This window comes from Emydura macquarii, unplaced genomic scaffold (assembly GCF_026122565.2).
Source record: "Emydura macquarii macquarii isolate MOO-44397 ecotype Brisbane River unplaced genomic scaffold, CSIRO-AGI_Emac_v2 contig_318, whole genome shotgun sequence".
In the NCBI taxonomy this organism is placed as follows: domain Eukaryota; kingdom Metazoa; phylum Chordata; order Testudines; family Chelidae; genus Emydura; species Emydura macquarii.
The window spans coordinates 3,305,479-3,449,657 of NW_027130455.1; the positions used below are offsets into that span (position 1 = coordinate 3,305,479).

Genomic DNA, 144,179 nt, shown 5'->3' on the forward strand with positions numbered 1-144,179 from the left:
GGGACAGAGGACATTGAAAGATTAAGGAGGAGGGCAAAGGAGGGGGTAAAGAGTGGTGGTCCATGAAGACAGTGTGTAGGAGAAGCTAGGGGATGAGAAGGTACTGGAGAGAAGGAAATCAAAGGGAAATAGAGGAGTGAGACAGTGGAGGATTTTGATAAAATCCTGTCTGGAGAGGGAGGAGGGTTGAATGTTCAAGGAGGGAGTCCATGATTGCAAATAAAGTGGTGGGAGTTGTGTGAATGAGATTCAGTGAGTGAGGAAAACATTTCCCTTTGGCTAGGAATATGGTAGAAGTGAAGGAGAGAATCACTTTGTAGTGAAGTAAGTACATGTGGTCAGAAGTCTGAGCTGTTGCAGGAGGCTGTATTGGATTTGGGACTCATATTTAACATTATTCTAGTAGAAGAAGTCATATATTTAACAGTCCTCAGATTTGCTGACAACACCCAAAATTGGTAGGGCAGCAATCACTGAACAGCAGTGTCCAAGAACTGTGGCTGTATAAAGTGGGATGAAATTGAGAACTAAGAAATATTAAATCACTCGCCCAGAAAAGAGACAAATAATAGAATCACAGAAATGTGGGGCTGGAAGGGGCTCAAGAGGACAGCTAGTCCATCCCTCCACACTGAGGCAGGTTAAGTTTACCTAGCCCATATCTGACTGGTGTTTGTTAGAAACTGGGGGGGAGGGGAAGGCACACCTAGAAAGCATCAATTCCAGTCAACACGCGATAGTAGAGAGCTCGTAATAGGACATCACCTTGAACAATCTTTTTAGAAGGTAAGTCTGGGGAGATCACATGTAAGCTAGGGTCCTGGTCTACACTTTATAATGAAGGCAGGCTGCTGTGTCCATGTGGAACCCCACTGATGACCGTAGCAATCTGTCCATGTTTTGTAAATTTCAGGTTCAAGGCTTAAGGCAGCATTGGAGCATAGACTGGGGAGCCGGGAGGAACCACCCGGGCTATGCCCTGACCACTTTTTTGGCCAGGTCAACTCCGAGCCACAGTACAGCTTTGCATGCCAGGTTGCAATGCAACTCACTCAAGTTTGGAGGCGGTGGCTATAGGAGCTCATAGGCCCGCTGGGTCAGGCTGCTGGAGTGGGGGGTGGCGGCAGGGGAGTCCGAGAGTGGAAGAAGAGGGTCAGGCAGGGGGGATGGCAAATCTATGGGCCCCCCCCTTTAAAAGGCACTATGCAGTCGCTAGTGGAGCTTCAGACTGACTGCTGCACAGTATTGCCAGCTGTCAGAATTTCATCACGAGTCTCACAATATTTGTTGTTTTTCTTAAAGCCCCAGCTCCTGGAGTCATATGACTGTGAGAATCTCAGCTTTCTTTTCTTTTTTTGTTTTTTAAAGTGAGATTCTAGACTTCATGGGACAGAAAAAACCTGGAAAACTGGCAACTCAAAACCAGGAGGCAAATAAAAGGAACCCAAAATTTATTATTTTAAAGCCAAACTCATGATTTTTTTGGGCCTGGCTCATGATTTTTGAACACTTGGGTTTGAAACTACTGTTTTAGTGTGATTGTAATACTGTATACAGTATTGCCCTTGAGTTTACAATGGATGTGTGTGTGTGTGTGTGTGTGTATATATATATATATATATATATAAATAAAACTTGACAAAATATAAATAATGGCAACAAAAATTATACAAAGTTTTGTGTAAAGAATTAAATTTATATGAAGAAACTAAATTTATATTGTCTAGAAAAAACTTATAGACTGACATGATTACTGCTTCTAAATACCTCCAAAGTCACAGTACAGCTGAAAGAAGGAAATTATTCACTGCTTCAGAAGATGGTAGGACAGGGCTCAATTGCCTGAAAGAAAAGGTTATGACAAGTTCTTAAGAATAAGAATGTTGGTATAGTATGATGGAGTAATAACTGGCGGTGGTTGAATTTCTGCCACTGCAGCTATTATATAACGGATGGCAACCTGATGTACTTGTACAGAAAAACAAAGGGTTAAAATCCTAATTAAATATATTCAAAGAGAATCTCTTGGGAAAACGCTAGAATGTAACTGTGTGTAGTGGGAAGGGTTCATTGGTCAGCACATGAAATAGGCAAATGTGGTCATTCAGATGACAACAATGGAATAAATAGGCACAATAAGGGTTTGGGAAATGGTGTATGGCTTAGATGTATGCCTGCATGTGCCCATGCACGGAAATAAGGAGAAGGAACCTATGTGACTTAGGTGACCAACCACACAACCCAAATAACACATGGTGAACAGCAAAGAGTGAGAGCAGAGAGTTTGCAAACAAACCACAGTCTGGTAATTAATCATCATTACACTACTCAGCAAACAACAAGTATAGTATGAAGAACTGGTTAGCAAATGATTAACACACCAAAAGAGAGGCTATATTATCAATAATTAATAATTGTATATCACAGCAAATTAATGCAAAGAGCTGACTCAGCAGATGCAGACTCTTATTCCTCATAAATAAACTATTGAAACAATGCAGCATTAAATAATAAGGATTATCTTGCTGTCCATTACATACTGCACCTATCTACTGGGTTGTCCTATTCTGACTACATTTTCAGTATTTTCCTCAGATTTCATTGTTAATTGGTCACTTAAATAATTTAATTTATGTAGGTTCTTTTATTGCTTTTAATGTGTTTTCTTTGTAATGCTTTCACCTTAAGAATACATGTGCTTGCTTAGAAAGCGCTGTATGGTAAATTGCAACTGCTAGCAATTACAGCTCCTCAGAAACTTTGGAGAGAAAGCAAAGCACAGATGCTGGGCTGTTTAGGCAGTCTGGCTTGCTGGGTATATCACAGTGTAGGTAGGCAAATGTGCTGCTTGGAAAACCCCCAGTCAGGAGGGAGAGAGACACGAGACTCTACCCAAAAGAAGTGCAGGCTGGAGAGCTGGGAGCCTAGAGTGGGTGCCATTGGCGGACCATGGAGGGAGAATACACATGTAGTTGCCCCAAACTGTGACAATTCTCATAATGGTGTTACTAACAGGTCATACCTCAAGTACAATATAGTAAATACACTAAAGGTCTGAGGAACAGGTATTAATCATTTCAAAATTACTATGATTTCAAGGTCATAAGAGGAATTAAAAACATATTGCAAATGGATGGAAAATGACTTTTCCATTGCTCTATGGCATGCCTTGCAGATCCTAAAAGCCTTGGTGGAGTTAGAGTGTGACTCTATGCATTTCTGCACAATACCAGACATTCAGAATCCCCAAGTTATAAGTATGATATGATAATTGTAACTGCAGTAATCTAAAATATTGGTCAAGGATTTAATCATTCATAATCAACCTTTAATCTGCCCATATGACTTTCACTTCTTTTCCTGATTGTTGTGACTGTAATGATATTTCTGATGTTTTAGTAAGGACATGAACTATTGTTATGCTCACTAAGAACAATTACAGGAAGTAATCACTGCTGACCGACAGCGATGAGATGTGGAGCTGACATATTCGCCTATTAATTTCAACTGTGCAAATCTCTGGAGGCATAGTGACTCTCAAAATTAGCAACAAACAGCTGTGTGCCAGCCCTCTGCAACTTGCCTGTGCCGTGGTTTGATTCCCAGCAGCAAGAATGACATCTGACAGTCATGTGATAGTTAGTGGCAAGTGTCTGGATTGTTGGCAGAGAGAGCGCAGATTTCATTTTCTTAATGAGAAATGATTCACTTCCCCCATCTTGAAAAGAGGGTGCATACATTTGCATTGTCATTAATTGAATATGATTTTACACATCTGCAGATACTGGGTCTGAACTTTAATTTATACTGCTATAAATCAAGATTAACTTAATTGAAGTCAGTGGAATTACATTGGTGAAAGAAGGGAATCAGGGTCATCTGGAGAGGTGCCGGTCACTCCGCCCCCTCTGGGTGAGAGGGAGGCCACACTGCCTCACTCACTTGCTCTCTATTGGCAGGGGCAATTAACCAATAAACCAAGTAGCGGTCTATCGCCTCAGGCCCTCAGGCTAGGGCAGGGCAGCAGAGCAGTCTATTGCTCCCAACCTCAGGCAGGGTGGGCGAGCAAGCAGTCTAAGGCTCAGGTAAGGAGTGATTGGCACCCCAGAACTGAGGTGACAAGGGGTAGGGAGACGCGGGTCCTCCCAACTCCACCATTTCCCAGCCCAGTGCCCTAACAGTGGTGGAGCATTCCGCCAGTGGGTCAGCAGGACTCCAGCCAAAACACGCTGACTGTGCCTCTTGTGGCACAGCAGACCAACTAGAATTGGCTGCCCCTGGGCCACTTCCTACCCTTCCCTTTGGGGGAACCTGGCTCTGTGTGGTGTCCTGAATGTCTGTGGGGTATTTGGCTAGTGACAGTCTCAGCGATTCTCTGGAAGGCAGAGGCTCTTGGGCAGGCAGTGGCTTCTGGGCTCGGTGGCAGAGGCAGCACTTCAGAGCAAACAGGATGCGTCTGTTCCCCTTGCTGTATTGGTCCCATCTGAGCCAGAGACCCTGCTTCTTATACATCCTGTCTTGCCTATCCACATCCAGTGGGAGGGGTGAGGGTGTTCTGGCTCCGCCCACCTAGTTAGGGAGTGTGGCCCCTCCCCCTCTGGCTTGGGGGGAGGCAACACCGCCCCACTACAGGTCATTATATTTATAGTTAAAGTTTTAGGAAAGTGTAAATATTATTTTTAATTAGATGCCTTCATTTCCTTTAAAACAATCGTTGGCTATTGTTAAGATCAGTGTTTCCATGATAAACTCTGTTTTTAGGAATTTAGAACTCAGCCACAGAAATGACGATATTTCATTACAACTTGGTATATGAATTCTCCAACAGGCCATTTGGAAAAAAACAACATTCAAATGAGCCAGTTCATCTACTCTGTCTAAATTAAAGAGGAGGGTAATAACACTTCGTAGGTAATTAGCTTACTGTGCTGACTACTCATTTTTGGTGTTTAAAATATTAGAGGCCTGAGATAGTAGAATTTAGAACCCACTAGCAATATTTTCACAGAGATGTGTGCACTACAGTGGATTGAAATTTTTTTTTACAACAGTTTTACATAAAGACCTCCAAGAGTTCCATCAAAAACAAAATGTTTGAATTTTAAAATGAAAAATTTCATTTTGTGGTTGCTGCAAATTGAAACTTCGTGTTTTTCAAATTTTCATTTTTTGATGAAATCCCAAAACTTGTAGTGGAGAATAAATTATTCCAGGATTAGCCCTAGCATTCCCTACTGATTTGCTATAATGCACACGTAAACTGCATTGGGCATGATCCTACAAACATTCCTGGGATGAATGTTACTCATAGGCACAAGTGTTTCCAGGATTGAGAGCACTAAAACATAAAGCAAAAATGTAACCCTTTCAGGCCAACAAAAGCTTCTAAACATTTATAATCTATAGTACAAGATGTTTAAATAGGGTAAATATTAATCATTCCATTTATGAGAGGTCCTGTGTGGAGGAGTAACAAATGCCATGTTAAAACCACAATCTCCCCATCTCCATTTTTGCTTACTTCTTCCTAATGTTATTTAAAAAAAATTAAAAAAAATAAAATCCCCTAGAAGCCAAAGCTACATGAAACCCTCTTCCCATTGGCAAAATATCATGTTATCACAAGAAACACCAAAGGGAGCAAAATGTTTTTCATTTTTGCCCTGAAGTTTTTGTTGTTGTTGTCGTTGATAAAGGAGAGGAAAATTCCACAGGCAAAACTTCCAGTCATGTAGGTCATTATAGTTGTTCCTGGTAGTTATTGTTGTCATTTACAACCTCAGGGCCCTATTGTGAACCCCAAACTCTCATTAGTGAGCAATTACTCACAAGTAGTCCCAGTGCTGACTCTGACTTCAGTGGGACCAGGATTTCATGCATTGACTTCAACTGAACATTTCTGAGTTACAACAGGATATATAAATGAGTAAACATTAACAATTTCCTTTATGTGGTGTCCTATATATTACAAACTATTTGTAAAAGAAACTGCTCAATGACTTAAATTAAATTAAGTCACTGTTGCTTTACATCTGTTTGACTGGTCTTACGTGTATTCCCCATTGTACGGACATAGGAAGTATCCCTCAAGTGGAATCTTTCAAACTGGTATTTGAATGTAAAAACTATATGTTATGATACAATCATTGATTAGTATGTTTTAATTTGTAACTTAGCAGGGTTGAGGAGCATGAAATGACAGATGAAAATAGCATGTTTGTCAGCTACCCTCAAAGATCGCATAGTGTCCTGTCTCCTTGGTGGCTGTCCCTCAGCACACTATAGAAGAAAAGGATACTGGAACTTCTTACATAATGTGTCTGGCTCTCTGTAGCCTGCAAGAATAAGCAAGGAACTTGTGTTGCTGCAGCTTCAGTCAGTGAGAAAGGAACTTTTGTCATTTCCCTGGAATAGTAATTAATTCCCAGTGGAAAAAGTCTCTGACTAATGGTTTCTCAGGAAGTCAGTCCTTAAACTAGCAAGCAAGCAAGCAAGCAAGCAAACAATGGCTTAATAAACCAGGGGAATTAATGAGCCAAGATCTATGAAAAGTGTTTTAAAAGATTCTCTAAAGGAAACTGTCACTATGATCTAAAGTCATTTTTTGGTCATTTGCTGCCAGAAGAAAACCTTATTTGAAAATAGTTCATGTTTGGATATGAAGGGAAATTTAATAAACTGATACTTGTCCTCTACTGAACATTACAAATCTAATCACGGTGGGTTTAGAGCTATAAAATGATGCTGCTTACATAGTAACATGATTAACACCAAACTTTACTGTAACTTCAATCAGTGTTTTTCACTATAGTCTGATAAGCGTAAGAGGGGGAAACAGGATATTTTGCTGTTATGTGTACTGCTGCAAATACTGATGGATCCAAACCTGAATCCAAATCCTTTCCAGCTCCCCCAACTTTGGTGGTGGGGTTCCAGAATCCAAACACAGCTCTGAATTTCACAGCTGTATCTATAATGAGCTGACCCAGACAACTTAACTGAACAGCCACAAACTTTGGGGGTGGGTGATTAAATCTAGATCTGGTTGCAATTCTGCATGTGTCAAGCTTGGCTCCATCTCTAATTGCAAGTTATTGGATAGAAAAGCATCCTCCAGCAATAACATCTTGGCTTAACAAAATTTGAGAAGTATTCTTAAAGGAAATGCCTAATGCAAAACCCAGGCTGGAAAAACATTCAGAAATTGGTTACCTTTTACTGAATTCATACCATTCTCCATGGATTCAATGGAATGCAGGAACTTCACTGTTTTCATAACCTGTAGCTCTTAGACCCATACACTCATATATTCTAAGGTCAGAAGGGACCAATATGATCAGCTAGTCAGACTTCCTGCACAATGCAGGCCATAGAACCTCACCCACTCACTTCTGTAATAAACCTCTAACCTATGACTGAGTTATTAAAATTCTCAAATCATGGGTTTAAAGACTTTAAGGTAGAGAGAATCCACCAGCAAGTGACCCGTGCCCCATGCTACAGAGGAAGGTGAAAACCCCCCAGAGCCTTTGACAATCTGCCCTGGGAGAAAATTCCTTCCCGACCCCAAATATGGCGATCAGTTAAACCCTGTGCATGTTGACAGGACTCATCAGCAAGACACCCAAGAAAGAATTCTTTGTAATAACTCTTCTTCAAGTGATGGCCCATGTGCATTCCACTTTTGGGTGTTTGTGTGCCCAGCACATGGTCTTCGGAAACTGTTTCCCTCAGGGATACCTATTGGGTGGCTTGAGTGTCCTCTGGTGCTATGCACCACTGTGTGCAGGTATAAAGGGCAGAGCAACCCCCTCAGTTCTTTCTTACTGCCTGTGACGGTCATTGGTACCCCTGTTCATTGCCAGAACAGTTTTCTCTCCACACGGTGCATACAGTACAGATGTAGTTAGTAAGTTTTAGTTGGTTTGTTTAAAAAACTTTTTTGATTTTTGTTGTTTTTCCCCATTTCGGGGTTCTGTTGCCAACACCGAGGCATGCCCTGGTTACCAGGCTTCAAGCTATGCACTTCTTGCTGAAAGCCTATTCTGGTGAGCAACCAGTTGTCTTAAGTGCCTGGGCAATGCACACATGAAAGACCAGTGCCAGATTTGCCAGGAATTCAAGCCTAGAGTGAAAAGGATAGGGAGGCTAGGCAGAAGTACCTGTGGATGGAGGCAGCACTCAGACCACTTTTGAAGCCGTTCGGGTCTGACTCGGTGTCGAGTGCTGCAGCTTCAGTGAGAAACATGCCTCCACTGTTGTCAGGGTCCCGGCACCAATCTCTTTCACCTATGCCTAGGAAGAAATATAAGTCTTCCAAAGTGGCTCTGACTGGTGAAAAATCTCCACCCTCCAAACCTGGAAAGAGGGGTGAGAGGGAGTTGCGTTGAGAGCATCTGAAATCTTAGCACTCCTCCAAAACAGTGCCTAAGCCGACACAGTTGGCTCCTGTGCCAGAGAGGGCACCATCGAGCCCAGTGTCAGAAGTGGCGCTATAAGCTTCAGCAGTATCACAGCAGACAGACACAATCTCAGTGCTGAGCACACCGGGGGCATTCCTAGTGATAAGGAATTTGCTCTGCCTCTCAGTGCTGATATCACCAGTGGCTCAGGAGTTCGATGCCTCGGTACTGTTGAGCTATCCAGCACCAACATCAGTAGTACAGCACATGGTACTGCACCAGCTGGACAGTCAGCCCATCAGTATTATCTAAGAGAAAGCCAGCAATTCTTGGCACCGATCCCCAGCAGTGCCTCCATGGTTGGAGGAAGGAGAATCTTCTTCATCAGAGTCAGAGGTGGGATCTTTTATCTCACAACCTTGGAGCAGAACCCTCCAGTCCTCACATAGATCCTCCCTCTCTGCATACTATCGCAACCCCGCAACGGGAGATACCATGGGAATGTAGCCAGGAGGTCACTGGAATCTGGCTTCTTAGAGTGGGTTTTCCCCCAGCTTCTAGATCCTCCCCTCATTGTGCTTCCGCAGTGCCCTTGTCCAGACATGGTCAGTCCTTGCACCCAGATGCCCTGTCTCCAGTGTCTGGTACCAGGTCCAGTACTGAGCGTCAAGAAGAGGCTCTTGAGGAACCACAGGAGCAGCCTGTGGACGAAGTTCAACCACTTCCAGTCTTGGCTTCCTCCGCATCCTCTTTGAATAAGGTGGTTTCTTCAGAGGCAACTTCACCCCCTCCTGATGATTACAACAAAACATATCTGGAATTGTTAGAGAGTGTGGTTTCAGATTTGGGCATTCAGGTCGAGAAGGTCAGGGAGTCCTCTCATCTTCTGGTACACAAATTATTGAATGTCTTTTCATATTGAATGCCATACATCTAGGGTGCCATTGCCAATAAATGAAACAATATTAGAGCCTATAAAGACACAATGGCAGACGACATCTTCACTGCCTCCTACTTCAAAGTGGGCAGAGCATAAGTACTATGTGCCCTCCACAGGGTTGGATTATCTTTACTCCTACCCACTCCAGGACTGCTAGTTGTTACAGCAGCTAATGAGAGAGACCATCTGGGGGTATCAGGCTGCCACCTCATCAATAGGACTTGACAAAAAAGAAATCCTGTGGTTATAGGCACAGACCTCCCCCTCCTACTGCTTCAGCTCCAGGCCCTTGAAGATACCCGGGAAGTGCCAGCAATCATTTTGATGAACCAGTTGAGGATGCCATGCCAGTCTCCATGTTTCCAGACCCATTTGCAAACCATGTATCCCATTTCCTCTGTTCTTGATCTTGAATTACTTTGGACCAGTGGGTCTTAAGCACTGTGGAAGCGGGATATATCTCCCAATTTGTTTCTATCGCTCCCTTCCCATCTCTCTTCAGGGACCACTCACAAGGAGCTCCTCCACCAGGAGATACAATCTCTTCTTTGGTTGGGGGCCATAGAGGTAGTTCCACACTGTCTCAGAGAAGGGTTTTATTCCTGCTACTTCCTGATCCTGAAAGTGGAGGGAGATATCAGACTAGTTTTAGACCTGTGTCAACTCAATACATTCTTAACAAAGATGAAGATTTCTATTATACACTCCCTGGAAACTGGTATGCCACTGTTAACTTAAAAGGTGCCTACTTCCATGTGCAATCCACCAAGCTGTCAGGAAGTACCTCAGATTTCTGGTAAATCAAAATTATTATTGGTTCACTGTACTACCATTTGGCCAGCAGCTTCCAGAGTCTTTACAAAAGTTATGGCAGGAGTAACTGCCTTCTCAAACCATCAGGAGTCCAAATATACCCCTACTTGGATGACTGGCTTGTCAAGGGCTGACACAGACTGCAGGTGCAGTTCAGTGTATCTCTGATCCAGTCAACATTCAATGCTCTGGGGTTACTAGTTAATGCAGAGAAGTCTCTCCTCTCCCCAGTCCAGAGGATAGAGTTTATAGGAGCTGTACTGGACTTGACTCAAGCCAGAGCTTTTATTCCAGACTTGAGATTTCAGGTGATTCAATAAATCATGGTAGATCTCAATGCTCACTCAATCATAACAGCACAAAATTGTTGGAGGATCCTGGAACATATGACCTTCTGCACTTACGTGATTCAATACACTAGACTGTGCTTCAGAATTCTACAAGGCTCACCGGCCTAAGCTTACTCACTGAGCCATCACTAACTAGACTTGGTGGTGAGGGTGCTCTCTCATATCCTCACCTTCCTAGATTGGTGGACAAGTTTGGCCAATGTATGTGTAGCTATTCCCTTTCTATTCCCTGTTCTATGGTGCCCAGAGAAGTTTGGTGTGTAAAAGTAACGTCAGAAAGCTGAAAGCTGTTGGATTGGTGTGACAAATGTTTCTGCCACAGATCCAGGGAAACAGTTTGTTATCTATTGTGCTGTCTGGGAGAAGTATGTTCTATCTCAACAAGTAAGGAGAAGCCCACTTTTCTGCACTCTGTCAAGAAGCAACTCTGCTTTGGGAGCTCTGCATTGCCAACTTGATAGATCTAGAAGCTTCTTATCTACCAGGGGTCCAAAACGGTCTGGCAGATCACCTGACCAGATCATTTACGAGTCACGATGAATGGTCTCTTCACCTGGATGTGGCCAGATACATCTTCCTTCGCTGATGGTTTCCCCAAGGACCAACAGAAAGTGTAAGCAGTTCTATTCCCTATGATGACACAGCCTGGGTTCTCTAACAGATGCATTCTTATGGCTGTGGTCAAGCAGGTTACTCTGTGCTTTCCCATCAATCCTGCTCATTCACAGGTATTACTAAAGATAAGATGGGATCAGGCCTGAGTCATATTCCTAGTCCCAGTGTGGACCTGTCTACACTGGTTCTCCACTCCCCTGTTGCTGTCCAATCTCACTTCCACTAGACTTGGACCTAATCTCCAAATATCATGGTCACCTACACCATCCAAGCCTACAATCTGTTCATTATGGGCTAGATGTTAGAGAGGAGTCTTGCTCAAAAGAAGTTCAAGCGATCCTGCTAAATAATAGAAAGCCTTCTATTAGAGCTACTTTCCTCCCTACGTGGAGATGTTTTTCCATCTGGTCTTACTATTGCACAATATCTCTGTCCCATTCTTTGATTCAACACATACTAGATTAATTATTGCAATGTTTCTCAACGACCAGTCCATGGACTAGTGCCGGTCCCTGAGATCTCCCTACACAGCTTGCACACAGCTTAGGAAGGTATCAAAAAGATTGAGAAACACTGATTTATTGTACCTGAAACACCAAGGTTGTTTGGCTGTTTGCTTGATCAAAGTACATCTGGCAGCTATTTCAGCATTCCACCCTAATGTGGATAATTGCTCTACTTTCTCTAACAACATGTCCATAAGATTTTTGAAAGGCCTAGCCAAAATGTATCCTCAGGTGCAAGACTCCATTCCCTTTTGGGATCTAAACTTAGTATTGTCAAGAATTATGGGTCCCCTGTTTGAGCCTTTGACTACATGCTCTCTGCTACATCTATCAGTGAAGGTGGAATTTTTGGTTGCCATCACCTCGGCCAGAAGAGTATGACAGCTGCTTGTTTTAATGTCTGGGCCCCCCATATGATCTTCTTTAAAGGACAAGTTTTAGCTGCATCCTCATCTGAGGTTCATCCCAAAGGTGCTGTCATCTTTCCATATCAACCAGCCAATTTACTTTCCTGAATTCTGTCTAAAGCCACTTTTGAGCAGGGAAGAGGAGTATTCGTACACTCCAGACATCAGAAGAGCTCTGGCATACTAACTTGACAGAACCAAGCACCTATGTAAGTTCTTCCAACTGCTTGTAGTGGTGGCAGATAGAATAAAAGGACAATCGGTCTCCATCCAAAGAATTTATTCATGGATAGCCTCTTGTACACGCATGTGCTGTGACCTGGTTAATGTTACCCCACTGAACAAAGTCACAACTCATTTGACAAAATCGCAGTTGGCTTTTCTAGCACATGTTCCAGTTGTGGACATTTGTAGAGTGGCAACCTGGTCCTCAGGACTCCAGAGACAATGCTAGAGATGGATGAGTTGTTCTCCAATCTCTAATTAAATAGATTCCAATCCTGTGACCCTGAAAAACAGGGCTTTGGGGTTCCCCTAGAATAACCTGCCTATCACCCCCTTAATCTGCCCTTCCTGAGGTATAGGTCTACATGGTAGTCCAGGAAACACACAAAGGACACGGATACAGCCTTCTAAGAAATGATTGACACAGGCAGTGCTCCTTTTAAAACAAAATATTTTTTTATTAATTATAATCCCTAATACAATAATAATCTAAAAAATAAAAATCAGAGTCAAATCTCTTATTGCAAGTTAAAGAGAATTCAATCCGCAGTAGCATGCAATTTAAATGAGTCTAAATGGGTGAGCTCTGCTACAGATGGCTGTAACAGATCGCTGACAGCAGTTCTTAAATTGTAGTTTGTTTTACATACGTAAATTACAATTCATATTAACACACGCATTTCAAACATACACATATACTTCCTAATGCTATACTATACTTATACTACAATTAAAACTAGCAGGCTTAGTCTATCTGATGACTTTTAGCTGCTGCTTCTGCTGGTTTTTCAGGTTGCGCCGCTCTGTTCTTTTTTGCTCTGCTCCTTCAAGTCGCTATCTGCTCGATCTCTTTGTCTGCTCCACTTCTAACTGTCTTAACCATTTTAACCATCTGCCTTCTATATTGTCCTGTCAGCTATCAGTCTTACTGCACATGCTTATTGCTAATTGTTTACCACAGAGTTATGCTGCACCAGTTTGGCTTTCTGCCAATTCTTTGTCCCCCGCCAGCTGAACTTTTGACCTTTTGGCCTACTTTCAGCAGTGAAATACCATGTGACCTGCAGCTTCTAATGATGGAGTGACTTTTGCTGATTCAAAATGGAAGCTAGGGAAACAAAATGGAGTCTGTGGACTCTCTTCGGTATCAGTCCCACTTCCTATTTCATGGCTTGTGAGTCACCAAGAATGGAATGCACAAGTGCAATCACTTGAAGAAGAAAAAAACAGTTACTAATCTGTTCAATAACTGTTGTTCTTAGAGATATGTTGCACATGTCCGTTCCACAACTTGTCCCCACAACCTCTACATTGGAATTCTGGCAAGAAAGAACTGAGTTGGGGCAGCTTTGCCCTTTATAGCTTCATGCAGGAGTATGTGGCAGCAGGGGGCACTGGAGATGTCCAGCAAGTACCGCTGAGGGAAAAAATTCTGATGACCATGCACTGGGCACACAGAAATCCAAGAGTGGAATGGATTTATGCACATCTCGAAGAACAATAATTACTGAACGGATTAATAACTGTTTTTTTCCCAAACACTTTTGAGTTAATCTCATGGAGATTTTCTTAATTTCTTCCCTTTCTTTCTTTCTTTCTTTTTGCAGAGGGGACTGAAGAACAAGGAAGAAAGTTGGCTGCGTGTGTGCTCCAGAAGAAGGAGGAAGAGAACCAGTATATCCCCAACACAGATACAGGTAAGCAACTGCTTTCAAGCTGTCTGCTCAGTACTATCGCTGAGAAGGCCTTGGAAGAGTCATCTGAGGGAAGGGATCAGAAGGGAGACTTTATCAACTGGAAGGCATGAGATGCATTGATGTAGAGATGGGGGTTCCATGATCACCACTCCCAAAAGAAGGAGAAAGGTGGTGGTGGTCGGGGACTTTCTCCTAAGGGGGACAGAGTCATCCATCTGCAGTCTGGACCGGATGATCCCAGGAAGTGTGCTGCTTGACTGGACCTAGAATTCAGGATGTGACTGAGAGTCTGCTGAGACTCATCAAGCCCCTCGGACTGCTACTCCTTCCTACTTATCTATGTGGGCACCAACAATACTGCCAAGAATGACCTTGAGCAGATCACTGTAGACAATGTGGCTCTTGGAAGAAGGAAAAAAGAGTTTGGGGTGCAAGTGATGTTTTCGTCCATCCTTCTGGTTGAAGAAAACCTGTTGAATCGTGGAAGTCAGTGCGTGGCTATGCAGGTGATGTCAGCAAGAGAGCTTTGACTTCTTCAACCACGAGCTGATGTTCCAAGAAAGAGGATTAGTATGCTGGGATGGGCTCCATCTATCAAATACTGGAAAGAGCATCTTTGGACATTGTCTGGCTAACTTGATGAGAGCTTTCAACTAGATCCTATGGGGGATGGTGACAAAAATCTGGCCAATGAGCATCTAGGCTCAAGTGATGAAGATAGGTAAAGGGCTAATTTCTGGAAAAGGGACAAGAAATCACAACTACATTAAAAAGACAAGAAGAAAAGCAACAGAGCAGTCTGAAAAATAACTTTGGTGCCTGTATACCAATGCAAGGAGTATGGGGAACAAGAAGGATGAATTAGAAGTCATGGTATATGAAGAAAATTACGACTTAACTGGCATTACAGAGACTTGGTGGGACAACTCCAATGATTGGAGTACCAGAATACAGGGATATAGTTTGTTCCGGAGGGACAGATATGGGAAAAAAGGAAGAGGCATTGCACTGTTCATCAAGAATGTATACACTTGCTCCGAGGTCCAAGAAGAAGTGAGCAACAGACCTACTGAGAGTCTCTGGGTGATGGTAAAAAGGGAAAAAATAGTAGTGATGTTATGGTGGAAGTCTATTATAGACCACCAAATCAGGAAGAGGAAGTGGATGAGTCATTCTACAAGCAGGTAACAAGATTAGCTAACACACATGAGCTAATATTAATGGGGAGTTTAACTTCCCTGATATCTGTTGGAAGACTATTGCAGCAAAACACAGTATGTGTAGCAAATTCTTAGCATGTGTAGGAAACAACTTTCTGATTCAGGAAATTGAGGGCTGTCCATTTTGGATCTGGTTTTGACCAACAGGGATGAATTAGTTGCGAATATAAAGATGGTCAGGAACTTGGAAGGAGGTGATCATGATCTGATAGAATTAAAGATCTTAAGGAAAGGAGGACATGAGAACAGAAAAATAAGGACACTGGGCTTCAGAAAGGCAGAGTTCAACCAACTCTGAGAATTAGTAGGCAAGGTCCCATGGAAAGACTGTAGTAGGTGAAAGCCTGAAATATAAGGCCTAGTATAACAGGCCAGTATAAGGCCTGAGCTAAAGTAATAGTCAAGTCTGTTATAAACCAAAGTTAGCAAAAGTCATGCTGTGAATGCTGGCAGGCTCACAGTAATTGGCAAGAACAGAGATAATACACACATTCCTAAAGAAGCATTAGGTACAAAAACACTCACAAAAGCACATTCCAGAAAGGGGTACCAGAACATCCCAATACCTCAAAGATAATGGGGGCATACTGAGCCCCCAGAACAACAATATGATGGATAGAGATGTTTTGGCCGAACCATCCAGTACAAGGTAAAAGGTGGTATCTTACCACATCAGAGGGTGGTATCTTACCATGTCAGAGGGTGGCAACTGCACACGTCAGAGAGGTAATACACAGTTTGTTTGTATTAGTGGATAAAGGGAGGGTCTCAAAGGGAGTGTCTTTGTCTGGCTGAGTAAGGAATGGAAAGTCCCACCGTTTACTGAGCCAGTACCATTGCCAGGGGCATACATGTATTAAGCGTACTTGTAGCACATATAAGATGATTTTTACCATGCTCAATTGACAATAAACCTGGCCTGGTGCCTTTGTAACTGAAATGGATCTGCGATCTTATTGGATAATCTGATCGTGGTTTGGTGTCTCTGTTATCTGCGCAGAGCTGGGACAGCATAAATCTAGGAGAACACACATGCAGTCAACAATTGACAACAAAGACCAATCAGGAAGAAAAGGAGTTGAAGGGGGCTGGCAATTCCTAAAAGATATAATATTAGAGGCTCGACATCAAGCTATTCCAATGCAGAGGAAAGATAAGAAGAGCTACAGGAGCCAATGTGGCTGCACATGGAGGATTTTAGCTATCTAAAAACCAGAACGGATACATACACGAAATGGAAGGAGGGGCATGTCACCAAGGAAGTATATGTGGAATAGCGCAAGCATGTAGGGACAAAATCAGGAAAGCCAAGGCAAAGAATGAGTTACAGCTGGCAAGGAATGTTAGAGACAACAAGAAGGGGTTCTTCAAATATGTCAGACAAAAAAAAAAAAAAAAAGATCAGGGATGGTGTGGGTTCGCTGCTCAATGGAAAAGGTGAGTTGGTAACAGAAGATGATAGAAAGGAAATGCTGCTCAATGCCTACTTTGCTTCAGTCATCTTACAAAAAATAATGTGACTGAATGACTAGTGAAGTTACCATAGATAATAAAGAGGAAGGGATGCAGACTGGGATAAATAAAGAACATGTCAGAGATATTCTGACCATTCTGAATGAATTCAAATCAGCAGGGCATGATGCTATTCACCTGAGGGTACTGAGGGAATTAGCTGAAGAAATCTAGGAGCCACTGGCAATAATATTTATGAACTCATGGATGACAGGAGGGGTCCCAGAAGACTGGAGAAGGACTGGAGATGTGGTGCCCATCTTGAAAAAAGGAGTAGCTGGGGAACTATAGACCAGTCAGACTGACTTTGATACATGAGAAGCTAGTAGAACATTCCCAGTTGCAAATACCTGGAGTATTAAGAGATAATCACTAGCAGCCAGCATCGATTTACCAAGAACAAATCATGCCAAACTAACTTGATTTCCTTCTTTGACAGGGTAACTGATTTGGTGGATAGGGGAAATGGGGCAGGCATACCTGGACTCCACCAAGGCTTTTGAAATAGTCCCACATGACATTCTGATAAGTAAGCTGGACAAATGCGGGCTTGGCTGAACTATCATTAAGTGGATAGCTCATTGATTAAACAACTGCAAACAAATAGTAAATATTAATGGAATGATGTTAGATTGGAGGGTGGTCTCAGGTGGGGTTCCACAGGGATCTGTTCTGGGTCTGGTGTTGTTAACATCTTTATTAATGATCTGGCTATAGGAATAGAAAGCATACTGATCAAGTCTGCAGATGACACAAAGCTAAGGGGGTTTGCCAACACTTTGGAGGATAGAGCTAAAATTCAAAGCAGGGATCTTGATAAATTGAAAAACTGGGCTTTAGACAACAAAATGAAATTCAACAAAGACAAATGTAAGGTGCTACACTTAGAGAAGAGAAACCAAATGCACAAATACAGAATTGGGGATAACTGGCTTGACAGCAACACTGCTGAGAAGGATCTGGGAGTAGTGGTCGATCACAACCTCAACATGAGTTAGCAATGCGATACTCTTGCAAAAAAAGCAAATGCATTTTTAGGTTGCATCAACAGAGCCACAACAGGCAAATCACGGGAGGTGACAGTACTGCTCTGCTCGGCACTGGTTAGGCCTCAGCTGGAGTACTATGTCCAGTTTGGTCACCAATGTATAGAAAGGATGTAGAGAATCTGGAAAGGATCAGGAGGTGAGCAACAAAGACGCTCAAAGGAATGCAATGAAAACCATATGAGCAAAGGCTGAAGGAACTGGGTATGTTTCGTTTGGAAAAGAGCAGATTCAGGGGGGATATGATAGCAGTCTTCCAATACTTGAAAGGCTGCCTTAAAAAGATGAAGAAAAATTGTTTTATTTTGCCATAGAGGGCAGGACAAGAAGCAATGGGTTCAAACTATAGCATAGCAGATTTAGATTAAATCTCAGGAAAAACATCCTAACTGTAAGAACAATAGGAGAGTGGAACACACTACCTTGGGAGGTAGGGGAAGCTCCTTCACTGGTGGTTTTCAAAAGGAGGCTGGATAAGCCATCTGTCTTGGATGGTTTAGACTCAACAAATTCTGCATCTTGACAGGGGGGTAAACTAGATGACCCTTTCAGTCCCTTCTAACTCTATGATTTTCTGATTCTTTCTAGACTTCTCCCACAGGAAGGAGCAACTGGGCCTGAAGTTAGGATCTGTTTCTAAACACTGGGTCTATTAATGCCCTGTGATTCACCTGAGAAATTGCCATTGAAGTTACAGGGAGGTATGTGTATTATGGTAGAGCTGATTGTGCTGATGTACTTCAGATCTCATAGGAGAGGAGAAATCATAGAGCATTTTTCTATATTTATATAAAATAAATGTAAACTTTTGTAAGCTATGGGATCAGCATTTGATTTTCTGTGCTGTTGAATTTTAAAGCTTGCCAAATTTGTAAACTATATTTCAACACCTATCTAACCAAAAGTTGTGTTGCTTAAAAATGGTATTTTAAAAACCAAATGCCTATGAATCATTGCAGGAGATAGGAAATCCATATGTGGGGATAGGAAATCCAAATGTAATGAGAAAACTGGCAGGAATTTTTTTCTTATTTGAAAACAAGAATTGGATAACAAATCACCCTAATGTAACTGGCTTAACTTAGATACATTGTTAAATAACATGGGGCATGTTAGATGAAAAGAAGCCAAAAATCCCATTTCACTCTTTTCTGTTGTTTTCTTTTCCTAAGGGTGCTCTTGTCTATAATTAACTCTTTCAATTACAACGCAGTTTGTTTCTGCAGATAACCTTGGTACTTGATATAAATCGTTAAGTTTTGAAAGCTTCCTACCAGAGCTAATCAGAAATTTTCTTATAAAACTAAGTTTTTTCAAAAAACAGCAGTTCACTGAAGTGAAATGTTTTGCTGAATCTATTACAGATGGTGAGGCTGCCCCAGACCCTGTGGACTGGTCCTAGGACGTCCAGGCTCTCAGCTCCATGGTAGGAATCCTGCAAATCCTGAGAACCCCAGCTTGATTGGGGAACCTGGCAGCCCCTAGAACCCTGGCTGCAGCTGGGAATTTGAGGGCTGCAAGGTTCCCTGCCTGAGAGCAGCTGGATGAAATTGATATTCATGTCAGTTTCACAATTGCTATTCAGTGAATAGCAGCATTGAACCTGTCAAGAATATCTACTTCCATATATTTAGTTTCAGGAACACCATATTTCAGTGTTTTCAAAACAAAATACTGGGTGGATCTCTAGATCAGGTGGAAATTTTTAGTAAATTTACATTAGTTTCAAACAGGAATGAAAGCAAATTCTGAAATACAGAAGCTTTTTGCAAACTCCAGGTTTTGTCCGGCTGTGCTTCCTATAGCCATGGAATTCTTGCCTGGCCCTTTTGTGGTCTAGTAGATAAGGCACCAGATTAGGAATTAGGAGACTTGACTTCATTTCTGACTCTGGTTTTGAATTGCTGTGTGACAATGAGCAAATCACTTAACTTCTCTGTACCTCAGTTTCCCGACTGTAAAATAGCTTACTTACCTTTGGAGAGCACTTAGAGGTCTAATGCTGAAAACCATGATATAGGTGTTTGCCAAGTATTAGTAATTTAGGTTTTTTCTCTTTAATTCTTGACATTAGCAGAAGCAATGTCTGTTGTCAAAAGTGGCTTTCCCTATTTCTGATACACTTGGAAATTGTGATTTTTCTTGGATTCTGACTTTGATCCACTGATCCAGTCCCTTGTGACCTACAGGCTAGATTATTGCAGTGCAGTCCCCAGGGAACACATCAGCAGGCCTGTTTAAAGGTTACGCTCTCAAGAGTGAGGACATCCATGCCCTGCCAACTTCACTCACTCCTTTTCTCAGCAAGTGCTCATCAGGGACTACAAAACCTTCAATAACATTGGGCCAATTTATCTGAGGAAACATCTGTTGCTTTTTTCGTCTGTGGGGGCTGCTGAAATCAGCAAGTCTGGACCTTCTGACTCCCTATAGTTTAATTTTGAAAAGGAAGCAGTTAAAGCTTACTTTGTTGATAGCCCTTGACTTTGGAATGCTCTCCCCCTTCAGCGCTACTAAAATCCATAATCCTTTTGTGAGAGGCGGCAGGCATTTTTGTCTGTGACTTTTTAAGTTTGTGGAGTTTCTTTGGGAGTTTGTTGATTCAGAAAAGAGGGTAGCGGGAATTTGTTCAGATATTTTTATGCGGATTCAGGCTTTTTATCTGGTGATGGGATCCGGTTCTCAATTTCTAGTTTAATTTTGTACAGTTTTGGATGCCTCTTGACTAAAGCACTTCTGTGTCATCTTTTATTGTTATTTGCCATTATTGAGCATGACATTATTGAGCATGTGCTTGGTGCTGCATTACCACAAAGTGCAGACATTCCTGATGAACCCAGATCTGAGCCAATTTATACCCATTAACCTCAAGGATGTAAATCAGCACAAAATGTGACTAGGTTCCTGGTCCAAGCTGTTTACAGTCTAATCTCCCCACTGTAAAGTATTTCCATAGCACAGAGGGGTCTCATGAAAACTTTATACAGTTTCTGAGGGGATTCTAGAGGTCAATATCCATATCACACCAATCCCTGTTCATGGCCTGTCCCTTCCTGATAGAGCACTGTCTTCAGGCTCTAATGGCAGGGTGACTAGAGCCACGAAGGTGACTACCCTGCACTCTTCTTCAGGATGAGAGCTGTTGACAGGAAGTTTAGTGGATAAAAGTCCCTCTAATGGATACCTCCAGACTGAGGTGCACAGCTGGTTTATGGACAGAAATTTGCATTGCTGCTGCTCGTGCTGTCCTTAGTGTATAGATAAATAGAGGCTTTCAGCTTCCATTTGCAATAAATACATGTAATAAGAGTTAAATATACAAGATCATACAGTGTGATTGAGCGGGAATGAAGAATTACTTTAGTCATTCAAAACAGAGGCCATGTTAGAGAAAACACTTTGGGACAGAAAGACTTGTCTAACAGCTTGGAACAGTTTGGTTCATAATTTATATATATATATGTTGTGTGTCATATATATATATGACACACAACACTAGATTGACTAAAGCACTAAAATTTTACAATAACAATCCCCTTTTGGCAGGGAAATTGGCTTTGTTCCCTAACAGGTGTTTATCATCCCTATTTTCTGGCATTCTGTGACCTGAAAGAAAGAACGTGTAGGAAGGTGATAAAGTGTTATGACACTTGAAAACCAAATTAGATGGGTGCTGAGGGAACAGTCAACAAAAAGGAAGAAACAGTCTGTTCCATATTCTAACAGAAGAGACAGATGAGTGACTTAAGCAATTCCTTGTACAAAATAAGGGCCTGATCCAAAGACCGTTTAAAATCACTTCGAGTCTTAACTACTAACTTCAGTGGACCATGAAGAAAGGCTCATATAACATAATCAGACCAAACGGTAAGTAAAGAATACACTGTATTCTTGTGGTCATATTCGAGAAGTCATTGAACCAGAGAAGAATACAGGTGTTACGGTGAAAAATTCTTGAAAAATATGCCACAAATGCCAAATGTAACTAAAATAAAATAAAACATAAAATGTTTAAATATTTAATAAAGAGGCATCAAGCCAAACCCCAAGAACACTTTAGTGTTTCACAAGGTACTTGTGAAACTTAGAATATTGTAAGGATTTTGTGCAAATATTAGTATTTTGTGCAAATATTAGTGTCTAGATTTAAAACTACTTGTTCATTTATCTAAACCAGGCATGTTGATATCTTATCAATATTTTCCCCATACAACTCATTGTGGGTACAAAACCATGGCTCTATTTACTTACAGATATTTTAAAAAACAAAGGTCATTCAAAAACTCAGGCTATACATTTTAGATAGATTCCCTTAAAAGCAGACGATGAATATAAAGGAAAAGAAAAGCAAATCAACCATTATTTTCTAATATTTTTAATTTTTGCTTTGCAATACAGTGTCACTATGCCATATGCAAAAACTACCTGCCTACATGGCTTCCTAGTTCCTCCTAACTTTCCCGCAATGCACACTTGCCCTTTTATAGGAACATTTTCCCAGCATGCCCTTCTGGGGCTGGCCCTTTAAATTTGGCAGAGACCTGCAGCTGCAGCTATAGAGTAGCCATTTGGTCACTGACTCCTGCATCCTCCTTTTCCAAAAAGTAAATATGTTTTAATGTGTTATATCCTTCTCCCAACTTCCTTTTCCTATTCCTGAGGCGGGTAGTGCATTCTGACAGTGCACTACATAAAATAAATGGGCAGGAAGGAAAACACATCTTGTTCCTTCTGAAACATTCAGAGATTGCTATTATTTTTGATAAATAACTAACAAGTTGATATTCGAGGGAAAAATATCAAGGAACTAAGAGAAAAGTAATCAATGAAATCTCAGCTGGAAACAAACAAGCAAACAAACAAAAAAAGTCACAGAAATCTATCATGAGATTAAAAAAACCTCCAAACTTCTAAACACTCATTCTAAACTTCTAAACAACATTCTAAACACCTTCCCACTCTCAGACAAACAGTATTTTTTTTATCGTATGATAGAGGCAAAGTATGCAGGAGGGCTGAGAATGCTTTGTTTGTAATCCACTCCAGCCATATCCCAGTTGTGAAGAGTTGAAATGTGCATTTGGATGCAGATATACTTAAAGTATAATAATAATGGTGTATATTTGTACAGTACTTTTAATTTCACAGCATTTTCAAACATACAGAACCAATGAAATGCAGCTTCCTGAGCGGTGGTGTCCAAACAGTAACAAAATATTGCTCAACTGGTAGGGATGCAAAATTTATAACCTTCCTCAGTGAGGGATGAGATATTTAATGCCAAGGATACTATAGCAAAATTATATTCTTATAGAAAGTGCCATGCAGAAAAGACAGGATCTCTGATTTAAGGGCTCATCCAAAAAAAAAATCAATCTTGAGAGATGTAAGCACCTGCAGCTCCTGCTAAAATCACTAGTAGCTGCAGGTGCTCAGCGCCTTTCAGGATTTGAGCCATGTATAATTAGCTGTGTGTTCTCTACTTCAGAAAGATGAATTGAGTTAGTCACCCAGCTGTTTGAATGTGTAGCTGCAAGAACTCAGGGTATTTCAAACTTGATGCTTCAGAATAGTCACTAAACTCTCCTTACAGTATTACTTGCCTTGGGGAGCACCTGTCTTTCAGAGGGGTCTGTGGGGAGAGATACTGTTAAAATAATCTTGTATTAAATAAAGCAAAGTAGAGGCCCACATTCAGAATCTCTTTGTTGCATTTGCAGAGTGGATAATGGGGAAGAAAGACAGAGTGGTTATGGGCCAGGGGAGAACAAAGAAAACTCCTTGTTCTAGGATGTTAAATTCTCTCACTACATGCCTTCTACCTTCCCTCCATTTCCCCCCAAACTATGCATGCATGCAAGGGCCACGCAGCATCTGGGCCCTGGTAGCTGTGGCAGGGCAATAGGAATGAAGACTCAGGTGCCATTCCCATCTCTGCCACTAATGTGCTATGGGCAAGTCACATGACTGTTCTGTATTTCAGTTTGCCCATCTATAAAATATTTCATAGAGGGGTGTGGAGTTTAATGACTTAATTTTTAAAAGAGAAGCACTGTGGGGTATTTCTCAGCCTCCTGAGTATCATAGAATCATAGACCCACAGGGTTAGAAGGGACCACAAGGATAGTCCAGTGTAAGCCCCTCCCAAGATGCAGAATGTGTTGTGTCTAAACCATCCAAGACAGAAGGCTAGCCAGCCTCTTCTTGAAAACCTCCAGCAAAGGAGATTCCACAACCTCCTTTTATCATTGAACATTTCTGCTAACCACTGACAGTAAAAGTGAGGTGACACCACATTCCTATGAGGGAGAAGGAAATTTGAGTCTGCAGTAAGATGCAATTTAGAGGTGGGTGTCAGGTCATTAGGCCATGAACTCATGCCCTTCATGGCTGCTGTTTTTTGTTACTGATATACTGTTTCAGAAGGGCATGCCACACTGGAGACCTATACACTGCAGTGCGAGGGATTGGCATCCTCAGACATGTCCTGTTTATTTGAAGAAGACAGAAAGAGCTTGTTGACAAGGGCTTGCCCATCCACAAAAAGTGTTCCTCTTTAACTATAGCAGTTTAACTATTTCAGTAAAAAAAAACACACCCCTAACTGAAATAGTTATATCAGTACAAAGTTTGTGAACAGATAAAGCCTTACTTATTGGGATAGAACTCTTAGGCTGCATAAATGGCAGGTAACTAGATCAGCTCGGTAATTAAAAGTGAATTGGCACAATGAAGGATCAGATGAAACCCAAGAAAGCACCATTTGAAGCTCTTCAGTATTGAATCAGAGCTTAATTCATTTCAGTTACCTGATCATAAGCCTGACTATCTGAACTCAGCTTGACCACAATTCCATTTATCTGGATGCCCCAAGGATAAACTTCCTCTGCACAATTTAACTTTTGCTGTTTAGTTTTTATTATTTGCACTGTGTGTTTCCATCTCTTTGAATACCAGCTGAACATGAATCAACCATTATCTGACCGTGTGTACAGGAGAGCTATAGGCTTGCATACATTGGCAAAGAGCAAATGTAGGTGTGGAACAGTTTTGTTTAAAATAACAGGCCTGAAATAATACGATAATATAATATGCCAGCCGCTGTGTCTTTTAAATTAATTTTCAGGACTAAACCTGTTATTCATTCCAAAGTGTTTTACTTTTACTGTACTGATGGATGCGTGGGTGATCAGATTGTCTCCATACTTACTGTCACTGTGTCAAATGAGAATTGCAGGGGGTACATGCAATCTTATTCTTTCTAATGAGGGTTGAAATGCTTTGTGTAATTTGGGTGTTCCCCCAGGGGTTCTTATTGTATAGTTGTAAATGCTATTCTACTTGTAGAGCTGTTGTGTTAGTACTAGGTCTGTGTACATTAGCAGTTGCATTAGTTCCCTGCTATATTTTTTCCCCTCCACTTTTCTCTGATATGGAACCTGAGTCTCCCTTCATTGGAATTAATTAAATAAACTTCCATTAATTTAAATGGGAGCAGGATCAGACCCTTAATGATTGCATCCATGTGTGTAAGTGTCTAGTGTATATGGGCAGGTTTGACAGCAAAAAGGGAACCAAGTGGGCAGCTGGAGGATTCCCTTTGTATAAGGAAATTCCTGCCTGGTGTAGGACCAGCATAGTTAACTCAGTGTGATCCCTTCCTGAGCCGTCTGGTGTATGGGAGATGTTGGAAGTTAGAGGGGATGCAGCCACAGTTTATGTGCCACAAATTTTGAAAGAGAAAGTTGTTAAGGACATAGAGGTGAATGGTAAATGGTAATAGGGATAAAATACGATGTAGTTTTACTGACCATGGCACAAAAAATGGGCACATAAAATTTGAAGATGACACAAAGTTGGGAAGTATTGCCAATACGGAGGAGAACCGGAATATCATCAGATGATTTGGACACTCTTGTAAACTGGAGTAGTAGAAATAGGATAAAATTTAATAGTGGAAAGTGCCAGGTCATGCAATTAGGAACTAACAACAGGAAATTTTGCTATAAGCTGGAGATGTATCAGTTGGAAGTGACAGAGGAGGAGAAAGATCTGGGCGTATTGGTTGATCACAGGATGACTGTGTTGCCAATCTGATGCGGTAGTGAAAAAGGCTAATTTGGTCCTAGGATGCATTGGGCAAGATAGTTCCAGCAGAAAGGGAAGTGTTAGTACCATTATATAAGGCACTGGTAAGACTTCATCTGGAGTAGTGTGTGCAATTCTGGTTTCCCATGTTTAAGAATGATGATTTCAAACTAGAACAGGTGCAGAGAAGGGCTACTAGGATGATCTGAGGAATGGAAAACCTACCTTATGAGAAGAGACTGAAAGAACTTGGTTGTCTTGCCTAACCAAAAGAAGGCTGAGGGGAGATATGATTGCTCTCTATAAATACACAGAAGGATAAATTTCAGGGAGGGAAAGGAGTTATTTAAGTTAAGTGCCAGTGTGGACACAAGAAAAAATGGATATAAACTGGCCATCAAGAAGTTTAGGCTTGAAAGTAGATGAAGGTTTCTAACTATCAGAGGAGTGAAGTTCTGGAACAGCTTTCAAAGGGCAGCAGTGGGGGCAAAAAACTTAACTGGCTTCAAGACTGAGTTTATGGGAGGGATGGTATGATGAGATTGCCTACAATGGCATGTAGCCAAACTGTGAAAGCTAACAACAAATATCTCCGATGGCTGGTGATGGGACACTAGATGGGGAGGGCTCTGAGTTACTACAGAGAATTCTTTCCCAAGTGTCTGGCTGGTGGGTCTTTCCCACATATTCAGGGTCTAACTGATGGCCATATCTGAGGTTGGGAAAGAATTTTTCCCCAGGTCAAATTGGCAGAGACCCTGGATGCATTTTGCCTTTCTCTTCAGCATACAGCATGGGTCACTTGCAGGTTTAAACTAATGTTAATGATGGAGTCTCTATAACTTGCAGTCTGAAATCATGATTTGAGGACTTCAGTAGTTCAGCCACAGATTAGGGTCTATTATAGGAGTGAGTGGGTAAGATTTTGTGGCCTGCAATGTGCAGGAGGTCAAACTAGATGATCATGATGGTCCTTTCTGACCTTAAACTCTATGAGTGATTCCAGTAAAGTGATACACCAGTAAAGCATCTTGCTCAGATTTGTGCCAGGGGCTGAGCTAGCTCTTGGATGCCCCCCAGGTTCAGGGTAGGGAAGAAAGTTGTCAGAAAATCCCTTGTATTTCATCTCCCCTCATGCACTGAACATTGCTCCAGCACCACTGGGTATTCAGTTCTATATGTGTCTGAGTCTGGCTTTTAGAAATTATGTTCAGTTTTCTCTCAGTTAGTATTATTGCAGAGCTGAGAAGCCAAAAGTGTCTGAAGTCTGTTAGTGGGTGTGATGAGGTGTGAATCCCACACAGGCCCTGAAGGGGTTAATTAGGGCCTAAAGGACCAGTTAGGATATCTGGCTTCACCTGGAGGGATAGCCAAATTTAACTGAACAAGAGGCTCAACTGGGCCAGAGTAGGCCGGATTATAAAACCAGGAAGTTTGCAGCAGAAAGAGTCTGCAGGGAGAGAGTTGGCAGTCACTTTCTGGGAGCAGAGAGGAGGGGAGGTGAAGTGAAAACTCTAGAGGGAGAATAAGCCCTGGGGTTCTAGCCCTAGGAGAAGGGTCAACCCCAGAAGAGTTGTGGGGAGAGGAAGCCTGAGAGGGCTTGGTAGAAAGAAGCCCAAGGAAACAGCAACAAGAGGTAGGACTGTGCAGACCTTGGCTGCTTGTGATAGGGTCTCTGGGCTGGAACCCAACGTAGTAGGCAGACCTGGGTTCCCCTACGTGCCACTGGGAAGGGGCAAAGGAACATTGGTTATGCCAACTGGACAGCTGGACTGGAGAGACTTTTATTACCCCGGAAGGGGAGGACTAATATGACTTGGCTGGAGAGTTAAGCCACAAAGACAAGTCACTGCAGCTCCTGAGGGGCAAGAGAGAGGCCACGGAGTGAGATGACAGGCTGAGGAACTTCAAAAAGAGGGCATCCAGTTGGCAGAGCTAATCTCCAGATGTGGCCAGAAAGAAGCACCCTACCGCTGAGTAGAGCACCCTGGGTTTTTACAAGCAGGAACTTGCAGCGGCCAGCTGGCAGCCAGCAGCTGAAATATTCAAGAGAGACACTTGCTTCCTCTGCTGCAGCTAATGAAGCTGAGCTCATGGCACAGAGGGAAAGTGAGAATCTACTTTTCCTGAGGGACTCGTGGTCAGAAGAGAGAATCTTGGGTTTCTCTTCTGAATGCTGCAAGCAGGTGATTGCTACTATTGCTGAGCATTCCTTGAAAAACAGCTTCCAAAGGAGGGACGGGAAAGCCCAGGGAAAGGGACTGGCATAAGGTTGTGTGACTTTTCAGCCAGTTACTAGCCAGTTGTTAGTGCTAAGAGCTATTGACTAGCTCTAGGATGACCAGCGTGCTAAATTATTTCTGGTCGCGTTACCCTATTTCAACCACATGGATTTTGTCTAACCAATGAAGAATGTAATTCATAAATTCCAAGGGCAGAAGGGACCATTGTGATCATCTAATCTGACCTCCTGTGTAACACAGGTATAGGACTTCCATTAATTCATTCCAGAAAAACATCCAGCCTTGATTTAAACATTTCCAATGATGGGGAATCCATGACAAACCTTGGTGAACTGTTCAAATACGGACATGAATGAAATCATCCATCATCTGCTTCAGACTGGAGTAATACAATGTGCTCCTCACCCAATTTTAGTTTTAGAGAATCAGGAACAAAACAGAACAAAGATCTGTCTGAAACATCCGAATGAGCTCCTCAAAGGATTATCTTCACATTCTCATTTTTACCATCCCACAGACAATTCTTCCATTTTCCTTTTACCACCTTTGATCACTGAATTCAGATCGGTGCACACTGAGGAACCTTCTGGCCTTATAAAATAGAGGCCAGCAGGATTAGAAAGAAATAAAATGGTGGGCCAAGAGGCCCCTTACTATATGATTGTTCTTCTACATCTGGGCTGCTGTCCCTCTTGTTGCTCCATGAGCAGCTGGAGTCTTATCAACTATGATTGTCACCTCAACCTTCTCTTTGACAAACTAAACAGCTTGAGCTCCTTGAGCCTCTCTATAAGGCCTGGTTCCAGCCTTTACTCATTATCATGGCTTTTCTCTGAACTCTCTCCAATTTCTCAAAATCCTTCTTGAATTGTTGACACCTGAATTGGACACAATATTCCACCAGTGGCTGTACTAGTGTCAAATACAGAGGTAATATACCTTCTTTACTCCTGCTTGATATTCCTGTATTTATACATCCAAGAATTGCATTAGCCTTTTGGCCATGGTATTGCACCAGGAGCTCATGATTACCCACCATGACCCTAAACCTTTTTCAGGTTTTTTAGAATCCTCCATCTTGTAAATATGGCCTTCATTCTTTGTCCCCAGATGCATAACTTTACATTTGACAAAATTAAATCATATTTTGTTTGCTCCTAGTTTACCAGAGGATCCACATAATTTCCCCAATCTTTGTATCATTATCAGTGATGATTTTGTTTCCTTTCAGGTCATTCATAAAAATGTTAAATGTCCAAGAACTGATTCCTATAGGACCACAGTAGAAACATACCTGCTTGATGATGATTACCAATTTCCAGTTACAATTTTGACACGTGTCAGTTATCCAGTTTTTAATCCATTTAATGTATACCATGCTGATTTTATATAGCTTCTTAATCAAGTACCAAGTGGTACCAAGTCAAATGTCTTACAGAATATTACATTGTATACTAGTACCTTTACGAATTTGGTTGATAATCTCAATAATCTCATAAAAAAAAGATAAAGTTAGTTTGACAAGATCTATTTTCCCTCAATCCATACTGATTGGCATTAATTACATTGCCTCTATTTTTTAATTAATTGAATCCTGTATCAGCTGTTCTGTTTTTGTTTATTGCCCAGGATTGGCTGTCAGGGTTATAATTATCTAGGACATCCCATTTACCCTTTTTAAATATTAGCACACTATTAGTTTTTTCCAATACTATGGAACTTTTCCAGTGTTCCAACATTTGTTGAAAATCAACATTAACACTCCAGAGAGCTCCTTGGTCAGCTATTTTAAAATTCTTGGATATAAATTATCCAGACCTGCTGATTTAACAATCTGCTTTTAACAATCTGAATTTAGTAGCTGCTGTTTAACATCCTCCTGAGTTACTGTTGGAATAGAAAGTATTTAATCATCATCATCATCAACATCATCTGGTATGAATACATAATTTGATTTTTTGCCCAAATACAGAACAGAAATATATATTGAATACCTCTTCCTTTTCTGCATTATTATTCACAATTCTACCATTTTCATACAGTAATGGACTAATATCATTTTTAAGATTCTTTTTCCCTAATTCAGTTAAAAATCCTTAGTATTATCCTTAATATATGACATATAATCCTGTGCACTTCATGTACTCATTTAAGTTTTAAATTTATGAGTCTTAAAACTCATATTTGAAAACAGGTCTCTCTATGACTAGTTTTAATAAAACTCAGTAGACAGAGCTCTTAGTTTCCTAATTACATACTTATGTTATGATAGACACAAAAGAACTGTACGATATAGTCTGTTAGAGAGCATCAGATGGTATTAAATGTACTAAAATCACTAAACTCTACTGTGATTCACCAGTGTAAAAACTAGTACCCATGACATCACAATTGAACCCAGTGAGTTTTGCAAATTTTTTGAAGAGCTTGGGGTGGGATTTGGCCAAATCTGGAGCTCTGAATGAAGCTTAAATACGTCTATTTTAGGGATTTGACCTGTGTTAACTAAATTGATTTTAAATTAAAGGGCTTATGCCTGTGCAAGTTTTGGAATCGGGATCAGGCCTGAGTTTTATGGTCTTAACTGAAAACCAAGTTAAACTAGACTTAGCTGTCTTTTTGGCTGAGTTTTCACTTTGAATTTCTAGGTTCTTTTGAATTCAAATTCAAAGTGAAACTCAATCCAATGTGAACCAAAACCTGAAAAAGGTTCATAGAAACCTCTGCAATTTGAAACTGCTGAGCTTTGCACAGCCCTAGGGTTGACCATAGCCAGCTGACATTATTTCAAACCCTCCTGTGTTTGTCTAAGTGAGACATTAAGTGATGTTTCAAGAATATGTTAATACATTTTACCTAATTTTTGGTAAACACATCTAATTTTTTTAGTCTAGACAGGGCCCAGCAGAGACACAATCACTTCCATGGAAGTGATTATAGCATAGGCTGTACAGGGGCCTGATTCTGATCGCGTATACATGAGTGGATTTGAGAAATAACTCCACTAAAGTCAATGGAGTTACACTAGGGTAAAGAAAAGCAAAATCAGTCTCTCTGATTTTGGACACTCGCCACAGCTTATCTGTCAATCAACAAAAAGCAGTAAAATAAGTTAACACAACAGATGAAACAAACAAACAAACAAACAAAAAAAGCTAGATTCTACAGCCAACAAGGCAATTGTAGAAGCACAAGATGAAAGATCTAGGTCAGGGTATGTATTACAGCTGCTAGAATATTAATATTAATGCACTTATTTACATAAGAATATAAGAATGGCCATACTGGGTCAGACTAATGGTCCATCTAGTCCAGTATCCTGTCTTCTGACTGTAGCCGATGCCAGATGCTTCAAAGGGAATGAACAGAACAGGGTAATTATTGAGTGATCCATCCCCTGTCGTCCAGTCCCAGATTTTGGCAGTCAAAGGCTTCGGACACGTAGAGCACGGGGTTGTGTCCCTGACCACCTTGGCTAAAAGCCATTAATGGATCTATTGTTTTGGAATTTATCTAATTCTTTTTTGAATCCAATTATACTTTTGGCCTTCACAACATCCTATAGCAATGAATTCCACAGGCTGACTGTGTGTTGTGTGAAAAAGTACTTCGTTATATTAGTTTTAAACCTGCTGCCTATTCATTTCATTAGGTAACCCTTAGTTCTTATGTTATGTGAAGGGGTAAATAACACTTCCTTATTCACTTTCTCCACACCATTCATGAATTTTATAGACTTCTATCACATTCCCTTTAGTTGTCTCTTTTCTAAATTAAATAATCCCAGTCTTTTTAATCTCTTCGCATATGGAAGCTATTCCATACCCTAATCTGGAAGGGGTTAATGGCTGCCATCAGGCAGGACTCTAGCTATAGACAACTACAGATCTGGTTAAAGATGATGAGTGTGCTAATCATCTTTTATTCAGGCTAAATGGAAGGCGCAATTAACATAGTTCTAGCTGAAACAACTGAAGGCTACTGTCCAAGGCACTAGGCATCATAGCAAAACCTGAGCAAAGTTGAGCTGTGTCAGTTGAAAGCTTTTCCTGGGATTGATTGCAAACACGAGGGCTAGAGAATTGATTGATTGCAGATATGAATGTATGTGTGTTCATGGAAATAGGGCTTTGTATACATTCTTTTTAAATAAACAGGGTTGCACCAAAGGAATCCTTGATTCGGATAATTTCTCCTCCTAGTGGAAACAATCCGGCAAAGCCCTGATTATTGGCTAGTTTCTGGGGCTTAAAAAGAATCAATGTGATCATCTATTCTGACTGCCTATTGCATAAGCCATTCAGTGGGCTGTATGTCAAGTGACTAATTCATCTGGAAGATAACCATGCTTTAGAAACCTAAAATATCTTCTGTGTGTGGGCCTAAGTTTCAATAGCTGATCAAGATAAAGACTTCTTATATCTTCCCTGTCCCTGCCCTCATGTTTCCCATGTAAATTATTCCTGATTCACACTGAATCATCCCTGGCTCATAGCCTCCTGTTAGTTTGCGGTAAATACAGTCAGTCACCCAGTTAGTCCCAATTAAACGGGTTTAAGAGGAACCCACACTTTTTTCCTACCATTTAGTGTATTTTATGCACTGTTACCCAGTATTTTATTATGGAAAGTCCCCTTGAAATTGATGGGATTCCTGTGCCATAGATGTCAATGCGACTTGACTTCGTATGAATAATATTCTATAATACCGTATAAAGCATTCTCAAGTAACAAAAATAAAATAGCTGCTGGTGCCTTTTATGTGAATATTTCATCAGTTGGGGAACAGGTCAGACAAGAATTTCTTTTAGAATGGGTTACAGGTGACTTCATTTTTCTCAAACCAGTGACGGCTAGTCAGTAAGATGGACTTACAACTTTGTTTTTGACTTCATCCTGAGTTATATAGTCATACATAAGACCTGCTAGTGTCCGAGATAAATGTCCCACTCGTCCCCACAATGGTTACATCTATGGATTGTCTGTCTGTTATTTTCAGATACACCTTAGTTCTTCTGCTTTAGTATTTACAGACAGGCCAAAACGGACAGATAAATGCACAGACAGGTCAAAACTGGAGCTTTTTCTCCAATTAAAATTAGGAGTGGTTCTGGTTTTGTAACCCCCACCCTAGACAATAGAGTAGAAGAAATTCTCTGAGTTTAGATAAGCTTTGTAGGCCTTGACAAAACATGATTTTTTGGGGGGTGGGATGGAATTCATTAAACATCATTTCACATCTTGGATTATTTTTATGAAATTTTGGGTGTCTAAAACCACTTGGTAACCAAGTCTACTAATGATCCAAGAGCATCTTTCATGCAAAATGGTGACAAGGCGAGGGGGAGAATGAGCCTTGGAAAAATGGTCTATAGGGTGTTATGGTCTGTGTTGGGAGATGAGATGGCCTGAGTTCTATTCCCAGTTCTGCCACTGACTGGGATTTACAAATGTTACGATGTAGGCAATTGACATTACTTCAGTTTTCAAATTAGCAAACAATGTTCGGAGAAACTAAGCCCCCAATTTTCTCACTTGCATGCCTATAGTTAGGTATCTATATCCCTATACAAGCACCTAAATTGAAGTCTAAAAATCAGACTTCTTGTATAGATGCTTAAATATGAGTCATGAGGGCACCTAACTGTTGGCATGAGGGACTGAAAACTTTGGGCCCCAGTGACTGCCTCAGTTTGCTCTTTTGTAAAATGGGTGAATATTATTTACTAAAATTGCAATCTGAAGATAGACATGATTTAAGTTATACACAGGAAGAAGTAGGTGAGTCTTTCTCCCTTTCCTAATATTGGAAAACTGAAAAGTTTAATGACAGCTGAGAGCCCCTGTGGTCTATTGAATGGACCTGGTGACATGAGTTATAATTAAGACACAACCTTTGAAGCAGTACAAAAGTGCAAAATATTTTAAGGTCCACACAGTGGCAAATGTGGGAATAGAATGTGGACATCCTGATTTCTACTTTGTGCTTAATCCACTAGATTTTATGACTGCTGGTGAGCATCACATAATCCTCCAGTATTCACACATATGAATTTCAAGAGAAAGTGGTTTTTGATTTTTCTCGCATATCCAGATAATGAAAAAGGTTCAGGTCCTGTCCTGCAAATACTGCCCAGATGCTGGGACTTGTCATTTGGCAAAGTTCAGCTCTTGCGTAAGCGTTTGCAGGATCAGGATCTAAACATAAAATGTTGTCAGACTTGTGTAAAACTACTCCAATTTTGTGAGCCTGCTCCACATAACACTCAGACTTAGATTTAGTAAATTTCAGTGAGTTCACACACTTAGTGATTTCCAGAATCAGGTCTCTCTGAAGATTTACCACATATGGAAGAATGCCCACTAATGAATTGCCTCTGCGGTTTCATCATGCCATCCATTTTAGGGAAATTACAGCCTGAGTCAACTGCTGTAAAGACAAACATGGCAAGAGAGACTCATCTTGCAGGAACACTTACTGGATCATACATCTAAAAGACACTTTGGGCTATCCTCTTCCCTCATTTGCACCAGTGCAAACTCATTGGAATCAATGAGAAAAGATTTTGGTCCATTATTTTCACTTCTTCACCTTTGCAGAAATAAAGAAGCAGATTAAAAAGATTTATGCCACTGCAGGGTTTGTTTTCTAGGAGTTGAACAGGCAGAAAAATCAAAGAAAAATAATGGTGGTGTAATTCACTGACGAAACCCTTTGTTAACACAGAGTTAAGGTATCTTGAATCCTTCTAGAATATCAAGTTCAGCAAAACTCTGACTTCTTAAAACCAGGAAATAAAGAGTTAGGTGTTATGCCAACACACTCTTAATCCTACCCTCTTTTCATGGTGCCTCAATACACTCATCCCACATGCACCTGCCTTCTGACGTTGCAGATAATGTAGGACACCAGGACATGGGACGCATGGTCACCATAGCACAAGCACCTTCTTTTTGCAAAAGCAAAACTTGTGTTTAGGAGCTATACTGAACTCCTGCCATACACTCAAACAATGAGCCTAGTCCCCCAGAACAATTCCACACTCGCTACATTTAACAGCCCCTTCACCCTTGCACACAGTATTCTACTTTGTAGCCCTTTTATTTACCCATCCTAACACCTAGATACAATTCAGATCCCACCTTACTGCTGACAATGCCTGTGGCAAGAAGACTCCTGGGCAATGCACTGAAATGAGGCAAACTGCATCCCTGAGAGTACACATGCAGCCGTTGCCTTTCATCACACACATGGGGTGAAGGGCAGGAAGAGGCCCTCGGAATGCCCCCTGTCAGATCTTGACTTACTTGGGAGGCAGGGAGAGGGGCTCTGACTCCTGAGAGGGACTGGAGCCCCCAGTTCCTGGCTCACACACAGGAGTCAGGGAGAGGGGTGTAGAATCCCCCAGATACTGGCACACACTGGGAGGCAGGGAGAGGGGCTCAGCCTTACCCAGAAGGGCTGGTCCCCTTGATCCTGGCACGAAAATAGTGTGGGGCTCACAGGCACCCCCTCCAACATCTCCTTCCTCTGCCACTCAGCCCATATCCCCACTCCCCATTCTCCCATCCCTCCCCCTAATCCCCACCTCTCCTCCCTCGCCTGAGTCCCCCAAACCTCTCTCCTAAAACTCATCACCATTTTTCCTTGTCCTCTTCACTGCAGGTTCAAATCCCTCTGTCCCTATTCCCCTCCCTTCATTCCCAGCAAGCATTCACATGTGTAATTCTTTTTTCTTTTGGAAAATAGCTTGCCCCACTTCTGAATGATATGTTGTACTCAGATTACATTTCCCTAAAGGTGGGAGGACACCCTTCTGAGAGGCAGATAGTAGCAACATGCCTACATATCATTCCTAGATTTCTGCCATGGCTAGTGTTTCATTTTACAGTGCCAAAGTGCAGATCTGGTTCAGTGGCCACATTCCATGTCCCCTTGAGCCACGCAAGTCATGTGCAAATTGGCAGGCTGGAAATTGTTTTATATAGTCTCTCACTAACTGCGTATTTCAATCTGTTTGGTGCTTGAGTGTTTAGCATGCATTGGTCAAGAGACCCTGATTCTTCCTTTAATAATGATTTCAATTGTGTTTCCCCTTACGAGGCAGAGCGTCTCATGCACCAGCTGAGTTAAACGTTGAACGGCTAAGGTGAGCTGGAGGAGGAGCTGAGGCATGGTTTGCACTGCAGGTGTGTACACAGATTGGTAGAAATTGTTAAGACTTTTTGAAATGTTGATGTGTGTGTGTGTGTGTGTGTGTGTGTGTGTGTGTGTGTGTGTGTGTGTGTGTGTGTGTGTGTGTGTGTGTGTGTGTGTGTGTGTGTGTGTGTGTGTGTGTGTGTGTGTGTGTGTGTGTGTGTGTAACACCTTGCTCCGATGACCCCAAATTTGGACCACTGCCCCCACACTGTAATGGATCACAGCAAATTTCAAAAGAATCAGAGTAAGGATGTGAATTTTAGACCACTTTGAGTTGACCTTTTAACAGAAAAGTCTTCTCCACCTTAACTATATGTAAGCGGGGGAATGGGCCTGCTATGGTGGGGAACTTTCCTGGCTCAGACACTACCCCGGTGGAGTTGGCTCGCAAAAGGATCTGAGTCCCTGCTCCCACTCCCTTTACCCAGAGGCCTGCCTGACCTTGAGGGCTCCCCTCCCACTCCCCTGCGTGGTGGGGTCCCTGTAACCTCGACAAGGCTGGGCCAGGATTGCTGGGGGCTCGACATCCAATCTTGTTGTGGTCACTTAGGGCAGGGGCTAGGGTGACCCCACTCCAGGGTACTAATTCTGCACTCGGCGCTTCCCTGACCCACTAATTATCGCATATCGTTCAAAGCAATACAATTTATTAAACAAACAGCAATCAAAAATCAAATAAGAGAATAAGAAAAGAGGAGAAAGGTTAAAGGAAAACACCCAGCGTTGCCCACTGGCCCAGGGGCACCACACACAGTATCTCTGGGGTGTAAGGGATGTTCATAGTCTGCTTCTCACACATCGCAGGCCTCCTGCCCAGGCCCTGGCTGCGCTGCAGGGATGCAGAGAGTCAGACATTTGCTCTGGCTGTGGCCAAACTTCTCCCCAGTGTCAGCTGCCCTGTCAGAATCATGATCCCGCTCCGAGCCTGGCCTGCAAAGCCTCTGGGCTAGTGGCATCCCCCTGAGCTGAACCCTGCCCTGGGTCCCCCTTGCTCTCCCCAGCTGCTCACCGCACCCAGCTCCAGACGGCCCCAGCCCCAGCCCCACTCTGTTTCAGTGTGGCGTGGCTCGGCTCTCTGGGACGCTCCTCAGGCCCCAATGGTTCTGCTGCTGTGGGTCAGTTCAGCTCCCTGGGATTCTTCTCTGACCTCCTGCACCCAACTGCAGACGGGTCCAGCCTTGGCCCAGCTCCAGCTCCATTCTGCTCAGCTCGGCTCCCTGGCCTGGCTTCTCTGGTTCTGCTGCTGGCTGCTTTGTCCTTAGGTTGGCCCCGCTCTCCACCCAACACATGCAGGCTCTAGCTCACACACGGGGGGGGGGGGGGAGGACCCTCTTTGCTCCCTCTTTGGCCAGTCTACCCTGTCAATCAGGCTGCCCTGCCACGTTGGCCTCTCCCCACCGGCCCTGGGGGCTGTCCTTTTCAAGGTCCTGCTTCCTCCAGAGATGGCCAACCAAAAAGACCCACTAAGTTTCAGTAAAGGGCTAACCGTCCCCTTACACATGGCAGAGCTAGTCTGCGAGAGTAACTGTATGGGTGTGCTAATGTATGGCTTTATGAAGTAGAAATAATGGTGTGCTTCCAGTGCTTAATTTGAAATGAAAGAGGTGCCGAGGCTCAAGCAATTAGATGCTCAAGCAATTTTTAAATTTTCATAACTGACACAGGAAGCCCAGAGGTGCCGGGGCTATGAACTGCCAAGTCACAAATTAAGCACATGTGGAAAGGGAAGGTACAATAAGATAGAAAGAGAGTCATAACAGGTTGCGGAAGCAAAGATTGTATGACCCAAGAGAGCAGTTCTGTTCTGGCTCAAATCTCAATCTGCAAATGCCATGTGGCCAGGATGTCAAAGGGTTTGGCATCTCAGTTTAGATGATTTGACATGATTTTTAGTTCAGTGCACTGGTTCATGACTTCTTTTGAAAATAAACAATAAATGTTATAATTGCAGATGAACTTGATGGTCTTTGAAGTTGTTTTGATTCTCAGAATGGAAACAGCACACACGTACAGTGTTTCTACATCTATAAATAAACTAGCTGTATGCTCTAGCCTTCACTAGTGATGCAAATGGCAGCAGAAGGAGACAGGGGATTTTGGGGGGGCCTATACAGGCGATGCAACTATTAATAGGAAAAGCAGTCTTAATTTTTTGATTTGTGTTTAAGGGACTTGAGACTGGTGGTCTGAAAGAGAAATGGATCAAATCTTTTCTTTTCTCCAGTACTAGGAGAATGGGAGTTGCCACTTTTGGGGGGATGAAGACCAGGAAATTAGTGTGGAAAATGTGCTTCTTTACCTTAAAGGTGAATGATGAACAATAGGCTAGCTTGGTAGCAGAAGTGAGTGAGCTGCATGAGACTGCCTTGAGCCACTCTGGTATTAAAGCTGGTGGAAGGAAAAGCCTTGATCTCTCTCCTCATGGCAAATGGTGAAGCATGCTAGGATCAATGGCTCAATGTCTAGTTGGCAGCCAGTAAACAGTGGAGAGCTCCAGGAGTCAGTGCAGGGGCTGATTTTGTTTAACATCTTCATTCATGATCTGGAGGATGAGGTGGATTGCCCCCACAGCAATTTTGCAGATGACATTAAACTGGGGGGAGTGGTAGATCTGCTGGAGGGTAGGGCTAGGATACAGAGTGACCTAGATAAATCAGAGGATTGGGCCAAAAGAAATCTGATGAGGTTCAACAAGGACAAGTGCAGAGTCCTACACTTAGGATGGAAGAATCCCATGCACAGCTACAGACTGGGGACCAACTAACTAGGCAACAGTTCTGCAGAAAAGGACCCGGAGGTTACAGTGGACAAGAAGCTGGATATGAGTCAACAGTTTGCCCTTATTGTCAAGATGGCTAAAGGCATTTTGCGCTGAATTAGTAGGAGCATTGCCAGCAGATTGAGAGAAGTGATTATTTCCCTCTATTCGGCATTGCTGAGGCCACATTTGGAGTATTGTGTCCAGTTTTTGGCCCCCCACTAGAGGAAGGATGTGCACAAATTGGAGAGAGTCCAGTGGAGGGCAACGCAAATGATTAGGGAGTTGGAGCACATGACTTATGAGGAGAGACTGAGGGAACTAGGCTTGTTCAGTCTACAGAAGAGAAGAATGAGGGGGGATTTGATAGCAGCCTTTAACTACCTGAAAGGGGGTTCCAGGGAGGATGGAGCTAGGCTGTTCTCAGTGGTGGCAGATGACAGAAGAAGGAGCAATGGTCTCAAGTTGCAGTGGGGGAGGTCGAGGTTGGATATTAGGAAAAGCTTTTTCACTAGGAGGGTGGTGAAGCACTGGAATGGGTTACCTAGAGAGGTGATGGAATCTCCATCCTTAGAGGTCTTTAAGCCTGGTTTGATAAAGTCCTGGATGGGATGATTTTAGATGGGGTTGGTCCTGCTTTGAGCAGGGGATTGGACTAGATGAGCTCCTCAGGTCCCTTGCAACCCTAATCTTATATGATTCTATGAAAGGGAAGAGCCTGGGGCCCAAATCTTCAAAAATCAAGTCAGGGCTTCAAAAATGAAGACTAGCCAAAAAATCATGAGGTTTTTTAAAATATATTTTGGTTCACTTTTTTCAGCTTTTCTCAGCAATCATGAGGGCTAGAAACTTAATTTTTAAATGAGAGCTGATATTCTCATGTAATGTTATGATTCCAGCAGCTGGAGCTTTAAGGAAACCACTGAGTATAGCAAGACTTGTGATAAAATTTTGAGTTGGCAATGCTGGCTACTCCTGGAATGTGTGTTGATTTTCATTTTGGAGGGCTGGTGTGAATGTTAGTTATTTTTGTGTCTTGTGATGTAGTAAATCCCTTGAATTTAGGGAAAAACTTCCCATCTCTGTTTTATCCCACGTTTTTATCTACAGGGCAGCTAAGACTTCAAATGTTATCTGACAGGAAAATGTGGTTGTCTCAGTCCTCAGGCTCTGATCACATTTCTCCAAATAAATTAAAATGGAATACTATTGCTGTGATTGTCTAGAGGCATTTCTTGCTTTCTGTTTTGGACTAGTGTGCTGAGTTTCTCATGTTTATTTTCTTGTTCATAGTTTGTCAGGTTCTCACTTGGTCTATATTTATATATGTCCTTATTTACTTTTCTTATCATTTTGTTATGTTTCATTAATAGGGATCATTCTGTCATTATTTATAGATTTTTATATCCCTTTTCAGGGCAGATTGTATGAGAGACTCCATACAGTATAAAATTGTATTATAATCCAACGTCTCTGCTGGGTGCAGTAACCAACCCCAGTGCGAAAACTGTGAGAACCTTTTATAGTTGTCCATTGACCTCAGGGGTGAAATCCAGAAATAGCATCTCTGCAAATCCAATAAACATGAGCCAAGCCAAAAACAGCAAAACAAGCAACATAATATTAGGTTGAAGGGAAGATGTTTGATGGGAGAAAGATATTATGTAGTGATCTTAATGCTCAGTCAGTGTCACTGTCAACCTCAGTTTCAAAATCTGACCCTCCCCCCACTTTATTCAAATTTGATGTTGTCTTCATCTCATTTTAAATGAAAGAAATCCAGAATCAAACCCATGTCATCTGCCAATGAACAGAATGGAAATGACACAAATGTGAAGGAGGAGTAGACGATTCTGAAGTGGAGATGAATGATGGAAAGCTAACCCAAAGAAATGTTTTGAGGAAGGATTTGATGGGGGATCTTTTCATGAAGCATTAGTATGATAACAATAAGTGCATTACCTGAAAGTAGATTTCAATTAGACTAGGGGAAAAGCAGCTTACTTTACATGAGACTTATGGAAACAAAGGCACATTTAAAAGAAAAACCGTCTATTTTCTATAGACATCAAGTGGAATTAGCTATCCTTCTCAATTTGTGGGTTACTTTCTTGTAGACAATAACTTTCAATGACACACTAAATCAACAACAGAAAATTCCTCTTTTCCATTAGTATGACCCATTGAAATCAGTGGTTCAATATTTCTAAAAATAAAGCCGCTTTTTAGAAGCCTAATTTTAGGCACCAGTTTTCTGAGAGTCTTGACTTATAGAGATACAATATATAGATTTTGGTGTTTCTCTCTTCCCTTGCCTCCTCTCCCTCTACTCTTAATATTAGGGGTGTGTGACATTTTTCAATCAAAACTTTTTTCTGACAAAAAATGCACATTCGGTGATGCTGAACTATTTTGAGAATACTTGTCGATTTCACGGAATTGTGTATCTAGGGAAAAAACCTTTAAAAAATTCTGCAAGAATTACAATATTTCATTTTGACATTTTCAAAACAGAATGTTTTGACTGTTTTGGTTTGACATGCCTTTTTATTTAAAAATTTCCCCCTATATTATTTTGTAAAAAATCAAAAATGTTTGAAAATGCTCAAAAACAAAACATTTTGTTCAGCCTAAAATGATATCTCCCCCCCACCCCAACTTTTCAATTCTCTGAACATTCACACTTTATTTTTGGTCAGACCTGAAATGAATTATTTTTCCTGATTTACCAATGAACCAAAAAATTCTTTTAATTTCCCAGCTGTACTTAGTATGTTACTTGTCACTCTGGGTCCTAATTCTGCAAACAATGCTGTGTGAGCTGGTCCCTGGATGGAACTCCTTTGACTTCAGTGTAGGATCTGTGTGGGTGCAAGAATATGCCCAGGCAGAAGCTGCTTGCTGGTTTGGGAATTTTTTGGCTAGGTTTCATGTCTAGTTCACTTAGTAGAGCTATGACAGTGGGGACATGATCCTTGCTTCTGGGCAGTGCTGTAACATATCTTAATAATGAGGCATGAGTAGTTCATATGTGGAACAGTAATATTAATGAGCTTTTAGATCTTTAATGCTATAAGCCTTTTGTCCTTTCTGAAAAAAAAGTGTTAATTGTAGTGTGGGTATTTTCTGTTACACCAATCACAGAGATGAAGCAAATGGAATGGAGCTCTAAAGACAATGGTGAACTAAGTTCTATAGATCTACTTTTAGCAAATGTGTATAGAGAACTGATTGCACAGGCAGAGGGAAGATACTGGTAATTCTGTGAATTGCTTTGCGATGCAGAAAATCCTTTCTGATCTGCTCTGGCAGCATTCAGCCTTTTTACAAGATTCTTTCTTGGGGAAAATAATTGTGTTCATTTGAATCTTTTTTTAAATATGAATTTTTTTATTAAAGCTCTTCTAAGCATTAAAACACCTAACAGAATCCTTTTGATACCAAGGCACTACCTAGGTATTCCTGCTCCACTGGGACATTTGTATTGGCTTCACTGGTAAGTGTACTGGGCTTTGTAATTATAATCTTTAATGGTTGTGCACCATTTTAGTTCATACCTTCCAGAAAAAGTTAAGGCACTGAATAAAGGTCTCCCTTCTTTATTATTATAATCACACAATTATAAATCACTGAGCAAATATCTCTAGCTCTCCTCTGCATATGGAGAGTAGTTAGAAGAACCCATTTGATATTTATTATTCTCTAGTTTTCTTTTATAGACTCTGATTCTATAAATTCATTTTATACAACAGGGGATAAAATCACAGTATTTCCCTGCCATTGTTTGATTCCTCTCTCCTTTTAAATGGTGTCATGGGAAGTCTTATGCAGAAGTTCACATCAAGAGCTTATATTTGGACTCTCTTATAAATAAAACTTGACTTTCTCTATAGTTGATTTCTGAACCTGACTCCTATGGAGAATAATCTGACTGTCCCAGCCATCCTCAGGCATGGACCCCTGTTGATCCAACCCATCACCTCTTTGGCAATGGGTTTGCACTGTTATAGAGAGGCTTGAACACTAAAGTTGTCTCCATCTCTCTAGCTACCTGTCCATCAGACCTCTCAGATCACTGACTCCTATTTCAGGACTGCAGTAGGCGGGGTCACCCCAAAGCACCTCTTCCCATCCCAGATTTTCTAGCATGGTATAAAGGCCACTGGTCTGAAAGGTCTGAATTCTCTACTTCTCCTGTTCACTCTCTTGGGCTCTGTACCATGAATGAGTCCATCTTGGGGGGATCAAAGACTCTCCATAAAGCAAACCTGTGGTGAGCACAGCCTCAGAGACCCTCTAGTGACTCCCTGGCCTCCAGGTAGCTCTCTAAAGGGGGGGACGGAAACTTGCCCACATTTCAAACCTGGGACTGCTTCCTCCATGTATCCCAATGTGGGCACAAGACTCCTTAAAAAAAGTGGGGAGAAGGGGTTTTAGCCTCATTTTCCAGCTTGATGGTCATCAGCATGTTCTAATTTACTGGTAGCTGAATGAGTAACTTTCTCTCATGTGTTCTGGAACCAATACATAAGGGGAGCAAACTAGGTTCTTAAACCATGTAGTGTCTCTTTAACCCCCAAAGTTAGAGGCTTTGTTTTCAGAAGGGCAGAACACCTAAAGCTCCAGCTGGTATCAAAGAGAATGTAGATGATCTGGTGGTGCAAAGCAGCCTTAAAGCTGGCCTAAGTGGCCACCTGAAGATTCCCATGGCATGGCAAATTCTTGAGTGATGTAGAGCCAGCATAGCTGGTTCTAAACATCATCTGCTTCCAACCTCCCTGGTGCAAGGGATGTTATGAGGCACAAGGAGGTGTAGCTAGAATGCCCTTTGTGCTCCAGTGACTCCCAATCGGTGTAACATCTAGGAGGCTGTCACAGCCAGTGTAAGTTAGAGCAGCCCTGAGGCCACCCTTGCACCCCATGTTGGATTCCATGCCAAGGAAAACTCAACTGGACACAAGGATTAGGACCAAGATGTTACTTTTAGTACACATGGCTGGATTCGCTATATCAGGTTAGCTCTTACAAAATGTGGTCTGTGATAAATGTGACTCAATCTGGTCCCTAAAGAGGGTTCTAAAAAATACTCGAAAAATGTGTCAAATGTAATAGTCTTTTGAAGAATATTTTAAACAATCTGTAGAATTTAATGGAGAATTATATCTCTGTTCTAGAATTCTGTAGATGGTTTAACAATTCTATAGAGGAACAGTTACTCTTTATGACATTTCTACAGGATTTTTCTATAATGGTGGTCTGGTTATTGCTCTGTTTCAGATCTCTCCATTTGGATAACTTTCTGACCCACAAGTTCATTCAGTCTCCTTCTCTATGGATGTGCCCAATTGTGAATCAGCATTACAATTGGTATGTTTACTAGTTAGTTCTCTGCAAGCCTGAACACATTTAAATTCAATTTAAAATGCATTATTTTGAGGTAAATGCTTCCATCATGTTCCATTCAGGAAATAATTATCCATATCTCTGAAGACTATGAAAGCCCTGGATGACCAAGGTTTCTGGTGTGAGGGGAAGGCCAGCCTCTTCAAATGAAAGACTGAGTCTGCTGAGGACATTATGTACCTTAGAAACATAAAGCACACAGACTTCCTCCACTGACCACTGCAAATTCATTTACTTCCTTCATACTGCCATCTTCTGGGTTGAGCAGCTCTGACTGAGACCCACACTTGCAAGCTCCAGCTTGTCTACTTTCTCTGATTCTCTCCCTACTTCTCTCCTGCACCTTATCCAGATACCCAAAGTGAAAACTGGCATGATCAACTTCACACTCCCACTCTCTCTGTCTGTTTCTATCACACTCCTATCTTCCATGTCTATCTCTGACTGAGCTTCCTCTCTTGCTCTCGTCTCTGACCCTGCTGTCTGTTTCATTAAACCTATCTCCTTGGAACTCTGTGAGCTCTGTATGAACATCCTGTTGCTAATTTAAATTTAACATAGTAATCTTCGACTCCTCAAATTTCCTCCTAGACCCTGGACTTTCCTCTTCTCTTCTCCTTCCTATTATGGTAGCAGTTTTTGCCCTGGAGACCTTACAGTCTAAACAGACAAGACAGACAAAGGGTAGGAGAAAGAGAGAATATGTGATCAAAAGTAACAGTGGTCTGCAAATATCATGTTAGTTCCAAGATGTTTTTGCTTTCCTTCTCAATCACCCCTTAGATTCCACAAACTTGCTTGCAAGAAAGTCTTTATGTTAAACATTTAATTTTTAAAAAACTTTTTATCTGAGGGTGCAGTTTTCTGAGAGAATTTCTTGGGATTAACTCGGAATTATTCATGTTGATCCCTGGGAGCAGACAAAAATCTTCTACATGAATTTAGGGATTTCTGGTTTTGACAAAGTGCAATTTATTATTAATGAGTGGCAGAGTTCAGGATGAAATAATCCAGGCAAATCAGTTCATATTGAATTGAATGGGCAACAATGATATTCTGTAATGTGGATTTAAATTACAATGAGAAGCTGATAGTTGAATAAGGGGAACTAGTCACAAAAGATGTTTATCTTGTTTTCTAGCTGTTGCACAGAATAGAAAATCACATGAACAGTGAAGCAGTGTTCTGAACTCAGAGGCCTGGTCTACATTGCAAATGTAGGTCGACGGAATGTGGATTCCGTCAACCACATAATGTACACTTCTCTACTGGTAGGTCTGTTTCGCCGACCTAAATTGTGGGAAAGTTCGACTTAATAAGACCACCTCCGCAAGAGGCATAGCACTAAAGTCGAATTGCATGGGTCGAATAAGCGGCAGTGTAGGTGGAGCATTGCGTAAATCGATGTAATTGGCCTCCTGGAGTTATCCCACAATGCTCTGCTGTGACCGCCCTGCGCGTTCACACTCTGCTGCACCGCAGCCATGTGCACAAGTAACAGCCCTTCCCCTGAAGCCCAGGGAAATTTTGAATTCCCATTTCCTGTTTGGTCAGCATGGAGAGAGCTTTCTAGTTGAACTGTTCATGGTGACTGCATGCCACAAACGCGCTCCAACATGGTGTTGACATGAGGTCTTGGATCTCATCAGCCTGTGGGTCGAAGAGTCTGTTCTGGCTCAGCTCTGAGCCAGCAAAAGAAATTTGGATCTCTACGAGAAGATATTGCATGGTATGATGGAGAAGGGCCACAACAGGGACGCGCAGCAGTGCCACGTTACAATCAAAGAGCTGAGGCAGGCATATCACAAAACTAGGGAGGTGAACATTCATTCTGGCTTCTCACCAAAGACATGCTGCTTTTATGAGGAGCTGCATGCGATTCTCCGCACTAACCCCACCACTGTACCACCATGCAGCATAGATACCTCTGTAGAATCCCAGTCCAGGATGAATGAGGAAGACTCTGTGGATGAGGAGGATGATGATGAGGAGAACAGGGGGCAGGCAAGCAGGGTATCCATTCTCTCTGAAAGCCAGGACCTGTTTGTTACCCCAGAGCAGCCCAGCCGAATGCAGGACAGTGTGACTGACCAAGATGCCAGGGAAAGCACGTCTGGTGAGTGTGTATAGCAAATTGTCTTTCTGTGATTTAGCCCCAGTCCAACTTCTTATTTCTGCGAAAAAACGGAGTCTATGTGTTTGTAGGGATGGGCTTCCAGAGTTTCCCTGCTGCAGCCAGGAGGACCGGAGATCCTCCTCACTGAACTCCTTCCCTCTGGCTGCAGTGGAGGCAGAGGGGGGCTGCTGGTGGAGATTGGTGGCCTTTCAGGATTGTAAAAATTATATTTGTGGCCATCGAGCCAAAAAGGTTGGGAACTACTGAATTAAAGTATAATTGGCAGAAAACGCAGTACAAAGTCAAACAATGTCTTTATTTGTCATATATGGTGACCGGGAATCCTGCTCCCAGCAGTCCCATAAATATAATATAAACATTTCCTTCAAGAGGTAATAAACTCTCATGAAGAAAAGCACCTCAGTTGTAAGACTGTGTGATGCTTTGGCAGTTGACATAATCATCCCTGTATTCCAGACAATTGAGATTATCAAACGTTTCCAAGGGAACACAACCAGCCTGCAGGTTCTATAGGTCAGTGCATAGAGCATATTACCGTAGACAATATTACTTTTGTCTATAAAACTGATTTTTGCTTCCTAGAAATGTTTTTTCATTGGATAATGTTTTTCATAGGCATTGAGATTCAGTATACCCATTAGTAAATGGCAGAGTGTAGAAACAGGAAATTGATTGTGATTTTGTTATTTAAATTTGTTGTCAATCACCAGGCACCTAAATGGTAACCCAGCTACTCATGTTAACGCTGATAATTTAACTGCTACATCATTAAGTTTCCCACAAAGAGGCTACATGCTGGGAGAGCTTTTCATTGTGACTGTTTCCTAGTACAATGCTTCTACATAACCACAAGAATCGGACACTACCAATCCCTGGGCAGAATTGAACATGAACACTTGAAGGGTTCATCTAGCATTGAGGTGGCAGCATGAAAAGCTTTTAAAAAACTCTGAATGGTACATTTATACTTTATTGTCTATGACAACAAGATCTCATATATACAACTCTGATCAGCTGCTTGCTTTAAATAGGAAATTAGATAACTCCTGTTTCATTGGTACATTGAACAATATATATTTATCATGAAATATAGAATCTTAAATAGACGGTATTGATTAAACAAAACTACTATAACCATAGGCACAAACAGATTTCCACACAGCTTGAGTTCCAGCTTTAATTCTTTTGATTACCAGGGACCACCTCCTGTCTGGAAATCTATATAATACACTGTTATATGCAGTGTTGTAGCCATGTCAGTGCTATGACCTGAAGAAGAGCTCTGTGTAGCTTGAAAGCTTGTCTCCCTCACCAACACAAGTTAGTCCAATAAAAGATATTACCTCACCCATCTTGTCTTTCTTGTATAGTACGCTGGCATCTAGTGGCTGTATAACTTACTACAAGTAACCGTATTATTAAAATGCATTTTTAGGAGGAGGTTGCAATATTTTAGAGAACATAATTATAATTCAATAATTAAATTGTGGGACACTGAAGATATGTAGTTTAGTTAGTAGCATTGGTTATACAGTTGTCTATCCAACTGGATGTTTGTTCTCTTACATGGAGAACTTTCCTTTCTCTTTATTGCTTGGGGGGACTCTGTAGCTAGGTTTTTTAATGTTCACGTATATGTTACTTAAACTTAGATTGTAAACTCTTCAGGGCAAGGACATTGTTTGTTGTGTCTGTAAGAGCCTAGTACTATGAGGTCCTGATTCATGATTGAGGACCTTAGATGCTATTGCAAGACAAATAATAAGTCATAATAAAGTGATCTGAGGATCTACAGACAATTGTCTACCATTAGTTAAAGGTGCTAGAACACTAAGGCAGAGGAACTATTTGGCGAGGTATACACAGGGATAAGTAGGAGTACTATGATGAAAATAAACACTTTAGGTTGAATATCAGCCACCTCCTTCCTACCCCACATGGTTCTTACCCCACATGGGTCCTACCCTGGGGTTTCCAGCCATAGTATCCATCTAGTTACAGAGGCATTGGCCTTTCCTCTCCAGTTGGCATATTCAGGGGCAGCGTGGAGACTCCTCCACAGCCTGCAGAGAATGAAAAACCCTCCCTATGGCTCCTCTGCTCACAGCTCTGCGGTATAGGTCCATTCTTGGATAATCCAGGACCCACACCTGGGTGAACGTCATCTACAATGAGCCAAATTCTCCATTGACATACACCCTAGGCAATCCCGTCAACATTTGGTGGGTTTGCACTTAGCTGTAGTGCAAAACTTGGCTCAAAATAAACTTCTTTTCTTTTAATAGGGCACATCACAATGGAAATTCAATAAACAAAACCCAAACCAAAGTGGACAGTCTAACCCTTGGGAAAATACTCAAAAAAATAAAACCCTTTACGGACCAACAGTCTTTTGTTAAAGATGTTTTTGATCTATGCGGAGTTCAGGTGCCATTGTTTTGTGGTCCTTCTAGTGGAATTATAACACTGCTGTCAGAGGTACATTTCTGGTGCATAGGTCATGTGAATGCGAGTTACAAAGCTATATTTTTAGCTGAATCAATATGTATTTTATGAGAAGAGTGCCCCTTTACAAAAAAAGGCCTGTAAATGATGAGACTTATTTTTTTCCCACAGACCGAGACACATATGTTGCAAACATCAAGGGCCAGGAAGGCATCTAATCTCAGCAGCGACAGCTGGGTAAGTGAAAACATAACTCTCTTGAAATTCTTTGGTGGTTGGCTTTGCTACTAGTTGTCCCAGTGGTTTTGCTCTGATACCTACTTAGAGCTGTGTAAATTGAAGAATCACCTGTGATCACATTATATTATCTACTCTTCTGCACAATGGATATAGCAACTCATGTCCTATCAGAAACTGTCCTGCAGTGGAGAGGAAGAGAATTGTAGCTCAGCATACACTGCTTTTGGTTTGTAGCCTTTCCTTTCTCAGCTAGAAGGTAGTTTAAGTCAGCGTTGGGTCAGTAAGTCTGATTGCCTCAATGGCTCTGTATGAATTTTGGGGCGCAATATAAGGCTTCCACAGACAACTGTTTTTGTGAGTGGTCATTCCCGACTCACAAATAAAGGAGCGACATGTCCCCAAAAATATTCACAGTTCAAGTGCTTATATTCACTCAGTACCATACATCACTCCCTGGGTATGCCTGAGGGAAAACAATACAGGATTCCTTTTAAATTGTGTTTCCAACCATTACCTTTCTGCTTCTTTGGGTGCTTCCATGCTGGGCTTCATGAGATTCTGCTTCATGTTAGAGTGGGCAAAGACTGCTTAGTAGGCGGAAAAGAGAAGGTGCATGCTTCAAGTTCCCAGAGAGTTACCTCTCTCGTAGCTTTTGCTCTTACCCTTCACTGAGTTTCCTGGTTTTGATCTTAGGCTAAAGGGACAAAACCCAAATCTGCATCCATCCGTCCAGGTTGCAAAATAGGCCTCTTTTTAACAACGCTATAGAACCATTCGGTAGCCCCTGTTGTGACACTATTGTCTGTCACTCAGACTTTGAGATTAACCCTTCAGATGAAAGTTTTATTAATACAGCGAATAGGAATGAACTGGATGGTAGCAACGGTGAAGAGAGAATCATAAAATAGGCCTGACCAGTAATCTCAAAGGTGCCACTTGCACATCCTCTATAGCGAAACACTGCAGCATTCAGAAAGTCACCGCGCGTGTTGTACAGGGCTTAGATTCAGATGAGAGTTCAGAGGCTGCTCACAGTACTAGCACACGACTAGACAGACCCAACATCAGTGAGGATTATACTAACGCTAAAAGGTTATTATTGTTTGTTATATTACGGTGTCCAGAAGTGTGCTGGGTAATTCACAGAGCAAACAAAGATGAAATCCCAGCCTCTAAGTGTTTACAGTCTCATTTTAGATCCTACACGGCACACAGAAAGAATATAGTGAAGAAGGGAGGATAAGGTGAAGAAAAAAAAGACTGTGGCTAGGCAGCATGTGCATTTTGATATGGTTAAAATATTGATTCACTTCTCGTAGCTATCTCAGAACTAAGATTTATGGTGAAATATGAACAAAGAGGAGGCAGTGGCTTGGCAGAGCGGAACTGGGAGGACGTTCTATGTGTGAGAGGTTGGCATAAAAGCCTGAAGATTGGGTGGTGGAAGCAGACAAAAAAAGCATTGAAGCTAGTGCCACTGGTGTGTGTATGGCAAGGGGCTGGATATGCAGGGAGGGCTGGAAGGCAAGGACCATTAGTTTAAACTCAAGACAATTGTTCAGTAAAAAAGTTTTGCAGGGACAAAAGTTTAAGCCTGAGACTTGAGTCTTATGGGTCACTTCCTTCTTTCTAATGGTTAATTAATTGGATGTAACCTATAGAAATGGTTGCTGGAAAGAATGATTGAGTGGTTGGAGGAAGATGACATGTAAAAACAGATTAAATTCCCAGCATTATATCCTTGTAGCAACGCCATACATTCCATTGAGACTTTCAGGTCCTATATTGTTGATCAGACTCGCATATAACAAAATGATGATTCAGGAATCCAGTTACATATTCAGGACAGACTTAATCTGCTGTCAGTGAGAATAATCGCTTGTGACTCGACACAGCAGGATTGTCACCAACAGGCACATTAGTTATCTCCGTATGTGCGTCAGTTCTTTCAGCTTCACACAGCAGCAAGTCTCTTACTTAGATCTTACAACTTCAGCCTTTGGAAATATTGTTCACTCACTGAATATAAGAACTGCCATGCCAGAGAAGTCTTGTAGTTTATTTCTGAGACTGGCTAATGACATGTAGAGTACACAAACTGCATGGATAGACTGTAAAATAAAATGATGCTGCCATTAAATCCAGAGATGTCTAAAATAGAGCAGAACAAGCTCTTTACGCTATTCTACTGCATGGCCCTGGAAGCCAACTAACAATCAGCAATACTGAGGCTTAGTGTTTTTAATAAAACACAATGCACTAAAATAGATAAGGGTTCTCTCTATATACTGTAAAATGTTAAAAATTGCACTTATCACAATAAGAGTTATATAGCACTGCTCTATACCACTTTTCTCTCCTGCATATAGAAAGCAATTTAAAACATTGTTTTCCAAAGTTACCTTTTTGGAAACACCATGAGACCCAACATTTATTACTCATCTCCTCTATCGCAGACCCTACACACATTTTTGTATTTTAATTATGGTCGTTTTCTTATAATATTTCATTACATTTTAAAATGTTGTAAATGGGGAAGCTTTAGAAATCAGATACCATGGGTATAAACTGGGCATGAATGAATTTAAGAAGGAAATTAGAAGAAGGTTTCTAACCATCAGAGGAATGAGGTTCTGGGATAGCCTTCTAATACGAGTTGTGGGGGCAAACAACTTTATTAGTTTTAAAGAGAGAGCTGCACAAATTTATGCATGATGGCATTGCTTGTGGTGGTGGAGGCAGGGCTTGGCAGCCTGGGGGGTCCCTTCCCATTTATGTCTTAAATTTCTAAAATCTCATGCATCAGGGATCAGGAAGGATTTTTTCCTTCCGAGGTATTCTGGGTTGTGTGTGGGGTTTTTGGTTTTGTTTTGTTTGGCTCGTCTCCTTCCTTTGAAGCATCAAGGATAACCATGCCTGGTGATGGAACACTGGATAGGGTGGGCTGGTGCTCTGAGGTGATACTGAGAATTCCCTGTCGCAGATGCTTGGCTGGCTGGTTCTTGCTCACATGCTCAAGGTCTATCTGATAATCATACGTGGTGTCAGGAAGGAGGAATTATCCCCCAGCTCAGATTGGCAGTAACCTTTGGGTTTTTCGCCTTCCTCTGCAGTGTGGGGTGTGGGTCACTTGTCAGAATCATCTGGGAACATCTCACTTAGTCAATTTCCTGTCATTGTGGGGGCCTTGGGCATCGGTACAGCTTGATCCCCCCTATTTTCTGCCAGTTTGTGAAGTGTTTACTTCTACAAGTGAACAGGTGCTCACACAAGCAGTCCCATTAACTGATTTCCTTTACTTACAATCTGGTTCACAATCTAGAGCTGAGCATGTAAAGGAAAACAAATGCTAAGCTTGTAAGATCCAGTCAACGTCACTTCTCGCTCTGTGGTATTCAAATGAACTGCTGGTATTCTAGGCTGGAGGGTTAGACAGTCAGTGGATTTCAGGAGGCAACTTGGGAAGAATTTGGACCTCTGTCCTATAAATTTCACTGCAGGCTGATAGTTCTCACTCTGTAGTGTATACTTAATACATTCCACACAGATATGGAACTGTAAGGAATCTGTTTCCTCAGGTTTATTCCTGTACCATTACTGTTTTCCATCCCTTTTGTTTTATTAAGCAAACTTGGGGCTAAGTAGGCATGTTTTAGTTTTTGTCAAACAGTTTGCAAAGCCAAACACAGAGATGGTTCTTCTGATGCAGATTCCCTTTTTTTCCAAATTATCAGAGTTCACTGGGATGAAAAATTCTCATTTTGGTCTATCCTTAGCTTTTACATATCAGTTTGTGTTGCAGAAGGAGCTGGAGCGCATTCAGGACTTTGGATTCTGATACCCTGGAAATGTTTGTTTCCACAGAGGGTTGGTTTTTTTTGGCCTTCCGAGAATATTTAGGAAAATATGCTGAATCATGTCTGGAGAGTTTCCCATTTTTGGTGTTAATGTTTTCTTCAGAAAGTCATTCTTGATTTATGTGCTTTTAGTGAAGCAGGGGTGAAATGGTACACTTTACTGGGGCCCAGAGGCCCTGGGGGGCCCGGCCCAGGCTGCAACTCCCATTAGGTATGTGGGAGTGGGCCCATGTTACAAGTTTGTACTGGGCCTGAAAAAATTATGCCTGGGCCCTGCCAGTGAGATCAGGAACTCTGAAGATTTGAGGACATTGTATTAGTTCTTTAAATTTAGGGCCAAATTCTGCCAAATTCAGGTTTTACTCATTCCTCATGTAACACACTGTCTACATTCAGAGGGTATGCACCTCGCTGCTAAATCTTGCTGCTTCTTCTTCAAGTGCTTGCTCATGTCGATTCCATTGTAGGTGTGCCTCTGTGCACAGTCACTGGAACTTTTTTCCCTTCAGCAATACCTGTAGGGTTGGCTCCGGTGGCCCTGGAACCCCGCGCACAAGTTGCACACAGGCTATTAGGTACCTGAGAACTTTCATATCACTGGAGATGGGGACAGCATTTGAGTCTTTACTCATAAAAACTTAAATATTGTCCCTACATCAGATCAGTCCCATTGACCCACTCTGAAGGAAAAAATTCCAAATTCAGTTCTCAGTTACTTGATTATTAAGAGCATATTGGATTGACTAAGTCAATAAACTGAATGGTTACTAACAGATGACATGGTTTCAGGAAGCTGTCTAACATGGGTGCAGAAATTTCAGGGAGCTACTTAAGTGTGCTAAGTATTGTTATTACTTGCACCATAGAGTAGACAAGCTATATTTTATGCCATTTTTGGACACTGAACCTTGAAATTAGAATAAAGAAGTGAAGTCTAGTGTCATATATTGTGAAGCTGCCAAGAGTATAAAGAAAAAATATGTATGTGGCAAGGTTAAATGATCGATGTGAATGGTCAACACTTTGCAGAGTTGCCTACTACATTTCTCCTTGAGCATACCATGCTGGTTGAGCCATAGAAAATCACTCTCATTTAGGGTGACTAGATAGCAAGTGTGAAAAATTGGGACAAAGGGTAGGGGGGTAATAGGTGCCTACATAAGGCAATGCCCCAAATATCAGGACTGTCCCTATAAAATTGAGACATCTGGTCACCCTACACTCATTCAGATGGGACAGTGTTTATGACTTTCAAGACTGAAGAGGCAAAGTCAGTCAATAGCAGGGGAAGAGTGTACAGAACATTTGGAAGCAAAGACAGCTCTGTCTGCAAGAAATGCAAAGAAAAAAGAACCTTTTACTCATGGAATGAAATTGGGGTCGTTTCATGTTCTATTCTTCCCATTTGGGAATGTGATTAATTAAGTACAGGATTGACTTGCAACTGATAAAAATACCAAACTGGTATAAGCATAAACTGAAATCTGAACAGACTTTAGGGAAAGGAAATTGGTCTTAACACACGTCAAGCCAGTGTCAAAATACCTGTTAGTACCCACCAGGTAGAGGAGGCAGAACACCTGCCATTCACATGAATAGAAGTCTTCATACTGTGTGTCTGGGGGGAGAGGGAGGGAAACGGGATGAGATGGGACTTAAACTTCCATTTACAGTTCATTTATACAGCTCTCAGAAAACTCACCTCTTTCTCCTGTGAGTGTTGTCTTGCCAGCATTATTTTGCCACTGTCAAATCCCATCTTTGAGACATAGTTTGTGCTCGAATGCTCGTCCATAGTGTCTCCTGATCAATAAGAATAGTCTGCAGGTACCCAAGGCCCACTATACTAATTAGATATAGATGTTCACTATTTGAAATAGCTGTTAAACCTCCATCATAGATGGAAAACAGATGCACAACTATACATTGGTGTAAATATTTTACGATCACTGCACACCTTACCCATGACACTTCTCACCTTCTATACTTCAAGGAGTTGTTTTTGCTATTTGCTTGCTGATCATGCACTTGGATTGTAAAGAATCCCAGTTTTCAAACTAAGACCTGCATGTAAGGTTTTTCTCTCTGAGTTTACATGGATTTTATGTTTGCAGTGTTTTTAGCATTTAAAAAATTGTAGTACCTGGCCGGTCTTCTAAAAACTGGGGCATACACACACACAGAGAAGTGCACACTTGTTTGTGGGAAACCAAGTACCCTCCATTTTAGAAGTGCTTAATTTTTAACCCTAGTCCCTCATCAAAACTGGTTAATCTCTGGTTGATAATATTAATGGGAGCAGCCATTGTTCTTACGTGACATGGCTAAATTATGAAAGTGACATGGTTCCTGAGATCAATGATATCAAGTCCTTTAGGATGGTACTGTGGTGGAAGTGGGGCTGCTTTTTGGATAATCTGTGAATACTGTATTGTGACTTGGTTGTAGGGATGTTTAATATGTGAAAAAAGTAGGCTGTATGGAAAAACAAGGCAGGAAATAGGCCAATGGCTTGAGAGAGCCATCCATCTGCCAACACTTAAGGGGCGGTGCAAGATCCTTTCATTTTGGTGTTCTACCTCCAGCCCCCTGAGGAGCTCAAGGAATTGGTTTTGGGCATCATGGGTCAAGTCTGTGAACATAGGAGGAGCATGATCCCCAACTAGTTTTAAAGGGACACTTCTTCAAGAAGAGGAGAGCCATCTGGGAGAACCAGACTGACACCCAGAGTCTGGAGGCTCGGGGTGACATAAGTTATGAGTATGCACCCCTTGCGGTTACTGTGTGACTGTGACACCTCCCACTGGGATAAAGATACTTCCCTTTTGTGAAACTGTTTGAGATCTACAGATGAGATTGTTATACAAAAGCCTATTATTAAAAATCTGTTTAGAAAGTTTTAGATGTTAGTGACATAAGCAGAACCTTGAATTCAGATCTTGCTGGGTAACTCTAGGAGAAGATTATTTTCAATTTATCATTATTTTGTTTAGTCTATCTTTAAATTCTGCACATACATTCTGTTAATAGTGAGGGATTTTCTACTTTTTAGATTTATGGCAGAGATGGACCTGTACCAAACCCCCAGATCTCCGGAACTCTCAGAACTTTGGAGAAATTCAGATCTAGTACCAGACTTAGCAATTCAGGCTCATCTGAGTTTAAAAGCTGTAGAGCTTTCCAATTTCGAGTAAACCACAAAATTGGCTGCCAAAATACCCTACTTTGATATCTTTTATGCATCCAAAGAGCATAGACTAGACCAATTTCCCTTCCCATCACTCCCATAATGCCTTTTCTCAGATTGTTCAATTCCTGTTACTTTATATCCTGTTAGATAGTACTCCAGATGCCAGAGGCAGAAGTACTTTGATCTGAGGCCATGTTCATGTTAAGTTATTAATAGATGCCCTGTGCTCACTCCACAGCTAGCAGTCATGGCACATTCAGCCCAACTTTGAAGATGCTCAGCTTTATATTTGGGGACAGTGAAACGGTGGCATTCTGTGGGTCTCCAGTGCCTGGGGGTCAATACTTTATTTTGTGCCCCCCCCACCGCCGTTGGCAGCAGTGGCAGTTGTGGCAGCACCCTGTGGATGGGGGGGTGTCTGCGGGCCCGTTCCCACTCACCCCATTCCTCCCCTCCACCATGAGGGCAGTGGGTGTGGCTGGGAATGGGAATGACAGGAATGACGGACTCCGGTCCCTGCGTCTCCCTTGTTGTGCCCATTGTGGGGGCAGAGGGGCTGGGAGGACTGCCTTGGCTGCCAGCTGGTTGCCTGTGACAGTGGGACCTGGCCGGAGCCCCCCCTTCCAGCGCTCCCCCCAGCCAGCACCCGGGGACATGGCCCCTCTGCTCCCCCTCCGTACACCACTGCAGTGAAAAGAGTTTAAAGAAATGAACACAGTTCAGTCCTGTAATCCAGTCCTGTTGTGGGAAATGGCTAAAGCTGCCCACAGGAGGGCTGTTATCTTCTATGGCTCAATGAAGAGGAAACAATTAAACCCCAAACTGTTAAAGCTCAAGAGGAGAATTAAGGAGCTGTAGAAACAATTTTTAAAAAAGCTGATCAGCTAAGATTAAAAGAGAATTAAAAGCAGCAGGGCCTGCCTTCCAACAGATTTTAAATCAAAGATTTGTTTGATACTTCCTACTAAGAGATGTACATTTGAAGGCCACATTGACAAAGGTAGAAAAATACTTTCAAAGTTGATCAAAGGATAATATTTTACATCCTTGTAATTAGAAATGGGCCCAAACCAAAACTCCAGATCCATGAGCACCTGATAACTTTGAGGCAATTTGGATCTGAACTCCAAGGATCAGGCCCATCTCTACCTGTAACGAGCCAAATGCTTTGCTAGAGACAATCATGTGCAATGACATTAAAGGAAAACTGCAGAGAGATTATGGCAAAGCGTCTGCCCCGCACTGGCTAGGACGGGGTTAAGAGGGCCCTTGGGGAAGCAGCCAATGGGAAGGCGCTGTGGGATAGCCAATCAGGGCCTGGGAGCCTAGTATAAAAGGGAGCTGTCAAGCAAAACAGAGTCAGTCACTCTCAAGAGCTCAGGGAGTGAAGGTTGGCTGTCCTGCAGGCTGAAGGAAGGCAGAACCCTAGGCAGAATAATGGCTGACTGCTGGTACTCTGCGTGTGCCAGAGGCCCTGATACAAGGGCAGAAGAGGTACTGGGAATGTGGGGAAGTGTCCCAGGGAAATCTGTTAAGGAGTTGGGGGAAGAGGTGGTGCAAGGTTGCTGCACACAAGGTCCCTGGGCCAGGGCCTGGAGAAGTGTGTGGGCCTGGGTCCCTCCCTGCCTCCCACAGGCTGCCAGGGGAGAACTGGTGGACTGTGGTGGCTACTGAAGTAAGGAACCAGGACCACAGATTCCCTGGAAGGGGGGAGAAGGGGAACATGGATTGTGGCTTAGCCCAAGGGCTGAGTCTGGAAGAAGACACTGGGTTCTGATGGTGGTGAGAAGGACTTCTGGGGAACCCCGGAGAAAGGTGATGGAGCACAGGCTGTGGACAGTGCAGCTGCTTGAGCTAATTCCCAGACCACCAGCAAGAGGTGCCTGTCTGGCAGTATGTACTGGAAGCCTGACACAAGTGGTGAAGAATGTGGGTACACAGTCACCCCTGATACAAGGGGTGGGACAGCAGACTGTGGGGGACAAGTACTCAGCTTAGTAGGTGAGAGACCAAATGGGGTTGGAAGGATGGAGCCGCAGTATGCAGAGGCACTTTTTGCTGAGGGAAGCAAAACCTTCCCGAGCTGAACTCTCCCCAACCTTAGCGAAGGGGACTGACAAATGGTCAGGGCTGAGGCAGGTGCTGGACAATCCGTAGAGTATGGGAGGTGAACCAGTGTCTACGAGATACGTGCTCAAGGTTGCAGGGCAGCAGCAATATTTATCTTAGAGTGGGCATGGAGAGGAAGAAAAAGGCCATGAGAGCTGATGGCGTGAGGGGAAGACCCAAGGTCTGGCAGCAGAAAGCCTGACCGAAGTGTTGCTACCTGTGTGACCAGAAGGGTGACTTGCAGAGTGGCTGCCCCTACCAAGGGGGGTGATGGAGGCCTCACCTGGAAAGAGGGGCAGGAAAGAAGCCCATGAGAAGCCCCCCCGTGAAGGGAACAGGGTGGGGATGGGCATGTTGGACCTGTGGGCTGGAAGGAGACCTAAGGAGGAATGCCCAGATAGGAACAGGAGAGAAAGCCAGTCCAAGGGAAGGGACTTAGCAAAATTGGTCTGTGGCCAAGCAGAGACCAAAGAGATACTTCTGGTGCCAGGTGCAGGGCCATTTAAAAAGGCATTGCCTCCTGAAGCAAAGGTGGGCTAAAAAAGAGATGCCTGGGAGCCAGGCTAGGTCTGAGATGTACCAGCAGGATGGGCCAGTGGGGACTGAAGGCTTGGCTGAGGGTCATCTCCAACATTCAGCTAGGGGAAAAGGGGAGATGGTGGATAAGATGATTGGGACAGAAAAGGCCTAGTCAAATAAGGACATGCACGTGGAAGCCGAACAGGCTGAGGCAGGGACCGACCTACACCCTAGAGGAGAGGATGCTAGTGGATTCAGTGGGACAGATCAGAGAGCTACGGGAAAAGTTGGTAGCTGTGGAACAAGTGCTGCAGATCATGCTGAGGGAAAAGGAGGTGTGCCTGTGCTTGAAGGACAGAGAGAAGCAGAGGGACGCTTGGAGAGGGCATCTCTGAGTGGAACAGAGCATGAGGCATCCCTGTCCCCAGGGTGGCAGTCTTGAGGGGGAGGGTGCATGGCGGAGCATCTGCCATGCACTCCGTTGGAAAGGGTTAAAAGGGCCCCTGGGGAAGCAGCCAATGGGAAGGAGCTGCAGGATAGTCAGGGCCCAGGAGCCTAGTATAAAAGGGAGCTGCCGAGCAGAACAGGGTCAGTCATTCCCAGGAACTCAGGTAGGGAAGAGTGGCTGCCCTGCAGGCTAAAGGAAGGCAGCACCCTGGACAGAGTAGTGGCTGGCTGCTGGGGCTCTGCGTGTGCCAGAAGCCCTGATACAAGGGCAGAAGAGGTACTGGGGCTGCATGTAAGTGGCCCAGGGAAGTCTGTTAAGGAGTTGGGGGAAGAAGTGGTGCAAGGTTGCTGCACATAAGGTCCCTGGGCCAGGGCCTGGAGAAGGGGGTCAGCCTGGGTCCCTCCCTGCCTCTCCCAGACTGCCAGTGGAGTGGTGGTGGACTGTGGTGGCCACTGAAGTAAGTGGTGGAACCAGGACCATAGAATCCCCTGGAAGGGGGGGGGGGGGCATGAATTATGGCTTGGCCTGAGGGCCAAGTCCAGAAGAAGATGCTGTGGGTCCTGACGGCAGTGAGAAGGACTACCAGGGAACCCTGGGGAGGAGTGACCGCGCACAGGTTGGGGACAGGGCAGCTGTTTGAGCTAATTCCCAGACCATCAGCAGGAGGCACCTGTCCGGTGGTGAGTGCTGCAAGACCCATCACAGGGATACATAAAATAGCTTCCAGTCACTTAATTCATTGCAAAGTATGACTACGTTACTAGTTAAAATACCTTATAAATGACACCTGGGGTAGGATTTTTGAAAGCACTCAACATTGTCCTTACTCTGCTCCTATTTAAATCAATTAGCACTTTTGTTCTGAATTTACATCAGTGTTAAGTTAGGCCCATGTCAGTTGTATAACTCTCACTGACTGTAGTGAGAGAAGAGGTAGGCCAATGCTATAGATTTTTGAAAAATCTACCTACTTGCTCCAGTTTTTCATATTTAAGTGGATCTATGTTGTGAGCTTGAGGATGTGTGCCGAGACAGGAAGATCAGAGCTATGGCCAGAGGTACAAGGAATAACAGGAGAATTCCAAAGAGCTCTTGTGATAAATTCTGTAGTTTTTCCTGAGGTTTATGGATGTACAACAGCAAATGAAATGAACAGAAAAAGATAAAGAAAAAATATATAGAGCTTACCTAAAAAGACCTTTGGAATTCTCTTGCTGATCTGAGCACCTCTGGTGTAGCTTCCTGTGTTGATTTCTGTCATCATCCTATCTTTCTTTTTGGAAATTGTCATTAAAATGTCAGCTCATGTGGATTAAGTAGCTACCCATTTCATATCAGTGGAGATTTTGAAACATGTTCTCATTTTTTAATATATAGTTTTGAAATTTCCTGGTTTCATTAACTTCTTCTGATTAAGTGAATTTTCTACAGTTATCTATAGCAGTAGTAAAATCACAGTAGTGTTGCTTTGAAAATTATCAGTACATTTCCTTTAATAATTCTACCAACATGTTTACATTAATGGACACTGGAGGGAATTGGTTAGAAATTTAAGTAATCTGGTATTTGGGACCTGGCAAGATCTTCTCACCTTTCATGATCTATACCTGAATCTTCTGCAGTTTACTATTGGGGGCTAGGTTGCCTTTCAGAACAGATTTTAAGAAGTTCAGATACTGACTGGTTTGCACTGAAGTATGCTTCCATATAATTTTTGGTAAGTGGTGATGTTTACCGTAGTGCTCATGGTCAGAATTTCCTCTCACCATTGTGCAATGTTGTGTGTTGGTGGTTCTCTTAGAAGCTACATTCTCTGCAAGGATGCTTGCATCTCAATTGTGATGTTACTCATGTATGTATAATATATAGGTTTTGATGCACATCAACTTCCTTTGGGATGAAAAAGCATATGTAGATTGAAATTGACTGAGTATTTATCAAGGATAGTTAAGATTCCTAAATAATGACCAAGTGAAGAAGAGCAAAATATGTGCAAGATACCACTCTTCTCCAGAGATGAGAAGAGAACACCATATATGGGCATAACCACTTGATAATAGTATGTTTGCTAATATTTTAGCAATTATCTTCTAGAAAATGGGAAAACATGGGTTTATGTTTTGGGAAAACACATACCCTTGTGTTGGAAGGCACTTAAGACATATTACAAATCTCATTGAAGTCTCTCCATTGACTTGAACAGGTTTTTGTTTAGGGCCTTTAAGGAGTTAATACATTAGGTGACTACATGACACAGAACTACAACCCCAATGAAGGTATTACATTACTGAAGAAGAAAGCAAGCACTAAGAAGCCTTTAAATTCAATAGTGGCAGGTGTCAAGCTGTTTACAATTGTTTTGCTTTTTCCTGCATGGAATTGCTTTGAACTTGTCACTTGAATTCTTCCATATGTTGGCATTCTAAAATTAACATAATGGTGTTTATATCAAGTAGTCATTATTACTGTTCACTTTCCTTTTTACTTTATACTTATTTACCATTGTTTCATAGTGAAATGTTTTCAATGATCTCATAGAAAGTGTTGAGCCATCACCTTAATGCTAATTAATTTGAGAACAACTCAGATTTAAATGTCTGCGTCAAATCTGGTAGAACTTGGCTTTAATCAATATTTTCTTCCAAACAGCCATAGGTTTGCTCTTCTCTAGTAAGTGCTTAGCGAAGGGGTTACTCACTGACTCTCCCAGCAACACCAGTCCTGACTTTGTTTTTTCATCTTCATTGTTCTGTGGAATTTGATTGTAGAGATACTGGACAACTTGAATTCCAGAGCTCTGAATATGAACCCAACCTTGCAGCTTTACTTTAGTTTGGCTTTTCCTCTTCATCTCTACCCTCAGATTAGCTCCAGTCAGTAGGCAATGCCTTATGGGGGGAATCCTTTTCTGATCCAAACACATCTCACATGAGATGAGAACAAAAATGATGTCTGGCTAATTACGCTGCATGGTGCATGAACATTATTTTCTTTGTTTTTAATCTCATGTGGAAGTATCTTTTTAAGACATCTAATGGAGGTGTTAAGTATGGGACATATGATATAGGTAATTCCTAATCATTCTAAATACCATATCACCGAAGCTAGTCGGAAAATTTGACACTAATTTCAACCAAAAACCAGAAATACGTTCTGGCAAAATATTGTGAAAATTATTTTCCATTCTCTGACCACCTCTTCTTATGACCAATATCCTAGGCCATGTCTACACTGCAAAGTTTGGTCAATGCAAGTTAGGTTGGCGTACAGCTGCTGAAGTTTGTATATTGCTCAGGTGTGTGCTGCATGTAACCACCAGGAGTGGTTGCATTGATGTAACATGCAGTGCATCACTGGGCGCTATTCCAGTGTGGCCCATCCTGCCATCCAACTCAATGCCATTTGCTGAGCCATTTTCAGTGTTTTGTGGGATATCAGCAATTTGCCTAGGGATTTCTGGGAGCTGCCACTTTCTCCATCCCATAATACTTTTAATATAACGTTTTTTTGTTTTTTTGTTTGTTTTTTTGTTTTTTTTAAAAACGACTCCAGTCCCATGTGCTGCTTTTTGGTCTCTGCCATCTCTCTGACAGAAGCATGGACCCTACAGAGCTTAGCACTGGTCTCATGAGTATTGCTAAGACAGGATGTCTGGTTTTCCTGTATTTGCAGAGCTCAAACAAGTACTGCTACAACCAGGATTGCAATGAGGAAGATGCAGAGGTGTTCAAGCACAATAACTAGATGCTTATGGACACAGTTTAAAAAAAAAAGCCAGATTGCTGCTGGCATTCACTGAGCAACTCCACTCACTGACTGGTGGAATCACATCATACTGCAGGTTTGGGATCACAAGCAGTGGCTGCAGAACGTTTGAATGTGAAAGGCCACTTTCCTAGATCTGTGTGCTGAGCTCACCCCAGATCTCCAGTGCAGGGACACCAGAATCAGAGCTGCATTGGCCGTGGAGAAATGAGCAGTGACCGAACTCTGGAAATTTGCAACATTGCATTGCTTTACGTCAGTGGGCAGTCAGTTTGGAGTTGGAAGATCCACAGCAGGGGCCATCATCCAAGAGTGTAAGGCCGTTAAGCAGCTTCTGCTCACAAGACACTGACTCTGTAACGTGAAGGAAATAGTGGGTAGATCTGCAGCAATGGGGTTCCTGAACTCTGGTGGGGTAATAGAGGGCACTCAGTCTCTATTCTGGCACTAGCGCCCTTGCCACAGAGTACATCAGCAGAAGAAAATATTTTCCCACGGCTATGCAAGTGCTAGTATCAGTGTGGGCTGCTCAGGGAAGGTGCATGACACTTGCATCTTCAAGAACACAGGACTTTTCAAAAAACTGCAATGTTGAAGTGCCAATAAGGATTCTGGGTGACCCAGTCCACCCTTTGTTCCCCTGGGTCATGAAGCCATATGGTGGCCACCATGACAGAACCAAGGAAGGATTGAGCTACTGGCTCAGCAGGCTCAGAATGACTGTTGAAAAGGCTTTTGGCAGATTAAAGGGAGGCTGGCACTGTTTGCTCACTAGATTGGATCTTAACAAAACAAATATCCCAATCATAGCTGAATGTTGTGTACTGTATAAGGCAACACCTCTTCCCTTTTTCCCCTGCCTGTCCTTCCTGAACAAGCTGTACCCTTCTATACCAATATTCCAGTCATTTGTATTATCCCACCAAGTCTTTGTCGTGCCATCTATGTCATAGTTGTTTATCTAACATTTCTAGTTCTTCCTGCTTATTTCCCATACTTCTCACATTAGTATACAGACATCTAAGATACTGATTTGATTTCCCCCCACGTTTTCTCTTCTCTCCCCTGCTATAATGGCCCATGCTCCCCCCCCAAATTCTGACCCTTCTCCCAACCCTTCATGTGGCGCTGCTGCTGATCCCTGTGCAATCCGCACATAGATGTTGGTATTTCTATGGCTGTTCTGTGGTTGTGCTTGCCCAGCCTCTTCTCCCCCAGGGTGAGGAGCAGGCAAGATGTCCTGGTTCTCCAGGCAGGAGCACGTCTAGTAGCTCTCTCTGTGCATGGAGCTGGCATGGCAAAGGTGAGAGCTGGTAGATGTGCTTACCAAGGTGGGCCATCAGGAAAAGACATTTAAAATACACACAATTTTAAAGGGAGGCAGAGATGGCAGGTTTCCAGTCTCTTTGAGTCCTGGGCAGCAGAGTTCACTGTTGTGGGGACAGAGGCATTGTGGGACAGCTGCTGGAGGATTGTTAGTGTCGACACAATTAATGCAGTATCTACATTATAGGCTGACGATGGCTCTGTCAGTGTAACAGGGTGTTTGCATTAGTGGGAGAAAAATTTTGGTGTAGACAGATATACAGCTAAGTTGATGTAAGTCAACCTGTCTTTGTAGTGTAGACCAGGCCTCAGTCCTACTGTCAGAATTAGCCCATAAAATAGAGGCTTCTAAGAGTTGTTGAAAGTTTTGCCATCCATTAATTAGGCCCTGATCCTGAAAAGTGGTGATTCATTAGGTAGACACTCCCTATGCCTGTGTGAGATGCAATACACTTCATTTACTGGAGTAGAGTAATCTCTTAAATTATTGGAGTTAAACATTTTGTCAAATAAGCATAAGTGAAAGCAGAACCAGGACTAAGACATTCATATGCAGTAGTGAAACAGTCAAAAGAACAGTATAGTATTTGAGAAACTGGAACAAAATTTGAAGAATATATTGTGTGTGGGGGTTTGTATGTATATATGGAGAGACTGGCTAATTTCATATTAATCTGTAATATTAAATAAAAATGCAAACAAATCTAACTGCAAATCACTTTACAGAGACGATATTCTCATCTCACTGCATATAATGTTTACATAAAAATAGTTTAGTTGTGAAATACAAGCTTTCTGTGCCTCGATAAGAACACATTTCCTCTGGCAGGGTGGTTTCTGTTTGGATGAGAAATTGTTGACAGTCAGGCTATTTTCTTGGTTTTTTTATTCATAAAAAAATACCCAAATCCTCTTTCCTTGAGTAGTGGTAGGAACAAACTTTATGCAGGCAGCCATCTTTTACAGAAATCCTAGCTAACACCCCTCAGCCCTGTCCCAAAAAGCAGCTGTCCTCTTGCCTCTGCTTCTCCCACAGACTCACAGCTAACTGGACACTGCATCCTTCATAGAATCATAGAGTTGGAAGGGACCTCAGGAGGTCATCTAGTCCAACCCCCTGCTCAAAGCAGGACTAACCTCAGCTAAATCCTTCCAGAGACTTCACAGAACTCAATCTTGCCCAACACCTAACACCCAGCCTTCTTCCACTCATTAGCCTCTGAGCTTGGAACCTAGGATATTCTGTTGGCTATATACTCTCCCTCTGTCACATGGGCTGGACTGGTGGCATGAGACTTAATTCCTTTTTTGGAATTAGAATAGCACCTCAGTTGAGTGCTTTATCCCACCCTTTCCCTTAATGAAGTCCTGAACACCTTGTATCAGTGACCCCAGTGCACAGAAACCAATTATAAATAACTTTTCATGGAACTTCAGGACCCAAATGTCTATATAATCTGTAAAATAGTTACATTTCCATTCTGGACTAATGGATAGTTAAGTCCAAAAGCAATATCTGTCAAACACACATTCAGATAAAGCAATGTAGTGTTTAATAACACATAGGCATAATTTATCTGAACTATTTTGTTTTTGTTCTATCAGCTGTTAATTCATGACCAGTCCTGCGCCCACATTTCTTGGTGTTGATAATTCAGTTTATAGATAACTCCTTCCCAAATTTCTGCAATTCCTGAGCAGCAACTGAATCATGCCTATAAATGGCCATTGCCTCTTCCAAATGAATGTTGATCATTGAGAACCATGCAGCAGTAAATAGCCTGATCATTCAGTGTTTTATGGGATTGGGTACTGATTGCTTTACATTCAAATATTTGTATATATCTTAGATGTGGATTATTAGAAAGAGCTTTCAGGAATCTATAGTTAAGAGAAACAAGATGCTTTGCTCATTTTAAGTCCTGAAGTGGGTTACAGCCCACGAAAGCTTATGCCTGCAGAAATTAAATGTTAGTCTTTAAAGTGCTACAGGACTCTACCCCTCTGGAACTTTCGAGGAAGTGTGTAATCTTTGAGGAGCTGTTGTGGGGTGCCCCAGGTTTCAATCTTGTTACCTGCCCTGTTGAATGTGTAAGTGGGTTATTAGTCAGATGCCATGGATTAGTGTCTACAGTATGCTGATGACATCCATCTGAACTGGCTCAGCCAACCTGATTGAGTCTCAGCCTGCTAGACCTCATCTATGTCTCAGTCTTCACAAAGTTAAGGAAAATCAATCTGTATACAGCTGAGGTGGGTTCCACAGGAAGATGTGGCAAGGAATAACATCTGCCTCTTTAAGAGAATGAATTTGCTTTTTGTCATTCAACCTTGTAATAGAATCATAGACATGTGGAATTGGAAGGGACCTCCATAGATAAACCAGTTCAGTTCCCTGCACTCAGACAGGACTAAATATATTCTAGACCATCCCTGACAAGTTGTCTAATCTGTTCTTGAAAATCCTCCTGTGATGAAGCAGATTTCCAGATGCCACTAGATTAGGTAGCAATGTTGGATAGAATGGCTTTCTACTGGAGCCAAGTTTTTTATATGTAGATATTGCTACTGTCTTTGCCTCTGTTACCTCCAGATTAGATTGTAAATGGGGCTATATTTTAAAGGAATCTAGGAACTGAAACTGGTGTATTATCTAGCAGCCGGCTTGTAGTGCAGCATATATTGCTGAGTAGAGCTGGTGGAAAAATGGGGGGAAATTTTGTGACAGTTTGTCCTATCTTTTAGTCAAAATTTGGAAAAAATTAATCAGGTCTGGCTGCGGGCATATTCCATCAACACTCTGTTACCTGCTACAATCTGGAGCCACTTGGAGCTGGCCCATGTCAACTGTCTGGGGACTTGGGCTATGGGGCTATTTAATTGCAGTGTAGATGTTGGGGTTCAGTCTAGAGCCAGGCTCTGGGACTCTTTCCCCCTTGCAGGGTCCCACAGATGGGCTCCAGCCAAGCCTAAACATCTACACCACAATTAAACAGCCCCACGGCCTGAGTCCCATGAGCCTGAGTCAACTGACAAGGGCCAGCTGCAAGTGCTTAACTGCAGCATAGACATGTCTGTATAATCCTTCTGTGTCTAGATACTTGTGGCATTAACTCAGTTGTCCCACTTATCTTTGAGTTACACTTTCAGTAGGTCAGGAAATAGAGTAACACACATTTATGGAGGACTTTGTTTCATCTTGCTGAATAAGTCACAACCTGTTTGTAGTATTTACCTAATTTTCCAGTGTTCTGTGAGGCTTAAAGTTTATAAATTGCTTTGACCTGCTCACATGAAAAGTTCTGATTACACATCTTCCATGTGTTCGTTCCACTTTCTTTTAAATTCTTCCTAAATTCCCTATTTACTCCAAATTTTCTGTTTGGTAAAAAGTCCCAACATTGTATTATGGCCCCAGGCTTTTGAACTTGTTCCTGATGTAAAAAATTCTGTTGATGTACAGTTTCTTTTAATAAATGTGTATTTGGTCACTTCAAAAATCTCTATTTTTTCCCTAATAAGAATAAAACAGTTGCCTTTTCTTTTCTCATAGCTGGAAAAGAATTCTCTGTGGATACTAAAGGGAAGGCCTCTATCTCTGGCCATTGGAGATATTTGCTAATAGCAGTCATAGATGGGCCATATGTCATTGTAGAGACAATCTCATCATATCAGCCCCTCCATAAACTTACCAAATTCAGTCTTAAAATAAATTGTTTTCTAAGTTTCTTTTAGAAACCTTTATCTAATGTCAAGTTTAAACATATTGATGGCCAGTTTATATCCCTTTGTTCTTGTGCCAACAGTGACCGTTAATGTAAATAACATCTCTCCCTCCCTGGGTTTATTCCTCTGTGCATTTATAGAGAACAATCATATCTCCCCTCAGGCTTTGTTTTGTTAGGGTAAACAAGCCAAGCTCCTTAGGTCTCCTTTCATAAGGCAGGTTCTCCATTCCTCTGATCATCCTAGTAGCCCTTCTTTGCACCTGCTCCTGTTTGAATTAATCTTTCTTAGTAGTTTTCAAAGCTTGTCTATGAGCCATTGCATTGAAAAGCAATTTAAAAAAAAATGCAGCTACTGTTTAATGTTGTGAATTAAGTAAATGTCATGGACACTGCTTCTTCTCACTGAGGTGAGCAAACAGTAAAATGATTTAATTAAGCCATTACTGTTCAACTAATGGTGAAAATGTGGCATTTTTGTATGGAAAATATTATGGTTTTTGCCACTGGTGTCTTGTGAGCAATACTGTGTTTAAACAACTTTCCTGAGAGGGAAAACCATAATTATTGTGAAACATTCTGTAAGTCTAGAAAAATAAATCTTTCCTCCATGCTGCCATTCAAGAGATGCTTATCAGTATGTCAGGAAGTCTGATCACTATTCAAAAAGGTCACTCAAAGGTCAGTACATCCATATGCCAAGATCCCAAGGGGTTTACATAAAATAATATTTTGCAGTTGCCTTTTATGCAGTGTTTGTTTGAAGATCTCAAATACTTTTTCTGAATGTTGGCGAAAGCTCTATCCCATTTTACAGTTGCAGAGCCTAGGTTACAGACATGAAATCTTGACCAAGATCACATAGCAGGTCAGTGACTTCATTGGGATGGAATAGAATCCAGGTGTCCTATCTCCCATTTCTGAGACTTAACTATTATATTTTGCTGCTTCTATCATGTGCTATGTCGGGTTCATGCTCAGGAGCAATGGAAATGCAAGCTTTTGTGGCTCTTAAGTTGTGATGGGAAAAACTTAGTTGAGAAAGTCAACAACTGATAAGTTGGGCAAATTGGAACAATTACCTGGGCCCAGCAGAAGTTACCTCTTGCTTCCAGGACTACACACTTGCCAAAATTCAAAGTCCTGGTGTAACACGTGGGTGTTAAAGATCCACAAAAGAAGGCAGCAAGAATGTCTTATTGTGGACAGTCTTTGGCAACCTAAAGATGGGGGTTGCTGCTGCTGCTCACTATAGTGAAACCAAATGTTATATAGGAGTCTTTGTGGGAAGAAAAATGTAGTTTGCATATCAGGGAAAACATGCTCATTAAAAGCTCTATTTGGACATGACAGCCTCCTTAGGGCAGTGGTGGAATGATAAGCACCAACGTTTGAGATATATAAAGTACGAAAACATAGACATGTAGGGCTGGAAAGGACTTTGAGAGATCATCTAGTAAAGTCCCCTCCCTCCCCAGCTGAGGCAGGACCAAGTATACCTAAAAATCCCTGATAGGTGTTTTTCTAGCCTGTTCTTATAAACCTCCAGGGACAAGTATTCCACACCCTCCCTAGGTAATCTTTTCCAGTGCTTAACTATGTTTATAGTTTTTTCCTTATATCCAAACTAAATCTCCCTTGCTGCCAACTAAGTCAACTACTTGTCCTACCCTTGGCAGACATGGAGCACCATGGAGTCATCTGTAATTTTATAAGCATATTCTCCATTCCATTATCTAAGTCATTAATGGAATAGTGCTGTCCTGCAGGGCCCCAGTTGATGTTTCTCCCAGTTTGACAGCAAACTATTGGTAACTACTCTTTGAGAATGGCCTTTCAACCAGTTGTGCACCCAGTTTATAGTAATTTAATCTGGGTTATATTTTCCTAGTTTGCTTATGGGAACATCTTGTGGGACTGTCAAAACCCTTACTGAATTCCATGACTGGACAAAGTGCACCAAATAAATGTTTGGAACAATCCTGTCATGGCAGAAAAATGGACTAGAATTATTGCTAGATAGCTGGAGGTGGAAAGGTCCTATGATTTTATGGCTTGGTTCTCCTTTCAGATATAAACTGAATCTGTCTTAAATTATTTATAAGCAACAGAATTTTTTTGCAAAAGACAAGACTTAAATGTGATTCAGACTATAAAGGCAATTTTAAAATGAGCAATTAACAATGTCATTTATCAGCTTAATCTGATTCTCTAATGCTGCTCGTGTTTTATATGACAGATCAGTTACCATCTTGCCATAGTCATTTCTCATCACATGACAAGCAATATTTTGCTACTTGTATGCCAAGTTAGTAGTGGATGTGCTGAGGCTTCTGCTATCTCAGAGGGGCCAGATGCCAATAGAGCATGTTGAGTCACACCAGCTCAGCGTCTAGCCCATAGTTGTCCAGAGGTCTAAGAAGCAGGTCCTGCTACTGACTATGGCCCTCAACCAGAAATGCTTTTAAGCACCCCCATTAAGCCCCATTTTTCTGCAAAGCTTTGTTCCAGTCATGCTGCTTTTGGCTCCATCTTTCAGTTGAGATGCAAAAGTGAGAGTCTGACAGTGTGGACAGTTGTCACTATTTATTTAAGCGCTGACAATGTGCTTGAGGAGAATGATAACCTTGTGTGTAGGGGGCTGGACTAGATTTCAGATTCTGGGTTCAATTCCTTGCTCTGCCACAGACTTTTTCTGTGACCTTCAGCAAGTCATTTAATCACTGTCAGTTTCCCATTTGTAAAATGCTAACAGTAATATTTCCATTCTCCCACCCTCCATCTCTTAGGTCTGTTTACTGTGTTTGTACAATACCTAGTATGATGGAGCTCTGATTTTGGCTGGAGCATTTAGGCACTAATACAAATAAGTAATGATGCTCTGTAGAAGACAAAATAGCCTCCTCGGGGCAGAGACTCAAAGTCTAAGAAACAGACACACAGAAGAAACCTAGAGGCAGGAGTAACTTTTTTAATAAAAGAAACTAGTATTGTAGTTTACATCTTGTGGGCATTGCAAATGCAGGGATTCTTGAGTAGGGACCAGAATGAGGGTAGGGAGTGGTTTGGCCTGGTGATACTGGACACTTTGTGATCAATGTGGATACCAGTGAGACATGGTATGCCTGATATGCAGATCAATAAAGTTTAATGTGCAAGGTTTTCTATAAATATACTAGTTAAATACAAAGCCTAAAATTAATTACAATATATCATACTCACTAAGCCTGGAGAGCTAAGCAGTTACTCAGAAGGTTGTATAAAGGAATGGCTTTCTTCAGGGGCTCCGCCAGGGAGTCAGTGGATCCTCTGGTCCAACCAGCAGCACCTCCCGCGAAGTCAGGTGTTGATGGAGCACCCCCCTTTTCTAAGTGGTGACTACTTATACCCTTCCATAAACAGCTTTCACCTAATTACCTCTCTACTCATTATCATATATGCTAATTACCAACATTGGGTTTTCACCCTTAACTACATTCCATTGTCACCATAATTGGGGTCGTCAAAACATCTCGTGATAAAAGGGGTGGTGTAAAAGTATGCCCCTTGGCAATGAAACAGTGTACCCCCAGAAGTTCAAGGATAACTTGTTTCCATCACCATCTATGTGCATCTGCAAGCATACAGTGTCTGTATTTTGTCTTATGTGCCGTGGTGTACAGAAACTGAGACGTGCAAGGTTACTCAGTAGTCCTATTCATCTCTGCCAACTGGAAGAAGTCACGCTACAGGGGTCAGAATAGCCAAGCAAGCAACTGAAGCTATGCTAGGCCCGTAGGACAGTGGTCAAGCAACTCAAATTGTACTGGGCCTCCAACATGACCGACAGGGATTGAGAGTTTATTATACATAACATGTGGCATGAAAGAAGGGCCTAGAGATGGGAGTGTGACAAAGACTGTAACAAGGTGCAGGGCTGCTCTGACTCGCCTTGTTAGCAGTGTATAATTGCTGTGAAATGTCGCTGGAGTAGTTGTTGAACTCCTCCTGGAATATTAGAGAGAGGGAGCTAAAGAATTAGAATAGAGGTGGCCTTGGAGGGAAAACATGGGGACAACTCTGTGGGAGACGGAACTTTCTCAAGGGGCAGTCCAAGACTGTGGAATGAATTCCCCACAGGAACTAAGGAACAATACAAACCTCATCACTTTCCATTCCAAGTGCAAAGCACATTTTTTTTTGACCTTGCCTTCTCTAGAATAAACAGAGCAACAGGTATAGATTATATTTAAAAAAGACACCCTACCAGAACAAGTCCTTCCTCTGCCCATGTTCTCCTCTGAGGATAGGATGGGAGAACAATCAACATCTGACAGCTGTGTAGTCACCGTGCTTAATGCATGACTGGAATGAGCTCAATTACTACAGTGAGCCGGGTATAAAGCCTATATAGAACAGAATAGCTGGAGTCAAGGAGCAAGCTTAGGTTGATGTATTACTGTGACAGGGTGCTAGGCAAAGAAGCTGAATCAACCCTCTGTCACATGAGCCCCAATTCAGGAGAAGAATTGGAGCTGACTGAGTCCGCTCTTAATGGGCGAAGAGGGAGCAGGAAGAAAGGGAGAAGCCCCGAAATGAACTCTTCTGTGTTGGTGGCTGAGACTGTGAGGACCCTGAGGCTGTCAAGCTGAGCTGTCTGTAGATAGAAGGTGATGGGTAAGTAAACTGTAAATCAATGACACTGGTGGGTGTACCAAGCTGAGGTCTGACTGGTTTGTGGGTGCCGAGGACCCAGGCAACAGGAGGGCCCTGTGTGAACACACTAGTTACTATTTCTGGTGTAGCAACAAAACCAAACTTTGGTGGATCAATGTGAGCGGGCATTAACCCAGCGTGTGTGTCTGCTCAGTTGAGGATGAGGTGGGGACGCATGATGGGATTCACAAAGGTACTTAGGTACCTAAGTTCTGCTTTTAGGCACCACTGTAGTCCACAAAATTCCCTCTTGGCGGCTGCCTAACCCTGTAGGTTCCTTAACATGCTCAGCATTAAATTTTGCAGTAAGTTTCCTCAGCACCTATGTTTCTTCCTCTGGGCATGTGCGCTGCTACCTCCTTCTAGGAGTCTGGACATCTATTTCCCACCTAAGCCCCAGAGTGATCCATAAACCAAGGGAATGAGAGGCATGCCTCTGCCTATCTCATGTGTGGGCCTAATCTCAAGTGTCAGCCTGCACAGAGGCTGCCTAACTCAACACAAAACAGTTGGAGGAGACAGCACTCTTGTAACCTTTAGCCCACATCTTAGAGCACTCACCTGGGATGTCAGACCACCAGTTTAAATCCCTTCCTCTATCTGTTGAGGAGAGAGGATTTGATCAGGGATCTGCTACCTCTCAGGTGAATGCCCTAACCTCCGGGCCATGAGAAATTCTGATACAGATCTCCCTCAATCTCTCTTGTTGAAGTTATTCCACTTTAATTGAATAATTACTTAAATATTAATTGGCTAGAGATATTGAGAATCATTCTACATCACAGCAGTTAGGGCACTCAGCTGATAGGTAGCAGATCTCTGTTTAAATCCCTTCTCATCAGACAGCAGGGGGACTTGAAATAGTGGTTTCCAACACCCCGACTGAGTGCTCTAACCCCTGCATTGAAGGTTATAAGGCAGGTTCTCCTCCTCAGGCTATTTTGTGTGGTGGGTGGCCTCTGAATACCCCTGCTAGACTGGGCCCTGCATGTAAGTTAGATGAAGGACAGCCTATCTTTCCCCTGGTGCCTGGATCGCTAGCAGAGATGAGCACCTCTCTGTAACCCAGGCTTAGGCGCCGATCTCCATGAGAGCGGTGGGGCTAAACACACACCCTTCTTACCAGCATCTCCCATTGACTAGTTTAGGCATTCTGGGTTTGTGGATTACGGTCTAAGGCACCTGTTTCTTCCAGTTCCTTGTATAGGGATCCTAGACCTTTTACTCAGCTTTGTGGATTGCAGTGTTTCTATGATTTTTCTAGGTGCCTAGAAGTTAGGCATTGTGATACTAAGCATCACAATGCCTAAGTCCCTTCTGTGGACTCTAGTCTTAGTGTGCTCACACATTTATTTCTTTTGCTTCCTGCTATATCATCCTGTTGAAAATATTTTGAGGCTTTTTACAGATACCCTAGCTAGTTTGTTTAGAAATTCATGCTTTGTGTATAGCAGAATTAATACATCATGAAAATGCAAAGAGCAAAGTGAAACTTTTGAAATATATATATGCACACAGAATTATATTCTGTAGTTATAGATAGTAATTAGTTCCATTTCTGGCAAGTTTAACACAAGAAGAGGTAGCCAAATGTATTCTTCAAAAATACATTGCATGGAAATACAACCTACAACAACTGACTCTTCCCATGTGATAGCATAGGTATTAAGGCCACATTTGCAAATAAGCTTCCAAATTTGCCTATGCAAATGTTTAGCTTATAAATTTAGTGACCAATTTGAACTTTTGCTATTGTTGTCCAAAGCACACTAATCAGAAATTCTGAGTGAAAATGCTGAATAGTTTGGCTCTGCCCAGGACAAGTGGACTTCACCCTACCAGACATGTCCAAGGACAGTAAAAAGAAAAACAAATCAGTATTGCAATACAATAATTTATTAGTTTGGGAAAATTGTCTGGTGTATGCTCTATTAATGAAAAACACTGATCTTTATTGATTCACCACCCCTAACAATAAACAACAAAAAGGCTTTATGGGAGATGTTTCAGAAAAACTGAATTAGTCTTTCACTTCTAGGTAGCTGGTTTGGATCCTGCCCTTGAGGCTGTGAATTAGTTTAGACTGGAAATTAAAAACATTTCTATCCATCAGAGGAGAGAGGTACTGGAGCAGCCTTCCAGTAAGAGTCATGGGAACAAACAACCTGCTAGTTTTAAGATGGAGCTTGACAAGTTCATGAATGGAATTATATGATGGAGTTGCCTGCAATAGCAGGTGACTTCTGGACTTGATGATCCAGGATGTTCCATCCAGTCCCATGTTAAAAGTGTTGTCATTTGATGGTAACAACTGGTACCAAGAGCCTGACTTCATTTTTAGCAAACTCAGCAGAGAGGCCAAGGATGAAATCCTGGCTTCTTTGAATCCAGTGGTGGTAGTTTTGCCATTGAGTTCAATGGGGCCAGGACTTCCCCCTGCAAATGTAATGAATATGAAGACTGAATTACACTGCAGAACAAATACATGGCATGTTGGCTGGACATTGTGGGAGAACTTGTAGTGCTCATGCCAAAATTGCTTTGTGGAAGAACACCTTAGGCAACTTTAGACTCCCAGAACTGTAAACCAGCAGCTTTCACAACCACTGTTTTTCACCAAGTAAGATTTGAGAGACAGAGAAAAGAGGACTTCCAGACATCACAATGTTTAAATGAAAGGAATTCTGACCAAACAAGGTCTCCTCACTGCCAAAAAGGTCTCCTTTTAATGAGAAAATGAGTTGTTTGGCTCCAGGAGGACTGTTGTCAAACACCACTTCAAAATGGGCAATTCATCATTAATCAGAGGCTTGATGATCAAAGTGCAAGCCTGCACTGTTTATCATCAGTTCAGCCTGTGCCTTTATCACAAGTAACATTTCAAGGGGATCTTCAAAATGATAAACTTGTTCCTTGGAGCTGTGAAGCCCATGAATTAAAAAGATCATTGGAGAATAAAAGATTAGATTATGTAATTTTCTCATGTTCATTTCAGAAACATAAATTACAGTTCAAAGTGTCTACAAGACCCTAAGTGCAGTGGCTGGTAGCAAGGGATTTGTAGAACATCAGTGAAGCTTTAAATGTCTTTCAGCAATTAGCACACCCCTTGGGAATACTGGTGACAGAGCTGCAGAAATTTCAGTATATTTCCTTGTTAAAAGAACCACACTCTTGGAAAACACAGCTGTGCTTTTGACTTGTTGCTTCAGTGACTTTATTTGTTGTGAGAAGGAAGGAATGTCTTTTTTATACAGTTACCTGCACTTGAGGTTTGTTGTATTGAGTTAAGCCAGGGGTCAGACCTTTCAGTCACTTAAGTCTTTAAAGGTCTAAAGTATTTAGTCTCCTCATCTGAGTAGCTCCAGTGATGGATTGGAGCAAGATGCCACTGAACTCTAGGGGAAATCTGCCACCATTCTCCATGTGTACATGTGTTTGGGAATTAGAGATGCTTCTTTTAAATGAAAGTGGTCATTTTGGTAGAGAAGAGGCATTGAAAGAGAATTATTTCCCCACACTATATGTTGTATTTAAGAATTTACAAAAAAGAGTTCAATAAGCAGGAAAAGGGAGAGAGTGTGGCTTTTATTCAGCAAGGTACATATGCATGTTCTCATCTTTAAGCATGTGAATGATTCCATTAAAGTCAATGGAATGACTCATCTGCTTAAAATTAGGCAGCTGTGTAAGTACAGTGCTGAATAAGATCTTCTAAATATAAGCTCTTGTGCATATGTAACTTTCAAATATTTTTATAGAAGGGGAAACTGAGGCAAAGACATGGAATGATTTCCTTAAGGTCAAGTCAGGACTAGCACTCAGGACTGCCTGTCTGCAAGCCTTGTTTGTTCCTCTAAACCAGTGTTTCTCAATCTTTAAGACAACAGGGACCAGTTTGCTGCATTCCTAAACTGTGTCCAGGAGATATCAGGGACCGGCGCTGGTCCACATACTGGTTGTTGAGAAACACTGCTCTAAACCATATGACTTTGTATGTGGGTGCCAGTCTCCGCTTTTGTATCAGTTACTCTTCACTCAGGATCTTCTAGGCCTGTAGCATCTTCTCGCAATGTAACTTTCTTTCACTCAAAGACCAGCAAAGCACACAGAGTTAAAATAGGGAGTTAGGCCCTGATTTGAGGCACAGAGGCGTGCGCAGCACATTTAATTAGGGTGTACACATTTTCATTAGGGTGTGCACTCAGGTAATCTTTGTCAGGGGTGTCAAACTGAATTCCGCCGTACAGCAACATTTAAATTACCCGCCGGCAGAATTTTCGCAGCATCCTAGTTGCCACCGACAAATGCCGTGAAACAGGGTATTTTGGCAGCAGATCACGACAGCAGATAATGGTGCCATAAACAAGACTCTTTACTCTCAATTAATGTACAATTTTTTCTTCAGTAAGACAGCTAATTTTAGCACTCGGTGAAACCCAGTGTTAATAACCCTTCTGCAACAGCTGTGAAATGTATTTCACATTGACAAAAAATTCATAAACTATGTTCAAATCAAGCAATGCTATATTTCAGCATCTCCATGCAAACAGTTTGTGAAGTTATTGTTTAAATAGCTAAAGTTAAAGATTGAATGATCATAAATAATAGTAAGTAAATAAACAAGGTTTAAAATGGCTAATTTAAAACCACTTATGCAAAAAGGTAAATAATTCAAACGACAGCCATATCTGAAAGGATCTGCTCTCAGATTTATGAACTTTCAAAAATAGCACACACTTCCTTTTTGCAGGATGAATGGTGATTGTGTGCAGGGAATGAACATGACTCTTTCAGTAAATCAGTACCCTTACATTCAGACTGTAAGCTCTTCTGGGCAATGACCATACTTTTCCTTTATATATTGTGTAGCGCTGGATGTAGAATTGGTACCTAATACCGACCATATAAAAAACAATGGAAGGAAATAAGGGTCTCCAAGTTGCTTCAAGGGACAACACTCCTTTGACAGCTATATTTTAATAATACCACACTTGTGTTCTCTGAGCACAAATATGCGTTTGTGTGTTATTTGTGAAAATGAGGAACCTAGTATCAATAGTTTCAGCAAGCATGGTATAGAAAGGTGCTGTGCATGCTGCTTCACTCAGCTCTCCAAATCATCTGCTCAGGTCCTAGGCCTCTCGTGATTAGTTTGTCAATTGCTATGCTAAACTGTGTGATGGTTTTGTGATGAGTTCAGATGGTCGTTAGAGACAAAGATGGATGAGGCTAAAGCTGGTTACTTATTCTCAGTTCCTTATTCAAAATTATTTAAATACATCAACATAAGGTTAACTTGGAAATTTCATCAAATTAATATGATTGAATGTGTTAAAGTTTAAATAATTACATAATTACTAATTCAAATCAAATAAGGGGCTGGGTTTTGATTGGCTGTACATGACAAATTGTGTCTCAGGTCACCTCCAGTGACATGTACCAGTGACTGTCAGATTGCTCTGAGGGAGCTGGGACATGCCACTTGGTGACTCGAAGTTTTGTTCCTGTGCCATGTGCTACTGCATGTCATGCCACTATTCCAATTCCATATTGTACATAGAATTTGTATAAGTAGCTGGGGTTTGACAGGCTGTACGTAAAAAGTCACTCCAAGTGACACATCCCTGTGACCACCAGACTATTCTGAAGGAGCTAGGATATACTGCTTGCTGACCCAAAACTTTGCTATTGCACGATATGCTGCCATAGATCGCACCTGCACCCCACTTCCATTTTGTAAATGGTGATTGAGTAAAGAACTGGATTTTGGTTGGTTGTATGTGATAAAATGTGTCCTAGGGTGTGTCACTTGGGGTAACCCATGACCTTCAGACTGTTCCAAAGGAGCTGTGTCCTGCCACTCGCTGACCTGAAGGTTCATTCTTGAGCAATATCCTGCCGTATGTCACTCCCTATCCCACTTCCATATTGTACATAAGGCTTGAATAAGTGTAACCCATGTTCCCGCCCACAGCTGAAAGCTCCTCCCCCAGCCTAAGGGGATGAGCTACTGAGCCTGGGACTCAGCTGGTTACAGGGGACAATGAATGAAAAAACAGGAACAGGCATGAAAGTCAAAGGGCTAAACAGAGGGAACCTGAGGGGAACACCAAGCAGAGAACCCTGTCTGGTTCATCGTTGCTAGGTACATGTACAATTAGCTCATCACACACAGACGTTTCTGGAATTGGATGTGATAGTTTTGGGCATGCTCAATAGGTTCCCCATTGCTGGACTGAGACTCCAGGAGGGCAAGTAGTCAGGGCAGCTGCTTTACAAAAGGCTGTGTGCATTGTGTGGGTGGGAAGAAGCTAAGCCCAGGACCAGAAAGCAGGTTGTTTTCCCTAACTCTGAAGCATTTTGCAGAATGTTTAAAAAAAAAAAAAAAAAAAATCTATATATTTCACTGAGTAGTTGGGTAATTGGTTAGTTGGCTAACTGAGTGATTTCAGCAGAGAAGGAGGAGAGTCTGCATGGATTCCAGCTGAAAATTTCTACAGGCTAGTGGAGGGAAGATGTTGTGTTTGAACTCAGCAGACTATGGATTTGGTGATCAAAACTAAAAAAATCAGACATAAAAAATGGTAACATCCATAAACCAGTCGGAGAACACTTCAATCTCCCAGGACACTCTGTAGCTGACTTGAAAGTTGCTATACTTCTACAAAAAAACTTCAAAAACAGACTTCAAAGAGAAACTGCAGAACTGGAACTCGTATGCAAACTTGACACAATCAGACTGGGCCCAAATAGGGACTTGGAATGGTTATCTCATTACAAGAAGTAATTGTCACTGTTCACCCATTCTTACCTCATAATCAATGGTTGTGAATAGGCCTCAACTACTGAGTGGACTTTTCTTATACCTAACTTCCCCATTGTTGTTCCTTACCCTTAAATGTGTGTGTATATATATACCTCCTATCTGATTTCTATTCCTTACATCTGACGAAGTGTGTTAAAGCCTACGAAAGCTTATGCCTGCAGAAGTTAAATTTGTTAATCTTTAAAGTGCTACAGGATTCTCATTCTTAAAACTCTAACAGACGCACGTGAGATAAACCTATGCTTTTGTAAACTGAGTTTCTTCTCAGTGTTTCTGTGGGGACTGACCTGTTTTAGATTGAATTTGTTTTCTTTATTTGTTTATGTATAAGTGTGAAGACAATTTATGTTGCTTATAAAATAGCCATGTTATGTTTTAAAAATTAAGTTGTTTCTTTATCATAAGATTTTATAAAGTTGGTACTTAAGAATTAATTATTTTTGTTCTTTTGGACTTGACTGTGAGGAGGCTGACCCTGTGCAATCCTTGGTGAAAATCCTCAGTGACTGAATTCTGTGTCTCCAGGAGCTTTTCTATGGGGGTTGGATTTTTAGGCACTGGAGAAGGGCAATGAAGTAAACTGCAGCCCGCACACAAGTTACATAAGAGCCTGGGTTTTGATTTACTGTAAGTGACAAAATAAGTCTCTGGTGACTCCAAATGACATATCCCCATGAACATCAGACAATTTTTAAGGGGCTGGGACATGCCATTCACCAACCAGAAGTTATGTTCTTGAGTAACATGCTGACACGTCAGAATAACGCCCCACTGCTATTTTTTTCATGGCCCTGAGTAAGGAATTGGGTTGTGACATACTGTAACAAAATCACTTGTTTAACCCCCAAGTGACATGTCCTTGTGATCATCAGATTGTTCTGAGGAGCATCACATCCCCACTCTGTTTCCACATTGTCCATAGGGCTTGAACAAAAAGTGGAGGTTTGGCTGATCACCCAAAGTGACACGTCCCTGTAATTATCAGACTGGTCTGAAGGAGTTGGGATAACTCCGTCTCCAACCCGAGGCTTCATTTGTGCCCAATGTGCACCAACATCACATCCCCACTCCACTTCTGTATTGTTCATTGCCTTTGAATATGGAGTTGTGGCTTGACTGGCTGTATGTGACAAAATATACATTGGGTCACCCCACTGACATGTCCCTGTAACATATATATTATCCCAATTTTTATGTTCTATTTTCTGTTTAGAAAACAGAAAATATGCATGTAAAAATTAACAAAAAGCAATATCCAGCCAATTTCCTGCAAATCCAGCTGTGACGTTTCCACAGAAATTAATGATAGTTACAAATGAAGAAAGCTGTAGGAACATTAGTTTGTTAGATGAATTAAGAACGGAAAAATTATTAAATTTATCAACCGTAGCCACCAACTTTGGGGATGCCCAGGGGGCCCATTACCCACAGAAAACAGTGTGGTGCTCAGCATGGACTGGGACGGCCGGGGTGATTAACTATTGGCAGAGTCTGCCAATCAGCTATTTCGCCCAGGGACTGTGGCTGCAGTTCATCTTGCCCCACTCACCTGGCTGCTGATTAGCTGTTTGATTTAACCTGACTAAATCAATCAGCTGAGAAGTGTGTTTTCACCCGTGGTGCCTCCTGGCTCTGGCAGGACAGGGCTGAATCATTCTGACCCCAGGCCACTGCTCCAGCCTCTGGCAGCTTCAGGGCAGCACCCAGCCAGGGAGAGGGGCAGGGGCCTAACTCTCAAGCCATGCCCCCCCACCACTGTAACAAAAAACAAAACAAAAAAAAGCAGCTTAAGGGGTTAGACTGGTTGCCATGCTGGGCATTGGCACTTGTGCTAATGCCCAGCATGGCAACCAGCCCCTGCTGCTCACCTGTGGCTGGGGCCCCCCTGCCTGCAATGCCTCCCCTCCTCCTCTCTGCATTAATTTGTGCCTCCCTCGGTGATGGCGTGTACATGGCTGCAGTTCCCAGCCACGCTTCCTCCGACCCCAGGCAGCAGTTAAGTTCCAGAGGGAGCCTGGGTGGGCTAGGGCTAGGGAGGGGATGGGGTGGTTTGGGCTCCCTGGCTGGAAAATTGGCCTCTTCGAGCCCCAGCCTGCTGCCTCCTGACCCTGCCACATTTGGACCCTCCCCACCCGCAGCAGTCCTGATCCCGCCTTGCTGCCCATGGACCCCCTTCTTGCCCCCACTGTCCCGGCAGCAGAGGCAGGATCAGGAGCGCTGGGAGGCTCGTGTCCCGGCACAGCCTGTCGTCTTCTGACCCTGCGCAATCCTTTGCGGCGTGGAGCCAGGGAGGGCATTCACCGACAAAACAAAAAATCATCACCTATGTTATCAGCATTTGTTTAATTGTATTAAGATACAAAAACACTTGTTATGATTGGTGTATTTTTTTGCTCATTCCAGAAAAATAAAGACACCACTTGGGCACAGTTGGCTTCCAAATCCTGTTTATTAACTATATGCAAACATACAAGTGCTGAGTTAATGCGTACTGCTGCTCTGAGTAGTTTTTGACAGCTTCTAAAATAGAGAACAGTGAGCACCACTACAATGCTCATAAACTACTTAAATTAATACTTCCCTATTTCTATTGTCTACAGTTAGTCAAACCAGCTGGTGTCTTTAGTGTTGCTGTGTGACTTGTACAGGAACAATGACAGTTGGTATACTCTGGAATTTGGAGAACTCTATCTGTGGTGAGAATTTCTCCACCTTCCTTTCCTTTTTAATTTCAAATCAAAATTCCATCGTAGAAATGCCAGCCCTCGGTTTGTCAAGGAATGTGGAAACATGCAAAGTAGTTCTGGGTGTTTGTATGTTATCTCAACAGTTTTGTACCTATAATGATAACACCTTTGCTTTAATCAATTCTGCTGTTTATGCAAGTAATTTTGACTTCTATTGAACTGAGCAATATTTGAAACCATTTTAAAAAAAATATTAATACTATATTCATGTTCATGGAAAAGTGCGACAGAAGAGAGGGCAGAGAAAGGATTATCCTGCTCTACTTGGCATTTGTGAGGCCTCAGTGTCCAGTTTTGAGTGACATGCTTTAAGAAATTCGCGGCCAAACTGGAGAGAGTCCAGAGGAAAGCAACAAAAATGATAAAGTTTAGAAAACCTGATTTATGAGGAAAGGATTAAAAAATGTGCATGTGTTGTCTTAAGAAAAGAAGACTAAGGGGGTACCTGATAATAGTCCTCATATATGTTAAGGGCTGTTATAAAGAGGACAATTGTTTTTCCATGTCAACTGAAGGTAGGACAAAGTAATCGGCCTAATCTGCAGCAAGGGAGATCTAGGTTAGATATTAGGAAAAATAATCTCACTATAAGGATAGTTAAGTTCTGGCACAGGTTACCAAGAAAAGCTGTGGAATCCACAGTGGTGGATTTTAAGAGCTGGTACCATGATTTAAAAGCTGGGAATAAGGACCCAAATTCAGCTTTGTCAAGAATGGAGCAGAACTCATTTTCACTTGAGTTAATTCACAGATCCTCATACAGAACTTGGTGCCAGTGACTACCTAATCCACCCATAAATTGCATTTTATCAGTAGCCAAAAAACCTAAAATGCTTTAATCGTATAGTGATTGTGCTGTTTTATAGACTCCTGAGTGCTCATATACAACATGTGGAGAACTGGGAAATATTTGCATTATTTTTTATAAATACCATATACCCTTCAGTGGATCTGGGTCATACTATCCTGCCAGAATGCATGGAGGTCAAAAGCCTTTGTTAAAGGAACCGGGCAGGAAAGGCAGAACAATGGCCTAGAAAAGATTACTCCTCAAACAATATTCAGGTTTATAGCCATGCAGAGGAACTCCTAAGCTCTGGTGACAGGGCTCTTTGCCAAGGATGAGAATCTGGAGATCAAAAGACACGGACTGGTTAAAATGGTGCCCTGGCAGAAAGGGAAGGAGGACGTGGTCAGCCCAGCTGGAAGCTGATACAGAGAGAACATGCTGCAGGCTGATCCACAGACTGATTTAGAAGCAGGGCCTGCAGCAAGCAGGCTACAACTTGATCCCCATGCTGTGTCACATCATCTTTGGGCTTGTGGGCAGTGCCAAGTATAGGTAAGACGATGTGAATGTAGGATTGTTTGTGTCTATGATGAGCTAGTATATCATATTACAATCCGCATACGACCTGATCCTGAAACTAAAGTACTTGCTTGAAAAGAGAAAAACTTAGGGTTTGTAAGAAACAAATTGTAAAATCAATGTTTTATGATGCATATTTTTTATACTCTACGTGGAAAGAAAGGAATGTGATAAGCCCTCTTCTATTCTATTTACATTCCTATTCTGCATCTCACCCTGGTTTCTGACCACCTAGGCTGGTAGAGTTAAAGTAGTTTGGCTGCCTTAATTTTGAGATTTCTTACTTTCAAGAGCTTGGTTTCTTGCTAATGTGTACCTTTAACTCTGAATTTCTTTCATTGGAAAGAAATTATTACAACATCTGAAATGCTAACTAGTGCGCACCAACTTAAAGCATCAAACTTGGTAAGAAGACGACAATGGACATGAATCAGACACACTTTAATGATGCTACCAACATGACTTCCATATCAAGTGACAACATGGAAACAGCTGGAAAGTGAAAAAGAGGGTGACCTAGAGAACCATTATGTGGAACAATTGAGGAAGAAGCTGAACAATCAACTTGACATTCAGAAGCTTGAGTAGACCAGCACAGGCACAAAATAAATGGTGGAAACTGGTGGATGCCGTATGCACCTGAGGGTGCAAGAGGATAAAGAGAAGAAAAGTAGATTTATGGCTGTGAATAACATTTTCAGAAGTGCATAAGTGATTTAGGAGCTTAAATTCCATTTTAAAAGGTGTATTAGACACTTAGGAGTCTAAGTCTTGTAGTGGGTGCAGATTTCAGGGCAGTGCAGATCAATCCTCAGAATCAAGGAGTTGTGGCTGAGGGTATGTCTACACTGACGGCGGCAAAGTCGCAGCCATCAGATTGACCTATCTGGATCGACTGAGCGGTGAGTGAAGACCTGCTCAGTCAACGCAGTAAAACCACCCCCTGAAGTGGTGTAGTGCTGCGTTGACGGGAACACGGTTACCATTGGAGCAGTGCAATGAAGATGTCGCGCAGAAGGGAAGCACAGCAAATGATGGGAGTTACGCAAACTACTCTGCATAGCTTGTGTAACTCCTGTTGACTGCCGCCGAATCTCGTAAGTGTACGCTAGGGCTGAGTTGCAGAAACTCAACACAGAGCATCTGGGCCAAAGTGTTCTTATCTGAGTGGATCTGGCAATGGAATGAGCTCCCAGAGAAATCTAGCTGAATCTGGAATTGAACCAGCTTTATGGCATGTTGCAAGACCTTCCTCTCTGAGAAAACTTTCCCACTATCACCAGTTAGATACCAAACCAACAATTCCATCCAATAGTCCCAAAACAAAGAGCAAAAAAACCAAAACAGATGCAAATCCAAGCTGATCTCCTCTTCTTCCTTCACTGGTTACAGGAAGAAGATTCCATTAAGGGAAGGTTCTCAAACTTTGATCACAGTAGTTAAAATAAACCTGCACAAACATTTTAGGAAATCATAACACTAAACTGTTATAGATTGTCAGTATCCACCAATCCAACTTTATCAGTGGGAGGAGTGAGTTGGTTCCCTAGCTGAACAAGGTAGTGGAATTTGGGGTTGCAATGTGTAAAGGCAGAGATGCAAGTCATTTTCTATTGAAACATTGGATTGATACTTGCTTTAGATTGCAGCCAATGCTGAGAATAATTCACATAAGTAGGCTGATGAAAAAGGAATGAGGACTTCATGAGCTCAGTGGCTTAATTTAGGAACTCATGTCCCACTGATAACCAAAAATCTCTGACTGGCATTTGTGAAAATTTTTGTGCTGCAGTTCCTTGTTGCTTGACAGGTCTCAGATTTTGACCAGCCTCTGCTCCTGACTCCTCATTGTGACCCTGTCTAGCTGGTGCCTTGATGCCAAGATGCTGACATGCAACTCCCCAAAAAGCATGAGCATGGCTCCCCCTTCCTTAGTTACAGAAGGACGTGATGGTTGGCTGCCAATGCTCAGGCATATGCTGGACTCTGTGTAGGGAGTGGGTGTCTCTGAAGCTGGGGTGTGAGTGGGTAAGTGCGAGGCGCACAGAGCTGAGGGAAGGATACTGCATGTGCACGATTCCTTCCCTCATCCCATGGCTCCTGCAATGGAGGGTGAGAACTGCCACACAGAACAGGGCCTCCCCTTCCTCCAGGCCATACATCATAGCATCTCCTAGGCTCTGTCATCCCCTGCACCCCAGCCGCAGATCCCTGAAGGGTGCAGGCAAGGGTGGATTTACATCTTAATGTCCCTAGGCACAGCATCTTCAGCACATCCCTGCCTACATCTGACCTTTGTGTTTCCCCCATGGAAGGGGGGGGCGGAAATGATGGGGGAGAGAGGGGCTGGCCAGGCCAACTCCATGCAGGGTAACGGGGGAAGAGGGTCTGGGGTGACTGGCTCAGCCAGCTCGGGGCAGGGAGAATATGTGCACCCCATGGCGCTCTGGCTTCTGGCCTGGCCAGGGGGTGGGGCCTCAAGGGGAAGAGGAGAAGAAGGGTGGTAGGGTCCCGGGAGAAAGGAGTAGGGGGTGGGGCCCCCAAATTGTCCAGGGCCCCTGGGCATGAGCCCCATTATTTCGTGTGGTAATCTGGCACTCTTTAGGCACCCCTAGTACACCGGTAGGCACATGCCTACTGGGCCTAATTGGAAATCTGGCCCTGGGTACAGGAGACCCTAGCCCATCTGGCTGCATAAGGGAGACTCTGAGGGTATGTCTACACTGCAATAAAAAACCTGTAGCACCAACTCTCAGAGCCTGGATCAGCTGACTCGGATTTGCAGGGCTCTGGCTGCGGGGCTAAACACAGCAATGTCGATGTTCCAGCTCATGCTGGAGCCTGGGCTTTGAGACACTCCCTGCTCGTGGGATCGCAGAGGCTGGCTCCAGCCCAAACCCAAACATCTACACTGCAATGTTATGGCCCCACAGCCCGAGCCCCATAAGCCTGATTTAGCTGATCCAGGCCAACTGCGGCCATGCCCTGAGTCTTTTATTGCAGTGTAGACGTACCCTGAGAGGGCATGTGTGTAAATACATTCACTGCACCTCCCACTTGCCCAACCCATCTCGGGGCAGTGAAGCCTTGGTGGCCTCACTTTCTACATCACACATGTGCACACATTGGCAGTAATATTTTAGGGAAAAGCTACTGTTGGGATCTGTGCCAGTGTGGTCCTGCAGGTCTCTCTTCCCCTCCCTTCTGTGGCATTTCTGATCATGGTGGAAGAGTTCTTGCTGTGCTGGGCAGGAACTACACCTTTGGCCCAAAGAAACGCAACTGGCACCTCCCTTGTCCATGACAATGACTTCTCAGAGAGGCATGCTCTATAGTTTGAGAACCTCTACACTAAGTACACCATTACCTTATCTATGAAGATGCTATGATGATGGGTGCTATAGAAGACCCTAAAACAGGTAAAGGTATTTCCAAAGTTTATTGGTAATTGTCACTCTAAAAATTTGTGTACTTTATTAATCAGTAATATAAAACTTTTCTTTTATAGACAAGTGCTAGCAGTGTTGGATTATGTCTGCAGTATCTGAAGCACTGTCTTTTTCATATCATGTAGTGTTTTAAATGTGTTACGGGCACTCCATAAAACTCCCACATCCTGGAAAGAGAGTCCTTGATCTGTTTCATAATCTGTAGTGAAGGTGATATCTGGAACTTGTTTGTTGAATGATTCACTGTATGTCATTTTTATCTATGGTAAGCAATATGTCCTCTCTGCAGCATCTGCACACAGTTATTTGTACAAAGTTGATTAAAAACATTGTTCCACTTTACCCATAAAGATTTCAGTTGCTGTTACAGAAATAAATAGGAAATTCCATTGTCTTGTTTGAAAGTTGCCCATTGTCCACAATATGTTAAGAAATATAACAGAATTTAATGAATCCTCTTGTCCACGTATCAATTAATCATCATTCTTTATTTACACAGGCATTTATTATTAATTGTTAGCAGCTGGGGCAAAAAGATGAAGCCTATAACCTTCAAGAGCTAAATTAAACAGTGTGTGTGTATATGTATATATATATACATATATACATAAGTATGAAAAACTGGGAGCATGCATGTGTGGCTATTTATGCACAGAAGGTATAATTCACTCCAGTGCAGAGGACTTGCTCTTAAACCCTGTATTAAAGGCTTAAATAGAATTTGAGTGATGGAGAGGGCCTTATGTGACCTTCTACAATGGGCTGAACTTCACCTGGATGTAGCATGAGTAACATGTGTAAAGTAGAAGTGGATGACCATCCAGAGTTTGGAAGTTCTCACATGCTATAGTGCACAGTAGTGGGCTTGGTATAAAGGGAGGTTCAGTTTAATTAATAACCAGGATATTTGGTTGCCGATCTGAACTTTACGACTTCTTGGGCCTACAAATTGCACTGGAAATTGCATGAGAACAGACTTTGTCACAGGAGTTGTAGTACTTCTTGATTCTGGATGCTCTGGAATTATGACAGCATTAGCCTTTCAAATGCTATTTGGGGCCTTATGTTTCTGCTCTTGACTGAAACCTGAAAGAGAAGAGGCTTGTGGAAATGAAACTACTCCCCAAAAAAACAGATAACTGAGCTTCTTTTAGCTTTAAAAGTTTGGTTTCAGTTTTGGACAAAAGTTCACATCTGTTTCATCTAGAGATGGACCCAAGATGCAAAGTTTAGTTCTGAATCTGACCCAGATTCAAACTTACTCAAAGTGTAGGGTGAGTGGTTTGCATTTGGTGAGTCTTATTTGAGACCCTCTCTAATCTTATGCATGCTAGTTAGCCAGTGCCGAATGTAAATATGTGCACAGCTTGTATGACTGCACCACGCAGCTAAGATGTCTCCAAAGGAGAAGGATGAACATATGACCCATCGGAAGGCAATGTCCCTTGTTAGATAAAATAAATTTATTATATAGGAAAACTGCACAAATTCTTGCATAGAACTCATAGAGGACTTAAGAGCTCCAAGGTCTATAGACCTTTGCACAGGGGTGATTTGACTTCAAGATACTAATGGCAGAGAACCAGATGTGGTATATAAAAATGATTTCCTTAATGTTTCAAAATTTTCAGTGAACTGTTCTTTCGCTAGTGCACTTCTTAAAATTATCCCACTAAAATACTTAATATCAGGCTGTGAAAGTAATATTGAACATAGGTTGAAAAGCATTTGTTGATTTAAGATAATTGGGTTGTCCTGTATCCACACTAGCTGCTGACATCTGTACAACTGTTCTGGGGAATAATATTTTAAACCAATTTTTAAAATGCCCAGGCAACTTTGTAGAGACACTCAAGATGACATCTTGCATACAAGAAAATGTTTATCATATTGCAGTTATTAATCAAACAATTCAGGAAGGTTATCTTTACAACAGTGTAGGAAATAGGTTAAGGGCTAGAAATTCTTTCGTAAGAACAAAAGAGCTGGGAAAGTATTCACAACCAGTTAAAGAGAGTACTAAGTTCTCAATGGTAGGTTTTCTGATACAGAACTTATCCCACTAAGCATTTTTTATTTTATCTTGGTGTTACATGTTGTTGACAATGTGGCTTCTTATTTCCTTTGATATATTTGAATATGTTGTATGAAATCAGACTAGATACTATAATTACAAACATAAACTGAGAACTTCAGGAAACCCAGCTAAAGTCCTGATCCCTGCAATGTGACCCATGCAAATGGACCTATGCAGTCCTACAGAGCCCATTGACTTTGATGAAGCTCAACATGGGCCCATATATCTACAAAAAGCAACAAGATCATGACCTAAAAACAGTGATTCCTCTTTTTTAAACAACATTTCCAGGATTTCTGACCTGAACTGGAGTAAATCCAACAAAGAGAGGAAATCTATGAGAAGCTAGGATTAAAGTACATAGGGTCTGATTTTGCTCTTGCGCATCTTACAACATTATAGACACGGCTGATCTAGAAAACCAGCCCTAGAATAAGTAAAGGGATTGCAAAGAGTTTGGCATGAAAAGGAATTAAGATATCACATCTTTCTGTCGTGGTAACATTGCATCATGCAGCAAATCTATTTTTGGTCATGTCTCATGGATATTTTGTTGTGGCAAAAGTTCGGTCACTTCACAAATTGTACAACTGGCTCTGTCTGGCAATCTGATGTGCACAGGCATAGTGAGGGCACTAACTGCCAAAATTTGCAGAATTGGGATCTTGAAGACTAAATTCAACTCTGTTACACTTGATGCATGTATAACTCCAAATTGTATATGTACCAAATGGGGAAGAGATCTGTGCCTTGATCACATCCTATAAATTGTGATTTCAAAGTGTTGTGTTTGGATGTCCTATTGCATCCATTCTTGATTTTGTGCATTCTGGAGTCACAAGCCTAAAACCTTTTTGTAACTGTAAGAAGGATCAATGATGAAATGTCGATGATGAGATATTTTGAGGAGAAATGTTCTTTTGACGGAGGTGTTTCACATCATGGCAATGAAATGAGCACTGTAGAATGTCCAACTCCTTCCTTTCATTCCCACAAAAACTCAGTCCATGGAATTTCATGTTGGATGTTCTGAACCAGACCTGAGTAGCACTGAGACCCCATGCACTAGGTTACAATGCCTGGAGTGGGGAGCCAAATCCAGCCAGCCCCGGGAGCCACTGGAGCCACCATGTGACCCATTGACACATTCTAGCTACCCAATTTTGGGTCACAACCTACAGGTTGCAAAATCCTGACATAAATTATTTTATGTGCAACAAAAGTGAATTGCTTAATTATTTATATTGCATCCCTGCAATTTATTTTAATGCAAAATATAGGTGTTACAAATTAAGTACTTATTAAATTTTGCACCTTTTCAATTTTAATTAAACTAAATCAGTTTAATAGAGTTGGAATTAGTTCGTCTAACTGCCGATACAGCATTACTTAAAAATCAATAGACTACAAGATGTTCTGATAAAAAGTACCAACTATGAAATAATCCTCAGAAAAGTATCAGATAGTAAGCAGTCCGCAGAAATATTCTAGTTAAGATCCTAATCCAGAAAAATACTTAAGTACATGCTTAACTTTATGCATGAGAGCATTTCCATTGTCTACAGTGAGAGTACACGTGTTTAAGTGCTGTCATGGACTGGTGCTTAAGTGACTCAGAGCGAATCCTAATACATACTCTTGACAATCTTAAATTCTGTGACTCTTCCTTAGCCTCCCACCTTCCATAATATTTGCACTGATTCCCTGCCGTTCAAGTTCCATTGTTTCATTAGCCTCGTTTTCTTTAGTTCAGATTTAAACAATCACAACTTTCATATACACACTGAGAGTTCATAAATACCAGCCAGTACAATGGCATAGCAGTTAGGATTAGCAACGTTAACCTGATCATTCTCTTAAAGCTATCGTAATATACAATGGTTCATTTCCTCCCAAGCTGTCTGGAGTAACAGAAGAACTATAAAACTAATTCATCCTCTGACAATAATGTACTGTATATAATAATAAATCTCCAGTGATTCCTCAGTAATTACCAGAAAATGGAATGACAGTAATTCTATTGAGTTAAGTAATTCAGCCTTCTGAATTTGTATTTTTGAAAGATACCAGTAGGTCACCGCACCGGCTTTTGTTTTTCCATGGCAACCTTAAAGTGCTTGGCACAGAAAATTTACTTTCCAAACCAGATTCTTGGATGTTCTGTGTGTAGAATGAGTATTATGTGTTTATTATATGTATTATGTGTTTAGTAGGATCCAGGCAAGAATCTTCCCTGCTATGGAGAAGAGTGCAATACCTTGGTAGTTCTCCCTGAATCAAAGTGTGGCTTCAAGCCACCTCAAGGCACAACTGACATGATCTTCGTGGTGCAACAGATTCAGGAGAAGTGCAGAGAGCAACACCAGAAACTGTTCATGGCATTCATTGACCCAATCAAGGTCTTGGACTCTTATCAATCGTGATGCCCTTTGGAAAGTGCTGTGTAGGCTTGGCTGCCCACAGAAATTCATTGCCATCATTAGACTACTCCATGACAGTATGACTGACACCACTCTGTCTGTGCCAATGGCTCAGAGACCAAGCCCTTCATCATTTGCACTGGTATCAAGCAGGGCCGTGTCATTGCTCCAATACTCTTTTCCATTTACCTTGCCATGATCCTGATTCTCATCTTCAACAACCTTCCCGACGGAATTGGGACTGAGTATCAGATGCACAGCCAACTCTTCAATCTCCGAAGTCCCCAAACAAAATCTAAGATCACAAGAATTGTTATCACTGACCTTCAATATGTATGATTGCGTCATCCTCGCGCACACACAAAGGCTGACCTGCAAAGCACCCTAAATCTTTTTGTAGATGCCTTGGTTTCTCTTTCAGCACCAGAAAAACAAAGATACTTTAACAGTCCTTACCTGCATAAACTACCTTGTGTACTTCACAAATCACTATTGGCAGAGAACCCCTGGAAAATGATGACCATTTTCCATAGCTTGGCAGCCACCTCTCCCAAACAGCAAGCATTGACACAGAAATCCCATACAGCACATCCTTTGGAAGACTACTTAAACAAGTCTTCAGTGACAGATCTTCAAACATACACCAAGATATTGGTGTATAAGGCAGTTATCATCCCTACCCTCCTCTATGGGTTTAAGACCTGGGTGATGTATAGATGACATTTCAAGTGGCTGGAGTGGTTCCAGCAGCGCTGACTTAGGAGGAGTTGGGAAGACTGACACAATGACATCAGTATTCCCTCTGCAGCCAACATCAGCAGTGTAGAAGTGCAAGTCATGAAACACCAACTCTGTTCAGGTGGCGACTGTGTACATAGACCTGACACTTGCCTCCCAAAGCAAATCCTCTTCTCTCATTTAAGTCAGGGAAGAAGGGCTTGTGGAAGTCAGCGGAAGTGCCTTAAAGACATACTGAAAGTACAGCTTAAAAAGGGTAGTATCAATCCAACACACTGGAAGGACTTGGCACAGAACAGAACACAATGGTGCTATACCATACACCAAACTACAGTCCATTTTGAGGAGAACAGATGTGCTCATGAGACAGAAGTGACAAAGGAGGAAAGAAAGGACACAACACTCTAGCCACCAACTGTCTCCTCCATGATTACACCTGTCACCTCTGTGGGAAAATCTGGAGGGCATGATTTGGGCTCTCTAACCACCTAAAAATCCACCAATGAACCCTTTGTGCAAACATTATCCTTGTAATGCAGGATAGCTGAAGAAGAAGACTGTATGTGTGATGTAGATTAACTTTTTATCAAAATCTCTGTTTCTGTAGACACCTCAACAGTGGTGTGGGTGTGGTAATGGAAAATGGGTTTTTGTTCCCCATACTTTCTACACAACGTCATTCCATTGAGCGCCATTATAGCCCTTTCATTTTTGTGTCTGCCACATTTTTTATAACCAATGAAACTCTCTTGTTTCCATGTTAAATTGACAGTGAAGTTTTTGGTTACACTTTATATTACTTCATAAAGAGTTAATGAATGATTTAATAATGGTTAATCAATGGTGACTGATTCCAGCAAGTCAACAGATTGCTTATAACCATGGCTCATAACCTTATATAACATCTTCTGAGGTTGTACTTATGACCATTTATATGCAACTCCTTTAGAGGGGATGCTCTTAAAATATCACACTGAGCCAGGCTGTAGGGGACTTGCCCCTGGACTACACAAGCAATGGCTGGAGAGACTTGAACTCCATTTCTCAGGTAGCTTAGGGTCCAGGATGGAGATATAACTGGCTAGCAACACTACCAGGTCCAATCATCAGCTAGAACTCAGACAAAGCATTTGGTTTTAATTTTGGGTTTTGGCTGTTTGGAGTGGAGCAGAGAAAGAAGTATCACAACCAGGGAGAACCGTTCTGCCCTCCACATTCTTAGCCAAGAGAAAACTTTGAGCTTTTTTGGGATTTCTGGGACATTGGTTAGTGTTATCTCAGCAGAGACTAGAAACCCGGGAGTCTGAAAAGAAAGTCATGGCCAGGTTACCAAGAGCCATCTTAACTGAACATTTGAATTCAGACCAGAGAGCCACAAAGATTTTCTTACTGTCCTTGATGTGGAGGCTCTGTAAGAACGTATTTTTGTTTATGTTGATACTGTGCTTTAAGCCAGCCATCACAGTCAGCTCTGTAGCTCCCATCAAAGACTGAGCCTAAAATCACTAAAGTCTAGCAAGTGCTGGAAAGGGAGCATATGATGTTTTGTACTGGCTATAAATGTTGAGGGAGTAGAATTTTAGTATCCTGATTCTTTTTTCTGTTGGTCCCTATTCTGAGTTCCCCATGTTTAAAAAAGCTCCATTTGCGGTTTTATTACTCTGGGAATTGTGATAGATCTTTTATTATTTGTTCTCTAACTGACACTCCTCTTTATGAGATTGTGTAAAATATTTCCCCAAGGGACAAGCCCTCTGTGTTCTCTGCGCTAGGAGGGGTTTCTTTGAGTGGAGGCACTGGACACCCTTAGAGGTGGACCCAAGACCCACATCCTGAGGAGATTAGGGAGAAGGCTGCAGCCGTGCCTCCAAGCTGGATTACATATACATATTATTCATGTCCGTATCATGTTTATAACATCTGTTAAGCATTCATCAATCCTTTATTAACTGTATATAAATGTGTAATAAATGTCTAATATAAAGTTTGACCAGGTTTTCAATACATCATCCATACATACAGGCTCTGAGAGTGCAAGACTGGGCCTGATTCTTCAGTGCTTGGCATCTTGTGTATCTATTTATACCTGTGCAATGTGGGCATAAAACTTTACCACATTGGAATGATAATATTTCATGTTACAGAGATGTAAATGACTACACAAACTGCAAGTCACTGGAGAATAAGACCAACAGTATTTCAAAGGACTGATCCTATAGAGTAAAATTACAAAACATAACATTCTAGCCAAACTCAGTTGAGCTGATATGCACATTGGGCCTGATTCTGGTTTAAATCAGGAGTCACTCCACTAAAATCAATGGCATTATAGAATTGTAAAATTGGTGTGAGATCACAACTGAGCATACTGTCTTTATTTCCATTGCCCACACTGGATTACTTAGATATTTGCATTTGAAGACCTCTGCTTTTGCACCAACTTAATAAAAATACATTTTTAGGGGTGGGAAGAAAAGAAATTTACATGTCTGGCTTTTGCAAATTCTTTTTCAGCTTCAGCTGTGTAAAAGAGCATGAATGATATAGTTGTAGATATGAGATTTTTTACAGTTCTGTCTCAGTTCTGGAAAAAAATGGTTTTCCACCAAAATGCCATTCTGACCTTTGACTATAGGAATTGCTAAATTGGATTAGGTCAGTGGCCCTTCTGGCCCATCTAGTCCATTATCCTATCTCTGACAAGCTGGACCAGAGAGGAAGAGAGATTTATGTAGTGTATATTGTCATAGTTTGTGTTAACTACACCCTTCACAGCCCCCTTTCCTGCCCTTCCCATCCCCCTGTCCCCCTGGCTTTGTTGAAGGCATCCACTTAAGGTTTCAGGCTTCCTAGCTGTCACCTCTCTGCTGGAGACCTATATCGCTCTCCCTCCTGACCAGGGATTTAGGCTTGCAGTCCCTTTGCACCTCACTGCAATTTCCCCAGCAGGCCTAACTAGTTCCAGCACCTGTGGTTAACTTTTCTTCAGGAGGCTACAACAGGATATGCCAGTTACCAACCATCCTTCACAAGGCAAAATATATTTATTCTTAGGACAAAAGCATTACAGAGAAAATATATTTTTTAAAAAAGTTCCTATATATTTATTAAACATAGCAGGACTCACCCATCAGTTTTAAGGCGTCCTAGTAAGCCAACGTCTTTCAAACCTTTCAGCAAGGGTTGGAATCCCCCTAGACCTCAAGATCCTGTCTTTGTTGAATCATAAGGAGGACCCTGAATCTCCCCAACTCAGTCTTTATATAACAGAAGCCCTCTTCTTTGTTTCCTAGTCTCTAGAAAACGCAGCTTGAACCAGTATATACAAACCACACTATGGGATACGCCTCTGGAATTGTATACAATCTCAGGAACTACAGTAATCACCTCCAACTGTTTTTAGTTCCAGGAAGAGCTGGGGTAACCCTTCCCCCATGGAATTTCATACAATCCCTGGCTTACAATGATACATAAAATATTCATAAACTTAATATAATATGCTCCTCAACAGTACTGCATGTGCTTGCAATATGTCACATGTATCACCCACTATCTTTTTAAAAAGTTGAACTTGCCATTTGTCTAGTCTGATGCTAGTAGTATTTGGCATTAGCTGGCATGTTCTGGCAGTGGCTCTAAATGCCATCTATTGATTAAATGTCAGCAGAATGAGAAATGGATATAAAACATTTTAAGAACAGCCCTAGCTCTTGAACAGTAAAGATCTGTGCAAGCTGGTCTGATAAGACCATTGTGATTCTTCAGAATGGCCTACTCTCCCAAATTATAGAAGTCTTATTAAAAGGTTTATTCTACTTATGGCTGCAAATTGCTGTTATACAGGTACCGGCAGAGCTAGCTTGATGATGTGCTTTCACCCTAATAACTCTTGTTAACTTTATACACAAAGCACTGCAGCCTGTTGGCTGCATAGTACAGTAGTATACAGTTTTTGCAATATACAGTATTTGTAAGTGATGAAACACCTTTGAGTAACTGTCTCTAGTGGAATTATTCAATTTAGTTCATGTCAACCTTTAGTAATCGATTGTAAAAGGAATAGCAGATGACTCCTCCATAGCGTTACAGGATTTACAATGAAAGCTGCTTTTGTTACGAGGGAGGGGGCTTGAGCTAGTCAGATCAGCTCTGAAGCCAAACGTCTTCAATGTCCAGGGTTTTTGGATCCAGAGTTTTCATCTGGGTCTCTATCTCCTGTATGGCCCCATCACTGTTGTATCTCAATGCCTCCCACATACTTATGGATTTATTCTCACACCTTCCATTCAGAAAGGGAAGTATTATTCTGCATAATACAGACCACCATGAATGGAGGCACAGAGAGCCTGAAACTTGCCTATAGTGATACAGGGGGACTTTGGAAGAAACAGGAATTGAACTTAGATCTCTGAAGGCCCAGGCCAGTGCCTCAACCATCCTTCCTTTTCTCTTATAGTTTAGAACTGGAGAGAATGATTTAAAGACTAAATATAAGCTGGCAAACAGGAGATAAAAGATGTTTCCCCTTTAAAAATCAAATAGTCTGACTCTTAGAACGGTTACCAGAATCCCTTTAATCTGATTAACAAGGAATTGTCAGGAATTTTCTTTTCTCTGTGGAGTTTAATTAAGGTCACTATTGCCTTGTGCATTTGGAAAGTTTCAAAAGAGTATTTACAAGCTTTCTCAGCATTATCTATCACCTGCCTTCCCTCTATAAAATGACAAGCAGTGATGTTCCTCTTGTAAAATGTGCAGTTTGTACTCTGGAAACTTGCCTTTATTTTAAGCTTTAATATTCCTATATTAATAGATGCCATTTCAACACCTTCTTCTGAAGTAGACTGGAATGTATCTTTTACACTTAATAGATCAGTGAATGAATCACTTTGTCTGACATGTTATTTCATTTGCTTTGCGTTCCTTGAGAGGTGGGCTGTATTTTCAATGGCACTTCTCGTCAACAAGCAGAACCGAATGTCTATTATCACAGCAGTAGATTCCATTAATTCAGTCTGTAAACTATTCTTAGTTACAATTTGGCAAAGATAAGGGCTGAGAAGGGAGCAAACGATATTCTTAGCAGTGTCAGACTTCAGAGCAAGGCAGATATGAAAAGGAAATATTAAAATATGTGCTTTAGTTTCTGCAGGCAAGTTCCTAAAATGCTTACATAACCCAGCAGCTGTATTATGAAAGAACTAATGTTAGTCATACACTTTCTTATCTAGCTTTGGTGCTCATTGGGTGGCTTTTTTTTTTAAATTAAAAGTGCCACGTGAAGTTAATGTAAATTACTTTCATAGCAGTACACAGATTTAGATGGCATTTGAAAACCACTTTGAGGGTAGACACTGTCAGCGGCCAGAATCATCAAAGTGCAGAACTGCCTCAGCCATACCTCCCCCATCCCAGATATGTCCTTAAGCACCTCTAGAACACTCCCTCCCAGAACACTTCCTTTGCCAGGGATAATTCTCAGGGAAGCTTATATTGTCTGTGGCCTCTTTGCAAGAACCTAGCTGGTTTAAAGGGGCCACAAGGTAACTGTTCCTCTAAACCAGAAGTATGAACAAGGGTAAAAAGCTCTTGGTTCTATGGCCTTCATGTTACATCATAGTTCCACAGCCATCTATACTCTAGAGATCTGCTACTTCAAGGATTCAGGTTCTGAAGAGGTATTTTACTTATTATTTATGTATTTTCTTTGTAAGACTCTAACCATTTTCTTTGTACAAATGCAGAATTTCCACTTCTTTCCTGTCGGTTGCATGCAAGATATTTCTTGGCTCTGGTGCAAAAATATCTTTACTTTGTCTGCTCTTTGCTACTTTTAGTTTATTAGGAGAAATAATGTGGGATAAATTCTTCATGGTTGTGTTAACCTGTGTGCTGCTATTTGGTCTTGGAGAGTCTATGAATGTTTGATTATATCTCATCGGTGAATTTACATTCTGTTTTAGTGTCATGTCATTTTTGCCTTCACCATTGACACAGAAATAGATTTTTTACTTGTTTGATCTCTTATTGCATGCCTCTTGCAATTTACTGTATACTTATTCCGATACTCTATTGTGGTTACCATCAGAAAAATGACTGTGAAAATTGCACATATTTCTTAATATGTCTGCTCCTTGTGTGTTTTGAGTTACAGTGATCCACTTTAATTACTAAAACCAGGTATTTATTCCTGTTAGCACTACCAAGCTTATAGCTTTGAAAATGCCAGCTGGAATCTTTTCTGATTTTGTAAGTCATCATTATAATTGTCAGATACATTCTGATCTAATTGTAGAATCTTTATTATTGATGCTGTTAAGGGACAATTAGAAAACAGCTTGACTTTATTAATTTTTTTTACATTATGCTCTCTACTGAAGTTTCATTTATACTGTATCCAATGAAGGCCCAACAGAACAAGTGGAAACTTTCTGGTAACATGAATTATGGAATTACATTGGATCCAGAAGTATGCATGTTGAGTTCACATATCTGGACATCAAGGTGTGGGGGTTCAATGAGGAGTGAAGTGGGAGTTGTGTTCCTGTTCTACTATATTGAACCACCCTTCTTCTCATGTGAAAGCTCCTCCCTAAAGGTAGAGCCACTTTTGAGCCCCACAAGATCTGTGATTCCAGGCTTTCACTTTAATTTTGGGGAACTAGAATCATAAATGAGGATCTCAGCTCTCAGATTAAAAAATAAATACAGTAACTTTGCAGCCTTTTTTTGGTGACATTAGGCTTGAAAATGTAAACAAGCATAAAATGATTAGTAGGTGCCAGGAACAGCTCCCTAGTATCAGGAGGCTGGGAGAACTCATCTTCTCACATAAATCCTCAGGCCAGCCCTGGGTACAGTGATGCGAATGGTGATGGGGAATTGATTACACATTGGAACCGGGGATGGTCATTTATTTTTGCAATCTCCCACAAAAGTGCTAGAGCCAGCTCTGCACAAGGGTCCCACGAGGATGAAGCTCTGGTATGTCTGAGGGAGCAGGGTCAGTGGAACAGCTGCTCCAAAGCATTGTCATCTTTATTCCACAAGACTTGAATGTGTAAGTTAATGCTGAACCTATCAACAGTAACTTACCCTTACATTGTATGGAACCCTCACCGTGGCAGGCAAGGGTTTCCCTGGCAATAAGGAGCTGTTATCAAGCTGGAGATGTGTTATGAAGGGCCTAGGACAGCCAGCAATGAGGCACAGAGCCTCTGTGAGGACAGCCATTTCTGTGTCCGATCTCTCAGTGAGGCTGATTTTGAAAACCCAACCTCTTGCTGCTTCAAAGAATTGTGCAGGACATACTGTGCACCTCTTCACTTCTCATTCCCTTCCAAGAGCAAGCACTAGAAATGCAGCAAGTGCAGATCCATGGAGGTTCTAATTCTGCATGTGAGAGGAGCCCATGTGTGGGAAGTGAGCTGGCCTAATGAGAGTAATTTTAAACTGAATCCTAAAATGAAGAGCTATTGGAAATACGTTGTGTGGCTTTTTGTATATTAATGTGAGCAGCAGCATTCTGCACATGCTGGAGCATGGAGAGCTAGGGCTTGGATGAGCCATAGAAAGTAATTTGCAATCATCCAGGAAAGAAGAGACAGAGACATGGATGAGACTTTCTGCTGAGCTGTAGCTGAATCTTTAAGCACAGCATAAGTGGTATTTCTGAACCTTCTGGGTCTTTACATTTTTCCAAAATCATTTACACAGGATCTGTAATCCTTAAGTGCTGTGTTTCCAAATGGGATGAGAATGGCCACTAGAAGGTAGTTGCATTTACATTTACATGCAGATTGCAGTAGATTTTGCAAGGACACATCAAACTTTATACTTTGGCATTTGGAAGAAAAATGTAATCTTGATGGCAACAAAAGTGACTGATGTATATAGAATAAAGTGAACTGCTTGAAAGATTGAATTCCTCCCTTCTCTGTTCCCTGCACAAGAAATTCCTACAGATCTGAGTGTGAAAGGATAACATTCTTGATGTTTACAAAGAACATTTTAAAAAAGAAAAGTGTCTTGTGCCTAAACAGCCATCTTCAATGCTGCTTCAGATAGGTCAAGCTGAATGAGGATGTTTTTGAAGCAATACAAGAATTTCCTGTTTTCTTCTACATTTGACCTGATCGGGTTCTCATATCAATGTAAATAAGGGATAACTCCATTGAAGGCAATAGAATTACACTGCTACATAATCCAGTACCCATCCAGTGCTGAAGGGCACCTGTGTGGATTTTGTATTAGGCCCATTATTTGCTTTTGACCTAAGCAGTGATTTATTCATTTGCCTGATCTGGTGCTATTCCACAGAAGAAATGTAATGTGTTATGAGCAATAAAACCTATTTTGCCAAACAGCTGAAAGACATTTGATAGCGAAGCAACATGCAAAGGCTGGATGGTGCAGGGCAAACAATATTCCAACATCAATTGTGCAAATAATAAAGAATAAAATAATAATACAAAGCTAGTTGAAAATTGTCTCACAGAACAGTATTCCATTGTAAAATGCCGATTTAACAAAATTGAAACATTTGGTGGGGATGTGTCAATTTTGTCAAAATGTTCATGGGAAATTGTCAAAACGTATAGAGTTTCAATTTTATGTTAGAACAGAATGTCAAAATGACTTTGTCAAAACTAAACATTTTCATAATTGGAAAAATGTTTTAATAAGGTTGAAACAAAATATTTTCAGAATATTTTGATTTATGACGAATTCCAAGATTTTTGACTTCTTTTTGATTTGAGTGAAACCGAATTTCAAAATCTTGGAATTTCCTACTGGATGGAACCAGTTCTAGAGTAAACTCTGATTTAACTCAAAATATTTCCACATGGCCACATTTAATAATGAATTAATAGGACCCAAAGAAAGGAGGCCTGATGGTATAATATTAACTCCATTAGCTTTACAGTACAACTGATCTTTATATCAGATCTTAGTGATGTGGAAAGGTTGAGAGACCAGTCAGGAGGTTTTGTCTGGGGCTTCCTTTTAAAAGTTGACAGGCTTCTGGCAGTATTTCTCAAGATTTAATATACTCTCAAATTGAAGAATTAACTATAGATACCAAATTTCAGTCCTGAAGATGGGTCTGGTACAGTTCTAACGAAAGTGATCAATTTTGCCGATATGTCCAATGAAACTATTGAACTAATAGGTCATTGGTCCAAATTCTCTCTGTCTACAAACATTCTTTTACTGATGTGTGTGTGAATAAGAAAAAATCAACCTCTATTAATCACAATGTTTTCAAAAAAGACTTTGCCTTGGCCAAACTATAAAGTAGATTTTCTCACCCAGGCTGGAATTATTTCAATCCTTTTTCATACTCCACATTATCACCATGTTGACAAAAGCAGAGCTCTTGGCTATTGCTGTCTTTGGCAATGTGGGTCATTTCATATTTTACTTAACAGTCATCTCCAGCAATTGTTCCTTCTGTCCCATATATTTTGTGTCTCATTCCTATTGTAATATGCTACAGGTTACTCAGTCATATTTCATTTATAATTAAGCTACAAAATGTGACATTTGTAGGACTGAGCTTTGAGGATCTGACTTAAGCCCATAATTCAAGTTACCAAAAGTCTTTCACTCATCTCTCTTGACTTTCACTGTATGCAGTGTTATTGAAACTTCAGCACATGGTAAAATGTGTGCTGAATCTACATTTAGTAGTCTGAGCAAGAATGGAGGGAATATGAGTTTTACGGATTCTTCGTGGATCTTTGTTGCTTTTGGATGCTTAATTAAATTTTTCATATTCAGACTTAGGTGAGGAGAGAGAATGGCAGAAGGGGAAATCTCATGTTGACATAGTTGGGTCATAAGGGCTCTGCTGACATTCAACTGTGGAACTATTTAACAGACTGGTGCAATTTTTAAAACATAAGCCGTTTCCAAGAGTGACTTTTTAATCTAAAGGTTACAATGACAATGTAAATAAGGGATAACTCCATTGAACATAATTTTAACTAAAATGCATATCACTGGTAATTTCACTGATACATTCTTAATAATTCTTGTTTTTTGATGTTTGAGTTCACTTTAAAAAAAACAGAAAACTTGCACCAGATAAGCTTTCTGCTCTCTGTACATTTACAGGAAAAAGGCCAACTCCAGTCATTTGGCAAATGTGGACAATGGTTTTTACTGAAAATATTGAGGATTTAAATTGTTCACAGCCTTAGATAAGTGGGTAAGCAGTATTATCTCAGTTTTGCTGCTGGAGAAAAGTGGACATAGATTAAACGCTTGAGCCAATGCACATTGAAGTCAGTGGAATCTAGAAACTGTGGTTCAGTAGACTGAGGTATATGATTAAAGAGGAAGTCCTGGGTTTTTATTCTGATTCCAACACTGATTTGGGAATGCCACTAAGGGTGTGTCTAATGTGGAGCTGAAAGGTGTAACCTCCAGCTCAAGCAGACAAACCTGCTTTAGTTCTGGCCAAGCTAGTGCACTAAAAATAGAACTGTAGCTGTGGTGGCATGAGCAGTGGGAGGAGTTATCCTCTCCTATATGAGACCCTAGGTATGTAAGTACTGGGGCCATTAGCCCCTCTTGCCATTCATGCTGCTGTGACTAAATTTCTATTTTTAGCACACTAGCTTGATGAGAACTATCACAGGTATCTCTACTCAAACTGGAGATTACAGCTTCCAACTCCAGTGCGGGCATACCCTCAATCTCTCTGAATATCAGTTCTCCCTCTTGTAATACAGAAGTAATGATATTTACCTATTAAATAAGAAAAGCTAGTCAATTTCCCAAATTTCAAAATGCTGATGAAAATTTGTGTCCATTTTAAATTTCAACGAAAATGTTATTCATGAAAATTTCATCCATGTTTAATCAGTTATTGTGCTGCTCAAAATCATCTGAAATTTGAAATGTTGATCAAAATAAATTGTCAAAAAAGGACACTTTTTTTTTTTTTCACAAAAACGTATGAAAATTGTCCCCTTTTTTTTTTTCAGCCAGCTCTATACATAATGTTTGATAAATGCTGCTTTAAGCTTTGGTTCAGGAAAGCATTTGAATTCAAGTAGGGGCTTCTGCTTAAGTGTTTGCCTGAACTGGGAGCTTTATGCAAATTATCCAAAAGGCCGGAAAGCTGCAGAGGTATGAATAGAACTTGGGATCCCTGACCTCATATCTTATACTTAATTCAGAATACATATGCCTTTCCTTCAAAATTCACAAGACTTCCCATGCTTCATTCTAAAAAATTTTCAGTTTCACAAAATTCTGAAACTTCAGAGGAGGCACTTTCAAAATATTTTAAATTAATTCTTGTACAAAAATTGTTGCCCGGTGTGCTAGTAAAGACGAATTAGACTGGACTGCTCTTTTACATCATCTTCAGCTATGCAAGTTACTATTAATGGTCATGAAATTATTCAGTGCTTTTAAAGATTCAGTCGTATTTGTCTAAATTACTTCATGTGATAGTGAATTCTACAGCTTGGTTTTAATCTGTATAAGGCAATATTTCCATTCTCATTTTTTGCTGGCGTTTTGCATTGTTTACATCCTGATTGCTGGATGAGATATATTATCTCTCTTGAAATCAGCTCACTCTTTTAATCCTTTTTCTACCCCATCAACATGTTGCTGCTTACATCATCTCCCTAATGGATTTCTTTGTTTTAGCTCTATATTGTGCTTACAGTTTTACTCGGCTGTATTGCATAGTACTGGATGTATTGCATAGTAGTGTCTCATTGCTTTACATCCTAATGGTGTATTGATAGAATCATAGAAGATTAGGGTTGGAAGGGACCTGAGGAGGTCATCTAGTTCAATGCCCTGCTCAAAGCAGGACCAACCCCACTAAATCATCTCAGCCAGGGCTTTGTCAAGCAGCACCTTAAAATCCTCCAAGGATGGAGATTCCACCACCTCCCTAGGTCACCCATTCCAGTGCTTCACCACCTTCATAGTGAAAAAGTTTTCCTAATATCTAACCTAGACCTCCCCCACTGCAACTTAAGACCATTGCTCCTTGTTCTGTCATCTGCTACCACTGAGAACAGCCTAGCTCCATCCTCTTTGGAACCCCACTTCAGGTAGTTGAAGGCTGCTAGTTATGCCTCATCACTACTCCAGGCCTTGCTACTCTTCCTGCCAAGCAATGTTTCAACATTAAGTTCCATCTTCTTTTCCAAGGGCCTCTCTGACAATTGGAGTGTTGTTGGGTTTTTTTTTTCCTTTCTTTTTGGTGGCTAATTTGAGCTTCTCCACTATTTATTTTTAACTTGTATTTTCATCTTCCTGCTAGTACTTCTCATCCTATTTACAGCTGCTTGAGAGAATAGTTCTTTGTGCAATCCATTTTACTAACCATATTTAAAATTCTATTTTTTATACATTGTAATATTTTTCTTCCTGTAAAACATAATGGTTATTCATCCCTTGACTAACGTCAAACTGAATTCTCTAGTTGTTGGGGTTTTTTGATTTACATAATGCCAAAAGTGTGTGAGTCCGTACAGATAAAAATTAAGATGCAGTCCCTGACCTGAAAAGCTTAAATTCATAATTATAATTCTGCTTTCTTTCTATTTTCTTACTCTTTAAATCAACCTAGCGTTTTCTGATGCTTATTGCATTTAGTGTGGAGGCCTTTCATGATGGAATAGATCCCTCTGTGTCTGTCCACTCCAACAAACAGTTCATTCTCCTTCATGAACCCAGCTCCTATTTTGTTCAGCTAATGGAAAAACCGCATAGCACTTATTTTCTATTGAATTTTCTACTGACTTGATGTGCTCTGTCAAGGTCTTCTGTGCAGCTAGTCAAGACTATTTGTAAAGTTTCTAATACTTTCTGTTTTCTTTAATTATCTTTGCCAGCAGCTGCCCAAGCCAATCTGTGACCCTAGGGAAAACTTAATGTGCCACCCCACTCCTACCTCCTTAGAAGTTCATGGCAAAGGCCCACTTACCATTCGCCCCCCGCAACCCTCCCCATGATGCCTCCACCCTCTCATGCCAGGGACATACTCCCCATCTGTCCCCTGAACCCTCCACTAGCCTTCTCCTTGTTCTCTTCCCACCCCCCTTGCCGCAGCTAGGGACCCACTGCAACCCTCCCCCCAACCTCCTCTACCCCTGGAGCCAGAAGACCTCAATCTTTCTATTGGAGTCACTCAGCTCAACCACAATGGCACTGGAGCATCACCCCCCAACTTTGCTCTCTGCACTCCACGCCACACCCAGTTATTGGTCCCGTGCACTCCACATCACCAGCTCAACCTAGCCTCCCACCCCCACTTCCCTCCTGGCCCCATCACATTTCCAGATGAGCTCCTCACTGTCAAATGTATAGCATGAGGCAGCAGCAGCTGAGGTGGGGCTACCGGCTGCCCAGGCAGCAAGGCCCACAGGGGCCTGGTACAGAGTGGCAGGTGTGAACTGGGTATTGAGATGGAGTCAGGTAGGTTGCTCTGCTTGTGGCCAAAGCCCCAGCAGTGCTCATGGTGCCACGAGGAACAACCCCAAGCCATTCAGTCTGTAAACACCTACACAGGGAAAAAATATCTGATAACAGAGAATAAGAAAAATTCAAACCTCAAATAAGGTACAAAAGTTTAATAATAGAGGTCAAATGTTTAATAGTAAAGGGCTATCCACTGGGATAAAGTGCCAAGGAATGTGACAGATTCACCACCACAGGAAGTCAAGATCAGATGTCTTTTGAAAGAGCTGCTGAAGCTCAATCACAAGGAAATTGGGCTTACTTCAGAAATTACTGGATGAAATTCTATGGCTGTTTTTATCCAGGAGGTCAGACGAGATTATTATAATAGTTGTTTCTGCCCTTAAATTGTATGGATGCAATATAATGTGACTTGTGATAAATCCCAACTGACCAACACAGCTTGAATTTCAAATACTGAATGTTCAGTAGCAATGGTGAACTATTCAGAATAAATCCATTGGAGTGGGGGAGAAAATTTCCCTCTTCTTTCCCAGTTTTCTAGAATTTTCCCTTTAGGTTGGAAGGGGCTTGTGATGGATTATCCCCTTCCCTCATGGTGGATCGATGTCATTCTCCCCAAGCTTTCTTTGCTAGCTGTTGTTCAGAGGTAGTCTTGACAATCTCCAGAGAAGATGATTCTTCGGTCATATATCCCGTTGTTCTTTCAGTTAAATATTCCAGCCCAATGGAAACCAATAAAAATAGGCAAATAGGACTAAATTATTGGTAAAGTAGTAAAAAATTGAAAGTATTCTGTATATTCATTAATCCACCCATTAAATGCACATAAACCCAAAAAGAATATAAAATGAACTCCTTTGTTTCTTTTTTCATATTCAGTGTATAATTCTATGGACTGTTAAATTAATTTTTATGGTTATTTTTAACATTAAAATTTTAAAATTAAAACATAAAAACTGAATTTCTCACTTGATAACTGATACCATTCCATAGTGGTTAGTTTGAGAATAATTTACATTTTTAATATTTCACAAGCCTTTTCTTATTGAAATATGTGAAGAAACAATGTTTTGGACATGGTGGGGGGGGGAACCAAGAATACTTTCTCAGTGATCTGGGCCTATTTATCCAGAGTCAGAAACGTTCCTGTTCAGTTTACTGATATTTGTTTGTACTATGATTTCTTACGGTTCCCAGCTTAGCAAGATGACTGTACTTGTTCCAAGACTACCATTTCCATACTTAAAACATTTTTTTCCTCTGACTAGCTTTGATTGTTCACACATTTCAGAAAAATAATACATTATGTGAAATGTGGAGAAAAAGAACTTTTCTGGAATTATATCTGTGATCTTTCACTCTTGTTTTAGTTGATATTGGTGGATGCATTTTGAGTTTGTGTCCAAATATAGATCTAAATTAAAAATATTTTCTGGGCATTGTGTTCTTTTCCTTTGTAAAGAAAAGAAAAATTCAATTTGAAGGGCACATTGAAGGGATTCAGCAGGCGATGTGTGTTTATGGGCACTGGAAGAGAAATTGATGGCAGAAGAACGTGAGGCAGAAAAAGATCTTGGATGGATGATGTGATATCCTGGACTGATCAAAAAAACCCTATTAATCAACAAAGGGACTACCAAAAGATAATACAGAATGGGCAACCCTGATTGCAAACTGTCAGTAATGGAGATGCCACAATAAAAGAATTTTGATGATGTGGCTGGGCATTGTAAATCTCCTAGGAATTTTAGTGACTTATCTTCCTACAAAACTAATCAGCTTTGAATACCATAAAAGCTCAATCCTTTTTAAATAAACAAATAAAAGAGAGCCAAAGAAAAGAACTTGGAGAGAAAAACCAAACTAGCAAGCTACCAGTAAATGTATTTGATAAAAAGAACAAAGAAACAAACATATTTGCTAGACTATATATTTCAGATACATGAATGATGCATGAAAGTAAGTAAAATTAAGCACGTGTAAACTTTTGCAGGATCACAGCCTTGGATTGTAATGTCTTCAAGGCATGTCCTTTCATTTATCCTGCTAAATGCAGAATTATGATTATTTATTAATTAACATTTATGTCATGGTAGAACTTGGAAGCCAATCAGATGGGGCCTCATTGTGCTTGGTGCTGTACAAAACACCTACAAAAGGATAGTCCCTGCTGTAGAGAGTTCAAAAAACTATTGTATAGTTTTGTATAATGTATAATTCAAATATAAAAAACACCTTATGGAGAAAATAGTTATGCTTCCTAAGAGACAAAAAAAAAAAAAAATCCACAAAATGTAAGTTACAAAAAAAACCCCAGAAGATAAAGAATAAAGCCATACACCTAGTTGCTTCCCCAGCTTACATGTACACACTTTCAAAGAGCAAATACAACTGTATAGTCAACCCTGATAAATGAGATTCACTCCTGAAAACTGCATCAAAATTTGCCTAAAAGTAAATAAATGAAAACCAGAAAAAATGAATACAACAAACCTGAGCCTGCTTTATACAGTAGGTGATGATTATTTAAAATACCAGTTAAAGAGTGAGGCTGGTGCATAGTAGTGAGAGATGCTGCATCCCAGAAACTCCTTCGTCTTGATTCTTAATTGTCCCCCACCACCATATGATCTAAATGTCTCTCATTAATATTCAGGCACAACATTTATCCTTCTTCTTAAGAGGACGACATCCAAGTAATAGTTTAAAGTAACTGAATTATATTTTCTGGACATTATCTTAGCCCCTCCCCTCTCCCACCAGCAAAAGCATGTACTTATTTCCAGAACTGGGGCCTTAAACACATGCTGAAGTCTAAATACATATGTAGTCTCAAGTGCTTTGCTGAATCAGAACTTTGGAGCTTGGTCTTGTTCATTTTGAAATCAATAGAAGCAAGATCAGGCCCTTAATCAACTATAATTCACCAACTATTTTTGGCCAGCTTTGAGATATCTCTAATTACAATCTTCCACACACCATTAAAGGTCACAGTATTTTACTCAGGCAGCAACGTTTTCCATATGTCGGAAGCTGTGCACAACTGATGACTACAGTTCTAAGCACCTAAGGTGTAGCTTTGTTAGTAATGTAGCAGCTTATCCTGTGCAGCAGAAGTTAAGAGTTACGGACACCAGAGTTACGGACTGACCAGTCAACCACACACCTCATTTGGAACTAGAAGGACGCAATCGGTTACCAGCAGCGTCAAAAAAAAAAAAAAAAAAAAAGAAATACAGTACAGTACTGTGTTAAAAGTAAACTACTAAAAAAATAAAAAGGGAAAGTGAAAAAAAGATTTGACACGGTAAGGAAACTGTTTCTGTGCTTGCTTCATTTAAATCAAGATGGTTAAAAGCAGCATTTTTCTTCTGCAGAGAAAGTTTCAAAGCTGTATTAAATCAATGTTCAGTTGTAAACTTTTGAAAGAACAATCATCATATTTTGTTTAGTGTTACAAACATTTCAAAGTTACGAACAACCTCCATTACTGAGGTGTTCGTGACACTGAGGTTCTACTGTATTATGAAGAGTGATGTAATTGGATGTTGTGTTTTTAAAAAAGTTTACAGCATTAAAAAAACAGAATAAGGGCCAAATTCTGTTGTGGTGTAGTCCAAATGACCTTAATCGCGTTGTACTGGTGCACCTGAGAGGAGAATTTGGTCCTATGCGACCATACAATCTGTTACCGAGAGAAAGGTTGTAAATGGAGGGGATGTTAGTTGTAAGAATAGACTTCTCTAAATAATAGGAGCTTTGGATCTAGGATCAGATTCTTCCTTTAGGGTGGAAAACCAATTGGGGGGGGGGGGGGGGGGTTGGGCAAGAAACTATAAATTTCAGCTCATTGAGTTTTCTCATTTTATTTGAAGGGGGTTTGTCCCTTAAATCAGTGAATATCTCAAGATCCATGCAGTTCTCAGAACAATTGCAGGAGACTAGTGTCTTGGCAGAGCTGGGCCCCCACACTGACATGGTAGCATAGTTGCTTTAGGAAGTGTGCTGTGATGAGATCTCCAGCACCTCAGGATGTGAGGTTAATGCAGCAGAGCTACATTGCTATATAAACTAATTCAGGATTGCTATATAAGCTCATTCAGATCAGAGTAGCATTATTTGACAAGTGGGAATCTCAGAGGTGTCAGAGGACGATGTTGCAAAAAACGGCCTGCCTCAGCCCATCCCATCCCAACCTTGAGCTTTGACAATGCAGCTCGTGATACCCATGGAAAGTCTTCAGTGGAAGTGGGGACATGGGGATCTAGTTTTCTTCCGCAACCTTCTGGCTCCCCTGCACGCCTGTGTGCAAAAGAGAGAATGAATATGGCCTTTAGGAATTGCTACAAATTGCTTTCTTTATGTGTGGCTGCAAGGGAGAAACTGCAGAACGAAACAGTTGGACTCTGCCCAAGTAAAAGCTCCTGCTAAAGTTCAAGTGAGTTTCCATTTCTGTGGTGAATTCTGTTTTGCAACTAAAAACTTGCGGCCCGACACCCCAGTTCATGCTTGTATTGAGCTACCATTGGCTTCCTAGTTCCAGGAATTGAATGGTAAAACTATACTCTGAGCATACAAATCTGTAAATTTTTAACATAGCTGATGTAACTGTGTACATTCTTATTATTGATGCATGTTTACTCCTTTTTCAATCCCACTCCATGTTTGTGGCAGAGAGTTTCACAGTCTAAATATTGTGATTTAAAAAGTCATATATCCATTTTAAATGTGTTGCCTTGTCATTGGTTGTTACCTTGCTCTTGTAACAAGGTTCACATGAATGATATTCTTTATACTATTCATTGTTGTATTACACTCCTAGCATGTTACTGCTTATATGTCTGCTCTCTAAATAGTCTTAGCCCTTTCACTCCCTCATCATATGGAAGTCTTTCCATGCCTGTACTCATTTGTGTATTCTTCTCTGGGCCTTACCAAATACACTATTTCTATTACAAAAGAACATAAGAACGGCCATACTGTGTCAGACCAATGGTCCATCTAGCCCAGTATCCTGTTTTCTGACAGGGCCCAGGGCCAGGTGCTCCAGAGGGAATGAATAGAAGAGGTAATCATCAAGTGATCCATCCCGTCATCCATTCTCAGCCTCTGGCAAACAGCAATCCCTGCATATCCTAGCTAATAGCCATTAATGGACCTATCCTCCATGAACTTATCTACTTCTTTTTTTGAACCCTGTTATAATCTTGGCCTTCACAACATCCTCTGGCAAGGAGTTCCACAAGTTGATTGTGCATTGTGTGAAAAAATATTTCCTTTTGTTTATTTTAAACCTGCTGCCTATTAATTTCATTTGGTGACTAGTCGGGAAGTGTGGCCTCCCTCAGAGATTGACACTGAGGGAGGGCCAACCATCCCCTGGTGGCTGGAACCCAGAAGTCCATGCTCGCCAGACCAGAAGCAGAGAGGCGGGACAGGAACCGGAAGTATAAGAGGTGGCCCCGGTACCTCAGTTGGGCAGCAGACACCAGGAAGACAGACACCTCCCACCTCAGCTATTTTTAATGGCCATGTTTCTGCTCCATAGAACAGAGCTGTCATCACTAACGCGTTGAACACTCATATCTTAGTTGTCATACAGCATCCCATCACCCAGAGGCCTTTGAAGATGCTGAAATGTCATTGATGCAAGCCTGATCCAACATGTGACTTTTCAGATATAAAATCTCCTGCTCTTAACTGACAACCCAGGTGTTATAGGTGTCCTCCTGGCTCTACTGAAAACCAGTCTGCAGTATGACCGCTGAATCTCACGCAGCTAAATGTACTGCATTTCAGTTCTTCCACTAGACACGCTAAATCCTCAGGTACCTCATACTGACACAGCAGTAGCCACGGTGTTGATTGTTGCACTGAGTCAAAAGCTGCTGCAAAGTCTGTAACTGTGATGTTAACTTCCTTTTGTCACTCTCATCATTTTTCAGTAACATTCTGCAAGGCATATATAGCATGGTTGTAGATCGACCTGTACAGAAACCATACTGGTTCTTTCTCCTTTTTGGACTGAGGTAGTATTTCAGTTGGTTCAGTAGTATGATCATAAATACCTTCCAGCATTATTCCCCTATAATTTGAAGGAGGCCTTCTGTGCAGGCAGAAATCTTAGGAGGCTCCATCCGCGCCCATTAAGACCCTTTTATGCTGCGAGAGTGTCTGTGTGCATAACTTTGTAGTGTGTTGGGTTTTGAAAATCAGTCTGTCAGGATCCTTTTATGGAATAAGGTAAATTCAGTGCCAGCAAGAGAAACTTAATACAAGTGTATTTGCCTCCTCATCTAGTTATGATGATGAGAAGAGCCTTCTTTTTTCAATGTGAAGAAAAATAGACACTCCAGTTCCTTGCCCTTTCTTTTACAAGCACATGAGTCCATCATATGCAGGGTTTATTCCACTGCAAGAGAGAATTGATATCGGTGTCCCTTGCACTGCCTCCCACATGCAAATGCTGCTGCAACCATCTCTGTGCACCGCACTGCCACTTTTAGGTTTGTGAGGTTTCATAGTCTCTAGTGAGCCTTTATAGCCCCTAGTGACATCCCTACATGGACTGAGGAGCTACAGGGCTGGAGCTGAAATGCTAAACACTTTCTTCTGTGCTGTAGGAATCAGTGGGAGAACAAATAGAAGGTAGAACCTTCCAACATCATCTTAAGTAAATCATCCAGTATTTTGAAAGATACGTGGTCTGTTACTACTGAGGTCACTCTGTCCCACTAGATGGCTGAATACTTAAACCAATAAACTGTAGCATCGTTACGTGTAAAAAGGGTAAAAACATTTTTGGGATTGAGGTTGTGTGCCTAAAGCTACTGCTGATGTGAAATATCCCAGCAGCACACACGCAATTTTTCCTGTAATTGTGATGCAGAATTGGCAGACTCCCACCCTGGCATTATAAAGGCATTTCTCACAGCACTGGACCAAATTTCAAATGTTGATGGGCTAACAAAGCACAGTATGTCATGCTTCAGGAAATCTTATTCATTTTTAGTACATCACTTAAAATGAGCAAATCTTCCTCTCAATCAATAAGCAATCAAACAAAGATGAAAAGACAGTAAATTATCCCACTAAGAAGTAAGTAACTTAATGAATCAATAATTCATTATCTGTGGCCACACCACCCAAAGGCTATAACATTTATTTAATTTAAAGCAATTATAATGGCAGTAAATGTTTTTTTTTTCCCCCATTACTGAATGAGTATAGCAAACCATCAGAAAATAACTCAGGTCAGGAACTGGAGGTCGCACTACTCACTCACCGACTGTAGCAATGCATCAATGTATATTATAGTGAATGTATTTGTTTTTGTTTATTCCTAGGACAGAAATTAAAATAGTAATAATAATAAAGGTTTGGTGTACACATTGGATAGAAATGTGCTGCACTATTAGGATGAACTCATAGCAATGTGTCTGAAATTCTGTGAAAGAACATAAGCATGTCCCAAAGGAAAAATATAACTTTCATTGCTTTTACCATTTTTATATGTAATGCTGCTACTGTGCATTATTTTCAATATTTAGCCAACTACTAGGATGGTGGACTACTAAGACTGAGTGACCTAAGTGTAATAGAGAGAATATCTTTCAAAATACTGGATGATTCAGATGAAATGATGTTGGAAGAGTCTAACTTCAATTGATGGTCTCCGAATTGATGTAAACTCTTATGCACAGGGCTTGTGGACATCTATTGTTCCTATTCTCCCCATGATGATATAGTAATCTATTTCATACAGATGTGAACTCAGATAGCAAAAATGAGATCCACATCTGGATTTTGAACACCACCAAAGTGTGAAGATGTTCAGATCAGAGAATTTTGGGAAGAAACGTTTAGGATTAGGTCTCTCTCAAATTTCATGTAGTCAAATATTTTCCAATTTAAAAAACAATAAAAATTCAATATAGTTAAAAAACAATAAAAATTTCAAGATGGTAAAAAAGAATGTGAGAATTTTCTACTGGAAGCTATTTTTAAAATCAAACATAGCATCAATAGGAGAGGATTTAACTAAGTTAAATTTCATAATTTGCATTTGTGTCAAATTAGAGGAAGGATGGTCCTGTGGTTAGAACACTAGCTTAGGTCTTGGATTCCCCAGTTCAATTCTCTGCTCTGCCACAGACTTTCTGTGTGGCCCTGGATAAGTCATTTAGACCCATATCCTCTAAGGTATTTAGGTGTCTCACTCCCATTGACTTTAGACAGCTAAGTACCTTTGAGGATTTGAGCCTCAGTCTCTGTGTGTTTCATCTATCAAATGGGTATAATAGTACTTCCCTACCTCACAAGGAAAGTGCGAGGATAAATATATTAAAGAGTGTGAGGTGCTCAGATACTATGGTAACAGGACCATATAGGTACTTAAGATTAATTTATAGAATTCAACCCATGGAGGATGACTGCTTGCAGCTCCTGCTGACTTTCAATGAGAGCTGTATGGGCACCAAATTTTCTTCACCGAGTTACTAATTTAATTGTTTTTAAGGACAAATTTAACCCCAAGTTAGGTCAGATGGAACGACTCTAACTTCTGTAAGTGATGGTATAATGCAGTGCTTGTTGAGATTGACTAAGGGAGAAGAGGCATTGCACACAGGGAGGTATGTGAAGAGGAGGGATCCAGAGTTAATCAAAATATCAGTAAGATTCACATGCTATTCTCTTGTAGTAAAGCCCACAGGAGGAGGAAAGAAGTTCCAGGACAGTTTATGAGATTCAACTCATAGCTCTCTCTGAATGTTCCCATCAGGAGTTAGAGAATCATAGAGTTTAAGGTTAGAAGGGACCACAAGATCATCTAGTGAAGGAGAAATGTGCAAGAGTCATGGTAGTACAAGACCCAGGGAGTCATGGGGAAAAGGAGATACAAGCCCTGCTTTGCTGATGGCTCACCACCTCTCTTTGGCAGCATAGCTCATTTAAGAAGTGCCTTTGATTCCTCTTCCTGCATAACACCACCCTTTCTGAGGAAGTTACGGGGAAGGAGCAGGACTAAATGTTGCTTATACTTTCTCCCTAAGGATATCTATAGGTTCAGAAGGGAGTGTGCTAGAAAAAGCAGTTCCACTCTGGCTCCAACCCCCTCCTAATCTAAACAGCCTCATCCCTACAGAGTTGGTGCAAATGGGGCTCCTGCAAGATTGGGGGTGAAAGAAACATGTGCTCTGAAGGTTCTGCTTCCTATTATGTACCCTCTACGCAGTTCCCCTGGATTTCCTTCCTTTCGATTCACAATAGTGGAAGGGAAGCACATAGGCATAAACTGGTTTCATTTTTACTTGAAGCTGCGTGCACCAGTCAACCTTCAATTTTATTTAATTTGGCATGTCACAGTAAATACTGACTCCAGTTACACTCTTCATAAACAATAGAGATCTCTAAAAGAAATGGCAGCACTTTAGTAAACAGCTTTCTCAAAAGCTGCCTGGTTGCTGGTTTCCTAGAGGGCTGCATAGCTTCTGTAAGTGAGATTAAAATTAGTTAATGGAGAAAATATTATATAGGCTTTCACAGATGGATACTCTGTGCTGTCATTATGCTTGATATGCCCTTTGTCGAGGACTGGATTTTCATCCACAGTGGTTTGGCAATAAAAAGTCATCATTTTCCACATCAGTATTTGATGTACGTAGTATTTCTCTACAAATAAAGTATCAAATAACTGCAGGCTCTGGGGTATCATGGTCTGTCATGCAAAGCATAAACAAAATCAGAATAAGGCTGATAGACTTTGTATGGTAGACTCATGTATATATGCAGTGTTATACTTTCTAGATCATGGATTGACCCAACAGAAAGCTCCTGCAACATGTTTAGCAAAACATTTATATGGTGGATCTGGGAAATCTCAAAAGGGCTATAACTAAGTACATATTTAGGCCAGGTGTACACGACAGACCTACATCAGTATAATTACGTCATTCAGGGATGTGAAAAATCCACAACCTTAAGCGACCTAGTTATACTGACCTAATCCTCTGTGTATACAGCGTTATGTTGATGGGAGAGCTTCTCCTGTAGACATAGCTACTGCCTCTTGGGGAGGTGGATTAATATGCCTACAGGAGAAACTCTCTCGTCACTGTAGTAGCATCTCCACTAAAGTATTACATTGCACCACCGTAGGCTGTACATGAAGACAAGGCCTTTTTGATATTGTCAAAAGTGACTAGTCATTTTAGAGTCCTTCAGTTTTTGGGTCCCCCATGTGAAACATTTTAAAGAGGCCTGTAGTCAGAGATTGGGTGCCCTGCATTTTATGAAAATCAGACACATTAAAGGTGTCTTAATTGAGTACCCATAACACAAGTCACTTTTGAAAATCTCAACCTTAGCTTTAAAAAACAAAAAAATAAACTAAAAAAAATCCCCACAACATTGTCTGTGCAGATAGCAATAGATGGAGCTATCATAGTCAGGAAAATGTTCTGAAGTCTTTTAACCCAGACATTTTAACAATAAGACTGCATATAAAATATAGCTATTATGAGTTAAGGATGGGCCAACTGATTAAAATACGAATGGAAAATACGATGCAAACCTCCTTTGAGTTTTTAATAGTTTTAAAAGTTGTTTTGTTTTCACCAAGTCAGATTGTTCTTGTTTTTTGTCTGGCTTGAAAAAAAAAGTTCTGGAAATTGTCTAGACTAATGTACCAAGCCAGGTCTTTCATTACAATACACAACAATCTTATCTCGCATAACAGGTTGGCTATGCAGCTATGCATGCAACATTTCCAAATACTTTAAATCCATTAAATGGAAAGACAGTTATATTGGCTTTGTTGTTGACCGTCTGAGCTGAAAGACAACAATCTGGCAATGTTCAGAGATACAATACTATGTTTTCTGAACTGATTGATGATGACGTGTACAAACTGTAACCTCAACTGCAAGTATATTGCCTAATCTGGGCTGTTTAGTTAGGCAAGAGACATTATGTCTGACTATAACATTCTTCTTATTGGACATCACCATAATGTTCTTCATAACAACAAGTCAAAGATGAGGAAAAATCCATTAGTTTTTAACATGGAAGATTCTGTATTGAATTTGCTTTGTTACAGTGAGGAGCGAAAAAAAAAAACAAACGCTCCCCAAAACAAAAAACGGCTGGAGAGGCATCTATGGCACTATAATTCTGAGATCTGGGAAGCACTGAAGCATATTTATTAGGTGAGTTTACATAAGGCCTATAACAAAAGATGCTCACTTTTGCTGTATGATGACCAGTGATGAAGGTGAAATATCCTTAGCTACCAAAAGTAAGAATAACTGCAATATATTATGTATGTAAAGAGAAGACCAAGAAAGAAAGGTTGTAGTTACTCACAGCTATATAAAAATACTAATCTGTGTTAAACTTGTGCTAATTTAATTTGTTTAACAAGAAAAGTATTAATTTAGGAACCGACATTCCTCTGAAGCATTTACTTGCAGATACAGGAAAGCAGAATGTAAGTGACAGGCACTAGTGGCCAAAACTTGAGCCCAGGAGATGAATAGCCAAGCCAGACATGGATAGATGAAGAAATTGTCTTTCTCTCCAGTCCCATGGATACCATGGTTCTAAAAACCCAAAGCTCTTGGTAACTACTACTCTTGGTGAGGTGGTGGCAGGAAATAAATCAATGGAAACATGGCCGGCCGATCAATAGAGAGCTTGCACAAACAGTGCAATACAAGAATGCTTTCACTTAAAACTGCACTTTATTCTAGTCTCAAGCACTTACACATGACTGCAACAGTTAGTAAAACACCTAAAAATATCTGAAGTCTGGAGGGGTCTTTGAGTAGTACAATGACAGCTTTGTATGTCTAATTGGTCTGTCTTTCAGCTGTTGTTGGAGATCCTAAGTCATGTCCATGAAGTTTCCCTGAAGAGACCAACTACCTCATATTTCATCCCATTATTTATTGGGTTATTGTAACAATAACATGTCTATAAAAAATTTGTTAAGCAAACAACTTCAAAGGTGAAGCAAGAAGTTTTCTTAAACCATTAATAAGACAGATGTGTTTTTGTAGTCTGCATTTCTTGAGGGCCCTTAGAAAGACATCCCAAAGGGCAGATATAGATAAGCTTCTTGTTTTTCTAAAACACATACCTCAGCGATTTCAACAGAGATCTTATCAGGAAGGACACAAGATCGGCTCCCTCTCAACCTCCTCCCCTCCTGGTTTCTTGCTTAGGTATGCTAAAGCCGTCGTAGAGGCCTGCCAATTTAGCTGATTTTGACCATAAGTGTGATAATCAATATTCCAATTATTGGTAGAGGTCCAGGCATTTTTCTGGTCTGCCAAAATCTTCCCGTACACCACTGTCTCCACTCTCAGGGTCACGCAGTGCTTTGATGTTGCAGTGGTGATGTCTCTGTAACTATTGAGCTAAGTGAGGAGAAGCTGGGTCAACTATTGTCTGTCCTCTATTCTTTGGGAAAGAAATAAAAATATATATGGCCAGCTCTTGAAGTCACCTCATAGCTGTACAAGCTATAACAATGGGACTCTTGTCTGTGTAAGTTACAGCTAGGTGTACAGATTGGCTGTGCTCATCTCTTTACTTACCCTGCAGCAAGTTGCTAATTGAACCCTTAGAATTCACTGTTAGAGGTACAATGCTTTAGTGCTACCCTGGAAATCAGGGAGGTGGGAACCCAGCCTCTGAGAAGAGTTTAGGGCTCAGCAATCTAAGGGAGAAACCCTAAGAACAACCAAGCCTGGAAAAAAGGATTGAGCTGGACATAGTGCAGGAGATTTGCAGGGAAAATAGTGTCCTTGTCTTGGCTCCCTTTATATGTCAGACTTAATTTTCATATTTGTCACTTCCTCCCATGTATTTTCAGAAAGTGTTTAAAGTTGTATTATTTGAAGTTTTAGTGTTCTGTTCTTAGAGATGGTGTTATATTGGTCATGTAACAGAATATATTAAAAGTGTATGAGTATCTGTAAGGGTTACCTAGAGAAAAGGAACCAGATTGAATATCTGAGTCTGAAATGGGTATAACAGAGAGCAAGGCTTTATCTGAGGGTCTTGGTTTGGTCTCCCAATCCAGCAATAGAACCTCCATCAAAAACCTTATTGCAGATTTTTTCCAGCATCACATTGATGCTTCCTGAAGTGGACTAGAGTGAAGCTGGCAGGTGGGTATTTTGCTAGAGTTTTGTGGGCCCCAATGTGGCAGCAAAGAAGAAATAACAGATGGTGAAGCCTGCCAGACCACCTGTACATTTACTGGCTTTTGTTTAGTTTCATTTGATAAAATGTTTGTCTTTTCCCCAAATATGAAAATATTTTTCCAGGTTCCCAAAGAGTCACGAAGGAGGGAAGGAATATCATTAAACGTAAACACAACTTTTCACTTCTTCAAACCTGCAGCTGAATTAAGTTCTAAGGGAGTGGGGCATGAGACAGTTATTTTATTCTGAAAGGCCCCATTCTGTAACTGTAGACACTGAATTAAATTGAACCCAGTCCTTTCACAGCTATTAACAGCTGGCAGAAGGGATACATAAGTGTAAAGCTGGGCAAGTAATGGTTTTCCTGTCATCTGAAAATTTTCAAGATATCAGAAAAAAATTGGTTTTGTTTTGATAATTCTGAACCATTTTGATTTGGACCATTTTTTAATAATTTTTTTTACTATAATTAGCTCAAATTTCAAAATGAAGTCATTTCAACCCAGAAAACTTTGAATTTTTAACTTAAAAATGTCAAAATGAAGCATTAACATAATATCTTGAAAATGTTTTGAGTAGAAAAATTCATTGACACCAACCCTTACCCACAAAAGGGCTCCGTATCAACAAATCAGCATTTTTCAATTAAAAAAAGAAATTAATCAAAAAGTTCCTGACCCGCTCTAGATTTCTCCTCTGATGACTTGTTAACAAAACTAAACCCCTGAAGGAGCTGAATTTGGACTCAATACACTGTGTTTATTATGCCTTGAAGCAGTATGGAAAGGACACCTGGTTACAATAGATATATTATTTGTATGGGATTGACTACACTAATGAAGATTTAATGTGAATATGGGAGTGACTAGTTAATGCCTGTGTAAAGCCTCTGAGCATGCCCAATGTGAACTAGATGCTTCCAGAAGCTGGAGCAGACTCAATTTGCATTCAGACCTTGTACAGTTGTGCTTCCTCTCTTGAATACTTAATGAACATTAAGTGGATACATAATTGGCTAAACAACTGCAAACAAAGAGCAACTGTTAATAAAATGATGTTAGATTGGAGGGAGGTCTCAAGTCGGGTTCCACAGGGATCCCACCTGGGTCTGGTGTTGTTTAACATCTTTATTAATGACCTGGATGTAGGAATAGAAAGCATACTGAAAGGTGGGAGTTGCCAACACTTTGGAGGATAGAGCTAAAATTCAGAGGGACTTTGATAAATTGGAGAACTGGGCTATAGCCAACAAAATGAAATTCAGCAAAGACAAATGTAAGGTGCTATACTTAGAGAAGAAAAAACAAATGCACAAATACAGAATTGGGGATAACTGGCTCAGCAGCAGCACTGCTGAGAAGGATCTGAGAGTTGTGGTGGATCACAACCTGAGTCAATAATGCGAATGCGATGCTGTTGCAAAAAGAGCATATGCAATTTTAGATTGCATTAACAGAGGCATAGCATGCAAGTCACAGTAGGTGATAGTTACCCTCTACTTGGTGATGGTTAGGCCTCAGCTGGAGTACTGTGTCCAATTTTGGTCATCAATATATAGAAAGGATGTAGAGAATCTGGAAAGGATCCACAGGCGAACGATAAAGATATTAAAATGGATGGAATGCGAGCCATCTGAGCAAAGGCTGAAGGAACTGGCTATGTTTTCTTTGGAAAAGAGGAGATTAAGCGGGGGGAGGACATGATAGTGATCTTCAAATAGTTGAAAGGCTGCCATAAAAAAGAGGGAGAAAAGTTGTTCTCTCTTGCCACAGAGGGCATGACAAGATGCAATGGATTCAAACTACAGCATAGCAGATTTAGATTGAATCTCAGGAAAAACTTTCGAACTGTAAGACAATGGGACAGTGGAACAGATTGGCCTAGGGAGGTTGTGGAAGATCTTTCACTGGAGGTTTTCAAAAGGAGGTTGGACAGCCATCTGTCTTTGATTGTTCAGACCCAACAACTCTTGGTCTTGGCAGAGGGTTAGACCAGATGACCCTTGCAGTCCCTTCTAACCTTATGGTTCTATGATTCCATGATTCTAACATTACAGTAAAGACTTAAGCATTTGGCCCTCTGAATGTTGTGGCGTCATCATCAATAAGCCAGACTCCATCCTCATCTAATTTATTTTGGCCGTGCATCATAATGAAATATATTTTATGCATAGGTTAGTGTGGCTTTTGACAGTGTGTTTCAACAACCATCAGCAACTAATTTACCTAACTAAATGCAGATCATATATTGAAAATATCCTGTTAAAAGATATACCAATAAATATAGACCTTGTTGAGATTTCAGGAGAGGAGTTAGTTGTTGGTGTTAATTTATACTGTTTAAAGTTATCATAGTGAGCTGGGGGGAGAAAATGACCAAGAGTGAATCCTATCATGACCTTGTCTGAGGAATAACAAAGTTACAAACATTAAAATTTATAGGCATAAAGGCACACCAAATCAGATTAGGAACTAGATGTTTACAGCATAATAAAAATAAGCTTTTCATACTAATATATTTTAAACCTTTAACATTATATTTACTATCTATAAATTGAGAAGAAAAGAAAACACATAATCCTGTCTCTAATAAAATAGGTAACTTTTCCCATTGTTTTATTAATTGTATTTTACATTTACAAGGCAACTTTCATCTAAAGATCTCTATGCAATTTGCAAATATTAAGTCTTCTTCACAACTTCACAACTACAGCCAGCTTGTTACTGAGCATGACTCATCCATGAGTTATTATAAATTTTGCTCTATTGGTATTCTCTCTACAGAAGTATGGATTTAAACTATTAGTTAAGAGCCAGATTCGGCCACTCTTACTCACATTTGAGTGGCGCCTTACTCTTAGAAGTCCCACTGAAATAAACTGGCCTACATACAGAACAAGATATTATGCAATGTGAGTAAGAGTGGCAAAATCTGGCTCCATATGGTTTTTAACATCTTTTATCGTTAGATAAATTGTTCTCATAATTGTTCTCATAATTTCTCATGACTAACAACTTCAGTATGAATTACTATACCATGACCCATGAGTCCTATTTTCTTTTTTAAACATGGCATTGTGAAATGGGTACATGATTATCATAGATATCTCTGACACATTTACCAGGACTTCTGTACTAACATAGGCCAATATCCTCCAAGGTGATGCACAGGGAAATACCCTTATGAGTCAATGGGACTCCTCAAAGAATGGGGATGAGTAAGGTGTAGTGAAAGGAATTGTCTACATTATTTGAAAAGTCTTAATATTTTTTCATTTTTCATTATAATCTGAGCTCCATTATTCTCAGCACTGTTCAAGCACAGTTCCTGTACCAAAGAGTGTACAACCTAATTTGAATCAGGCTACATGTATGAATGTGATAACATAGGATGGCCAGTTTATGGGATGAAGAAGGTAAGGAAAATAGGATCACAGGGTTATATAAATTAGCTGCTGTACAACTTGATGGCTACTGATTGTTCCAAACCATCTCTTTTCTAAGTTATAATACGTATTTTAACTAATCAATTGCCTCAAATCAATGTAGGTTATGAATGGAGGATGATCTCAAACCAAAGCTGATCCATGGATGTGTTTAAGATGAATAGTTCAAACAGCTTTAGTTCTCAGCTGAAAAGTGCTGCACTGTTAGAAATCAAATCCTGAAAAGCTGTACAAATTTTATCTGATTCTGATCACTTCATAGTTTTAATCAAGAGTTTTATTTTCAGTCCTTCTCTTAAAAAAAATTACCTAAAGTAAACTTTGGCAAATAAAATTAGGCAAACCAGATTTATTTTAGCCTATGGGTATATAGGGAAACTACAAATGAATACTCCACAGCTGTCAAAAAATTACTAATTATGGCACACTTTTCCTCTTTGCGCAGAACAGCAGATATATTCCTTATGTGAGTTCTTTACATATACAGAGTGAATAAATCAAAGAATAATATCAGAATGAAGGTCCGCACTGGGCATCTAAAAGAAGTGACTATATTCAGTATAAGACTAATTAGTACTTCTGTCGCAACATCCTTCAGAAGATCTCAATGCACTTTACAGATGTTACTAAATTAACCTTCACAACATCCCTGTGAAGTAGGTTAAACATCTTTATTCCCTCTTTTGAGAAAGGGAAACTGAGATGCAGAGAAGTTAAGTAATTTGTTCAAAGTAACACAGTAAATTGTAGCAGAGCCTGTTTTAGATCTGAGATCTCCAGCCTCAAAGCCTTTTACTTTAAGCACTAGATCAAGCTGGTCCTTCTAGTGTGCAGCTGATAGAGCTTAAGCAAAGAAGTTTTTGCAAAGAAAATATATGCATTGGAATGTTCTGACGAAAGGCTTTGTACCTTGTGGAGAGGAAAAGGTACCACACAACAAATTGCTTTGGTTTGGAACAGTCAAATGTGACAAAGCAATCAAGAGAATTTAAATGTCCATCATGCAGGAAGTAAATCAATGGAGAGTGTATCACATGTACTATAAATGTTCCTTTGGAGCGTGAGAGGGAATTCATCTTTGGAATTAACCTTTACAATATTACTCTGTGGTAGTGTAGCAAAATATAATACACAGTGACACAAATGCCCAGGCATGTGCTGGCAAGGACATATCTGTGTCTGAGCATTTTCTCTATATTACACCGAAGGGGGATATGTGTGGTGTCTGCTGGAAGCGGAGGTCTAGCCAATTGTCATGGTTATTGCATGATGTTTGTATGGGAAACAATTTGTGTTATATAACACAGTATACTGTGTTCCAAAACTGTTGAGAGTGAAACAGAAGGTGTAGTCTGAGAGCTGACCCAATCAACATAAGCACAATGGATACCCAGGGAAATAGTCTATGTTTACTGTCTGAAGTGGGTGCTGAAGATTTACAATGACAAATGAACCGGAAGAGAGTTCTTGGAAGAAGTGGCCCCTTGGGCTAAGAGACAATAGCTTATGACTGTATAAGAAGAGAAGATTTAACCTACATGGTATTCGTTACCGGAGGGGACCCTGTCAGCGTGAGTATCTTATGCAAATTGGATTTTTTTGACAGTTACCCTCAGGTTGTTCTGCCTCCTTTCATGTCAGTTTTCATCCTGTTCAAAAATTATCAACAAGTAAATACTCCAAATCAGTCAAGGACGACAATTCACGTTTGAGCTTACACAAAAGTAAAATATTTTTAAAATTACAAATGAAAACCCATGGAAATTCAAGAGGATTGTAAATTTATACACACAAATATAAATGCTACTAGAAGCACCTTATACTTGTTTTAATCTTTAAACTACACAAAAATGCAAGATGGGAATGGATATATCTGTATCATTTATTTAGAGGTTTCCCCTATTCCACCCTGATGAAATGAGAGGAACTTGGATGGCAGAATCTAGCACTCTGTATAGGGAAGGTATCTTCTGAGTCATCCTGTTCTTAGGTGCCTAAATCCTTCATGAATGTGCAGGATCATTACTACTAAGTTATATTAGAAGTTCATAGGATCATAGAAATGTAAGACTGGAAGAGACCTTGAGTGGTAATCTAGTCGAGTGTTTCTCAACCTTTTAAGCAGCAAGTACCCCCTAACTTCTGAACATTTTAATAAGTACCCCCAACACTCAATTTTCCATTGGATTTTATATTTACAGACTAATGTGAGCCATATGCTGGAAGAAGGGCTGAGTATATAAGGCCGTGATATATCAGATGTCAGATCTAATGTGGGTAGGGTTACCGCCTTTACACCTGGGGTGCCCAACTCAAGTATGTACCTGGGCTAGAGGTGATGTTGGCCAAAGCTAGGAGGCTTTGAGCGGCATGCCATTGCTGGGGAATATAAAGCGCCACACCAATTTTTTTGCCATAGATTTGAGAGGAGGAAAGGGTGAAAGAGAGAGAGGGAAGTAGGGCAAGAGAGAGAGACAGGAAAAGAGGGTAACTGGTAAAATCTGGGGCTCAGCCAGAGCAGTGAAATTGAGACGTTTTCTGGGCATGGCTTTGAGCCAGGGAGAGGGGCTGCCCCCTGGGCAAGTTGCAGGCGGCTGCTGCCTGGCTGCCAGCCTGGGAGGTGGGTGACTGCCACCCAATCCGAGCTGGGGCAGAGGAGGCTTCTGCGCCGGCTGGGACCCAGGGATGTGAGCAGGCGGCTGCTGCCTGTCTTCAAGCCGGGGCGCTGGAGGCTGTCCCTTGGCTCGAAATCGGGGTGTGGGTGGCTGCTACCCAGCTGCCAGCCCAGCTCATGAGACGCAGGAAGCTGCCACTGGGCTCTCACCTGGGAGCTGGGACGCAGCAGGAAGTGGGGGGCTGCTGCCCACCTCCCCCAGAAGCTAGCAGCTGCCGCCTGCCTCCCAGTTCGGAGCTGGGACCTGGCAGGAAGCAGGTGGCTGCCACTCACCTCCCCCAAGAGCCGGTGGCTGCCACTCGCTTCCCAGCTGAGAGCTGTGACGGGCAGGAAGCAGGCAGCTGCAGCCTGGCTTCCCAGGACTGTGGCAGCTGCCGCCCGCCTCCCAGCTGGGACCGGGTGGGAAGCAGGCTGCTGCTGCCCAGCTTCCACAGAAGTTGGCAGCTGCCACCCGCCTCCCCTTCACTGTGATTTTCACCAGGTACCCCATGCCTGTGTCTCGCATATCCCCAGGGGTACGCGTTCCACAGGTTGAGAGACTATCATCTAGTCCACCCCCTGCACCGAGGTACAACTAAGGGCTGGTCTACACTGCTGGCGGCTGTCAACGGGAGATGGGACGTAGTGTAGCTTGCGTATCTCCTGTCGACCTACTAACCTTCACTTACCATGGCATCTCCACTGTGCTGCACTGAAAGGGAATGTCCTCCAGTTGATGCAGACTTACTCTTTTCGCAGGGGTGGATTTACAGCGTCGACTGGAAAGCACTTCCGGGATCGACTGAGCAGGTCCCCTCTGCCTGCTCAATTGATCCCATGGAACTGATCCTGCAGCGCTGCACAGCCCCGACAGAGTAGACATACCCTAAGAATATTTGTGATAGGATGTCCAACCCATACAAAGCCTGAAGGGTTTAAGGTACTTTGGTGGGTCAACTAACTGCCTAGGCTGCATCTGGAGGAGGAGCCAGGGAGCAAGAACTAACTCGAGATGAGTCTCATCTTGACTGAAACAGGAGGGGCCTGTATAAATCCCAGTAGCTGAGCTGGCACTACAGCAGTGAGTCGAGCACCCTGTAACACCATCCCTGACAGATGATTGTCTAACCTGTTCTTAAAAACCTCCAATGATTGGGATTCCACCATTTCCCTTGGTAATCTATTCCAGACTTAACTATCCTTAAAGTTAGAAGCTTTTTCCTAATACCTAACCTCAATCTTCCTCACTGCAGATTAAGCCAATTACTGATCAGATGATTTCATTTAGATGATGTTGAAACATTTTGTTTCCCTTAAATTCATCTTCTATATTATTTAAAAATATTAATGGTATTACATGTATCTATAATATTTTATTTATCTATTAAATTTAATATTTTATATTATATATATTTATATATATTATTTTATATTATAGTGTTTCATAGTTTCCATACTGACAATTTTTTGCCTTCAAAGGACTCTATTGACAATGTACCACACAAGGATGGACTTTTGGGACGAGAAGTGTTAAGTGGATTTCCTGGGAAATACCAAGGGGGAGGAATGCAAATCCCTCTTCTCATCTTATGCAAAACCCAGCTTTTTTAAGCTATGCCCTGAGGAGTGCCGGATTGTCTGCTGATCACCTGTTCCTGGTGACTGGAGAGAAAAAGTTTGAGTTGTGTAAAGAAACAGTTGAACTGCCCAGATGGGTTCTGGTTCTGAATCTGAGACAATTATGAACTTGTAACCACAGGGAAAACCTAGTTGTGGGTTTTGAAGAATTGACACCTATCAGCACCCGAGGTTGGAGTTGGGGTGACTTCTGGTAAGCCATTTAGCATGTACGTAGGTTCTTTTATTGTTTAAAATCTGTTTTCTCTGTAATGCTTTCACCTTAAGAATAAATGTGCTTGCTTAGAACTGGCTGTTGGTTAATTTATAACTGTGGGCAATACATTGTTCATAGCTTCTGGAGAGGAAGCAAAGCACAGATACTGGCCTGCTTAGACAGTCTGGCTTGCTGGAAATATCACAGTGTAAATCAGGAAGATGTGCAGTCTGAAAAACCCTGCTCAGGAGGGAGAAAGACTCTGGTCTCGACCGAAGAGAAGTGATGACTGGGAGCTAGAAACCTTTAAGTGAGAGCCTTGGTGGACCACGGGGGAATACAGGTGCAGTTGCTCTGGCCTGTAACAACCCGCAACTAACAGGACAAGGTGAATGTGAAGAAGATGATGATGAACATAAAAACAATGAATCCCAGTGGAAATGGCTGTTCCTTTTCATTTAAACAGGATACTATACAGTCCCCTGTATGTAACAAATAGCTTTTTTTTGCATCTGGCTGATGCTATTTAAGAAACCATCATTTATTTTGAGAGGATTATTTTTTTCTCTTTTTAAAGTGGCTGGTGAGACAAGAAGTAGTGGTGATTTTGCCATTAAGAGTTACTTCTCTTATTACTGAAACTAAATCATCATACACAGGAAAGAAAATAGCAATATTATTTTTTGTGGCTCTTAACTACTGGCTTGAGACTGGACAGGCTTCCTGTAAAACAAGCTAACAGTGTGGTCCATGGTATTGTAACCATTGTATTGAATATATAGATATATGACAGAGTCAGTTTGACAGAATGTACTTTTTCTCCTACGACCATAATGTGCTGATATATTGGAGGAAACAACATAGTCTAAAGATAGATAGAGTTTTTTGGGACCAGACACTTTTAAGTCAAAGAACCAGCTTTCTAAGTAGCAGACTGGAAAACATTTGGATATGAAAACTGTCATATAGATAGAAAATGGATGCGGAACTGAAATAAAGGGTAATAAATAGCATTCCAAAGAATGGGTAGGAGATGCATGCTGCAGTAGGTCTGGTCTTATATAAAACTTTTATTAGTGATCTGAAAAAGGAAATCAACAGCATTTAATAAAGTTCAGAGAGGATAGTAAGCTAGAAAGTTTTGCGAACACCAATCAGGATAGAGAAATAAATGCAGAGACACCTCAGGAGGTTAAAAACCTGAGTAGCAGTGCTGCCTAAGGGGAGTAAGGTGGCTAAAAGAGCAGTTTTCCCTGAGCTTCCCATTTGAGGGCGCTCCCAAACTGAGTGTTGTTGCAACCTGGCATGCAGAGTTGGAGCACCACTTACTGAAATTTGGCCCAGCTTCTCCTCTGTCACAAAGGAGGGGCAGTTGGGCCAAACATGAGGAGCTACGTATCTCTGTGGGGAGATACTTCTCCCCTCCCCCAGCCTCTCCTTCGTGGTAACTTTTTCTGGAAGAGTGAGGGACTTCAGTTTCAGATTTGGCCCTGAACCCCCAAAAACCTCTGTGGGCCCTGGTGAGTAGAGAACAATAAAATAAGATTTAATTTGTAATAATGTAAATTAATGTAAATGGAGAAAATAAAATGACAGATACTCACTGGGAAGGAAACCTGAAAGATTCCTTGATGTGCCAGTGGACAACAAATTAGACATAGCTGTCAACAAAAATTCTGGCACAACTTTGGGATGCATTCTCTAATGTGTTGTGTCAGAGTTCATTTTGTAGAGGCCTAGTGAGATTGAGCCTGGAATATCAAGTTCTATTCTGGACATCTCACTACCAGAAAGATATTAGATAAGAAGAACCTCTCAGAAGAGCACCAAAATGGAGTAGGAAGCTGGAGGACGATGAGGAAAAATGAAAAGAGCTCAGTGTGTATAACACTGCTATGAGATGATTGACTAGAGGGTTGACTACGTCTAAAAGTATTTAAAGGATTTAAGAACATAAAAATGGCCATACTGGGTCCATCTAGCCCAGTATCCTGTCGCCTATTCCCAGCTTCTGGCAAACAGAGGCTAGGGACACTTCACAGCATGATTTTGCATCCCTGCCCATCCTGGCTAATAACCATTGATGGACCTATCCACCATGAATTTATCTAATTCTTTTTCAAATCCTTTTATAGTCTTGACCTTCACAACATTCTCTGGCAAAGTGTTCCACAGGTTGACTGTGCATTGTGTGAAGAAATACTTCCTTTTGTTCATTTTAAACCTGCAGTATATTGATTTCATTTGATGGTCCCTAGTTCTTGTGTTATGAGGAGTAAATAACACTTTCTTATTTACTTTCTCCACATCAGTCATGATTTTATAGACCTCTATCATATCCCCCCTTAGTCATTTCTTTTCCAAGCTGAAAAGTCCCAGTCTTATTAATCTCTCCTTATATGAAAGCTGTTCCATATCTCTAGTCATTTTGGTTGTTCTTTTATGTATCTTTTCCAATTCCAATATATTTTTTGAGATGGGGCGACCAGATCTTGACACAGCATTCAAGATGTGGGTGTACCATGGGTTTATAAAAAGGCAATATGATATTTTCTGTCTTGTTATCTATCCTTTTCCTAATTACTCCCAACATTCTGTTAGCTTTTTTGACTGCCACTGCACATTGAGCAAATATTTTCAGAAAACTATCCACAATTACTCCAAAATCTTTCTTGAGTGGTAACAGCTAATTTAGACCCCATCATTTTATATGTAGAGTTGGGATTATGTTTTCCAATGTGCATTACTTTGCATTTATCAACATTGAATTTCATCTGCCATTTTGTTGCCCAGTCACCTAGTTTTATGAGATCCCTTTATAACTCTTGGTAGTCTGCTTTGGGCTTAACTATATTGAGTAGTTTTGTATCATCTGCAAATTTTGCCATCTCACTGTTTACCCCTTTTTTCAGATCATGTCTGAATATGTTGAACAGTACTGGTCCCAGCACAGACTCTTGGGGGACCCCACTATTTACTCTCTCCATTCTGAAAACTGACCATTTATTCCTACCTTTTGTTTCCTATCTTTTAACCAGTTACTGATCCAGGAGATGGCCTTCCCTCTTATCCCATGACAGCTTATTTTGCTTAAGAGCCTTTGGTGAGGGACCTTGTCAAAGACTTTCTGAAAATCTAAGTACACTATGTCCACTGGATCACCTTTGTCCACATGCTTGTTGACCCCCCCCCCCCCTCAAAGAATTCTAGTAGATTAGTGAGGCATGATTTCCCTTTACACAAACTATGTTGATTTTTCCTCAATATATTGTGTTTATCTATGTGTCTGATAGTTCTGTTCTATACTGTAGTTTCAACCAATTTGCCTGGTACTTTAGTTTAAATAGCAAGAAAGCTGAGGAATTATTTTAAACTTTTAAATTGCTTTGAAGCTTAATGTCATGTTGCTGCCAGACTCTGCCTGATAGTCTGTCAAATGATGACCTGGCTTTGTAGATATGATTTGTCTGCTCCTTCTGTATAGTAAAATCATTCGATAATACACTTCCAAGATAGCAGAAAAAATTCCTGACCGAGATATATTAGACTATAGAGTGGATTCCCATCGCCCAGCCAGTGCAGGCTGTTCCTTCCAGCATTTGCTAGTCCTTTCTCATCTACTTCTAATAATGGCAAGTAGGGCTTTCACTGCTCCCAGCTGCAGTGTAGACATACCCTAGATGATCTAATAGGCATTTTCCACTTCTATCTTCTGTGATTTCATAAAAGCTTCACAGTAAGAACTTTTCAAGGAACTTCTTTAACCCTGAAAGCAGGGATTTGTTTCTTCTGTGGGAATTACAACATTGGTATTATAATAAATTGTTTCACTCACTTTTGCCTTAAAGGGAAAGAAAAAACCTCCACATTGAATGAAATTAATTCTTGGTATAAATGGAATGGAACTTCCATTGATTTCAGTAGGGATTGAGCCTGCTTATGCCAGAGCTGAATTTGGTCCATTCTGCGAATTAACATACGATTTTAAAAAAATGTATTTTATTAATACTTTTTCTGATTCACCTTTTAAAACAGTGGGATTAGCTATTTCTCTTGTAAGTTAGAGCTCATCTACTCTGCAAAAATCCCTTTGCTTACAGAAAGCAAAGTGTGTGAGTGTACTAAAAGTGTCAAAGGATGTAGCCCTAGAACATTTTCAAGTACATTTCACTTTATCTGATAGGCCTCCTCCACCTTGCTTTTCACAAAATTCCCTTTATCCCTGAAGTGAGAAGGAGCTTCCAGAATAGAGAAAAGTGCTATGTATGATGATGTTATTCATATTAGTCATAGTCTAAAGAATAATTGAAGTTCTCTGTTAATACTCTTGCAATATAACCGTCCATTGAGTTATTTCTGGCTTTTTAAAATTCTTCAGAATCTTCTTTCCCTAGAACAATAGTTTTAAACTTATCCACTTTGTTTTCTGCCCTGTATATTCAGAAAATGTCAGACTAAGTTTAGCAGACTTTGAAAATTAGTTTGTCATTGCTAACAAGTAATGTAGCTAGATCAGTGAATTTGCTCCAATGAATTTAATCCTCTTCACTTTTCAAACTTTGTCATATTCTCAGACTCTGTAAATTGGTTTGTCTGATGCTTCATTTAAACGAAACTTCTGCTTATCTATATAAATGACAAAAATCACAGAATCTGACCAAAGGCCTACTTCTATCTTGTGATGAAGAACACAGTCTTTCCTACAAATGCATAATAACTTTAAATGTTCTGGTCTGAAGAAAGAAAAATACTTTCCTTATTTGTTTATACAGCAATTGGAAAAAAATTCACTTATGAGTGATCGACTAGCTTCTTAAATCAACATAAGGTTGGTAGAGCTAACATTTCACACCAACACAAGGTCATTGGAATACAATATAAAATAGCCTTATCACCAATTCTCCACTGATTATTTCACCTGATATCTGCTAGAATGATTAGATGGAATCCCTTCTATACACATTAGAGCCAGCAATGCTGAGTATCCTTCTCAGTCTACCTACTTTTCAGATTTCTTATTGGTGATAGAAGAGGAGCCACCAACCTCAGTTACATCACATTTGCCCTAGACTCTTAGATGCCTCTCAGAAGGATGGGACCAAGGTGGAAAACCTAAAAACTTTATAGCTTGCCTAATGCATGTCAGAGGTATCTGCATGCAGGCAGATTACACAGTGAAGTGGTGTAATTTCAAACCATTTGTATATTTTATGAAACACATGCCACCCATTCATGGATGTAGACTCTTGCTTGTAGTACCTTGAGAATGTTCTATTCAGTTGTGATTCTGATTCCCAAAAAAATTAAAATCATTTAGGAAAAGGTCATTTGTAGTATCTTTGTTGTGCAAATGGAGAGACTGAAGCACAGAGAGGTGATATGATTTGCCCTAGGCCACACACGGCGTCAACAACCAAATAGAGATTTTAACCCAGAGATTTATGGCTCCCAGTTCTATGGTCAATGCAATACACTTCTTTCTCTGGGCAGAGTGTAATTTAAAAAAGATTAGGTGGTAAACCTTTAAACTCATTTTACCAAGCAAATTCTTCCTTCTTGATTACCATTTCTGAGTCCTGTGCTAAGAAAACATCAGAGAGGAGTTTACTTACAGTGCCTAATGCCTTCTATAGTTTTGAGAAAATTTTAGTTTATGGCTATCTGCAGCTTAATTCGGATATAAGGCAGAGATTTAATTTGTTTGGCTCACAACCTCAGGAGGTTATCTAGTCCAACCCCCTGTTCAAATCTGAAGCAACCCCAATTAATCATCCCAGCCAGGCTTTATCAAGCTGGGCCTTAAAAACCTCTAACTATGGAGATTCCACCACCTTCCTAGGTAACCCATCAACTGCTTCACCACCCACCAAGTGAAAAAGTTTTTCCTAATATCCAACCTAGACCTCCCCACTGCAACTCGAGACCATTGATCCTTGTTCTGTCATCTGTCATAACTGAAAACAGCCTACCTCCATCCTCCCTGAACCCCTCTTTAGGTAGTTGAAGGCCGCTATCAAATCCCCCCTCACTCTTCTCTTCTGCAGTCTAAACAAGCCTAGTTCCCTCAGCTTCCCCTCATAGATCATGTGCTCCAGCCCCCTAAACATTTTTGTTGCCCTCCGCTGGACTGTCTCCAATTTGTCTAGGTCACTCTATATCCTATCCCTACCCTCCAGCATATCTACCACTCTTCCCAGCTTAGTGTCATCTGCAAACTTGCTGAGGTGCAATCCACTCCATCTTCCAGATCATTAATGAAGACGTTGAATAAAACTAGCCCCAGGACCGACCCCTGGGGCACTTCGCTTGTTACCGGCTGCCAACTAGACATAGAACTGTTGATCACTACTCATTGAGCCCAAAGATCTACTCTGTTTTCTATCCACCTTATTGTCCATTTGTTCAACCCATACTTCTTTAACTTGATGGCAAGTATAGACTGGGAGACTGTATCAAAAGTTTTGCTAAAGTCAAGATATATCACATCCACTGCTTTCCCCACATCCACAGAGCCAGTCAACTTATCATAGAAGGCAATCAGGTTGATCAGGCATGACTTGCCTTGGTGAATCCATGCTAACTGTTCCTGATCTCCTTCCACTCTTCCAAATGTCTCAAAATGGATTCCATGAGGATCAGCTCCATGATTTTTCTGGAAACTGAGGTGATGCTGACTGGTCTGTAGTTCCCCAGATCCTTCTTCCCTTTTTTAAAGATGGGCACTATATTTGCCTTTTTCCAATCACCTGGGACCTCCCCCAATCCTTTCATCTTACCTTTGTTCTCTTGTTTATAAACAAAAATGTTGCTGGATGGCACATGCAAGGAACCTCTTGAGTTGCTATGTTTCTTACTCATACATATTTCCTCTTATTAGTTTTAATTGTCACTGAAACATTTACATAATCAACAACTTGGTTTATATCTGACTTGCTCTACTTTTCAGAAAAAAATTGTTAATTTCCAGACCCTGTATTTGTGTTATAGCATACATAATTCGATCCAGAAATGCATTTTAAATTGTCACATTTAAAATTGCTTCATAAAGAAGGCAGAAAAACTCATTCTGATTTAATGAGATCTCTGACAGCCTGCACCACATTTGGGGGAGTGTTTGGTATAAGCACAAAATGGTATGTTTAAGATTTCCAAAAGTGCTACAAAAGTAAATAAAACGTAAGTGTGCTCTGCTTGTCTGTCAAGGCACCACAACATCCACGAAGAGAGAGGATGCTCTCATGATAAAGGCATTGAACTGACTCAGGAGAATGGAGTTGTAATCCTAGCTCTGATGGGACTTTCCTATATAACCTTGGGAAGTCATTTAATGTCCCTTTGACTCAGTCCCCCATTTGTAAAACAGAGATAATCTCTGCCTTACAAGCGAGTAATGAATCTTAATTAATGATGTGAAAGCACTTTGCTATTCTTGGACAGAAGGTGGAATATAGAATAAATCCAAACCAGAGCTGTTTGAAATTTTTCACATTATTTTTTTTCCCTTGGAAAATGGCTTTTTCCCCCCCAAAACCGAGACTTTTCACAAAAATTGTTGACGTCGATTGCACATTTTAATTTTTTCAAAAATTATCTGCTAAAGTTTTGCTGTGATTTTTATCAAAATCTTTCTTTTGGCAGGGAGCCACTGCACTAGACAAAAGTCAAAGAACAAAACCAGATTTACACAGATTCCATTTTACACTTGTCAAATGCAACCTAAGTCTTTATATTTCAGCTCATTTTAAAGGAGGTTCATTTATGTAGAATAACAATGGTAAGTAAGAAAATTCCTGGGGCTTTTTCCACACTCTACAACATGTGCAACAGAACTGATGTTCATCAAATTCAACTACTTCACAGAGGGCTGTAAAAATTTTAGGGACAGTAACATATCTGGCAAAAAGTCCAGTGACAGAAATTGTTTTGAGAAAGCTGTTGAAAATTAGCCTAAGGGACTGAACACTTCAGCAGATTGGGGGAAAAAAAGGGTAGTCAACTGAAACAGACTTTGTAAAATATCACCAGCAGAAAGCTGAATAGTGAAACAAAACCTGTGGAAACAAGGACAATAGTGTTAGTTTTGCATAGTGCTCATGAGATATCTCAAGCATTTCTAAGTAATTTAGCAGCCACTTAAAAGGAAGACCTTAAGGACATGAAATGCCTTTTTTCCCTGTGATTGTGCAGTGCCCAGCACTGTGGGTTCCCAATCCTGATCAGAGCTTTTGAGTACAACCATAATATAAATAATTATTGCTACTATTGCTTGATTCTGCCCGACAAGACTTTGCATACAGTAACGTGTTACACATCACTTTACTGATGACTTTGAAAATCTGCTTCTGCATTTATACACCAAAAATTCATTTGTATGATATATAGCGTGCATTGCTGTATGTAGCAGGAAAGAATAATGGTCCCCATAAAATGTGCTTCTGACAAGTGTCTGTAAAAATGGCACTTTCTTACTCAGAGGGTGTTTATATTCTGAGTCATATCTGCTTCTTTCAGTCATTAAATAAGTTTTTACTCTCTTTATCTTTCACTCTGGTTATTACTGCAAATCTCACTGTCAGGAATCAGCATTTGCAGCAGAGCCAGTTTCTGGGCAACCAAATGAGCGCAGCTGACCTGTAGTAGGCTACCTGATTGATTGGAAGAGTCAGTGGATCAGCTTTTAAGCCCAGCAGCAGCAGTTCAGCAGCTGCTCAAAGCATTCATCCACAGCTCAGAGAGCACCAGTGCCTGCCTTGGACCCAGTCTTGCTTCCCCAGTGCCCAACTAGAACCCAGCCTTGCCTCACTCCAGGTAACCCGATTCTGACTCCAGGCTACAATTCCTGACCTCTGATTTTGATGTTGACCCGTGGCTCTGGTGTCTGGCCTCTGACTCCCATTCTGACCCTGGGCTCCAGTTCCTGGCTACTGATGCCTGCTCTGACCACTAGGCCTGACTGCCCACACCCTGCTCACTGATACTCATACAACTCTGAAACATTGAGCTAGACTCTAATCCGGCATGTGCATCATCATCTGATTTATAAACTAGGGAAGTGTGGCTGCTGAAGTTTTAGGCCTCTGAATGAGGGCTGTTTGTTCATCTCTCTGAGAAGACTGTGTGGCTGGGATCTTGGGTCTTTGTCAGACCTAGTGTCTGACGTCTCTGAGTGGTTAATCATTCTGTCAGCAAGAGGGTAGAGATAAGCAATGAGACTTAGCATACATCAGTTGCCAAGTGAATACTAGAGAACGTGAATACTAGAGAACATGAACAGGAGAGATGCATTGGAGTTTGAGAGGAAGTTGGGTTTCCTTCTGCTATAGGTATGGCTCTTCACCAGGCCGTGGGTATGGGTGATGAGGGGACAACATTTGTGACCTTCCTTGGATGTGCTGTTTTTGTTTCTGCAAGAATAGATTTCTGGTGCATGAATAGTAAATTGGTGGCCATATTGGAGGAGAAGATACATGGTCTGGAACAGTGTTTCTCAACCTGGGGATTTAGAGGGGTCGCAAGTGCAGAGCTGGTATTGGGGGTGGCAAGAAAGGCTATTGCCTGGAGCCACAGGGGCGCCATGAAACTAAGTTACATGCCTCAGCCCCGTGGGGGTGGGACTCAGGCTTCAGGGTACAGTAGTTTGGAATCAACACTGCTTTGTATTTGAGAAGATGAAGACTTCTGGGGCAACCAGATTCAGAAATTGATGCCACAAGGGGAAGGATTGGTGGTAAGGGAATTGGAGTAAGTAGAAACTAAGGAAGTGGTCTGGTGATTGTGACTAAGAAGGGAGAGAGAATAAGGCAGCATTCAAGCCAGCTAAAAGTATCTTTATAAGTGAGGGTGATTAACTAATGGAACAAACTATCATGGAAAGTAATAGTCTGCATCTCTAAATGTCTTCAGATCAAGACTTGGATAGCTTTCTGGAAGGTATACTTTAGCCAAACATAAGATATTGGGCTCAATACGGTGGTAACCGAGTAAAATTCTATGGCCTGTGACTAAATGATCAAATGATCCCTTCTGCCCTTAAAACCTATTAATCTAAATTCCAATTATAGGGCCAATCTTCATAACCATCCAAAGCAATAAATCACAGATTGCACTTGTGTCCTGAAGGGCATGATTTGAAGACAGGAGGGATGCAAAGGTTTAACTGAGGGCAGAGGTTAGCCTACAGAACTTTATGACTGGTGATGCTAAGGAAAGAATCCAGCTTGACTCTCAGATCCAAGATGACTGAGAAACCATAAAGATGGAGCCTCACTTATGTCATTTTTTATAGTTGCTTTTTGGATTTAACTTCACTTTAAAAGAGATGTGATTTGAGTTGAGAATGTCCCATATGGAAGTATTTTGCCTATTACTGTAAATAAAGAGCCCTTAGAATTACTATAACTGAAAGATATTAGAGGGAAAATATCCTTCTCTTTATTCCCAGTTTGTTTATATTGTTCATTTCACGGTGCTTTGTGTGTAGTCAGTTTTACAGTTTTGGTAACGCTCGGTAGCACTTCCTGTCGAGCATGACAACATCATTTTGCTGTGCTGTTCTAGAGGGGTCTGATATACATGCTCTTCCCCAAACTCTACCAGAGGGTGTTTACCAGAACCAACAGCTGCAGAACTGATACTGAAAAGGCAGCAGGCAGGCAGGCATGCACAGATATGAACAGGTGAAGGAAAGAGGCAGGAAGGGTGATGCCCACACATGTGTGGTGGTGGTCTGGGGACCTGTTCAAAAGAGAGGAACAGAAAAAATGCTTATAAGCACTTATACAAGGTACTAATTGTACCCCCAGTTCTGGTGCTCCAAGATATGCTCTTAATGCTGAAGACTGCAAATGCCTCTGGGACACTGGGGGCATCCTTCAATCTGTGTTTTCATAAAGTGTGATTGAAAAGTGAAACTCTGTTCCTTTATATATGAGCAGGAAAAATTACCTGAATGCAATGGTTGCCATTTTAGAAGTCAACATAGATACTACAGCTTGGTCAAAGAGGCTGCAGCATCTTCCTATACTGTGAATAGAAAATTAAGGCCTAATACTGCAACCCTTACATACTGTTAGCTTTGTTCACAACCACATGAGTAATCCTTATTCCAGTTCACTGAGATGGCTCAGATAAGTATCAGGTTTAAACTTGAAGTATCTCAGTCTGATGTTTGAAAGTGGTTTTTAGTGACCACTACTGTAGGTTTTTTGAGTGTGCAGGATTGTCTATATGATCCGTGTAGCTCACCAAGTGGCAGGGCTAAGATAAAGGTAAATATGTGGTACGGGAGTCAAACTGGCTATAGCTTTTGTTAAACAAGTTATTGAATGAAAGAACTGCAAGTATTGTTGCTTTAAATCTATCTATGTAGTACAAGGGGCCTATCGTCAATCAAATGTCAGCCCCGCCCCCTGTCCCTTAGGCCCTGCCCCTGCCCCTTAAGGCCAGCCCACTTGTCACTGGAGGTCCTGCCCCATCCGGTCCTGCCCCGGGTTATGACTTCCGGATCAAGATGGCCACCTGACTGGAAGTGGGTGGTGTGACCCCTCTGAGAACGCCTCCCACCTGCTCTCCACCAATAGGAGAGGGTTTCGCTCCTGGAGGACCGCAAGAGTGGGATTGGCCCAGAAACAGCACGAGGTGGAGTAACCCCTCCGCCAATCAGGGTGTATTTAACGCCAAGAGCGGGATTGGCCCAGAAAAGGCACAGAGAGGAGTGGGACGTTCCCTTCACCAATTGGAGTGGGCTTAGGCTGTCCCAATTGGGACGGGGTGGAATCTCTGGGGCTCGATGGTTGGTTGGGCAGCAGCACCCACCCGGAAGTCTCAGGGCCTTTGAAGCATCTCATTTTCGAGACCGTGTGGTTCAAAACTCGTGGAAAAACACTGAGAGGAGAACATGGATGCCTTCACCACTCCCGTGAGGCCTTTGGAATTTGTTTTGGCTCCTAAGGTCTTGGGCCCCCCTGCGTAGAAAGCGCTGCATCAGCGACAGTTCTGAGGGCAGCCCTTTTGGCTCATCCTTTTTTGACATGCCGGATCCTGAAACCCGAGTGACCGTGAGGCAGCCCGATGAGCCTGATGGCCTCACATTGTCCATCCCCATGGAGCCATCAGTGGGCCAGGCCAAAGGAAAAGACAAGGCACAGGAAAAGGAACGAGCATGGGTGGGGAGCATAATGGGGTTAGTAATCGATCCGGGTTGTATAGATCTAAAAACAAAAACAAAAGCCAAGCAGTAGAGACTTACAGCTGTTTCTTTTCTGAAAATCTCTCAACAGATGATGCCTTCCAGGTGGCCCCAAACAAAGTTGCATCAGACAGCATAGATGAATAGGACCCGTCTTGTTTCTGCTCAACGCTGATACAAATCGATGAAGAAGATGACACTGAGGATGACGCCTATATGGAGTTTAAGAGGAGTCTTGGCATGGAACTAATTGAGCCAGTGCCACGTCGTGAGCGTAAAAAAGTCATGTGGGTTATTGTACGTGTTGCTGTTTATGCTGTCCTTAATCACTGTGTTAGGGAAAAGCTTTTAGAAGATTGTGAGGGTTGTGTCATAGATGCGCCAGGCGAATGGCACCATGACTGCGTGACTTGGACTTCAGAGAATATAAACTGCAAGCTTCGGGACCTGTGTGCTGAACTATGTTTTGAAAGCTTATTAAACTCTGTTATTGCTATAAGTTATGTCATGCAATGTCACTGCTTAACTCAAGAATATTTAGCACAAGGGGTGACCTTGGTAAAGGCTGTGCAATTTGGTCAGGACCCTGGCAGTGTTTTAAAGGAAATGACCAAACCGGAGGATGCCTGTTTACAGCATTATATGGAGCATCTGATCTGCACAAAAAGTTACAGTACCCTACTTAGGAAGCAGACTATTTATAAGAAATCCAAAAGGATTAAGCTAGAGAATGGTGAGGGGCCCTACATGCTATTATCAAACTTGTTAGCTGTAAATAAAAGTATCTCTTGAAAAGGGACTTTGTGACTGTGTATGGTCCTTAAATATGATGAGTGTTTTGATAGTGCTACAGGTCCTTTAAATTAAAGTGTTTTTTGAGAAAACTCACCTATTGTGTCTTTGTGTATTTACAGCAAAAATCTGAAATGTGTGTAGCAGAGCAAAAACCTGAAATGTGTGTAGCAGTATCCTATGGGGGGGAGGAGGGGGAAGAGGCAATATAAAACAGGGATGTTTGAGCCATGTGTCTGAGTACAATGTCTCTGACTCATCACCCCACTCCACTGAACTCCAAGGAGCCAACTTTGTTTCCACCAGGGCTAGAGTTATCAGGTATTTAGGTCTGATGGGCCTTACTCACAGCAAGGGAGGTGGCTGAATGCTATTGGATAGTTTAAATATCACCTTTGGAGTCTGTAGAATGCGATTGGACAGTTTAAAAATAAAACCTCAGAAATAGGTGGGTCATTTTTCTCCTAGCAACTCAAGGTCATGACAAGTTTAAAATATTATATTAATAACAACCAAAATAAAAAAATCAAAGCCATCCTTGAAATGTTTCAAGAAGTCTCCACCATACTTTCATATTTTTAAAAAAGCATTTGTTGTAATAAAAATAAATGTTATTCGTAGAGTGTTTACTATGGTTGTGGTAAATCCATTTTCTTTTAAAAATGTTTCAAGGTTCCAGCATATTTTTTATTTTAAAAAATTTGTTGTAAAAACAATCAAACATTTAAAAGCTATGGGTGTTTACTATGGCTGTGCTACATCCATTTTATTTAAAAACTTTTAAACATAAATAAAACCCCAAAACAAAAAAACCTAAGCCATTAATGGATATCTGCAAGGTCCTGCAGGCAGGAGAGTGGTACAAAGTAACATTAAGGACTGTTATGTATGGCGATTACTGTTTAATACTATAAGAAGGCCCTACAGTTTCATTAAAGCAGGAAAATGTTTTTTTAACTTAAAAAAAAGTACCCCAGTTGTACAGATCTCAAAAACCAGGTGTGCAGGTTACAAAAGGGGACATTTGGGATGGGGTATCTAAATTCCTTAAGTATCCATTAATTAAGAGGTGTAGTGATCAAATCAACTTGCTAACTGGACTTTGAAAGACTCAGAATGGTATAAATACCTCAGCTTTTTTGGAGACTGTCCTTTCTCCTAACAGACTCTATCTTGAACTGCTGCTGGACTTCAAGACTAGGTATGTTGCTTATTCTTAATGCTGAAAAATGTATATATTATATAATGTTACTCTTTTGTTCATGCTATCCTTACTAATGATGATACATGTCTTTATTGCAGTGTGATCTATTGATCATGGAAACAGCACCTTCAAGCAACCTTTCACCAAGGCAAGGTAAAACCCCTATTTTTTAACTATATAGTTGGGGCTTAATGCTGTTTAATTTTTTTTTAACCTGGGTATTAAATAGGTTGCAGGGGGGGCATGTTTGATGCATTTGTGGTATGATAATAACTGAAATTATGCTTGTTCTTTCGTTCAAAATGTGCAGCTACACATGTGCCAGCTTGTCTTTACCGTGGTGGAAAGTAAATATTTGCAGTTGGCTTTTGAATTTGTGTTTTAAAATGTTTTTTTAAAAAGTTGGTGAGGCCTGGGTTTATTTTTTGAAAAGTATTTTATGTGTTTAAATCTGACTGTGGGGATTTTTTTCATTCTGTGCAAAAGCTGGTGTATTTTTTAATGCTTGAATTGTTGTTTGTGAGGCAGGCATTGAGCTAATTAAGCAGTGGGTTTCTTGAAAAGTATTTTGGTGTGTTTAAAACTGACTGGGGGATTTTAGTCTGAGCACAGGGTGGGGCTAGAGATAAGTGTGGAGATTTTTTGAAAAGTATTTTGATGGTGTGTTTTAAATTTTTTTTTTAAAGTCTAAGTTGCTGTTGGGGGCTAGAGATAAGTGTTTTTTAAATTACTGTGTTTTTAAATTCTGTGCGAAAGGTGGTGTTAGAGTTAAGCAATGGGTTTCTTGAAAAGTATTTTGGTGTGTTTAAAACTGCCTGGTTTTTTTTTGGTTTTTTTTTGTCTGAGCACATGGTGATATGTTTTAATTGTTGGTGGCCCTTGGGGTAGAGATAGCTATGGTTGAGGGATTTAAAAATATTTTATTGCACATTTTGGTTTTGGGGTCCTAGTGGCAAACTAGGATACACTAGTGGTAGAAATCCATGTTTGTTGTACAGCCTGACATAGATATTTTTTAAATAGTGTGGAAAGATTAAACCCAATGAGTATTTTATTTTCAAAGCTGATAAAACCATTTTATAATAATGTTGTTATGGCATGGTCAAAACATGAAAGTACTTTAAACCTGGGGGTAAACAAGCTCAAAAGAAAAAGGAAAGAGGAAAATTCACCACCGTCAGTGATTGACAGAGAGATGAAGTTCAGTAAATACATTTTAAACAGACACATGGGGTGGGATAAGATTGTAAAATTAAGTTTTCTAAAAATGTTATATTTGACGCTAAATTGGAACTTTTGTTTTTCCTACTCAGGCACAGACAGCTCTCCTGATGTCCTGTGGGTAAATAAGCTCAAAAGAAAAAGGAAAGAGGAAAATTCACCACCGTCAGCAACTGACAGAGAGATGAAGTCCAGTAAATATATTTGTTTATGTGCTTTTTATTTTAAACAAATATGTAGCCGGTGTGGGAAAGTTACATTTTCTAAAAATGTTATGTTTGACGCTAAATTGGAACATCTGTTTTCCTAATCAGGCAAGGACTGCTCTCTCCTGACGCTGTTGTAGTTGGAGTTCCAAGGACACCTCCAAAGAACCAGAAATCTTCTCCAAAACCATTAACGACAACGCCAGCTCAAAACAGCAGAGGAGCCCAGATGAAGCATCAGGAAAGTCTCAAGCTCAGATATGTCAAGCCCAAGGACTCTGGTAAAAAGCACCAACACACCTCCAGTTCTTCAGCGGTCGACACCACACCAAGCCCTGAGAGAACTGTGAGCGAAAACACACGCATTCACAAACCCAGAGCATGCGCTCCAGGGGTTGTGAGTCAAAAACCAAGGACTGAAAGGTCCCACGATGCTGGGGTATCTGAGAATTATTGCAAACCAGGTCCCCGCCTAAATATGTTTGATGCAGCTCTTCGGTATTCTAAAAAGGTGTGGGGAAAAATGTGGCTCTTTGTTCAGAGAGCGGATGGGCGAACATGACGCTTCATTCAGAGAGCTGATGGGAGCTGTATTCTCCAGGGTTCCGGAAGAAAGAATAACCAGAAACTATGTAAAAAATGCAAAACCTCTTGATAAATACGTTGAAAAATATTTCAGTTTTCCAGAGGATGGCTCTGAATCTGCACAGCTAGTCACGAAAAGGAGCACCCGACCGTTAAAGTGTAATAAAAAAGGGGGACGTCATTTGACGGATAGATGGACGGCTGCCAGAAAGTTATGGGCCAGGGTCATTGTAAAAATTTTTAAGAAGGCTAAAGAGTTGATGAGGAGAAAAAAAAACCAAAAAGAGATGCCCCCTGGTGGCAATTCTTAAACTGGTGTGTCTGAGAATGGGGAGGTGGAAACCGACTTGTGGGGTGATGGTGACTCTGATTCAGAAAGCTCTCTAGGTGGGTCCCCATCTGCTCCTGATGACCCCTTGGAGTCTGACATAGATGCCCCCGTAGAGGAACCCCCAAATGACCCTACCCCTGATGTATATATGCAGCAGGTGAGAAGCTGGCAAAGGGAATTACACCAAACCCCTAAATCTAGGTATTGTGAGGAATTTCTTTTTGTCAATATTGAGCAAATCAATTCAGCTGAACAGGTCATTGAAGCTGTGCACAGGGGGATACAGTCGGTTCTCGATGATGTTAACGTCAGGCTAGACCCAAACAATTATGTTCAGTTATGTTTAGAGGGTTGTAATTTAAACGATCCTTTGTTTTCAGTCAGAAGAAATAGGGATGACCTGTCTGCTGAGGATTTCTTAAAGCAGGCCTCTAAACTGTTGCAGAGTAATAGAGAGGTGCACATCAATGGGCTGTTACGCCTTGTTGTGATGGTTGTGAAAAACATGGGCGGGGGCGGCCGTAGGGTTTGAAATTCTAT

At 41.2% G+C, this 144,179-nt stretch overlaps 1 long non-coding RNA gene across 1 annotated transcript; it reads left to right on the forward strand.

Moving 5' to 3' along the window:
- Positions 1-57,664: 57,664 nt before the first annotated feature.
- LOC137166224 (uncharacterized) lies at positions 57,665-95,350 on the forward strand. Its single transcript, XR_010923595.1, has 2 exons — positions 57,665-57,787; positions 91,562-95,350. It is a non-coding gene; the product is annotated as an uncharacterized lncRNA (long non-coding RNA).
- Positions 95,351-144,179: the final 48,829 nt, after the last annotated feature.